This window comes from Conger conger, chromosome 7, assembly GCF_963514075.1.
Source record: "Conger conger chromosome 7, fConCon1.1, whole genome shotgun sequence".
In the NCBI taxonomy this organism is placed as follows: domain Eukaryota; kingdom Metazoa; phylum Chordata; class Actinopteri; order Anguilliformes; family Congridae; genus Conger; species Conger conger.
In genome coordinates this window covers 52,174,895-52,319,073 of record NC_083766.1, presented here as the reverse complement: position 1 = coordinate 52,319,073, position 144,179 = coordinate 52,174,895, and the positions used below count along the sequence as shown (strand labels likewise).

Sequence of the window (144,179 nt, the reverse complement as noted above, 5' to 3'; positions counted from 1 at the left end):
GCGGCCGGAGAGCCGGAAGAGATATCGGAACAACGTCGGGAGGAAGCTGACAGAAGCCGGGGGGAAGAGACGGGAGGGGGCAGCGTCACGAGAACAGACAGAGGGGGAGGACAGTCAGACAGAAAACAAACGCAGGCATGGGGAAAATGGTCCCTGAATCATTTTTCGCAGCATGTTTCTCACATCTCTCTCTCTCTCTCTCATGGTGTTCGCTGTTGTAAATAGCTCCTTGAAACACTGAGAAAAACCATGAGGCATAATCCTTCCATAATGATGAGGTCAGGTTCACTCCCTCGCTCGGAGTTTTTTTCTTTTTCCCCACTCAGTTTATTTTATTTAAGTCAATTATACATTTACAGAATGATTTCCTTAATCCCATTTAATGAGGATGTGGTGCCAGTATATCTCGGAGATGGATACGGAATCCAGGCCTGTAAAACCAAACCAGTCGTTCCAATCATCCAAATCTGGTCGGCGGGCACTAATGTCCTCCAGGCTCGTACTCTTGAAATAGTGCGAGCAAGGCATTGGTGTTAGACGCAAGGTCACATGATCGGTCCAGCGGTAATTGAAACAGGGTGCTGGAGGTGAGACTGGCCAAGACCAGGGAGACCTCTTTATTGGTGGAAAAATCATCCATTGGGTGGGGCTTTAGGGATATTTAAGTCCCAAAATTCTATGTAAAAGCTCAGTGTTATTGATGCATGTTGGCACTGTGGGCTATGTTGCACAGTTGAAGTGGCCCTCATAACAACCGCTGTTTTACAGAGCACGTACTCTATGCCTAACTGGCAGAAGCCTCCGACTGCCAGCTGGTTGACCAGCCCTTTCATCTATCTCCATCCGAAGCTGAGACAGTTGGCAAATTAATCTGCATTCCAGGGTTTTTAGGTATTGAAGAGGACTTCATTGCGGTAACCGAGGGTAAATACCTCGGTCTATATTTGAAACGGCTCCGTAAGAAATGTAAACAGCCGCTCTGTAAAATATAAACATTCGTTCCTCTCTCTCCTTCCTAATAGACAAAGCACAGATGGGGAAGCGGGCGGGGAGACAGGGCCCGGGGGAGGCGGACGATTGTAAAAGCGCCAATATCAAGTGGCGAGGGCAGCAGTAGAGGCAAGATGGAGGTCAAAGATTTGGTCAGGTATGCACGCTATTTCTTTTATATTTTTTCCGCCACTGGGAATTTCCGCCTCCCCGTCTCTTTCTCTCTCTGTCTCGTGCTCTTCCTCCTCCTCTTCTCTGAAGAAACCTCCCCTGTGCCATAGTAGTGAGGCAAAGATCTCGCCACCTTGACAAACCAATAGAATTTACCGTAAGCTCTGACGGTCTAGAAGTGGTGAGAATTTTTAGCTGAAACCTTCTGTAGTGAGTCAGAAAAATGCCCAACTGAAGAAACAAACAAATAAAGAATTACACGATTACACGGTTCCCCACATCACATACTCCCTGACATGAGAAAAGGAAGGGGAGGGAGGCAAGTATGTCAGAAGAAATATCCTGACTGGGTCTTAGATAAAGAAGCAAGGATAAAAAGAAGGTGAGAGGGAATGAAAGAACGAAAAAGTGCGAGCGGGGAAAACTCTGTTTGAAGTGGCTTTCCAACTAAACATGTGTTTCCAATATCTAGCCCCCGAAGAGCTGAAAACCTTCATAACTCTTCCCATTGATGAAAGTTAAAAGGATAAAGAGATACAGGGAGTGAGTTTATTCAATGACTATACGCCTGTGCTATTCTGGTGCTATTAACTCTGGGACACATCAAAACTTCCACATGGGGGGTATCCCTCCAGGAGAGTACCTTGACTTCACCACACGTCACAGAGCTAAGCAGAAAGCACAAACCCCCCTTTCCCCCCGGAGACTGACACATCCTGACACACACACACACATGGTAGCGTGTTCACACCGCTGCACAGCTGACTCGGTCCACGTATCAGCGCGAATGAGCTGGGAGGCGATGGTGCGTGTGGTCATGAGTTCGATCTGACCAGGGTATGATCCAGCCCGTCCTCTCCTCTCCCCCGTTCAGCGGCTCACGCCCCTGGCATGCCCCTATTTCCGTTCAAACCCTTCAACGCGCGTCGGTCCGTTCCTCACGTTTTTTTCCCCTCAAGTCTGACATGTGCCTACGCCCCTCTCCCTCCGCTTGTTTAAACTTTCTCAGGGAGCACCCTCTCCCTCCCTTCGCTTACCTCCCACTTTGTCTTTCCCGCTCGTCCCGTGCTCTACACACCCACTCGTTTCTCTCTCCTTCTTTCTCACCGGCTCCTATCCTCTTTCACAACACCCTTCCCTGCGCCTGCAGTTCATCTCCTTCTCCTTCCCCGAGCGCAAGGTTCCATCTCCCAAACCACCCGCGGTGTTGCTGCTCCAGGTCACGACTCGCGGTGAGACGCAGAGGACCATGATGTCATCCGGGTGAAGGACCCGAAGGAGGGAAAGTTCTCTCACACGGCCTCACTCACACTTTCAGTGTGACCCCTGGGGGCTGGGGTGGGGTGGGGGGGAGGGGTGAGTCATGGCAACCTTCAGGCCTCCTTTTCCCCTTGGGAAATCCCGCTTGAGTCAGGGCAATCCAGACGGGACTCTGTGTCATGCTGTCTGTCTGTCTGTCTGTCTCACTGTCCTCATCTGCCGCTCAAACTAACTCATCTTCCTAGTGAATGAAAATCACAGGCTTGTGTCTTTACACTATTTTTAGTGTGGCCAGCAAAGCTACCCTGAGTTAGATGGGGACACTGACATCTTGGCTAGAAAGACGTCCTTGGCGTGACTCCAGTGAAACAGACTGATAAACTGACAGACGATGCGACTGTCAGTAAAGTGAGCGTTTCGGTTTTTTAATGAAAGGGTTTTTTTAATGTACTGCCCATTTTGCAAACTCAGCAGATATTTTTTCAAAAAGAAATACTGGGTTGAGCTTTCCATTTGGCTGAAACAAATAGCAACCATATCAAACTGTGCCATGGTGTCTTCTTCGGCTGTGTTAGGAGGAAACACCAGAGCATATCTGTATGTAGGGATGTCTCCCGAGTGGAGAACCTCTCTTTTATCTTTGAGTGAGGTACTTCAGCTGTCAAATTTAAGACAAAAAAAATAGAACTGGATATAAGAATTTCAGACAGCTCAGGATGTGGAATGTGTATAAATAAATTATTACATATTAATACAGGTACATTGGTTGCCTTTTATGAGATTGAAGCATCCAGCTCTAATTCCGCAAACATTTCCTCTCATATGATCCCACCTCTGCCTTGTTTATTGTACCCCAGATATGCACAAAAGCTCAATATTCATTATACCTCTACAATTATGACTTGCACATAATTTCTAACTTGCTGGACACACATACCCCACTCACACGCAATAGCGTGTAATGAAAATGTTTTCCAAATATTCTTAACACTTTTCATTTGTTTTAAAAAAACAAACATTTCTTTAAGGTTTTATGACTCAGCTTTGTAAAGGCGTCCCAAATGGGCTCCCGACCCCCAGGGAGGTGAGCGGACGGATGATCAAAGGAGTTTACGAGCCGCGGGTCAGCACAACAATGGCAGGGTCTGCCACATGTGCCTCCCAGATGCAGGAGAACCGCCGGGGAGCAGAGCAGCTGTGCGTGTCGTTCCGGCGGGGGCTTGCACCCCGGCGGTTCGGTTCAGAAGAGAAGCGCGAGTCCTCGGGCCGCCACGACTACGTGTCACACATCGGGTAGGACGCCGCGGGACAGCGAACGCCGGCCGAGCCTGTCCGTTTATGACCAGACACCTGCGCCTCCTGCCCCTCCTTAAGCTCCCCTCTGGCTTCCCATAAGTCCTACCCGAGAGACCAGCTGGCAGGAAGCACACAGGCACTTCAAACAAACTGGGGAGGTGAGGGGGGTTTTGGGGGGAGGAGGAGATGACGGGGTAAGGGTGTGGTGTGGGGTGGCAGCGGGGTCTTTTTTCCACGGACACTTCTGCCGTGGGGGAATCTCCCAGCTGCAGCTTGTAACCCATTGCCCTTTACCCTCCCAAAAAGGTAAAAACCTTCTAATATTAAGAATGTTCGCTGACGGAGGCCTGCAGCACGATATAACAGAAGCCATGATCCTTTCCACAAAAAACATTACGCAATACATTATTATTACTTGAGTGAGTCATTGTATAGCAGGCCTTCAATGGAGCTTTGGTGCCCCCTCAGGTTATTTAGGGTAGTACACCAGATAGAAATACATCTTCAAAATAAAGACAGGATACAGTTTTTAAAAAAACTGCTTTATTTATTGACATTCATGATATGTATTGGCATTCTGATTGACTTAATTCCCAAAGTGATCAAGCATCCCACTTCAGGTTCCACTCAAATACAAACAAATCAAATTGAATCGAATAAAATGCGTCTGTATGGTACGCTTCACATTTCTCACAATAGGTTTTAAAGCACACCTCATCTTACAATCTCCAGAAAAGCAAGCCTAGGACAACATTGGTAAGAAGAAAACTTCAAAAATAAGAAAAAAATACACCAAGTGATTCCCTTAAGACTGAATAACGCACAATGGCTGTCTCAAATTGCAAACTTGTGTACCTGTGCACTTGTGTTCTTATAGACTTAACTTACAAGTGTGGTATATTGAACATATGTGAACATATGTTGGTATATTTTTATTAATAAATTGAAAAGGGTGAAATGCTTAGCAGTTTGTAAATTAAGGTAAAGACTAGCCGTGTGATATTCACGGCTAACAGTACTCATCTCCTATCAGTGACATTAGCTAGCATTAGTTATATGCCCTCATTGGGGAGCGACCTGTAGCGTAGTGGTTAACGTACATGACTGGGACACGCAATGTTGGTGGTTCGATCCCCAGTGTAGCCACAATAAGATCCGCAATAAGGCCCTTAAACCTGCATTTGCACTTGTAAGTCGCTTTGGATTAAAACCGTCTGCCAAATGACTAAAATGTAAAATGTAATTAGCTGCAGCATTGTATTTTTATCTAGATAGCCTTCATTCCTTTACAGTTGATTGTATATTTAGAATTCCAATTTCTTCTTTGCTGTGGGCTCAGAAAAAGCAATGACTTCTGGGAATGGAAAGTTTGCTCCCAAGTACAACAAGAAAAATCTTCCGGTGAATTCGATGTGCACTTGCCAGTTTTTGTACTTGGGTTTGGGACGCACTTGATCACATAACCGTTAACTTCTGGGCTTGATTTACGCGCTAACTAGCCCACAAGTCTGCAACTTGAGACACAGCCACTGTCATTGAGGTTTAATGATCACTGTGAGGCTCTCCAGTCTGAAAGTGTTAACAGGGCTATTATAGGTGTCTGCTATCATAAATCTAGAGCCTTATTCAGAAACAGCTAAGAGCCTCCTGAACAAAATGTTTTTTTCTAAACGATTATGAATCTGCTAGCTTAAAAAAAACAATTGCCCCTACTCCTAACACGGACAGTCTTCTAAATGGACCACCACCCTACCACTCACGGACCTCCTTGTCCCAGACCAGCTGGCCGTGGGGCTCTTTCTCGCCCTGGGGCAGCAGGGCCAGGTAAACGGGCGTCACTGCCCCTTCCTCAGGGCTCTTGGTGGCCTTGGGCCCCGCCATGTCCGTGCGGACCCAGCCAGGACAGCAGGCGTTCAGCAGGATGCCGTCAGCCCCCCGGGTCTGGGACAAAATGCGGGCCTGGATCCTGGACAACACTGTCACACCAATCTGCAGGAGACACACAAACCAGCAGTGCGTAGTGGTTAAGGTACATGACTGGGACCTGCAAGGCCGGTGGTTCGATCCCCGGTCTAGCTACAATAAGATCCACACAGCCGTTGGGCCCTTGAGCAAGGCCCTTAACCCTGCATTGCTCCAGGGGAGGATTGTCTCCTGCTTAATCAACTGTATGTTGCTTATTATTATTATCTTATATATTATTATTAATAATATACTACTAATAATAATTATAGTCATAGTATGGCAAGTAATAACTTCATTTTTATAGGATCTTTCACACCCTGCTGTTAAAAATGAAGAATTTGAGCTCTGGTTGGGTTTCTTTCTGTGTGAAATGCACCTTTGTCAGTTGCTTTAACCAAAAGGCTTGCCAAATGACTGAACTGTAGATTGTAACACAATATAAATTGTATATATACTATTGATTTGAGCATTCAGGTACTCCCGTACTCCCGCTCTCATTTGCTGCCGTGTACTGGGGTCCATTGAAAATCTGTGAGGGAATTAAATTTCTGAGGAAGCAATAAAATGAAATAAAATAACTCTTGTACAATCAAACATGCATCCAGTGACACATTAACTGATGAGGTTAATAATTAGCAGTGTTAGGAGCAGCTGAGTTCATGAAGATGAGCTATGTCGTTAGAAGTCTCCCACTTGTCAGTCTTTCCCTTACTGATGCAGTCTTCTCCAACACCAGAAGAACCACCATTAACTCTAAACCGAAAGTCTACAACAGCAAGTGAGCAGAATAAAAGGGCCAGGGCTCGATTGCGAGGCTCGGCAACCAAGCATCAGCTTCTGGTTACCTAAATTGGCAATTTGGATGCCCTGTTTTAAGGATTTCCAGTAAGTCATACCCTACATTTTAATAATGAATCAATGACATGAACAAAATTTAAAACATATTACATAAGCACAATATTATTTTTGGCGTCTTTGTTTTAGCAATATTTTACAGCAAAAACTGTAAGGGCCAGTTTCAAAGACATACAGTCGCTGAGCACTTTATTAGGAACACTATACTAATACTGGGTAGAGCCTCCCATTGCTCTCAAAAATCAATTCTTCATGGCATGGATTCCACAAGATGTTGAAAACATTCCTTAGAGATTCTGTTCCAAGTTGACATGATGGCATCATGCAATTTCTGCATATTCGTCAGCTGCACATTCATGCTACGAATCTCTCGTTCTACCTCATCCCAAAGGTGTTATATTTGATTCAGATCCGGTGACTGGGAAGGCCAGTGAAGAACACTGAACTCATTATCATGTTCATGAAACCAGTTTTGCTTTGTGACATGGTGTATTATCAAGCTAGAAGTAGCCATTAGAAGATGGGTACATTGTGGCCATGAAGGGATGCACATGGTCAGCAACAATACTCAAATAGGCTGTGGCATTCAAGCGATGATTGATTGGTATTGACAGGCCGAAAGTGGGCCAAGTAAACATTCCCCAAACCATTACACCACCGCCACCAACCTGGACTGTTACAAGGCAGGATTCATGCTGTTGGCGCCAAATATCGAGATTCATCAGACCAGGCTACGTTTTGCCAGTCTTCAACTGTCCAGTTTTGGTGAGCCTGTGCCCACTGCAGCCTCAGCTTTCTGTCCTTGGCGGTCAGAAGCGAAACCCGACATGGTCTTCTGCTGTTGTAGCTCATCAACCTCACGTATTATGCATTCTGAGATGCTTTTCTGCTCACCACAATTGTACAGAGCGGTTATCTGAGTAGCCTTTCTGTGAGCTCAAATCAGTCTGGCCATTCTCCCTTGACCTCTCTCTTCAACAAGACGTTTCCCTCCGCATAACTGCTGCTCACTGGATGTTTTTTGTTATTTGCACCATTCTGAGTAAACTCTAGACACTGTTGTGCGTGAAAATCCCAGGAGATCAGCAGTTACAGAAATACTCAAACCAGCCCATCTAGCACCAACAATCATGCCACGGTCAAAGTCACTTAGATCACATTTTTTTCCGTATTCTGATAGTTGATGTGAACATTAACTGAAGCTCCTGGCGCATTTCTACATGATTGTATGCATTGCACTGCTGCCACATGATTGGCTGATTAGATAATTGCATGAATAAGTAGGTGTATTAATAAAGTGCTCAGTGAGTGTAGATTAAGCTTAGTTCTGGACTATATTGAATTTTCATGGATCATTTCTCCATTCAAAATATTTAGTCCAGGATTGACAAGCGTCAATATCTCAAAAACATATTTACTGCACACACATGGTTGAAGACTTAAATTAAAGAAGAGGCTTTTATCATCCCGATATTTGAGACAAAAGAAAAATAAAAAAAAGACAAAACACCTTATGTTTTCATAGTTTAGCACTAAATAAGTCAAGGACCAACCCAGAACTACTTTATTTGTGCACAAACTTTGGTAAAGACATCAAAATTCTAATTCCACATGAGTTGTCCAGACACATGAATGATCAGAAAACCTTATTTCTCTATTAAAACTGATTTTTTGACACAAAATGTAAAGAAAATTTACATTCACATGCATTTTATTCACACAACCACCATTTTACCCCAGGCTAATTGCTTTACTTTTCTTTAGAATGTACACACAGTACACTTTATTAGGTATTTATTAGACTTATGAAGTCTTCAGCTGCTGAGGCCTATTAATGAGCAAATATTTACCATTTTATGCAACTAAAATAACTAAAAGCATTTAAGTCTCACAGCAATATAGCCTATGAACGAAAGTACTGTGCAATTACTTTATAGATGCAGAGGCATCCAATGGTATGTTCTTGCCCTTCAAAGTTCTCAACTCTGACCCCACTACAGTAATGTCAGTGACAAGATGCTCAATGACCAAACCCACTGTGGTCGCTGGCCTCGGTTTGCCGGAAGGAAGGCAATCTGAGGACCATGCCTACTGGTTGAATAAGCACACAGCTGGATTACATTCCGAATCATTTAAAAATTTAAAAAGTGTGCTTCTGTCCACAGTAGGCTTATGAGACCGGGGACACCAGACCCGACAAGATAGAGCTGACGAGTCTTTACCTTTATTATTTTAGCTTATTATTTTTACCTAAATCCCACTTGGGTGAAGGGCGAAGGTTTTATTTAAAATAAAAATAAATAATTCTAGTTAAGCGCTCTCTCTCACGTGTAAAAACCCTGGATAAATGGAACCGGAATTTCCGTATCTCCCCGTGTCCTGTCCTTCTGTCCTCCTCCTCTTTTTGACATGCCTGTTTATCACATTTTTTTGTGATATAAAATTCATAACTGAGTCTCCACATCAGGCCATGAATACCACAAGCCAACCGGAAGCGCATATGCTGGGGTGATCTGTAATTGAGGCTCATTTTGGGCTCCCTCACTCCCTAAATGCAGAATGGTATACCTTGGTGGTGCCGTAAGCAGTGCCGGGCCACCCCTCTTCCTTGTGTTTGTCCCGCTGGGCTGCTTTCACAAACCCCTCCATCAGGGAACACAGCTCCTCCTCGGAGAGCTCAGCATCACGGAACCTGAGAAACACCAACACACATCAGCACACCGAGCAGTGGGCAAACGCAGGAAGGGATGCATATACGCACAATCATAAACACTCAAGGGAAGAGAAAACAAGAATTATGTGAAAATTATGAAAGCAAGGGCTTGAAACTCTTTTGTCTTGTATCACACTCTAATACAGGAGCAGTGTAAATCTGGAGAGATTGCCAGATTTTTTTGCAAAAAAAGTATTTAACTTATTCCATAAAATAAAGCAGAGTACCGTTGAGCTGCTGTACATTTTTGTATTTAAAACACTACAATACAATAGGACTTTTAAGTAAGGTAATGCAAATGGATAGGTGCGGCTAAATAGATAGATAGTCACATTTATGTAGCGCTTACAGTGATGAGAGGGAACTTGCCTCAACCACCAGTGTGCAGCACCCACCTGGTTTATGTAGCCGTAGCCACTTGTACCAGAATGCTCACGACACATCAACTAAGGTGGAGAGGGAGAGAACCATGTTCTTTAGCCAATGAAATCAGTGGAAAAAGCAAGGTTTGGAATTTAGTCAGGACAGAGGGGAACCCCCGACTCTTTGCGAAGAGTGTCGTGTGATCTTTAATGGCCACAGTGAGTCAGGACAAATGGCAATTTCGGCCAGTTTCAGTTTTGCTACCTGTTGGTAGTTTCCATTCTGACTACAGTTAGAATAGGAATGACTCAAAATGTTGTGAAAAGGGAGCACCATGTTCTCCATTGGAAGCCTGGACAGTAAGTAATCTTACTTTGCCTGAAGCTGAGGGCTGCACTGGTCAAGAGCAGTCTTGCTGACAAAGCTGGACACGTTGACTACCCGGGCGTTGGGCCGCAGCAGCGGGAGTAGCGCACGGCTCACTTTCAGGGTGCCCCAAAAGTTGGTGCGCATGGTCACCTCAGCCTGCTCTCCGAAAGGCTCGACGGCATTGTCTTGGAGAAAGTGACAGAAAATAATAATTCAAACCCAAACAGACAATAATTTATTGCAGAGAGAGCTCTACAAAGGTTAGCTATGATCAATTGAAAAACAACACATTAATAACAGCAGCAGTAGCAGTTGTAAGGCCTAGTAATAGTAGCGATATAACTAGTTGCCTCGTAGTAATATTAATCGCACAGCTTTTAGATTGGCCTCAATTTCATAAAACTAGTTGTGAATCTAAGTCAAAGTGATTTCAGATAAGATCAATAACACTCAGCGCCAACTCACTACCATTCTCGTCCCTTCCTGTAGTCCTGTAGTCACGAGCTACCGACAAGGGCATCTAAACACTTCCCTGCGCAAGTGTCTTATCACAGAGACCCTGGAAAGAAGTTGTTGCTGCATGTTCTACTACAGTATGTGGTAAGCCTGCACCGACAAATACAAGTGTGATTTACTCTTGTAAGCGATTCCCGCGTTGTTAACAAGTACATCCAATCCTCCGTATGTATTTTGCAAGAAGTCTCTGAGACGCTCGATGCTGGTCTGGTCGCAGATATCAAGTTGGTGGAAAACCGTCTCCAAGCCCTCCTCTCGCAACATATCTACCGCTTCTCGTCCAAGCTTCTCGTTTCTAGCAGTCACGACCACATCACCCGGAAAACCAGCTCTGCAAAGTCCCCGTACGATCGCCAGTCCAATGCCTTTGTTGGCACCGGTAACCAACGCCACAGTTTTGGACATTATTTCAACGAAACTAAACAACACAGCCTGCACCGTGCACAGATAAAGGCAGTGGTTTCCCCGCGCCCAGCCAGTGTATCAAATAAAAGCGAAATCCCTCCTCTTTCACTCATTGGCTATGACGGGAAAACCATGTCAGGCAGCGGCTATACTGGATAGAATGTGCAAAGTCACGATCACAAGTTATGCAATCACTTATCAAAATTAATGTAGTGAAAAGGTTATTTCTTATAACCTGTTCATGGCGTTCTTGGAGTGGGTGTAGTTTGCTGGACCGGTTAAGGCGTCGATGTAAAAATGCAAATTCATTGCAGTTTCATGTCAAGTTAACCTATGTCATAGTCGTTCATTCATTATCTTAACCCGCTTATCCTGAGCAGGGTCGCCAGTCCATTGCAGGGCACACACACCATTCACTCACACACTCATACCTACAGGCAATTTAGACTCTCCAATCAGCCTAACCTGCATGTCTTTGGACTGTGGGAGGAAACCGGAGTACCCGGAGGAACCCACGCAAACATCCGTGCCGCCTCTATGTAATAATAATAATAATAATAATATTATTATTACAGCGTAAAATACCGAAGATAGTAGATTAAATTGCTTTTGTCGTTTTATCTAGTTTCAGTGAAGCTCAAATATGAATGTTCTCAGAATATGTAGGCTAAAAAAATCATAGTAATACTATAACGATAAGTAACGCAGAATTTTTTCAGTGGTTAACCTTCACATAAATTGAAAGGCCTCTGTTGCATTGTTTTATCTTAATTCGGAGTGCTTAATTCAGTGGTTAGCGGCCTATCTCTGGCTGAAGTGGCCCTGTTTCTGTTGCCATCCAAGTTCTTCCTTGCTGAACCGATCGATTAATATAAATAAAAAATATATCGATTATATATTTTTGGTGTCAACAATATTTTAGACCATTTTGGCTAAGAGGGTATGAGTTAAATGAATACGTAAGTCCCGCCTCTCCAAAGTTGTATCCAATTAAAGTACACATAATGTTGTGCATGGACCAATGAAGTGAACACCAATGAAAAATATGACCAATGAGATGTCTTTGCTCTGAGCGGATATGAGTTGACTTCACATGTGAGCCGTAATGGCGTCGGCTTTCAGAAAGGGGCCGATTTGCGGCAGTATTTCGTGAAGTGACGCGATCTCAGAATTTGCGACCGTTTACCAAATAGCCATGGCGGACGTAACGAATAACGACAGCGTGAAGATGGCGGAGGGGGAGCGGAGTGCTGAGGAACTCAAGGAGAAGGCGAATAAATACTTTAAAGGTAGATCATAACTGCAATCGTATATCATTAGGAATTGTACACGTGGTCAGATACAGTGGAACTATGCGAAACTATAGCAATACTACGCCACAGAGATCTAGCTACCGAGCTACGGCGTAATGAATCCCATTTCGAAGCCGGTGGCAACGTTTCCAGTGAAAGCGTGTCTGACTGAGCGAGGAAAGCCTGCGTATGGAGTAGTCGACCGTTTTCTGCATCACATGAAGCATTTATTTCTCAATCGGTGCTTTTATTTCATATTTCTGGTTAAGTTCAAGAAAGTGTATCTGAAATATTGGGCTATGTTCTGGGATAGTGCGGCATATTAAGGTCAGTGACGGCTAGCTAGCCAGCTAAGTGTCACGACATGGTATTCTTTTTAAAATAACGGTAACGGTGTACATTGTGTGACATAATGCGATTAGGATATCGATCTGTCAAGAGAGCACCAGTCTTATTATGACATCGAGTTGCAGTCTAGCTGCTAATATTTTTTACGTTTCCTAAGGTTAGCCAGCGTAATGACTAGCCTGCGAAGTTGAGTAACTTAAGGCATTTACCAAAATCAGTGTCTGTATGATAACTTGCAAACGAGTTTTTGGCTAGCCTGAACGCAGTATGGCTGACACAACAGCTAAGTTAACGTGCAACATTGCTACTAGGAGGAAAATTAGCCGCGTTCCTAGCTAATTGCACCAAATTTAGCTTGCTAGCTAGACTAGACCGTCACCACATACAAACAAATTATCATCTAATTCTAAAGAATTGTAGTTACCTACAAGTATAGTGTATTACTAAGAACAGTTTCCAGGAGTAACCCTATAGGGTCTAGACAAAGCTCCCGCCAACTTTATATTACTAGAAATTGAGTGCTTTTCCGCCCAGCTAACGAAATTGCGTAGCTAACGTCACAGGTGCGGCATGGGGTCAAAATGCCACACCAGCGAGATCAGCTTCCTGTCTTCAGGAAGCTTGTAGATGTAATTAACCATGTTTTTTAAAAAGTTATTCTGTCTCACAAAAAAAAAATCAAATAAAAATCATATCGATTATTAAAGCAATGTCATTTGTGCATTTCAGTTTTTCTCGTCACAAATATACATTCAAGTGCAAAGTTGCCTAACATTCATGGATATTTGTCCAGACATAAAATATCTATAGTTGTATGCATGGATTGCATGACAATGCATACTCCAGTTTCAATTTTATCCAGTAGTGTTTAAAATGTAGTATTGATATTCGATAGCCAACATCCTGGGTAGTAAAACGTGCTCTTTACCTGCGAGTCTTGGTTATCCGGCTTGCAAAGAGCCTTGCTTCAAAATAGTTATGCAGTGAACACAAGAAGATAATGCCCTACCATGGGACAAATATGTGGTCATGCTAGGAGAGGAAATCATCCGAGTAGGAGCAGTTCTTCCTGCGACCCTGCTTGCAAACAAATCACAGCCATAACCTAAATTACCTAGTTAGATTTATCCTGTAAAAATATTGCATCCTGGCCACAATTGTTATTGCAATTAATTCATATTCACAGTAGAATATTGAGTAAAATATCACACTTATGCTAATGTAAAAATTTCTACTGACCATCCATTTGTGAACTTGATTTTGAAGAGGCTCGGAAAGAAATTCTCACAGAACTGATTGCAATATCAGTTCTATTGCCAGTGATGATGTCAAAGGAAGCAATAGACATTCAAATCTGCTAACAAGAAGGGAAATGTATTTTCTTAGCAATGATCACGCTGTTGTGGATAATTTAGCTTTGCTGTTTCAATAATAATAATAAAATGTTTAGAGAATAGGCATACAAGATGTGGGGGGTGTATGGCGCGGGGTTGTCGCATACTGTCATCAATTGAAAGACCGTCTGTGCGGTTCTGTTTTCAGATAAGGACTACGATAATGCCATAAAGTATTACTCCGAGGCCCTGGAGCTGAACCCGGACAATGCCATCTACTACAGTAACCGCAGCCTGGCCTACCTGCGCACGGAGTGCTACGGGTACGCCCTGGCCGACGCCACACGAGCCCTGGAGATCGACAAGAACTACGTCAAGGGCTACTACCGCAGAGCTACCTCCAACATGGCCCTGGGCAAGTTCAAGGCAGCCCTGAAGGACTACGAGACGGTGAGTGGGGCCGCCCGTACACCTGCTCGCGTTTTCTAATCGAGCGTTCGTTTTCCCGTCTGCGCTACATTCAGACCTGGGTCAAATTGTTGCAAATTGTTGCTTTTCTACGCTTCACTGAGCTTGTGTTTTAACCTATGAAATCCTCTCAAAAAGTGTAAAGCCCGCCTTCTTGTACTTTTGGTTGGCTCAGTTTCTCCAGGCCAGCTCAATCGAGCACAGATAAGTATTTGAATCCAAAGCGATGACACATTTCATGACATTATATTACATTACGGGCGTGTAGCAGACTCTTCCAGAGTGACTTGCACAATTTTCTCTTTTTACATCGTGTCCATTTATACAGCTGGATATATTAGTGAATCAATTCTGGTTAAATAGCTTGCTCAAGGGTAAAACGGTGTCCTACCTGGGAATTTAACCTGCAACCGTTAAGTTGCAAGCCCAGTTTAATTTACTTGATTTAATTTCTCTACACAATATGGTGCTACTTTCTTTTTTAATGTGTCTCCTTTGTTTAAGGTGGTCAACCTATGATGCCCTTGCGTGTTGAGCGTATGCTTTCCTGTTAATTTATCTATTTTATTTAATATTTTTTATTTGCACAAATGAAAAAATAAAAAACCCTTGACTACCCTCTCGGCTAGGGTTGTCTAGCTGATACAGTAGCAGCGAAGGCTACGATGAGGCTTAGCCTGTCATGTAGTTCTTCTAAAAAAATCTGACCAATCAGATTTGTGGAAATCTGAAAATGTCTGTGAAGAAACACTGCTCCTGCCTTAATGTTGGAATAATTGAAGTGTGTCAAAAGCCGCGCCTTCAAAGATATGATGGCTGACCTCTCTAAGCTGTGACGACTGGCTGCCCGGTGCAGGTACAAGTGCTGTGTCATGGTCTGTTTTTACATGGCTCTCTACAAACAAAGACCAATTGATGTTTTAGTTTAGTTTATTTTTTTTATTTTTTTTTATGTTGCTTAAGATGGGACAATTACAAGGATCAATTGACAGGAAAATGGATCTCTAAGATCCATTAAGATCCATCACGTGAGCATATTCACTGATTGTTCAAATGAATAATAAGCAATTTACTGCCTCATCACCATGACATCAAACTTTGTTATGCTTGTAATTGTAACATGACTATGCACTAAATGAATGCCTTTTTTCAGTGTCAGTTTGCTACTATAAGGCCGTTGCTGATCAGTTAAAATAATACTGATATTATTTGTCTTTGTAGTAATTGTACATGCATTTGACACAATATCAAAGTCATTAGTGGCGCATTTACTACATCGCTGTACAAAGCTGTGCTCATTGAAATCTGTTTACGATGGAGGTAGCAGGAGTAGGCAGTTTATGATCCAGGCTGGACAGTTATGGGAATAAGACCTGGATGCCAGAAGTACTAACCTAAGAGAAATAGTGAGTTAACGTCGAAGACTGAAAAATTCCAAACGGCATTTAAGTTGTTTGAACAATTGTTTAGCTTTTTAACCATGTTTAAAACCTTGCCTCTCATAGTGCAGTAATGTAGTATAATGGATAGGAAACTGGGCCTGTAACTCAGATGAATCCCAGGAACTCTATTGATGTAAACCATGGTTTATTGTTAAAACTTTAGTGACATAAACAATAATCCAATGTACATAATGTCGGAATATACGTTGGGAAAGTGACAGAAATGGCACTGTATTTCACGAGGCCGGTCGATGCCGACATGACGAATGTGTCCCTCGTTCGGCCCTGTGAGAGGCCCCAAGCTCAGGCTCCCTCGCTCTTTGTCTTTTTGTTTTAGAAGCTCTCCTTTTCGTGGCCCTTGTTCTACGGTACACATTTAGGTGTACACTGCCTTTGGGTGATGACATCAGTCATGTGGCTTCCTGTTTTCACAAGGGGCGATTAACAGAGCATCCAGCTGCACCTGAGGTTGCCAGAGCGGTTAAAAAAAAAAATCTGCTTAAACTTAAAATAGGCTGAATTTATGGTCGACGGCGAAATAGCACACAGCCAGTTCAATTTCAAAACTCTGCTTGATAGCAAGCTAGTGGAGCTAGATGGCAAAGAATGAGTCAGTCGCAAGCAGTCCACCTGGCCCCAAACCAGCTGGTGCACATGGACATGCACCATTTTAAAGCCTTTTTCAGACCAATGGATGGGAAGAAACGGCAAACTATGCACTATGCATTTTTGCTTAAAGGTTTTCCAGCAATGTCTCAATCAAGACAAAAACGTACAGGATCAAACGTCATTGAGTAGTGTGGGCTCTACAGCGATCTTGTGTAGTCAGAGCCTGATGTAAGGCCAATGGAGCAGTCAATACTGACAGCGAGCTTTAAAAGGGGTGTCGGTGCCTGTTTGTGTCATCTCATTGACGTGTATATTTTGGCCTGAAACCCACGTGCCAAAGCTCTTCACTGCTGTGAATGGTGATCATTCATTCACTGTGCGACACAGCAAAATTAGATTCTGTGCATAATATTTGCTATGGTTACAGTGTAACCCACAGAAGAATTTATTAATATTTTGCATGTGTTACATTATGCAAAATTGTTCAGATGTCAGCAAGTTGAAATCATTGGATTTCTCTACTCCATTATTGTGCTGTATGATCAACCCCCTATGGGCGGATGCAACCTGCCCGTTACATCTCCCTTAACAGACGGATACGACACCAGCGTTGTATTTGATCACGACAGTTTTTGAAGACGCATGACCGTTGAAATGCATTGTGATTCCTATGCCTTTCTATGGGTTTTCTATAGGGCGCCTTGGTCCACAATGGGTTAAACATGCTGAAGGTGGCTGGTGTTAGAAACGGTGTGAGAAACGCTGGCCATTTGTTCAGAAGTAAATCTTCCGAATAGGCTGCGGTCAGCATCTTCCTAAACCGCCACACACACACACAGACACACACACACACACACACACACACACACACACACAGACACACACAGACACACACACTCCTGCCTCTGGCTTCAGGTGCAACTGGAGATATCTGTGTACCAGCATCTCTGAGCAGCGCAGTCACTAGTCACGAGTCACGCCGCTTTCTATAAAAGACCCAGAACAAAGACATAATCCATCAGTCCCGTGATGATGCCGGCTAGATCCTCTCCGAGAGCGCCCGCCACAAATATCGCCGTTAATTTAGACTGCTGGCTCTCGAACCCCAGCCGCGCGGCAGGGGGTATAAATATACCCCAGCTCTGAAAGCGGAGCTGCAACTGTGCTGGGGCAGAAGTGTTTCTGTAGCTACGCGTGTCCCTTTGTGCTGAGACGGACTATCTGGGTGGTGGAGGAGGAGGAGGAGGATGAATGAAAGCCAGGGTTATTCCTGAGTGCTTTCCCGAAGAGCGCTACAGCTCACTGGAACCCCAAACTTTTCTTTTCATTTTCACAATGCCATCCGAATTAGGCAAACTGTGTTGAACGTGTCAGGATCCCAGAATAAGTGGTGAAGTGGTGGATGTGGTCATCAGTCTCATCAAAAGTGGATTTTTTTTTTTTTTTTTTTTTTTCTCAGAAAAGGGTATCATTGACGGTGAGATTCTTGGTACTTTCCAGCCTTTTTTAGGCACACTTGTATTCGGAGGCTGTACGTACAGTGAGATTTGACACTACAGTGGGCGTTGTTCCTAATTTGTTTTTGTGTGTGTGTGTGTGTGTGTGTGTGTGTGTGTGGCAGGTAGTGCGGGTGAGGCCCAATGACAAGGATGCCAAGATGAAGTACCAGGAGTGCAATAAGATCGTGAAGCAGAAGGCCTTCGAGAGAGCCATCGCCAGCGACGAGCACAAGAAGTCGGTGGTGGACTCCCTGGACATCGAGAACATGAGTGAGTTTGGCCTACACGAGTACAACATCTCGGAGAAGGAAAACGCATTAATGAGTTTATTATCTAATGAGTAGATATGAACTTTATAGCTTTTAAAAAAAAAATTTGTTGTTTAGATATTGGGTCTCATTCAGAGATTTGCATTATAGGTGCAAGTATTTTTCATTTGTGCTTTGATATGTTTGTAGGTTGTCCCCTTTAAATTTGCAGTACTCATGGGTATGGAGCCGTGAGTATATATCTGTAGGTAACTGCTGAGATAAAATGGCTCTCCATCTTCTGCAGTGATCGAGGATGACTACACAGGGCCAAAACTGGAAGACGGGAAGGTGACGGTTAAGTTCATGAAAGACATGATGCACTGGTTTAAGGAACAGAAAAAACTGCACAGAAAGTGTGCCTACCAGGTAGGGAAACCCCGAGTAATTTCCACATTTTATTTGCAGTCACTGATAATGTTTGTTGGGATTTTTGTTAGGTGACATGCATGTTGTTTGAGTCCGTAGTTTTGATACGATTTTAAATATCCCTTTTCAGATTTTGGTCCAAGTCAAAGAGGTGTTAGCCAAGCTTCCAAGCCTTGTAGAAATATCGCTAAAAGAGGTAAGCTTCTGCAGGTTTGGGGGGGGGGGGGGATGGTGCTGCTTGAATAGGTCAGTGTCATATGTACATCTTGCAGGGGGTTTATCTTAAAAAGCATAGTGAGTTACTCTACATTTGAAGTTTGAATACATTTTCAGTTCATTTTCATGTTACATGTTATGTTAAATTTGTGCAAATAATAAGCCTAGTATGGACCTAGCCTTTATATCAGAGCTGCTCAACCCATTTCTTGGGAGGTCTACCATCTTAGGGGTTTTCATTTTAACCTGAATGACTCTTAATTAGCAGCTCAGTATCCGACGGTTGAGTCGGATGTGCTTTGTTAGGGTTGGAGTGAAAACTGACAGGATGGTAGATCTCCCGGAAGAGGGTTGGTCAGCCCTGCTTTATTGATAACCTAAAGCTACTTGCCATGTTTCCTGTTGCGTTTCTATCCTCCTCCGTCCAGCACGTTTTGGTTTCTTGCCGTGTTTTACCTTGTTTGGGGGGGGGGCGACATGGCTCAGGCAGTAAGAGCACTCGTCTGGCAGTCAGAGGGTTGCTGGGTTCAATCCCCCGCCCAGGCTGTTTCGAAGTGTCCCTGAGCAAGACACCTAACCCCCAAATGCTCCTGACGAGCTGGTCGGCGCCTTGCATGGCAGCCAATCGCCGTCAGTGTGTGAGTGTGTGTATGAATGGGTGAATGAGAAGCATCAATTGTACAGCTTTGGATAAAGGCGCTATATAAATGCCAACCATTTACCTGTCCTCTCGTAATGGCACCTTTGTCTCCTGCAGACAGACAAGATCACTATATGTGGTGACACACACGGCCAGTTCTACGACCTCCTCAACATATTTGAGTTAAACGGCTTGCCTTCGCAGACCAACCCCTACGTATCCTTTTCCTATATTTTACCGCTGTGAAAAACCAAGGCTGCGGGGATTCCTACAGTCTGCTTGGGGCTGTATTAACCACTTAGCCTCAGAGTATGGGAGCCCAGTGCATTATTTGAACTTCATCAGCAGCAGTAGCTGTTGTCCTAAATGCTGGACGCTTGCTGAAAGGAAGCCATGATGGTTGTCGAGATGGCGCTTAACTCTGGCTGCAGCTTTTCAACGGCGACTTTGTAGACCGCGGCTCCTTCTCGGTGGAGGTCATCCTCACGCTCTTCGGCTTCAAGCTGCTCTACCCCGACTGCTTCCACCTTCTGAGGGGTGAGTTCTCCTGGCCCTGCTGGAGCCCTCTGTCAAGTGGTTCACACCTGGATCAGTATTGGGCTGATCTAGGATCAGCTATCCCCGGAACTCATATTACATTCATAATGAGCTAGAAGGGTTGAACTGATCTTGGATCGATGCTCCTACTCTGACACGCTTTAGCTTTTAGGTGGGGTTGGGGGGGGGAGACTGAAGGTACCTCTATATTTGTCCTCGTTTATGTGTGTGTTTTATTACTAAGGCAATGGTCAGTGCATGTTGATTTGGGATGGTGTTTATCTACATTGATTGATAATCGGACATATTATGTGTGTTATATGTTTATTGTGTGTGTTTGTCGCCCTCTGCAGGGAATCACGAGACTGACAACATGAACCAAATGTACGGCTTTGAGGGCGAGGTGAAGGCCAAGTACACAGCCCAGATGTTCCAGCTGTTCAGCGAGGTCTTCCAGTGGCTGCCGCTGGCACAGTGTATCAACGGCAAAGTGCTGGTGAGCAGAAGCCCTGCCGAGGCCACCCCGTAGCCCCAGTGCTCATCCTCAGACTATATTAGAGAAATATGGACCTGTCACATCACCCACTGACTATCTATGGGCTTGTAAAATGTGTTTTGACGCCACAGAACTTAAGTCTTTGTACGCCGCCATTTTGTACAGTCATATAAGGGAAGTGAAAGCCCTTATATGAGTGTGGCTCATACGCTAAACATGTGGGAGAGAGTGACTCGGTAGTGTTGCAAGCACTAATTGATTCGTTTGCCAAGTGTTACCATATTGTCCTAATCACGCAATAACTAGACATTCGATGAAGAAAATCACTGATAGGGATGACATTTTCTTGTGGATAAAAATTGACTTTGTATTTTTACCGTTGCCTTGCATTGACCGAGGTGGCTTAAACCCCTGTACTGGAGCCAACCGCACTGGCTCAAGTGAGCAACAGCAAAGTCTCTCGGCAAGACCAAGAACTGAGCTTCAAAAAACAAAGCCTGGTTTTGACCGCTTGCTCCTGAAACACGTCTCAAAATGGCCTCTTCTCCCCCGTTGTAGGTGATGCACGGGGGCCTGTTCAGCGAGGACGGGGTGACTCTGGATGACATCCGGAAGATTGACCGGAACAGACAGCCTCCTGATTCAGGTAGGGCTTCCCCTCCCTACAGCTGGGTCCATCTGCTGAAAAGCCGGGAGACAGCGAGTCATTAATAAAGCCTGTGGACGTGTTTTTTGCCACACCCATGTTCCTCTATTAAGTGAAGAAACAAGTCTACAAGTCTAAGCCTTCTCTCTGTCTAAAAGCAGTATATGAGGTCTTCGCTACACGTTGACCCTTTGTCCCTCGTCACACTTACTGTACATTGCGTTTGAATGTCTTTGAATAATAAAGTGTGTCATTTTTGTTTGACATGGCTGCAACATATTGCAAGGACCAACTGTATTTGTATATGTAGCCAAGTTAACCTTCCTATTCAAACATTTCCTGCTCCATGTCATGCGTGCACTTCAGAACCTTTCAATGGAAGCAAACATATAAACTTCATATCCAAAGGTTACTCCCTTTGTCCAGAGAGTCTGACAATGCCAACACTTATAACTTATTGTTTGCACTTGGAGCCGGTTAGATATTTAAAAACCAGGCTTGTTTGTCTTTCAGCAGCTGTTGTCATTTGTCTTTAGCCATTTCACCTTGCAGTTCACACTGTTTGTAAGCCATTGTAAGCTTGTGTTATCTCCTCTTGCAGGTCCCATGTGTGACCTCTTGTGGTCAGATCCTCAGCCTCAGGTTAGTCCAAAGTCATGTTTGTAATGTAGTTTTTTTTTCAACATTACACTGGGCAATGACAACAAAATAATTGCTTCTGTTTCTTTGGGCCAACAGACTTTGGTGTCTTACATTGGTGGTGTTTAGGTCTCATAATATTTACAGAGCTGTTGGTAGCATTCCAGGATTCAAAGGGAAAGCGCTGAATTTGAATGAAAAAAGAAAAAGGAAACACTAGATAGTCCTAATACATTATAACATGACGATAGCGGCTTGTAGGGAGACATTACATGAAGAAAAGACAGTGATTAGGACAACTTTTTCCCCCCTCACTGTTTTTCCCCAGAACGGGCGGTCGGTCAGCAAGCGGGGCGTGAGCTGCCAGTTCGGTCCAGACGTCACGGACCGCTTCCTGGAGCAGAACAAGCTGCAGTACATCGTGCGCAGCCACGAGGTGAAGGGCGAAGGCTACGAGGTCACTCACTCAGGGAAGTGCATCACCGTCTTCTCCGCACCCAACTACTGGTACGACACTCCTCAAACTCTTCTCCCTTTGTCTGCGGTGTCGCCTAAAAGTGGACATTTCCATAAAGAACCGCTCGTTTTCACCATATTTACTTGCGCACGGTTATGGTTCAGTCATATCGGACTGTGTGCCACCTTTTACTTACTATCAGAGTTCCATGATAAGAGCTTTAAACTACATAGAACTGGAGAACTTGTGTAAGAAATAATGAATTTCCTTTAATTTAATTGTAATATATTATAGAGAAATATCAATGAGGGTGGTGTTATTTTGTGTGTTTGACAAGTTCCCCATCACTGTGTAGGTGCCATGGGTTTGTCCAGTAGATATGTTATGTTAACGCTGACTCTGTCTCCCCCTAGTGACCAGATGGGTAACAAAGGAGCATATATCCACCTCAGGGGATCTGACCTCAAACCAGAGTTTCACCAGTTCACTGCTGTGGTTAGTAAAATTCAGCATTTTGCTGCTTTTATTTGCTTCTTATTCGTCTGCTTCTTAAATGTATTGAATTGCCTTTCGCATGTTTTTATTTAATTTAATTTTTATAGCTCATTTCCCTCCCTACCCAGAACTGCATTGCAACAGTTGGTATATAGTGTGAAACTTTGTGTGGATGTGGGGGAAGGTCTAAAAATTATTTCATACAGGCAGTCATATTGTGTATTACAGTACTGTGCAAAAGTCTTAGGCACCCTAAATATTTTAAGTATAAATTTGGTATTAAGTATTATTTTCATTTATGTTTTTTTCTACTATAAATATTTTTCATTTTCTGCATTAGTGTCAGTAGAAAAGGGCAGATTTGACATTTCCAAACATTCTATTTCAAAAAAGGTAAAGGTCACAGTGAAATCTTTGCATTTTGTTAAATAAAGTAACATATCAAGTAATATATCCCTTTTCAAACAAAAACTTGATCTTGGCTGTCTGGGATTATCTGGAGAGACAGAAGCAAGTGACAGTCAAAGACTGCAGAAGTCCTCCAAATATGTTTGGTACAACCTACCAGTTGATTTTCCTATTAAAAAACTGCTGGACAGTTGATGCAGAATTAATGCAGTTTTAAAGGTTTGATTTGATTTAGTTTTTAACTGTTCACTGCTCTTTATAGTACAATTCTTGATATTTATACTGTTGATTTAATTATTTTTTAAATAATCTAAGACTGTGCCTAAGACCTTTGCACAGTCCTGTATGTCTCTGTTTCTGTGTAGTATTGTGAGTTTCATTCAATTCCTTGGCCTCCGGCCCAGGCAGGCTCAAATGCAAACCGAAGTATCGTAAAGAGTCCCTCATCCTCACTTTCTCTGTCTGTCTCTCACCCTCTCTCTCTGCAGCCTCATCCGAATGTTAAGCCCATGGCATACGCAAATTCCCTGATGCAGATGGGGATGATGTAGCGAGATCGATAGAGGGTCCTATCTGCGTGCGACCGTATCACCCCACCCTCTCCTCCGTTTCTCAGTCTGCCAGTTTTTTTTCTTGTTTTCTTTTGTTAGTTTTTTTATTATTTAACAAATAGCAAGCACCCCCCCTCCCCCGCCCCAAAAGGGCTGATGCCGCTTCCCCTGCTGCAGCCTGAACTGGAATGCGCACTTCGACATTAGCTGTGTAACGGACGAAACCGAGGGAGTCCCGTCGACTCCAGTCGTTCGCTCCGCAGGAATTTGGAGCTGCTTGTGACGGAGTGGCTGTCCCGCTGCAGGAGTCTGGAGCCTCTTCCTACCGGAGACCTGCAGTCCAATCGACTGGAAGCGCGTGGCTCTCTGCCGCCTCCAGGGTTTGATTTGGCGAATTGTGCTGCTGTTTATCCCTGCTAGGCCAGTTGTGTGCGTGCGTGTGTGAACGTTTGTGTGCGAGTCTGTGTGTGAGCGAGCGTTTGTTTGTATGTGTGTGTGTGTGCGCATGTGTGTATGACTGAGCGAGATTAGTTGCATGTTTGTAAGAGCAAGAACTATGGTCAGTCAGCCCAGCACTTTCAAGAAAATTTTGATCTGAAAATTAAAGGCTCAGTTCCCTCAAGCGAAAGACAGTTCTCAATTTATCCTTCAGTAACCACGTTGCTAAGCCTGGAGGTTTGTGTGTAAGGCAAAGGAATCAAAGACAGGAGTCACTCTCCCTCACTGTTCTTCACAATTCACCTCCAGAAGTGGTCAGTTCCTGGTCTCTACTCATTCTGCACACACACACACACACACACACACAAACACACACAAACGTGTCTATTAAAAACCGTCTAATCCCTTACATGCGTGTCTGTTCGGTCACATCGCCCCCTTGCAGATTGACAGTGATGTTTGACTTAGAGCCCATCTTCCTGTTTCTAAAGCGCACAGCAACATTGTCCTAAGCTTTATAGATAATGTTATACAAATGTGTATGTATATATATATACTGTATATCATTTAATATTCCAGTGTACATGTTTGGGGCGGGGAAGGAAAAATAAAAAATGGTCATCAGTGATTTTAAAGACCCATGAATGCTGCGTTTGTTTTAAAGTCTCTTGCATATCGAGAAATGGCTTTAATTTCTTTAATGCCCAGTGCCTTTATTTTTATCAAAGCACATGCATTTATCATCTGGCTGCAGTCAAAGAATCTCAGGAGCATTGCACCTCACTGCAAATTACATTACATTACATTAATGGCATTTGGCAGACGCTCTTATCCAGAGCGACATACAACAAAGTGCATACCCATAACCAGGGCTAAGTGCGCTGAAAGACCCTAGAGGGAAGTACAATTTCAATTGCTACCCATACAACAAAGATAAGGACCAGGGCCTATTTATTTTTATTAATTTTTTAATCAACAAAGCAAAAGTGACCAAACTTAACTATCCAAATACTGCTTACCTAGCCAACTAAAAATACTGAAACACTACGTAAAGGTGAGGTTCGGAGAGGGTGAGGTGCCAAGCGGCCTGTGGAGGCTGAACGAAGAGGTCTGGCAGGGGTGTAGGGTCTGATGATTTTTTGTCGGTAAGCTGGGGAAGACCCCTTAGCTGCTTGGAAGGCTAGCACCAATGTTTTGAATTTGATGCGAGCCATCACAGGCAGCCAGTGGAGGGAAGTAAGCAGGGGGGTGACGTGTGAGTATTTGGGAAGGTTGAAGACCAGACGAGCTGCTGCATTCTGGATAAGTTGGAGAGGTCTGATGGCGGACGCTGGGAGGCCAGCCAAGAGGGGATTGCAGTAGTCCAGGTGAGACAGAACCATCGCTTGGACCAGGAGCTGGGTCGAGTAGGGGGTGAGAAAGGGGCGGATCCTCCGTATGTTGTATAGGAAGAACCTGCATGACCGGGTCACCGCCGCAATGTTCTTGGAAAGGGACAGTCTGCTGTCCATCACCACGCCGAGGTTCCTTGCACTGGGTGATGGCGTGAGTGTGGTATCCCCGAGGGAAATGGAGAGATATTAGCAGGGATAAATATAATTTCAGTCTTGCCTGGGTTGAGCTTTAGATAGTGGTTGTCCATCCAGCTCTGGATGTCACTCAGGCAAGCAGAGATACGGGCAGAAACCTGTGTATCAGATGGTGGGAACGATATGAAGAGTTGGGTATCATCCGCATAGCAGTGGTAGGATAGCCCATGTGCAGTGATCACAGGGCCAAGGGAACGAGTAAAGAGAAAAAAGAAGCGGGCCTAGGACTGAGCCCTGGGGAACTCCTGTGGCAAGGGGCAGAGGTGTCGATACCATACCAGCCCAGGCAACCTGGAAGGAGCAACCAAAGAGGTAGGACTCAATCCAGTCCAGGGCTGTGCCACAGATGCCCTTTGCTGACAGGGCGGACAGGAGGATGGAGTGATCCACAGTGTCGAAGGCAGCAGAGAGATCTAGAAGAATGAGGACAGAGGAGAGGGAAGCTGCTCGTGCGGCATGGATCGACTCACTGACGGAGAGGAGAGCGGTCTCTGTCGAGTGGCCCGATCTGAAGCCAGACTGATGGGGGTCTAGCAGGTTGTTGTTAGAAAAGAAAGAAGAAAGTTGAGTAGAAGCAACTCGTTCTATGGTTTTAGAAAGAAAAGGAAGAAGAGATACCGGGCGGTAGTTCTGGATGATGGAGGGATCCAGGGTAGGCCTTTTTAGCAATGGAGTGATGTGGGCCCTCTTGAAGGATGCTGGAAAACAGCTGGAAGACAGGGAGGAGTTGACAAGGGAGGTGACAAATGGGAGAATGTCTGATGTGAGAAGAGAAGAGGGGTTAGGGTCAAGGGCACAGGTTGTAGGGCGGTGGGAGAGCAGGAGTTGAGAAACATCAGAGTCTGTAAGGGGGGAGAAAGTGGAAATGGAAGGGATGGGCCTAGAGGGGGGGTAGGGCACAGTAAGGGGGGGGGGGGTGGTTGTAAAGGATCTGCGGATGACTGTGACCTTCTCATCGAAAAAGTCAGCAAAGTCATCAGCAGCGAAGGAGGACTGAGGTGGAGGAGGCGGTGCATTGAGGAGAGACGAGAAAATGGAGAACAGTTTCCGGGGGTTAGAAGCGGAGTTCTGAATTTGTGTCTGATAGTATTTTGCTTTGGCGGCAGTGACAGCAGAAGAGAATGCCTCCAGGAGAGACTGGTAAATTGTGAGATCTGAAGGGCCTCTGGATTTTCCCCTCCGCTGCACGGAGGCTGGTCCTGGAGGTACGGAGGGTGTCAGATATCCAAGGACTGGGAGGGGATGTGCGAGGTGGCTTTGAGACAGGGGGACAGAGAGAGTCAAAGGCGGAGGAGAGAGATGAAGTCTGCCATAAATGTTTTAGTCTTGTAATTGGAGAGACATAAAATCTTTTGTAGAAAATACTAGCTTGTTTTAAGTTAAAACTTTTGAAGCCTCATTGACACTTTCTTACCACATTGACACTGGCAATCTTTTTGTCCTATTTGGCAAAAAAGTATTCTAAGTCTATATACAAGCCGAAAATACTAATACTAATGACTGTATTGGTTTGCAATGCTTTCACCCGATCTATCAGGTCTAGTAACGTCTCCCCTTGGGCTCTTGAACACAATGCCCTATGTGGTTATCAAGGTGCATTAAGACCCATTGCATTACATCACTCACTCAGCTGTCCCTCTTGCCGAGTCCAGAAGTGGAGAATATCAGTGTTGGCCAAGAAGTACAGCCCTGCTTCATGGAGAGCTGTAAAAAGCTGCTGCTAAGTGGGGTTTGTGTTATAGAAGAATCACTTCGGGGTGTAGGCTCATTGGATTAATGATTACCGAAATCACAACCTGTCCTTCGGGAAAGGTAACCCTGGCACTTTAACACACCTAAAGTATACAATTATCGCTTGGGTAAAGTAAGATTAAACTTTGGTCCTCACATCCTGTCAGTAATGTGTAATCTTGCAGAAGATGAAGGCTGCAGTTCTACACCAGAGGTAGAAACATCCAGGTTCAGAAAGAATTTTGTTGTATTCGCCTGGATTTTATCAGATAATTGCAAATTAGCAGATAATTGGGTGAAATTTACTCAACCATGGGTATCTCGCGCCATATGTTTCATTGACAGTACATGTTTTGTTGACGCGGTTGTTTTGGGCATGCCCACACTCTGCTAAACCCTGGAATAGTACATTTAGACAAACATATTGCCGATTTAATTACTTTTTCATCCAGTGCAGATCATTTACGTATGCAATAGTTAGCAACTTAGCCGTTTTGGACACGGCCAAAGCCTTAGGCGGCTGAAGTAGTGTGTGATGGGTAATGTGTGGGCATGTCAGTGTGTGAACACCAGATGGCAGTGCAGCTCAGTGGATCGATTAACTGCTAGTAACTCAGAGATTCAAGCTGGTTCAATTCCCAGGTGTGACACTGTCATTGTACCTCTAAGTCAGGGGTCGGCAACCCTGGTCCTGGAGAGCCGCAGGGTGTGCTGGCTTTCGTTATTACTTGGCATTAATTGATCAATGAAAGCCGTTGATTGCACAGTTAACTCACCTCACCTGGTTTCTTGGGTCTGAATCGGTTGCTTATTTTAAGGTGGAGACGAAAGCCAGCACACCCTGCGGCTCTCCAGGACCAGGGTTGCCGACCCCTGCTCTAAGTAAACTGTTAAACCTGAATTGCTTCAGCATACATCTTACATAAATGGATTGTATACATAAAAATAATCCTTTTTTGCATATTGCTCTTAATAAAGGCATCTGCCTATTGTCTACATGTGAAGTTGTGACATAATTAATGTGTGTGTTTATGCACAAACCATGTGTATAAAACATTATATATGCTGTGAATAGTAGTATCTTTAAAAGGCAGTGGTCTAATTTTTAAAAGTTGGGGTGTCTCGGTGGCGCAGCCTGCAGAGCACTGACCGCATGCTCATTGTGAGCCGTGACGTCAACGGTTAGAATCCGACCGTCTGACAGTTTGTCGCATGTCTTTCCCTCTCTCTCGCCCCCATTCTTCCTGTCTCTATATACTGTCCAATAAAGCTGAAAAAGGCCTAAAAAATATCTTAATTTTTAAAAGTTAATTCATTGTTTGAAGGTATGTCAAGCTATGGTAGTACAGTGCGTGCCCCTGCCAATTATCTCTGTGCCAACCCGTGCCCTGAGATCTGGCAGGCGGGGCCTATATAATATACCTGTGCGCAGGTGAAGCTGAGAGCGATGGATGCGGCGCATGCTTGAGAAAGACGGTCCATCCCACGCCTTTGTTCCTGCTCCCGCTGTCTGAGCTGCTGGTCCCCGCTCTCTTGGACGCCATTCGCTATTTTTTACTCTTAACTTAACCACCATTGAAAAAGAAACTTCGAAGTTTCCTTGGGTGGACCACCTCATTCCATCTTGGTCTACACTGACCACGACACACTTAAGTTCCTCAACCGCATGTGCAATTCAAACCAAACACTCATGCGGTGGAGTTTGATCTTGCAGCCGTTTCCACTTCAAATTGTCCATGTGCATGGCTGACGCGTTGTCTAGGTGTGGTAATTAACAGCGCATATTTTGAATTTGAACTTTTGAAAACTTTTTCGTTACTCCTTATGGTCAGGAAATGGCTTAGTTTAACCCTTTAGACTTCATTAATGCGCTGATGTATATATAGCCAAGTGTATTTTCTTGAAATAGTAAATGTAAACGTAATGTAATAGTAATAAGTGTAATTGTAAATGTTAAAAATGCCATTGAAATAGTTCTCTTTGACTAGTCTAGTGGTGAAATATAGCCTATTGTTGTTGTACTGTGCTCCTGCCCATGAGCTCAGTACATCTTTACTATTTCTTAGTTATAATTCTCAAGTCTTGCAATGGCTTCGTTTATGGTGAATAGGCCTCTGTTTTTACAGTAACGTTAAAGTTTAATAGTAAAAACTCACTTATGGCATACATGCCTTTGCTGTAATGTTAATACTTGAGGGTATTGGGCAGTGCCAATGCTGCCAAATTCTCAGTGCAAGAAGGAGCTTTTGACCCTATGCATATCTTCTTCTTTTTTTTTACACTACTTTGTAGTGCTACTCGCTTGTTATTACATGGGTATAACTATGCTATGAGTTTTTATTCTGAATACCATGACTTCTAAAGTATCTAACTGCAGTGGCTGTTCTGTCTGGTGTTAACAACCATGGGTTCCTCTGATCAATAGTCCATTTCAGAATGAAGATGGTTCATTTCCACCAAGAAGGAGAAGGCTACAAGAAAACTCTCTCAATGTATCAAACTGCCTATTTCCACTGTCAGGAGATTATTTATTTTTAGAAAATGGAAGATAAATGGAGCAGTTGAAGTCAAGGCAAGGTCTGGAAGACTAAGAAAATGTTCAGATAGAATCGCCCGAGACCTGGTGAGAACTGTTCAGAAGAACCCACATCACTGCAAAAGAGCTGAAAAAAGTAGCAGGCACAGGTCTAGCTGTTCACAGGACAACAATATGACGTACTTTAAACAACAAAGACCTACATGCAGTTGCCAGAAAGAAGCCTTTCCTATGACATCAACACAAAATACAGCATCTGAAGTGTACTAAAGAAAACATTGAGAAACATTTTGCCTATGACCAAAGAAGGTATCTTTTACAGATAAAAGGGTGAAGCCTTTGTAGAGAAGAACACCTTGCAAACTTTTCGGCCAGAGATGCCTAAATTTCATACGACTGTAGTGCTAGACTCAAACTGTTTACAGTGTTCATGAGTAGATATGATTAATCCCATTCAAAATGAGGTCCGTCTCACCACTGAAGTACTAGGCAAAAAAAACAAAAAACACATTAAAATGTACCTTCACATTGTGTGCGTACTTACAGATATTATAAATAGCAATGTTAATTCCATAAGTCGCACTCCAATTTGCCTTTTCAAAACTAAAAAAAAATTAAGGCATTGGGGAACGATTGGAACCAACTCTCGGTTTTCTGGCTAGGAACTTGCCTGCAGAAGATTTGGACCCGCACATCAAAAAAAACCTACATATTAACACATTTGAACTTTTCTATCTTAAAAGGCTTTTAGTGTATGCTTTCTGTCGTCTAAAACGACCAGTCCCTTTTGGCCAATAAGCAGCTGTGCCAGGCAAGCAGGCAGATGTTATGTCTGATTAATGGCAGGCAATTCCACTTGTGGTCAGATTCATGGAAACAAACAAGGTGCCGGATACTGCACCAGCTGGTACCCCTGATATTTCATGGCTTGGGTAATTAGCAGTGCAACTCCCTGAGGAGCTGGGTGTTAATTTGAAGCTTATTAATGTTAATTGGAGAGCACATGTTTTTCCTTAGGGTAACTCTACAAATAGACCTGGTTCATGAATCAAACGTTGCGGCACTTCCAAAGTTATTCCCCCCAGTAAGCGACAGTAAGTATCCACTGTGTTAAAACCTTAATGTAAAAAGATCCTCACATTTGTGTTTGGTGTTGTAGAGGGCTTGTATCGTCATCATGGAAGAAGGGAATCAATCAGGGCAAGGACATGCTTTTAAGTGACATAACAGCTGAGCCCACTGTCGTGAGTCAGTTATTAATTCTAAAAGAGCCATGCTCATCTCATCCTCCTTATTTGGTGCACAGATACTGTCAGTGGGTAATGACATAATTTAAAATATATGGCATCACACTTTTGGTACCCCTGTTTGGAGCCCCTCTCCAGTGGGATTCAAGGTTTTTGTCAGGTTCAGATATTTCAGAAAGCAGGATCCTGAGTTTCCTGCATTAAGTAAAACTAGGAACAGCAAGTCCATGTTCCTGATTTGGGAAGGCTCCAGGTTTTACTCTGTGCCATTATCCAGCTGGGTTAAGCAATCAGGCTTTGTGGTTGTGCCTTATGCAAGTTTCCAATAAAATCACTTTTTTCAGACACGGAGCATGTTTTTGTCACATTGCAATAATAAAAAAAGGAGGCAGATCACAGCAAAGGCTCTATCAAGTAAATGTAGGTGAATGGAAAATATTGTTCTAGGTCACCCTAAGCGCTTTCACCCCAAATTGTTAGAACATTAAACAGCTCCAAGAACAAGTTACATTTATATTATCTTTTCTTTCTGAACATAACCTGTGTGCCCAACTTTCTGTCCCATCTGCAATGAAACTGCTTGCCTAGTTCACTGAGCCTGAACTATCTCTCAGTTTGAAGTTTACAAACAACTATTACTTACTATGTTATGCTAACTATTTTATGTTAAGTAGCATAAAAATAGTACATTTAGAAAAACGACATTCTGAATCTTTTTGTCATTGTGAAAATGGCACACTGTGTTTTCCAGACCTCATGCTAGATTGTGGCAGACACATTAGCACCATCAAACAGAAGGCCAGCCAGCTGCAACCTGACAGCAGTATTTCCTCAGTGGAAGTTAATGGAACGGTTTGAAATTTACTGGACAAAGAGATGAGACGACATATCTCCCCGCTAGAGTTCTCACTATGGAACTGTACAGTACATGTTGGTATAGAGCTGGTCGAGTGTATCTACATGTGAGGCCTGTTCTTTCATGTGCGAGAAGGTGTTATGGATCTATCTTTGAACCCAGACTGAAGCTGATGGTGTTCCAACAAGATATGTTCTGAAAGCTACCTGTATATGCAATGACCTTTCTAGCCATTAATGATAGAGGTGATGCATCTTGCTATTTGTATGTCAGTCTTGAATGTGTGCGATATTCAGAGGTCAGACTTCATTAATGCTGTTGTATACTAAACAGCACCCCAGCTGATTCAATTGTAGTGCAACTTGGCAGCACTAGAATGAACTGCTTGCTCATTAATGTTATTGTTTTTTTAATGTAAAATATCCAAACATATAGTGAGAACAAACTGCAAAAACCGACATATTAACAGTCTCACGGAGGTAAACAAAGATAGGGTAGAGTATTTGGGGGGATGGATTATAATGAAACGTTCAAATGGAATGCAGGGAGATTTAACACACAAACTCACAGACAAAAAAAAGCTATCTGGATGTGAGAAGAACAGAGTGACTCACAAAAACATTATACGACACAGTCTTGGGACTATGAATTGGATAAAAAAGCAATGGTATGTTACAGAAGGTAGAGAGTGTTGACAAGTTGAAAAGGATACATTACATTTACATTTACAATTTAGTCATTTAGCAGACACTTTTAATCCAAAGCGACTTACAAGTGCATAGGTTCTTACATATGAGCATTTTAGGGGGGATTGCATCTTACTAGTTGTGTGTTTGTGTGTGTGTGTGTGTGTTGGGGGGGGGGGGAGCGGTTGTGCGGTAGTAGGTTTCTCAGTGGGAGTGGATGTCAATGCTGTGGCTGCCTCCGCTGGACAAAGTGCCATCTCTGTGCCCCACACAAAGCCCCGGTCTGTGACACAGTGGCGCTCTGTGGCAGGGTGAGTCCGTGTGCGGAGGGGCCATTTTCATTTGAATGGCTCGCACAGCCCACAGGGAAGTGGGGTGATTTGCAGTGCTGTTTGTTTGATCTCGGGGCTGCGGTGTCGGAATAAATCATCACTTCCAGGCCTGCTTTATGTACGCCGCGCGGTGGTGTCCCAGCTCGGGAAGTAGGAAGGAAATTAACCTGCCCTGGTCTGGAGCTCCTTTGTCAGTAAAGACACTAATTCAGCCAGTGGCTTAGAGATCGTGTCCTTATGAACAGCCATTTTGATTGGTGAAAATAAAAATCTTATCTAATCTTGTGGTAGTCCAAATGGAATAGATAAATGGTCCTCATGTCATCAACGTTGCAGGTATAACCTGGAGTCGGCATTGTATCACTTTGAATTAGTGCTGAAAATGTACCGTTATAAACATAAAATGCACAAGTTTGGGGTAAGCTAATAGATTTATAAGTGTTACAAAAATTTTAATTTTCATATTTCTGATAACTGTCGTGGATAGTTCAAATGTGTTCATCTGTCCAATTTGATGGAAAGAAAAAATTATTTTCAATGATTGTACATGACTTGAGTATTGACCAGGCATCATTAATGCGAATACAGTATTGATCAGTGCAAATGCCAGGTCATTTCCAACTCAAATACGTGTACAGTTATTGTCCATGGCAGCTCCAATATTAATCCTTCTATTGTGCATTCAAGTATACTCCTAGAATCATTAAGGCAGATCCGTCTTGAATATACCAATTCACTATAATTTAATCCAAATGTGCATAAATTGTAATTAGCATGACGTGTTAGAAGCAAACATCAAAGCTAGTAGAATGTGCTTTCAAAAAATGATTATTCACTCTATGCAACCAGCAGGTGTCAGTGCAAACAAATGGAGGATTTTCCTCTTCAACTGTCCCCTTCTGTACACAGTTCTGTGCGGTAAACAAAATAGAATTAGAAACTTGGAAACAATTTGTTTGGATAATTCTATTTGTACAAATATGAGTTTATTTATGTTTAGCCCAGATTATTTACTACACTTGATGGTTATTCATGATACATGACAATTATATGATTAGCTTTATAGACCTGGTTCAACGTTCTGGGAACCAAAACTAACTTTCATAAAACAAAAACTTAAACTTAAAATTGTTAGTTTGATTTCCACAGGATTTTATATTCAAATAGATTAGGATTTTAATGGTTTCAGATGACACATTTGTCCTTTTTAAGTAACTAGATAGCTATGGGCTCAAAGTAACCAAATATAATATTGACTAACTGCCAGACTCCCTTTGCTTTTAACTCTCTGGCCAGTGTTCTGTCAAAACAGCTGCTTCATCTGAAAAATGGCCAACCAGGACTGGAGTTGTAAACAGTGAGAGTAAAACTGTGTGAAATTACAAAGAGAAATATTAAGACTGGGGCAGTTTCCTTTGTAAGTCTGTCAAGGGACAAAAGAAAAGGAACTACACCAAAAAGCCACAGTCATTGTGATATACAGTGACGATTGCCATTGCTAACATTTTTAGTTTGCCCTTATTTTAGCACCACTGTATTTCATTTCTTCAATCTCCCAATGTGCTCAACCAAAGTCACGAATACTGCTGTGTCTGATTGCTGCAACATGCCCTGCCATTTTAGGAGTCACCTGCTGATTTTCTTCTGCACTGTGATCGCACCACCTGGCTGGTTCAGACCAGGTTGCAGTGGAACCGTAAAACAAATTTCATTTGTCCAGCATTCCTGAGATGACTGTAGAAGGTGCATAGTCTGTAGTTTTTGTTTTTCTGTAGGACACTGTTTAAGGCACTGGCACAAAGAAACAGTTTTGTTTTGAGGGGGAAAATGATGACAGGGAAAGGTTGGAAACTGCGTTGCTCGTTGTTTCTTTTCGCTGCCGATTCCCCATCGGGCCAGAGGCCAGGCACAGCAGACTCCTCGTGACAGAAGGGTTTGATCTGATCCTGTGACATTTCCTCCCTGAAGGGAAAGAAAACATCTCTGATTTATTTAGAGATCCTAGATAAAGGCAAAATGTCAGCAAAACTGTTTTCAGATTAAGGACTCGTTATTTACTTTATAATCCGTCATCTGATATTTGTTGAACCTCTGTGGCCCATTTAGTTTAAATATGTTTTGTTATATTATGTAGGGTGACTTCCGGTAATTTGGGACGTTCCCAAATTACCTGACTTCACCCTATATCTAAATACTTAAGATTTCCAGATACATACATATATAGTGGTATAGTGGTATACATATGGTATAGGTCTGTACATGCATGTATACAAACAGTATTAATGTGTTTCATTTTGTAGTGTGAATGTATATGTGTATATAATGTATATGTAAATAAGACATAAAACATTTATAATAGCAAAATAATGTAGATAATATATAGAAATATGTGAATACTAGTAATGAATGTTATCCAGAATTTTCATAATCTTTTAAGAACCCATGCATGTGTCTGGATGTGGAGACAATAAAATGTCAACTTAAGGTGGCAAGGACCACTGTCCTGTAAATTAAAGAAAATATATGAAGTATGCATGCAAACATGCTTGACATGCTTGTGAAAATGGCTGTAATAAACACACCAAAAAAAAGTCAATGCCGAAGATATTTGATGTCTAACATACTTCCATTCATAAGGTAGCACATGGATGCTTATCATTATGGTGTGAATGTTCCCCTCCCGGAGATGTGTCAATGAATTGAATGCGCGCAGTCCCACACGCACTACTAATCAAGGGCTCCTGATGTCTTGCGTGTCGCTCCGATTACCGACTGCGCATTTATGTGCTTTCCCGGTCCCGATTATCTCTCCAGTCTAATGACGTGAGTGAGTCATCGCAGCTCATCTCATTGCAAAAACAGGAGCAGAGGGCTACAGGACACTTGAGACTTACAGGAGACTAACACCAGACTGCACATTACAACCCCTCAACCTCCCCCTTCCTTCAACTGTCACAAATGGCTCTGCGTTCTCTGCGGTTTTTACTACAGCATGAAACCTAAACACCGGCGGGGCCTGGCACAGACGAGCTGAATTCAGACGCCAACTTGATTTGTGGAAGACTTGACGATACCCAGATCAGTGACCAAGGCCATAAGCATTTCTAAACTCATTTCAACGGGGGCAGTGGGCAGTGGGATGTTAATAAAATCATGGAAAAATACAGACCGGGATATTCTTTTTGCCATAAGAGGTTTCTTATTTTACTTATTGATTGGCTTCCAGAGAAAATCCATGCAGTAGGTTCTGTTTCCATTCTATAGTGTATGTGAGGGGTTTATAGCAGATTACTGTGATGTATTTCTGAAACTTTCTCAGTATGATGGAAAGGAAATCTATCTATGGTGGAAAATAAATCTGGTTATTTGTATAGCTGCACTCATTTGCCAGTAATATAGTAAGAATCAAATCGATGTGTCTGCTAACACTGCGACTGACTGAGTATGTACTCATTTATGTACGTGTAAGTATGTGCTGTTTTTTGGGAGAAGAAGTCTCTAGGCACAAATCCGAGTTTCTCTGACCTTTTTTCCGGATTTGGACACCGCTGCCGTTCTTCAGCAGCAATCCCAAGCTGCCACTCCACATGGTCTAGTGAACTGTCTGCGGTCGCCTAGCAACAGTCAGCCCACATAATTCCCCGTAATGGGATTTTCTCCGTATTCCGATGTTCAAAACACCGTGGCAAAGAAACATTTCCAAAGCACAGCGGCCATCAAAACAAACTTATCACTCATTTATTTCGCTGGATCGAATTAATGAGTAGATTACTCAGAGAGCGCTCGCCATACACTCGAGTTAGCCTGTTGTCTGTTTTCTGAGGGAGGAGGCTGGGCACAGGTGTCACGGTGATGTAACATGTTTAATGTCAAGCCCAGGGACACTCAGGATCTTAGTTAAAAAAATTATAACGTGTCCTGTCCGACCTCCGGATAGCACTCGTTTTTTGCCACTCGGGACAGGCGTATGACATGTTTGACTGAATGTGTTGGAACACATACTGAGTCAAAAAATTTGGCGTTAACTCACAAGTCTTTTACTGACCCAAGTGTGCTGCCCATGGTAGTGTGTGTGTTATGCAACACATTCTATATTACACTAATGGTCTATATCTTGGGCAGCCTGTTGCTAAGGTAAATAACTGGGACCCATAAGGTTGGTGGTTCAAGCCCCAGTGTAGCCACGATAAGATTTGCACAGCTGTTGGGCACTTGAACAAGGCCCGTAACCCCATGTTGCTCCAGAGAGGGATGCTTTGTCTAATCAACTGTAAGTCGCTTTGGATAAAAGCGCTAGCTAACTAACATGTAATGTAATGGGCACCACTAAGCGCTTGTCAGAAGTCAATGCAGAAAATATAATTCTCAATAAGGTATTTGTCCCCACAACTGAAAAGTTTGTCATCCCCAGAGACCGAGTGAGGCCTCTATGCCTCAGTATGTCAGACACAGCAGGAGGTCATCAGAAGAGCTGTCATCTGGGATGTTCACGACCAGCATGTTTTATTTATATCTGTGAACAAGTCACATTTCAACTCAATTCAACTTCAATTCAATATGCTTTATTGGCATGAAATACATACAGTAATTATTGCTGACGCGGTACATATAAAATACACACACACACACACAAACAAATACAGCAATTTCAAATAGAAGGGGAAGAAAAAAAAGAAAGAATGAAAAAAAAAACACTAACTGTTGCAAGACACACGAGTGGGATTTTGCTTGTTTTGGTACCGATACCAGTGAACCGTAGCCTGTATGAAGAATCCGTGCTGATAGCTGGAATTCTAGGCTCCACCACACAAACCAATCAGTCGGTTGGATGGTTGTTACGGTCAGTTGAAATATGGGATCCGAAGCACACATTACACATTTTAAATAAATTGCTGAGGCTGGTAGAGGATGAGCAGGTGCGGATAATAAGTAGTAATTAACCTGTTTGACGGGAATGCACCTGAGACCCCCCCCCCGCCCTCTAGTAGCTGGGTGTCCCATGTGGCTGCAGAGCTCCTGAGGACAAACACTGCCCTGCTGAAATCTTTCTCCGGCAGGGTGTCTGGTAAGGACAATCAACGCTGCACAGGTTGGCAGCAATTTTCTCCAATCTGTCGTCGAGTTCTGCCAGAAAATGCTCGCATTTGGAAGCTTGCTGTCAATTTCCAATGCTAATGTCATTATGTAAACCTGCCTGCCAAATGCCACCTAATTTCAGTTGAGGAGGCCAGAATAAGAAGTGACTCCATTATCACCCCTTGTCCAGCAGATGCTGCTGACCCTGCCACATTCCCTCCAGTCAGTGAAAACATCGCTGAGTATCTGGCTTTGCTCTCAGCATGGGGTACTGTGGCCTGTTTTTTTGTGCGCAGTTGAATCGGGGGTGTGAAAACTGGCCCAGACATTGAGATTATTGACTCTGCAGACAGAGCAGCACAAACACATCAGTTTTTTCTCCCTTGACTGAATATGTTTTTCCCATAAGAGTGCTGTCCTTAAACACCTCATCACGTTAATGTCCATGGACTAGGTACCTTCTCTCCATATACATTTTTATCTGTGAATTTTCCTGAAAGAAGCGCTGACACTACTTAATTATTACTGAGATTTTTGTCTTTATCCGGTTGAATTGCTGCCACTCATGGCCTCTCCGATGGCTGGCTATAGTTAAAGCCACTCATTATTATGTCTTACAGTACTAAAGAGAAAACGCGTTCAAGCCTAATTTATTTGGGATTAATGCATTGGGTCACAAGTTTTAAAATGATGATTGCCTGAGTACCAAAATGCATGTTTGTCTGTCTGTGGACACATTAAAATGTCTTTAATGACCCCCCGTTCCCCCTCTGCTGGCTGTGAAGATGGTGATTGTTGAAATGGACATTCAGGTTCAAGCCCTCCAACACACCAATGGCCCAAACGTTTTTTTTCTGAGTGGGGAATAATGGCTCCACACTGTGTTTAGTGCTTTCCTGTCTTGACTTCCTTCAGGATTGACATTCAAACTGCTACATTACCTTTGCCTTTTCCAGAGTTCTTACCAAGCTGTCTATTACATGGATGCAAAAAAACTAACATTTAATCAATATATGTAATCTAAAATCTGCAATCTCTATGTTTTATTCACACAAGCCCCACTGTTACTTATAGTATTATTTTGTTTGTTATACAGAAGTTATCAGGCCATTTGATACTTCAATGACTTTTGCTTTGAATTATTCATTTTTTATTGTGAAGCAAAATAACTTCCACACCTTCAGAAGGACATGGTTTGTGGACAGAGCTTACCACTTACCACTTTCTGACATGTATTATATCCAGATAAACATTGTGTTTAAATAAGATGGGGTTATGCACTGCTTTTTGGAATGTGAAATTATCTTTCTCAAAATGAGATTAGAAAGACATTTGGCTCAAAATGTATTGATCATTCTTCAATGAAATGTTTTGCAATATAATGTTTTGTATGGAAGACACTTCCAGGGTGTTGTGGCCCATACAGTACAGTATACAAAAAGGCCCAATGCGAAATGCAGTGTGGTGGATAAAATTTCATCAAATCTTTACATTTTGGATGGGGTTTTATCATTGAGCCTGCATGCTTAGGTTGCATCTTCTTTTTCAGCTGGATGGTTGAAGCTACACTTTCTTTCTTGCACTTAAGAAATACAATGAAACCAAATCCCCCTGTCCTCATCACAGTAGGGAAACATTTATGCAGGCATCTTTTTTTAAATAGCAATAGAAAACATGAACATTTTGAGACGTAAGCGCCATTTTCCATCCAGGAGACGTCTCCGGATTCCCTTCACTCCTCGGCGCGGCGCGATCGACGTGTTTTTGTGCGGGGCTGACAGCTCTCCTCCCTCCTTGGCTTCCCTGATGCCGGATGAACCCCAACAATAGCATAGGCTAGGCCATCTCCATGGCAACCGGAGGAGGAGCGCACTCAGAGCACTTCCGAGGCCCCCCTCAAAAGGCCCGGCCGGGATGAACCTTGGCAGAGCGAGAAGGGGGTAAACTGTGAAGAGAACCGCGTCTGAATGGTGGATCTCCCTTTCTCTCCGGGGCTGCTAGTTCCGTGAAAAACCGCCGCCGCGCTTGAGTAATGCAAGCCTCTCTAGAAACCGTAACCTTTGCTTCTCAGAACTATATTTCTTTTCAGCAGCTCATCGATATCTGCTGGTAAGAATCACGCGTTTGCGACCAGAACAAAAACAAAGCACTAAATCAAAGCTGTTCGCACGTTGCTGACAAACACCAGCCAATGAGAGGTCAGGGCTGCATGTCGGATGACTAATGCGTAAATGTCAGCGTGCGATGCGGGCGCAACGTGACGGTCTCTAACACAGCACACACACCGCCTCCTGTTTCGGGCCTGGTGGGAACCATCGAGCAGGTGGTCTTGGCAGATGGAGCAGACCTTTTTTTCTGGAATGGGGACACTGGTGACTTGTATGCCTGTATGACATGCACAGGTAGACGTTGTGCCTGAACCACTTTAACCACACCGGCTCCCAAACCAGCTCTGGTCGCCTTCGCAATCTCCCGTCCATAATATAGATTTTACAATTAGTATCATTTCGTACCCCACCAGTCTGTGCTGAGCCCACGGCTTTGCCATGGATTGACGTCAGCATGCTGTCTCTACCCCCCCTCCCCCAAGCATCCCCCCCCCCCCCCCCCCCCCCCCCAACAGCCCTCCCACTTCCTCTTCTGTTCTAGATAAGAACCCTTCTGGACCCCAGCCAGCCAGCAGTCAATTATGTTCATTAGAATTCTGTGCAGTCAGTTTGCCTGACCTATCGAATACAACAGAGGATGTTTGAGATTACCGGCTTATTTCTTTTTTTTTCCTTTTTTTCCATTTTGGACTGTCGTAGTAGCTTTGAGCACAGCTCAGCAAGTTCTTAATCACAAGATTAATGTGCTATAATCTTGCAGTCTAATGTGAGATTACGGCACATTTTTGCATATGTTTATTCATGTGTGTGTGGTGTGCGTGTGTCTGTGTGTTTATATCTGTGTTTGTGTGTGGAAGGAGGGGGGTTATAGTTCCCACCTAGATGGTATTTTATTGCGCTCTCCAGTATTTTCCAAATGTTGACCTACTTTCTAATGGCTTTGAGATAACATTACTTTTACTGTTACATGCCTGATTGAAGAAATTGGAGGATTAAGGAATGAAATGTTTGGTTTGCAGTGAATAAGAGTAAAACATAATGTGTTGGCATTTTGTCTTTAAGAAACTGGATCTTAAACAAAATGGATGGCCTCTGGTCATGATCATTAGTACACCGATGTTACTGCCATGGTTTCGTGTGGCAGTAATCAATGAAATGTCTGCTTGATCTTGTAGGGTGTCCAGAGGGCGAGAAAAAGAGACTCTGCGTCCTCTCTGCTCATGATTGATTAGCTTGAACCAGAATCCATGCGTATCTCACCTTTGACCTTTGATACTGTGACAATTGATAAATTGATGCTTAACCATTTTAAGAGTAGGGATATGTTTGACGTTTACCCCATTTGAACAGTATGATAATGATGCTTAGCCATTTGAACAGGATATAACTTGATGCTTACCCTTTGAACAGTATGATAATGATGCTTAACCATTTGAATAGTACAACTTGATGCTTAACCAGTTGGACAGCATGATATATTGATGCTTAACCATTTTACATTACATTACATTACATTATTCGCATTTGGCAGACGCTCTTATCCAGAGCGACGTACAGTTGATTAGACTAAGCAGGAGACAATCCTCCCCTGGAGCAGTGCAGGGTTAAGGGCCCTGCTCAAGGGCCCACACGGCTGTGCGGATCTTATTGTGGCTACACCGGGATTAGAACCACCGACCTTGTCCCAGTCATTTACCCTAACCACTACGCTACAGGCCGCCCTCATTTGAACTGTATAACTTGATGCTTAACCAGTTGAATAGTATGATAACTTGAGGCTTAACGATTTGAACAGTATAAACTGATGCTTAACCAGTTGAATAGTATAGTAATTTGATGCTTAACCAGGAGAACAGTATGATAACTTCAGGCTTAACGATTTGAATAGTACTGTAACTTGACGCTTAACCATTTGAACACTATATTAGATCTGTATGTTTTATCCATTAGCATGCAGAATGTTATAAAATTGAAGGCGACTGCAGTTAGCTCTCTCTCTCTCTTACAGCCCAGTGGTCTGTGCAGTGTCTGGGATCTGCATGACGGGTGTGTAAAAGAGTCGCTTTGCAGTCCTTAGCGCTCACATCTGAAATGATGGAGGCCTGCGTGAGAGAGAGAGACAGGTCTCTGGAGGGGAGATCAGTCCATGGATTATATCATGACCGTGTTGCCATGGCAACACGCTCAGTGACACAGTGAAAAACCCTCCCGCCACCCATTATGACTGCAGCGTGTGGGCAGAGGAGGGAGAAATCATCACCTCTGTCAAACGGCAGATTTATGTTAAACAGCTCGACTGAACTCCGCCATTTTCCTCGTTTAGGTTTGAAAAGCAGGGTCCTGGAGCAGCACTGATGTAAGCACTGGAGGGGAGGGGAGGGGGGGGGGGGTGGTTAGCATTTCCTCCCTTAACTTTTGGGAATTCATCAGTTCCCCACTCTCTTTGTCCATCCACGCAGATTATAACCATTACTCTTGCATACCGTGTGAAACAGTAGGAGATAGTACCTAGTAGTAGGAGATCGTAGCAAGCCGTTAAAGGGAAATGTTGCCTTGGGTATTCTTTTTCATTTGTAGAAGAGTAGCAGCCCTCTTGATTAAAATGAGCACTCAGCCAACTCTGTGCATGTAGGGAGTGCAGAGATATGCTCCAGTTTCCAGCTTTACCGGGCAGGCACAGTGTATGGGCAGGCTTAAGACAATGGCAGTCACAGGTTGCCATGCTTACTGTCATGATCTGTGTTTTCTGTTATCTATTTTATGCCTAAGTCCCCAGTGTTTTCGCTTTTTATTTCCCTCTGTGCCTTCCATATGTCTCCCCAGTCATTCACATTCATTCGTTTCACCTGTTTTCACTTCCTGGTTAGCGTGCACATCTGATTATTATTTCCCCCTCATTAGCTGTGTATTTAAACCCCTCTGTTTCTGTCTTTCATTGCCAGATAGTCATGTGCTTTAGGCATACCTTCCAGCAGGTTTTCCTGTCTGATTACCTGTGTATCGACCTGTTTTGTTTTCGACTTCTGTATCCTGGATTTCCCATCTGTACATTATCGACCCACTGTGTTTGGTCTCTGTTTGATTTACCAGTTTGCCCTTTTGGATTTTGTTTCTGTTTATCTGCCAGTTTGGACTGCCTTGTTGTTTTTTACCCTCTGCCTGTGACTCAGCTACTCTTTGGATTTCCTTTGTTGTATCCACCGGACCCAAGTGGGGATTATCGTTTTTACGAACTTGCTGGTTCTCGAACATCACCATTTACCCTGCCTCGAAGTTAATAGACTTTGAACTTTATTCCTGTGGTCTCGCTATTGGGTTCACTGTTCTGAAGCCTGCCACTTACTGAATACAAACAGAGGAACTGGACATTATTACTTCAGCTATGCTAGACTGACCAGCTAAAAATTGAGCGGTCAACCTGGTCTAGCTAGGTATGAGCTGGTTTATAAGCATTACCAAACTGGTCTTAACGCTGGTGTAGCTGGGTATGAGCTGGTTTACCAGCATGACCAAACTGGTTTTAACGCTGGTGTAGCCGGGTATGGGCTAGTTTACCAGCTAGTGCTTTTAGCTTGCCCAGCTACCAGCTGTTTCAAAACCTAGCCTCGGCTGTTTTTTTTCAGCGGGCCTGGAAGCCGTTCTTTGAGAGAGGCTAATGTTACTCTCGAGCAAGTGGCTTTAGTGGCTCACACCTTCATCCTATCTCCTTAACAGTGTATTCAGTTTCAAAATGGATTCCATCAAAATCTCCAGTGAAAAGTGTCACCGTCCAGTGCATCATTTGCCAAAAATAATTTGAAATATTATATTCAGCTAATGGGTAGCCAATAAGTCTTTGAGCCAAGTCTACTATGCTAGCTAGCTTGCAAGCTAATACTGTTTAAAGTTGGAATAGCAGCAAGCCTGCAACTCTCTGAGTTTGATCAATGCCCCCTCCACACAGTATGGGAGGTCAAATTCAAATTAGCTCATTGAAGTTCTTCAAAAATTTGCAAGGGTAGAGGTGTATGTCATTATGAGACTTGCTGCCATTTCTTTTCAGACATTGCTTTAGCCAGCCACTAAGAGTAACTTAATCAGTTAAAACATGATCTGTTAATGAGATTAATGTTGTCTTGCAGTGGAATTTCCTTTTAAGTGGGTTTTCTACTTTGGTTTGTGGGTCTTATTGTTTCAGCATTTATTTAGTTTAGTTAACAAAAAAAAAAGTTGTTAAAGTCTCCCTAAAATCTGTACAATGTAAACGTTCCGAAACTAATGCACTTTAATGGAATGAGAGATCATTGACCAGCAGGAATGAGTCATAGGGAGGCTTCCAGGGCATGCGTTTGCTCAGGGAAGGTGGTCACTCTTTACCACAAAATTATGACATCTGTGGACCTTCCTTTCGGACTTCACTTTCCTTATAAACCCAAGGCAGAAATGCAATCCCCGAATAATAATAATTACCAGGCTGTAAATACATTCAAATTGCTTCGTCTTTGTTATTTTCAAGCCATTAAGTGGAGAATCATTAGCCTTTAAGCGATCATGGTAATACACGGCTGCTGACAAGGCTTATGTCAAAGCAGTTACTGGGCACTTTTACAGTTTCATTCCCCTCCAGGTTTCATTATGTTGCCTGCGGCCACATCACATGCCTCAGCAGGGTGCCTGTACCCACCTGACATGACAATTATGCATTAAAAATACACAAGCATACATGGACGAAAACAGTGTTAATTGGGTGTCTGCTCAAGGCCGAAAGTCATTTCGAATCTTTCCGGACGTGTCGGGACAACAACCACGCCTCTGTTGTAATTAACTTGACGGGCACAATGTGTAGTTACATCCTGAGTTTAAGGTTGTGATGGGTCTTCAGGTTCGGGTATACAATTCAACCGCATTTTGTGCTTTTGATGCCTGCCATGGTGTTTGTCATTGTCAAGTTATTATTATTGCTGCTGATGTTTCTTGAGCCTAAGGTATCAGAAGGAGTTGGATCTACTGATGTAAGTTATAGTATTTTCCATTACCCCATAGCCAAAGATACACTCTTTCAAAGCTGTGCATTTGTTATAGAGTCCCCTAATGACTGATCCCAAATTGTATGTGGCAATAGCATGTGGAGACTTCAACATGCTCACAAAGATTTGTGATAATTGGCCAAAGCATGAGTTATGGCTGTTTTAGGAAAAATGGCCCTGCCCATAACGATTTATTGACATGTCACGGACAATGTTTTCAGTATCAAAAAATGTGGGGCAATATCCGAACATTCACAAATTAATTAATGAACCATTCATGAGATAGAATCATCTTTAAGAGCCAAGCTCAGAGGAGAGGAGAGATGTCACTTCATTGTCTTTCCTCCAGGCCAAAATGATATTATTTAACATTTAAAATGAGTAATTTGTCTGTTTATCTCAGATCAATTTCAATGATTTTGTTCCTGAGGACAGAAAATCTCTGAGCAAAAAAATCTCCCATATTTTATCACAGACATTACTTTTTATCTCAAGTGCAGTGATTGAAATGTCATGAAATTAGAAGATTTGCTTGGAAATGCTTGTTGAATATAAATTAAATCTGAATGAAGTTTCAGGTCAAATTTCATGTTTTATCTCCTCACTAAGTGTATATCAACCATGTATATTCACCATTAAATTAATGTATCATTACCCAAGTTCCCCAAAACTAGGAATGCCAGTAGTTTTACAATAATATATTTATGTTTATCTCCCTTGGGGTAAATGCCATATGAACATGTCTTATATTCACTAGAATTCACCTTTTTGAGACGATTGCATGAAACCGAATGCGCATAAGGTTATGAAATGCAGGGCAATATTTCACACATTGCTTTTTAAATATAAAGATAATGTGCCAATTATGTAATAATACAATACATTTACTAATTTGCTTAATAGCCTAAACAACGCAGGAATAAAGCCTTTATAAGGATAATTCATAAAAAATATTATCCTTGTAATGTTAATATTTCTGGTATATGCTGTTGATGTTGAACGCAGTCTATTGATTCTATTTTACAGTGGGTTGCAGTCTAAGTATTAGTACTGACTTTTCCTGCCAAAACATTGACATCAAAACTACTTCTGCATCTTTAATGATTCCTCGTCTCTTTGGGCGAAGATGATTTTGTTTTTGTTTCACTCTGCAAGTCTAATACATGCAGATTAAGCATCCATCTCTTAAAGGTACATTACACTGTTAGTGACAGTGTCAGCCTGAATCACAAAATCTCGGTGTACGCCTGTGGATTTTATCCAGGGCTGGAGAGCTTCGATCTCCTGTAATTAGGGCCATCGCTCGTAGGGTGAAAGGTGGTGACTAAGGGCCCAAATATGTCCATTGGACTAAAAAACGCGGCACAGACCAAGATTCTTTCAGAATTCCTTGGACACATTACCACCATACTTTCAATAAATTAGTATTACTGTTCATGATGTATTTTTAATATAAATAAAGGTGCATAGGCTGAATTGTATGGGTAAATTTGACCATAGAGGGCCATATGAAACAATCTGGGTGCCCATTACTTGTCTCAGTTTTTAACCCCACTGCTAAAATGTGAATTAGGCAAATAGGCAAATCACATAATTATGTGATTATGCGATTATTTACACATGATTTCAGTTGCCATTTTTAAGCCACACCTTGAGCAAAGCCTAAATTTGCATGAAATATAATATTGTACGTGAATAAAGTTGACAAAAGGAAATTACTAGTCAGTGCAAATTTGTGTCATCGGTGGAACAAAATGAGCATAATCAATCCAACATAGGTGTAAGTGAAGGTTGTAGCAGATACCTGCCATCAAGTAATTTGATCAACTCAATCTAATATTTATCAAAAGCAGGATGAAGTCCAAGGTTGCAACCTTTCACATTTGATTAATTAAAAAATATAATCCATGTTAAAATGATGACCTAATGCAAATGCTGTAGATTACAATTCACTTTATAAATAATGAAAGTATTTTCATCACATCTCCTTACCTTTCTGCTGTCAAATCAATTCACTCGCCTGCCATATCTCCCCATTAACACTACCTGAGTCTGAACATGCTCTGATGTTAATGGAATGCAGTACATAACATGGATCATGCAACATTTTGAGCAGGAAAGAGTTTGGTGGTAGTAGTAAATAATGCAATGACTGGCAATCAGACCTGGGTAAATTAAGTGCCTATGAAATACTCCCGCACCATGCAAAACCTGCTCGGTCCTATTGGCAGGCTCTGTTGCGTCAGGCAAGATCAGTAGACCACGGAAAAGTATTAGAATCCAGAGCAATTACTCAGGTTTGCTGGCAAGCATAGTTTCCAATAATATGTTGCTCTGGGGAAATGGTGGCCCTTATAAAACTGCACTTGCCCCTTTTTCCTCACAGTAAAATGAAGACCAATTAAGTGCCTGTTTACAATAAATCCCTTCACATCACATTTTTCTCAGGGTATTTTGGAATTACAAGTGACTTGAGCATTCAAGTAATTCACTGAATTGCTTCATAAAATGCTCTGGAAATGGTCCATGTGCTAAGCTTGATCATATAGATTTGCCACATTTATTTAGCGCGGAAAAAGCTCTTACGCTGATCATGTGTGGCGACATTAAAACTCACTGCATGGAAGTAGCGCCGTGGAAGTAATTATGTTTATGTTTAGCGGGGTAGAGCGCATTACTCTCTCTTCCATGCGACTTGCAGCAATTAATCAGCATGTCGGCAATCTGTTTAATGCAGTGAGGGGATGGGTGAACACTCTACTGATGCACTGCTTGCAGGGGCGACAGCGATGAGATACGGCCTCTTCTGAAATTATGTCAGCGCAACGACATGAAATAAGGCCTCACCAAAATGTTTTTCCCCAGGGACCCCGTGACTGAGCTGTGGGGCCACTGTCATCCCCGTTACTCTCTGTCTCCCCACCGTTGCTGCGCTTTTTAAGATGAGCCTTTCGATGGAGAAAACAGGCTTGTGCGCTCATCAACGCATAGCGCGTGCATGCACGCGCAGTCACACGCGCACACACGCGCTGAGTGTGTGTCTGAGAGACAGAGTGAGAGAGAGAGAGGGAGCGTAAGGGAGGGTAGGGGAGGAGGGGAGAGAGAGAAAGAGAGAGAGAGAGGGAGAGGGAGAGAGAGGCGGGAGGGAGCAGACCGGTAGAACGGAAGGGTTGAAAGATTCCCATTGAGAGCGGTCTCCAGGATTTCTCACCCCCACTGAGGTTTAATCTCTTCCCCTGGATTTACACCACAATTCAACAACCCCGCTGAAAACAAAACGGAAAACCCCGTCCTCTGAGCACTGGAGAGTTTTTTTTTCCCTCATTTTGCGTGCACGCGTGGGTGTGGGTGTTTTCGCGTGCGCGTGTGTGTCCGTCTGTCTGTGTGCGTGCGTGCGTGTGAGCGTGTGTGTTCGAAGCACCATTAGCGATGCTGTTTTAATTGGATTTAGCAGGAGAGTGCAGGGCGGAGAGGCTGTGTACAGCTGACTGCCGAGAGCCTCCCTCGCCTCCTCCGTGCCTCCACCGGGCTGAGTGGCTGCGGAAGTCACATCTCCCCCCCTCACATCCCTCCGCACGTCAGCGCCCCTCCGCTCCCTCAGCCGCCAGGGAGACGCCTGGACGCACCGGTCCTCGCCATGGGAGACAAAGGCACGAGGTAAGCAGCGGCCGCTGTCCTCCGGGTGCGGGGTGGGGGGTGGGGGTGGGGGGGTCTTCATTCCGCCGCTCCCGCTTTAATGTTGCGCGTGCCCCCCCCGGAACTGCCGTTACATGCTGTATGCCGTTCAGAGCGGGCTGTCATCTCTGCTCTCTGTCAGCGGTCTCTGGCCGCGCGCGTTCGGCTGTAGAGGTGTGAAAATGCCGTGGCGTCTTCCTTTGTCGTAGCTGGTTGTCGGCGTTTCGCTTCCGTTCTGTTATTTGACTTTTTTTGCCCGCCGTTGGTAGGATCCTCGCGGAATTTTAAAGGGACTCTTGGCATAATTCTCACGCCCGGCTGCCGTTGAGTTTGCCTCTTCAACCCCTCGTTAAAGCTCGCTGTGATGGTCGAGCCAAAACCGGTTTTATGGACCTCAATAAATTTGTCAGTATTTTAATGCTAAGTGACTCTCTGCCTTGAGGGTTAGGTGGGTGCATCTGCCATCAAAAAATCTCCAACTTCTCATATTTGTTTGACTTAACAGGTTTTTCTTCTCTTATTGCATGTATGAATGGATCACCCAAACAGCTGCCTCACAAAATCAGAATACTTGGACACACATTGGGTTAAAATTATTTTTGAACTTGAAATCCGATCGAAGTAGTGCAGATACTTCTGACACTGGGTGTGGACAGTTGGTTTGCTCTGAAATTTCAACAGTCGACAGAAGAGGACCATAACTGGCTCCTCAACGTCAGCAGCAATAAAGAGTCATTCATCTTCCTTTACCCAATCAAGACCTATATGTGGAGTCCTGCAGAAAGGTGCGTGATGAATAGACTTACAGGGACCAGTTCATTATGAACTGAGGCTATTGGCTTTGGGTCCCCTGGGTCCACCATCCCAGATTTGACCACAAGAGAATATAAATTCCTCAGAGAGGCTACCCTAGCTTTGGAGAGTCAAATTATTGCTCCTGGGAAAGGGGAAGGAGGCGAGGAGAGGCTTTCCCAGGACATAGAATGGTCATCTGTTGTTTTATCTGGATGGCTGCACATTAAATACTCAGCTCTGTGTTTGTACCCTACTTACACTGTAGTAAAAATGAGTCCTTCGCCCTCGTAAATCTTTACATAACATAACATAATGATGAGAACAAGCCATTCAGCCCAGCAGTGCTCACCTTTTTCCAACCACTAAAGTGTACCTAATGCCTTGTTTACCTAAACACTAACACAGTATCAAGCCTGGTCTTGAAAACCCCAAGAGTTTCTGCCTCCACTACCTGACATGGCAAGCTATTCCACACAGAGACCACTTTGTGAATCATTTTTTATCCTCTGCTAGTTTGTCAAAATTCAATTTAAAATCAGCCTAAACTGGCTTAACCTGTGTTTTTGATCATTTTAGCTGGTCAACTAGCTCTTCACCATCTGACCAGCCCATATAGCCAGCTAGTCCACTAGTTGACCACCAGCTTACTCTACTCTAAGTTTAACCAGCTTTAACCAGCTAGAGACTAGCTTTGTCCAGCCACAGATCAACTCTAACCAGCTAGAAAGGTCAAATACAGCTTGAACTATCTTAAACCATTTTACAATCCAAGCTGGTCTTCGCTGGTATTTTCAGATGGTATTTTAAGTATTTTCAGAGTTTACTTCAGTTGGCCTTCTAACACACAGCTAACACACCCTTCACCTCCTGATCACCAGGGTGATGGATTATTTGTGATACATCCAGGACATGTTGTTGAAGCTGAAATAATCCAGTGCTGTTCTGACATATAATCAAGCCTTTTTGAAAAGGCTACCCTTGCCATTTTGTGGCTCACCTCTGCTCTGTCACTATAAGGTGACATTTCATGGGCTGTGGTGATCTTTATCATTATCTGTTGATTTCTTGGCCAAATTCAAGCTGCCCCAAAGGTGGTCTCCTTCATATTTAATCTCCATGACTCACCCCGCTAAATGTCAGGTTACACGCTGTAAACAGATTTGACCTGCACTAAATATAGATCCCACTAACAGACTAACTGCCTGTGGTTGTACAATTTCCATGCCACTGGCAAACATACATTCTTGGTTTCCATGTATATTCATTGAGGAAGGAGGAAGGATATGTCGGTGCTTCAAATGAATTGCTGTGACTTCCGGACTGTTTCGGAAACTTGATATTCAAGACATTCTATCATGCATGAATTATAGAAAATGAATTTTAGAATTATACCTCAAAATGATTTTCATTAGTCCTTTAATAGAGAAGAAACATAATGCAGCTGAATTCCATTAATAATGACCTGCTGTGAATGCTGTGAAACAGGTCAACCACTGGTTTCCATGCAAATGTGGGTGTATAAAAATTTCACAGCTAGCCCTGTGATGTAAACAAAATACTCTCCACTAGCTGGGATTTGTAGTATCTCAGGTCACTGTGGAACCTCAATCCGAGCATTATACTCATCTGCACCCAATGAACAAAGCAGGAGTTAGCCAGATAACTGCAGAGTAAACACAACAGTTCTTTTTAATTCGGTTCATGTTCCAGATTGGGAGGATTATACTCATTGCAGTTATCCAGTTTACTCTGTAATCCTGCTTTGTGGAACAGGCCCCTGGACTCACAGAAAGCATAGAAAATGTATTGCGTGTACAAACTGAGGAGATAGCATGGAAGGTCTCTTTCCAGGCTGGAGCCCCTGAAGGTACACATTTGTTGTGTGATCTCCGCTTCTCTGTGATGTACCAAAGCCTTTGAATCAGTCGTTTACATGTTTGGCAGTCTGGGGAAGTTTTTCATAATTCCCTAGTTCCAAACAACACACTCCCATTGTTAGTATAAGCATGCTGCACGACACAAGATTGCATCAGTTTCCTATACAATGGAATGGAATGCCGCAGAGTTTCAGAAGAACCTTCTACAAACTTAAGAGTGATGAAACTGTCCTGTTTATATTCAGAGCTGCCTTGAGCATTCTATTACCTTGCAGAATTTGTCACATCATTTGAAAGTGTGCTTCACTGTATTCCCACATAAGGAAGCAGTTGACGTTAGCTTGTCACAGTTTTTCCCACATAAAGCAACTCACTGTATGAACCCAATGCTGCTTAAAAGGAAATTGAAAGCAGGCTATATGCTCAGTCCATATCAATCATAACAGGTACATTAAGTGGTTAGCAAATTAATTTGGCATAACATAACTGAACCATGCTGCATATTTGCCTATTGATTTTGAAATTCATATGTGCACGGCCTTCAAACTTTACCTCATAAAACATTAAGAAAGAAACATGTATCCCATTATTTTACGTGTGGCGGCTAACTGCCATTGAGGTTGTTCACAAGTAATGAGGAATGACTTGTGCATCCACCTGAAGCGCCGGCTAATTAGTGTTCCTTGCTGACCTGGCCCAGGGACCTTATTTTCCCAAAGCACCCTGGGAATGACTTGCAAGGCACACTAAATGAGCACCGAAGAGCTTTTATTTAATTTCCTCTCCCGTTTAGGGACCTGTGATGTACAACTGTGACTATTACGAGCATAATAAGGGGGTGAGGGGAGGTCTCATTACAAGAAACAATAACAGCACAGTTGTCTCAATGTTTGCAGTGACGCTACATTACATTTACACATGCGCATTTAGGGAGCCAAGTGTTATTTTACTTTCCTTCAAGGACAGATTTTACAATATTATACAAATCTATCACGTTAAAGCATAAAACAGTACTTAGTTGTGCTGTGGTTATTATAACCATTATAGCCACTTGAATGGTAAAACAGGTCTGCTATAAACATCCTTGCAGGATTTTTGCAGGTTTCCGGTATAGTGTTGTGCTGGCCTTTGTAATGTGTTGTGTCCATACAGAGATGTGCAAATAAACTAAAAACTTAAACAGAGAATAGCAACCATTTTGATTACATTGTCATCGCAATCAGAAAACAAAAATGATTACCTTTACTATGGATTCAGATGAATGTAGAAAAGAAAGTGGTGTGGCATATGTATAAATTGCAATAAAAGGTAAAAAAAGCAGGAGTTGCTTCTTTTCGTGATACAAACCTTCACTTGAAACTGCTATTAAATTGGGTTTTCAATAAATAATGAACACACCATACAGTGCATTAGAAACACCAGCACAGGAACCTAAGAGGGAAGGCCTGTCCACCTGTCATTTATTATAGATGGCTGGTTCAGGACCTCTCTGCTCACCTGCCCTTCCGCCATTAAGTCACACTTATTCTGAGGCTGTTGTCAGTATCATTTATATATTTATTTATTTATTTGCACTTTTATTTGCACTTTTCATTTTTATTTTGGCGTTTACAGTGAGCTACAGATTGAGGGATTAAAACTAGCATCCCCTCATATTTTACAAAAATATAGTTATTAACATGGGATTGCATCTTGCTTTCTTCCTTCTATACAGCAGATGAAACACATTTCTAATTAAAACAAACATATATGCCACAATAATCATTCACTATCATCATACTTTTAAGAGTTAAACAATAGGGCCAGTCCATGTGCAAATGTAATATGCATTAGTCATTTACATAAATATCCTGTGGACATAAAATTAGGACTTTTCTTTGACTTTAAATAAAATTAACATTAATATAAACATTAAAGAAGCACAAAGAAACTCTGCCCCTTGCACAATATACAGTATAAGTATAGTGATAAAATATGTGGACTATCAGTACTTTTTAGACAAACACGCTCACAGAAACATAACAAAAGGGTGCTCTAGATTTGAATGGATTTTGGGGTGTCTCAAGAACAGTTTAAATTGTTCAATTGCTGCTTTATATTAAGAGCTCTGAATTGCTTTATTGATCTACTCTGAAAGCATTTGCCATAAATGCAGAAAATCTATAGTCATAGTAAGACAGTCTCCAGTCTGTCAGTGATAAATCCCCATCCACCATGTGCCACTATTATATACTGTAAGCTACATATTTTTATATATGTATTAATATACGTATATTTATGTATGTATGTGTGTGAGTGTGCATGCATGTGTGTGTATCTGTGTGTGGACTGTATCAAAGATTATTCAAGCCTATTACCAAATCAAAGGAAACCAAAATTGTAAGGTGCATATTCTTTGGTTCCCTCCTATAACACAACTTACATTTACTTCAAGTGTTGAAGCATTAATTTCTGTCTGTGCTACACTGAAGTGCTGTATTCTTGCGGACACCGTCTACTGTATTCACACAGCATTTGTGTCTGGGGAATAGCATTTTCTGTATGCATGTTGCTTCCATCCCAGGCACTTCAGACCTGTGTGACTAGCATCTTGCCAAGCACTGTCATAATTGTGTATGAGTAGCCACCGCAAGGCCACAACAGGGGCGTAGCCACTTGTGTGTGATGGAGTGGGGGTTATCCTATCTACCCTGACGGCAACCCTTCCCTGGGTGACACTGTGGCCAAATTAATTGAGATCCAAGGTGAATCGCAGCAATATTGAGCGCTACCACACATATGGGTCAGCTGGATGTTAAATATTTTGATGGTATGATGCATTCAATGCACTATTGACGTTACAGTGTATTGTGACAGTCGGTTTACAAAGGAACAGGGTATGCTGGGTGTCTCATTCTGTTAAGGCATTTCTCTTGTGTGTGGATAGGCCCTATGGTATGGTACGGTATTAACTCCAGCTTCTGCCAGTAGCCCCAGGCGAGAAACATAGCATAATTACAGCAGTCCCCTGCCAACTGCGAGTTCCAGGTATCTGCATACAGTTCTCAATTTGAAAACCACAGCAGCATGGTGATTATGTATCCATAGTCCGCTAGGGATAGTAAAGTAGTTTTTCAATACTAAATAAAGTTTATATATCTGCAACCTACAAAATGTCCGCAGTGACTACTAAGTTTAATGTTACTGTAGTTGGATGTAGGATGTAGCTAGGATGTTCAACCCAGTTACTTGAACTGTTGCTGCACCACAAACAAATATTTGTATGCGATGTCAGAGAACTTGGAGCTTCCGATTTGTGTTCAGTTCTTATTCAAAAGAAGAAAATTACATTTGGTAATGTTATTAAGTATGCATATTTTACAGTCAATGTGCTATTTTACCAGGCTATTGGTAAAACAATTTCCCATGTGACACGACGTATGTTTTTAGCATAATTATCAGATGCCGTTGCTAAATGTTAACACAGAGAGCTGACCATTGGGTTCTCTGGGGCAAGGTTAGAGACTTCTCAAAAAACCTACATCACTGCTCTTTGCAAACGTTTTGTGGCTGCTTGAGATACTAAATCCAGGAAGAGAAAGTTGATGCGTGTGGGCCCTTAAGTTGAAAAGGAATGCAGTCACTGACCTTTTTATGTCTTTAGGAATTTTGTTGAGCTGGTAAAAATTAAATTAAATGTGACCAGCTTGATCAAGGGCAGTCTGAGTATAAGTCAGAGATATTTAGACAGCATTTGGTCAAATGTAAAAAAGTAGCACATGCTCTGTATTTCTTTACATGGGTGTCCACCCACACAGGCCAGCATGGTTTTTAATATATCTGGCAGGGCGCCATAATTCATGGCAAATCTTGTTTTTCTTGCATTGTGCAAATGCTTTTATCTTCTACCTTCTCAGTAATAGCTTAAATGTCCGGATCAAATTTCAACAGTTCAAGAAAAATGAGCAATGGGTATATGTCACATGGAACAAATTCCCTGAAGTTCCCTTGGATCACTGGACTTCGTAAAAGCGAGTATCAATGTGCACCATCATAGTGGATGTTCCATAGTGAATGTTCATCACTGTTCAAATGTCGAGGTGTCATATTCATGTTATAGTACAGTGCTAGTGCTGGCTTTTGCCTTTTTGTGGCAGCTTCAGTGTTCAGTGCTTCCTAAAATATGAAAGGATTCCCTTATATGTATAATTAGTAATTCTCTGTTCCTCCTGGGCACGATTTAGAGCTGAGACTCCTCTGTCCTTAAGTGAGGAAGAATGTGTTTGGTTTTGCTCAACTTCAGCTTCAAGAGGGCCAGTCCATAAATTCACTCAGAAGCACTCCTACAGCCTTGCAGTTACCACGGAAAAAGGAAGAAAAATAATGTCTGCAGGCCGTCGCCTATAAACACATCGCTGCTCCTCCACTTGTTATTTTTAAAGACATACAAGATCAGGAGGAAGATTCCATGTTGAGATAAACCAGAACTTGTCAGTTCCATGTCTTAAAAAATGGTTTTCAGTTTCAGAAAAAAATTGCAATCTACTTGTCCCAGTGAACTTTCTTCTTTCTTCTTTTTATTTTGTTTATTTTTACTTATTTATTCTCCCTCTTTCTTCACAAATGGAGTGCCCAATTGTATTTACCAGCAACCTCCACCAGGGGTGTAGCTAGGCTAAGCCCCCTAAAATGACAACAGTTGATTTTTTTTTTTGGGGGGGGGAATAGTGAAGTTACTCTGCATATGCCAAACAATGGGTTTTACATGCAGCAACACTGGAGTGATGAAAAAATTTTCTCACGCCTTTGGTTGTGATAGTGACTAGTTTGCCTTTGAAATATCTGTAGTTTGGTGGAGAAGGGGCAAGGTGCTACACTGGTACCGTTTCAATGTCAGGGCATAAAGATTACAGGCGACAGATGACGGCTTTCTCAAACATCATTTCCACGGGGTCGGATGCATCCCCTGTAGAAATTATGTTTTCTCAACTGCACTTTTTCCATAATATTTTCAATGTATAATAGTAGAACCCGAAAACCAAAATGTTGAAACAGAGATACTTCATGATACATTAAACGTCTAGAAGAAGAGTGTTCTAAATGAATTTGAATTCACCCAAAGGGCTTTTATTCTACTGTATTGATGGGAATGTCAATCCTTCAGTTGACATACAGTAGTACTGAGAGAGAGAGAGAGAGAGAGAGAGAGAGAGAGAGAGAGAGACCATAAAATGAATTGAAGTTAATGTATGTAGCTATACCTTGCAGCTAAAAAACAGACCGGCCCATGAAGATCCAAACAGACTGGCCCTTGGGAATACTCCCGCCCTTCCCAACAGCCAGTCCATGCCTAGCATACAGAATGTTATAGGCTATGTACCAAATATGTTATGCAACACAATGTAAGATCCATCATTAGCAGCCAATTACATCATTATTAGATGTACATTGTAATATAAATGCAAATGCACTGCATTAAAGCAATGCAGCACCGGCACTATATCACTTGTTTCCAATATGAATTCATTTTTCAAAATAATAAGCCTCATATTTCTGACAATATATTTGCAAAGATGAATATGGATTGTGAAAACCTCCTGTCTGTGTTCTCAAGATTGCCATAAATCATTGCTAAAAGGTCCACGCCATATGTTTCAGACTAATAAGAAAACGCTCTTCAACAGAGGGCATTTGTTCATCTAATAGAATCATCTATAATTCATATAGCTATAAACAGAGAACCACAACAGACTTATTGTTGCATTTTGTGCCCCGCATATTCATTTTAGGGTCTCAAATATATATTATGTAATATATTTATCCAAGCTGAAATATATAGTACTTAAGCCTTCAGTATAATCGGTGTCTGTATGTAGTGAATAAACCACTAGAAAACCAAACGCTTCTCTGTTGTCAGAACAGTGTTCGATTTTAGAAAATATAGTAATGCTGCTTCCTCCATGAAAATGTATAGTTTCAATAGTTATGTGTTGAAATAGAAAGAGAAATATAAGATTAGTGGGGTTTCCTTAACAATATACTTCTTTGAAGAAAAGAAAGATGTGAGTATTTAACTCTTACATTCATTGGTTCCCATGTAAGAGTTAAATACTGGTAACTGCCCCCTGTCCTGCTTCAGAAATGGTGAGGCTTGGAAGCTTTACTTCAGCAGTTGTTGAGGATACACGATCCTAGACATTGCAGTACTGTATGTAACTGCCAAGTAGAGATGTTAATTTTCCTAGAGAGGGCGTTCACATGCATTACACAGGCAGGGGTTGCCTCCAGGCTAAGTTAGAGCATGTTTGCTGAACCCAGGGTCAGGCACATAACATTTTCTCTGTAACCCAATCCATATAAAGACTGTTCTTAAATGTGGTGTGGTTTTCAATGCTTTCCTCAAGGGAGATTTTACAGCCACTCCCCACCCCCCATTCTGAAAACTGAATTTTTTGGAAAGCCTGTAGTCATCAGCAAAAATCCTGCAGATAAATCACAGTTTCAAATGTCAAATGCCTCAGGGATTTGCATGAGTGTTTGCCAGTATTTAAAGAGTTAAACTTTTCAGAATAGGTATTTGACCCAGATCTGAAATGTTCCTGTTTTCCTGAGGGTGAGATGATCCCAACGGAAAGGTCATTGCCATAGAGCTATGGAGAGCAAAAAATATAAAAAGCTGTTTGTTTAATTACAACCCCCCAAAAACTTGCCTTCTGTAACTGAATGGATAGTGGCACAATTCTTGCTGTTTTTGCTCTGTACTCCAGGACATTGTGTAAATTGCAAACTGTGTGTTTTAATTGGAGGTTATTTACATTGATAAAGGGTGATATGTGTCGATATTACAGGTCTTATGTATTATTCCCTGCATTTGACTCATATATGGGATAAGGAATTGTGAGAAAAATCAAGCCAGTGTTCTCTTCTTATGTTGGCTGTCGGGTCATTTTCCTTGAAAACTAGGTTTTCATAAGGAAGTTAAAAAAAACAACAACAAAAAACACATCCAACATAGATCAGTTTAAGATTAGTGCCTAATCATATTTCTGGGCCACTGCACACTCTGATTGACTTAGTAGATAAGCTTGGGTTAATTATGAAATGTGTTGTCTGAAATGTGTCAAACATTATTAAGCAAACTGGAAACATCTTGCTTAAAGAATTAGAGATACATTTTGGAAAAAGGGGGGTCAAGGTGAATGCTTTCACTTTGTCACCAAAAGAAGCAGTGTTGACACAAATACAAATCAAACATGGCAACAGCTTTTGTCTTGGCCTTGTTGTGCCTTTAAACCTTTAGAGTGACTGAACTGCCAAAACACAATCAAAGGTCTTTCTCCCATCATGTACTTCTGAATGATCCAGTCAGCTCTCGAGTGTGCATCCAAGCAGTTTTTAAAAGTATTTTTGCTGGAACTCTCACAGACCTGGGTAAAATAACCAGATGCTGCCAGCCACAGCTAACTTTCTTTTAGCTGGTGCTGTTTGCTTATCATCTGTCCTCACTTCCTATTGGCTAGCGAGCATGTTCCCCTCCCTCCAACTGTTTCTTTATCACAATTACAAAGCGTTGGACGCAGAGATGTCAATCCATTGGCAGGTCAGGTCTTGAGAACTGTCGGGAGCTTGCATGGGCTATTATTATGATGTCACCCACCCTCTCTGATGCTGACTGGCCCAAGACGTTCCAACCCTGAGCGGTCATGACAGAATTCTCACTTATGTTATAGACTGACATGGCAGTACACCTGCTCTCTGCCACAAAGCAGCCTCATCCTCTTACATTGCCAGCGGGTTGTTGTGGCTTATCAATACATACGTGACAGACACCATTTATGTCAGTTAAGCAATATTTAGAATTGTAGTTGATGTAGCAATATCAGTTTTCTGTACTGTATGTGTTCGGACCCATTTTATAATTCTGTGTTCTGATATAATTAATTCTCAGATAGATTCAGGAGAGAAAGGTGGGTGAAATGTCCAGTTCAGATTATATCAATGTGACTTTTGGTTTGTTGTGAAGGCTATTATGTTACATTGTGTTTCCAGGTTTCATTCAGCATGAAACACTAAGACGTTCTGCTAATTGCAGGAGTCTTCTCCCTGTCCTCTCTGAGCATTATGTGTAATTACTTATTCCTCTCAGAATTGTACTTTCATCCATTATGGTATGATTATGAGCTCAATTATGTACAGGGAACAGGAAGAGCTCCAATATGATAATACAAATTAGGGATTGCTGTACTGAATGACTGCAGTTTTGTTTTTAACAACGGGCAGGAAAGGATTGGGAAAAACCTGTCTCTGGCTCGGAAGGTGCCAGAGACAGGCAGCAGCTGATAGAGATGCTGATAGCAGCCACAATGACATGAGCACCCATTACTCTCCAAATACAGTGCAGTCCTTAAGTGTTTGGACAGTGGCCTGCCAAAGCAACAGAAATTGTACCATTGTCCAAATACTTATGCACTGCGCTGTATAGGTAATGGATTAAGTTATAATCTATTTTATTTATAACATTTCAAGATAAGTGAAAATAGGTTTTGCTTTCCTCAATAGCTCCCTGTAGAACTGAGCCCTAAACTTCTTGGCAAAAAGTTTTTCCCACTTTTCATAACTTGATGAACTCCCTGGGGTTCTTGGTGTGACTTTCTGCAATTTGTGAAGATCCACTGCATATTATCCTAAATTGTAAGTTGTTACTCAACTGACAGCTTTGAAATCCATCATTTTCTACATAAAGGATGGTGAAAGATGAAAGGCTGCCTGATAATTTTCTATGTTCTGTGAACAAACCACAGAAAACTACTCAATAAGTAGACAATATTTTTCATTTACAATGAACTGTGCACTGACATAACACCATCCACCAGATACAAAACAAAGCTCAATCAGAACTACATGGGGCGTCTGTCATCAGATATCCAGTTTTCATTTCTTCATATTTCTTTCTGAAGCTCTATAATGTCTCATTTTCACGTGTGGCTGCTGAAATGTGACTGGAAATAGCATAGGTTAGCATCATCTTATTAGCAGGATTATTTTTATAATTCATATGTGTACTCTTTTCATGTTGGGTGTTCACATGGATTTTGAACACCTGATTTTTTTGTCAGGTGTATTTGTTGTAAGCTCTTAATGATTCACCAAAATGTGAATGTTTTGTATAGATGATGCAGAAATGTTATTAGACAGCATATCAATGAAAATGTGCCTTTGAATACAGAAAGTGTGCTTAATTCCTTTTTTCGTGGTTACCACCTGGCAGATGTAATTGCTATCATGCACAACTTAATCCACAGTAGCTTGACATCTGCCTGGAATATGATATGTACTATGACTATGAGATGAGTATGCTGTGTACTGGGTCCTTTTTGCATGCAGGGTTTGCGAGAGGCAGATACAATTCATATTTTCGGCTGACATGCATATATAATATATTACTGATACTCCTTAACCATAAAAGGTGGCAAGAGAGTTTCCAGCTCATATCGAACATCACAGTCAATGCTGGATGCATGGCTGTTGGATGTTGTCTTCTGCCAAGCACATATTCATCCGTCAGAAACATTCATCTGTGGCCTTTGCATCATTCTTAGACCATTACTGCAGTTATAGTGAATTGCAATGACATAACTATGATTCATAAACCATGGATAGTCAGGTATGGCCATTTGGAGAAACAGGTGGCAAGTGTCAATAGAAATAATACTTGGAAACAATGGTGCTGAAAATTAAACAACAATTGGGAGGTAGAATTGGGACAGATTGTAACACCATTTTGTATAGAAATGTTCCCAGTATTCATTTCTGGAGCACTGACAAATTGTTATGTGCTTGAATGCAATAAGAGTAGAGTTGTCTCTGCAGGCAAATAATTCAGGCAAATTACACATGACAGATAGACCTGAGCTGCCAGTCCCTGTTTATAACAGGTGGAAAAATTAAAGGAAATTATTATATTGATGAGATGGAATTAAATGCTAGATTAATCTTACCGAAAAACAATAATGAATAAATCCCAGTAGCCTCATTCAAACCTTGTGTAATTCTTTTTCATGTGTCATTTTGAGAAAAATGAGTAAAATACAAAGCTTGGTGACAGTACTGAAAGCATAATCCAATTATAAAATCGAGATGATATCCCTCTTTGATAACACCCCCCATGGTGTTAGTAGTATATTCAAGAGTAAAACGTAAAATCATATTTAAATTTTTACATTCTATTTGCTGCCAAACCCGGACCTCTACATATCGAATTCCTACCTGGAATGTCCAACAGTCTGAATGTCCAATCGTCTGAAACATCCACATTTTGTCCTCCGAAACACGTGGTGTTGCCAGATGGTTATTTTTTATGTCATGGACTTCAACTAAGCTCACAGAGAGAAGTGTTGGAGGAATGCCTTTCAGATGTGGCTTTGCATGCAGTCTTGCACCCTTTTCGGCCAGTGGGGGTCACTCAAGAGCGGTGAAACACAAACACCTATCCGACCACCGAATTACCCTCGCATACCCTGGGTGACGCAAGCGGCAATCGCAGGGGTCTCCAACCCTGTTCCTGGAGATCTAATGTCCTGTTGGCTTTCACTCCAACCTCAGCAACAGGGTTGGTGACCACTGATATAGAGCTACAGGCCGCAGTCTGCACTGGCATGGTCCAGATTCAATCCAAGGCCAGGAGGTTCTTCCATGCACCACAGTGTGGTGCCCTAACCCTATGAGCCATCCAGCAGCCCCATGTTGACCATTTCTACCTTGTTACCTCCTTTTCACCAACATTAGAAGTCTATTATGGCTCATTCTCCAATCTGTGAATTGTGCCCTCAGGGAACTGTTATGAACCTTCATGCATGTTTTGGGATTGGCCAAAATGTTTTAAGGGGAAAAGTTAAATATTCTGTTTGAAGTCCATAACCATAACCAGGACTAAGTATGCTGAAAACCCCTTAAGGGAAGTACAGTTCCAACAGTTAACCTTTTGGAATTGGATTTGGACTCTACTCACATGTGTGTAAATTAAATACTCTGGCTTTCTGAGAGGAAAGAAAGTTAACTGTTGCTTTTTGCCTGTCAGGGAAGTGATCATCAAAGTTTTAAAGACCACATACAGTCGGATGTAATCATGTGAAGGCCCTGCATCTGCAGATGGTCACTTTCTTCCTTGATGACTTGAGATGCCACAGGCCCCAGGCGTCAGCCTGTCAATGGCACTGTGGCAAACCTGACTGACACTGTCAGCAGGGAAGCCAAATAATATTGTTTTCAAGTATTTTTAGTTCCAAACAAGGGTGTTTTGACAAATGACTATAATCTGGGAGCACTATTCTTTCCCCCCCAAGGTCAGACAGGCCTCGGAGGAAAGAAAACGGCGAGACCAGGGCAGCTTTCGGCTGTTGTGCTACTGTACCAGAGCACTACACTCCAGCCTGTCAACAGATTCAAAATGACAGCTCAAAACAACATGGAAATTCAAGCTGCAAGCAGCCACAGCGGGGTCAACCCCCTTTAGCAAATATGACTTATTTATCCTTTTTAAAAATAAAAAAATAAAAATCATAATCAATCAGGATGTTCCACTGAGATTTAACAAAAATAGATAAGTCCCAGATCCACTTTTGGTCCACATGAGTTGGGACATATAGATCCACTTTAGGTTAAGCATAGATCAACCTTAAATAAGGTATAGATACACATTAGATGAGACTGATCCACCTTAATATTTCAACCTAATTGTCTAATTGTCTAATACCTAATTGTCTAAATTGTTTGGCTAATCCACTAAAAATTACATCTAAAGGAGGTTCTCACAGTTAGTTATTAGTTAGGGACACTTGCAACTGAGTTTGGCAAAATCTCCTGAATGGCCTAAATACCCATTAATTGAAGAGACATACCTTCACCGCACCTGCAGGTAAAAGAATATGTTAAACCAAGATGTTTCACAATTACACTGCATAGTCTGGTGTCATGTGCTTAAAGTACTGCTCTGTAACAGCATGAACTATAGCATCTGCATTTCACCATAGAGTACAGGATGGTTTCTTAAAGGTAGTAGTAAACTTGGTGTTCTACTGCAAAATGTAAGTAATTCTGATAAAGGTCTACTCAAACAGCTTATTATTGTTCATGTCATTCACTACATTCTCAGAAATGCCTCATCCTGTCCGTTCTATATTACAGCATACAGTATGCCAAATTAATATTTCTCTCATGGGAGTGTTTTTCTGGGGGATGCCTGCAGAGGTCAGGTATATTGATCACTAAGAGCTTGCTGCCACAGGATGCTTTGCAAAGAGTTTTAAGGAATTGTTTTTCATTAAATATTAATGGGACCATGCATTTTTTTCCACCATCAAATGACAGTAAGACATGTAGTACATCCGGATAAGTACCTTCATAGTCATTTTCTTCTAAAATACATTGGATTAGATGCAAGTGCAACAATTAGCGAATACTGTATATTCTTAGCGTTCCCATACATCCCCAAATATACGAGAGATAATTATCATGGTACCTGAGCCTCTCTATCAGCCTAAAAAGTACAAGTCTATATTCCCACTGCTTTTTCATTTAATTATGTCGAAATTAGTGATACTTTGCTTTCTATTGTACCATTTTGCCGGATTTCTGATTGATTGGCTTTTAAGTTGTCTCAGAATTTTCCGGTTCTTCCCTCCATTATTTAAAATGGAAATAATTTAAAATCCAGCATTATGAAGTGCTGTGAATACTGATAGACAAAATTAAAGTAACCTGATTGATAGAATTTTCCCTCATTGCCCTTTAACCTTTTGTTGGGTTTTTTTCTCTAAAGACTAACAGAGTTGTAGATTGTATTCTAATTTTTGAATCAGAATTAGAATGTTCAGTCAAGAACTTTCTTATCGCATTTGTAAACTTACACCTACTGTAAAAGGGTTCAATTAAATATGTCAAATAAGTATAAAATATCCAATACATGCTTGTCATGCCATGATAAAGTATATTCACCAAACAGTTGTGGCTGTCACCACAGCCCTAATAAACACAATATACTTGTTAGAATCTAATGGGACTCCCCACTAATTTATGACATCATTAAACCTTAATAGGTGGGGAAAGTAAGGTAATTGCGTTTGAAGCTGTTATCTTGTGCTACATTACCATACCCAGACTGGGCTCTCGAGCCAAAGGCTGGGAGGCCACTGTGAGAAACAGCTCTTTTTATGCCCCCCATCTGCTCACACTGACATGAATTACCATTTTAGAAAGTCTGGCAAGCTGCTGCAATGCTAACAAGAAAAGCCGAAACACAAGAACGCCGCAAATACTGTCTCTGCGTTTGGACCGCATATAGGTCTTCACTGTGAAACATGACACCGAACCTGCATGGAACTCCCAGCACTTCACCTGCGTCACTTGATCTGCTGTTAGCGAATGCTAGCTTTACAAGCCAGAAGACAAGAAATTGATTTATGTGCAGTGTAACTTCTTGAGGGGAATGTTTTCTACTAACATTTCATAGTTTTTTTTATGAATGTCAGCTTCTCTGATTTAGAGACTATTATAAAGGACAATAATCTGTTTATTCACTCTAGCCTTGTCACCAGAAAGATGAACAGCACAGTGCCTTGTGGACTTAATCACCAAGGCAATTTCACAAAGGGTTTATTGGCAAAAGTTATCCCAATTGAGTTTGTGGCATGAACAGCCAGCCAGTAATTTGGTTTTATACGTGCAGTTTAATGATGAATGAGCTAATCGAGATGCCTTTTCGGTGTTATTGGTAAAGGTTGAGTCATTTATCATCATATACATCAGGAGATGTCTGTTTTTTTCACTTGTGCATAGTGCCAATTAAAGGTGTTTTGGAGTTCAAAAGTGTGCAGGTTTTCTTTTGATTATTATTTATGTATGATCTCGGCCCAGCACCCTGTCTCAGGATGTTTGTATGATTATTTATACATATTCATCACGAGAACCACAGTTTTCTCCACCTCCTTCAGTTGTACAGTATAACATTGAAAAAGGTCAATCTTCTACAGTAGATGCTGGAGTGATGTATAGAGATTAGTTTTAACATATGAGGCCTTCTGTATACTTTATTTAGAAACATAGGCTCCTATTGGAATGAGTGTTTGGTTTGACTCGAAGCAATTTGCCCAGTACCAGCTGGCTATCAATGTGTAAAGCCTTACAGCTTGGATTAGGATTTCATACATATCCTGTTATCACAACATTTTCTTATTGTGTTTTACAAGTTTCTGCCTAAAGCATGTATGTGAATGTTGTTTATGTGTTTACAGAGGCTTTTAATTAACAATACAGACTGAAGTTGTTGTGATGTTGATATGAAATATCCGTATAGTGTACTAAGTTACTAATAAGCAAACATTTGAGCATTCAGGACTTTTTTCTTTCAGTTACTTTTTATGTACAAACAAGGCCTCAAGTTGGCCAATATTGCTGGATTCATTTTGCGACTTTGTTTGTAAATTATTAGTGTCACCCAGAGAAATTACTAAGAGTTTTTTTTTTTTTTTTTCAGAGTTTTCAAGAAGGCAAGCCCAAATGGAAAGGTGAGTTACTTTTAAAGCTCATTATTTTTCACCAAAGCTCAAATGCTCAAATCATTGATTTGATGTATTATCAATGATTACAATGATTTATTATCAAAACAATACATATTCAGCAGAAGAAAATTATTTCTATTTTTTGTGAAGTGTCGTGAATAACAAAAACATGTTGGAGTGAATAAAAACATGAATTATTCTATTTCTATTGAACGGTCCTTGTAGTGTAGGTCTCAGAATATATGGTTCTTGAGATGAAGACCAGATACTCTTGTCCCCTACAGGGCACAAACATGACTTGCTTAGGATGATATGCAAAAATAGCATCTGCTGTATAGCCATCTGAGATAGAGCCCATCTGGTGTGTACAGTAGATAGATATATGGAAGTAAACAAAAATGTGTGCAGATCAAAGAAGAATCCCTATATATAGAAATGGAGAAAATAGCATAGGCATGATATCATCTAAATTCAGCAATATTCTCAGCAGCAATATTTGTGCTAAATATGCCTGAACAAGTGACTGCACCACTTGACAGTTTACATTTCTCATTCATATCGCCCTGTATTTCACCATTGGCATCATACTTTTCATACATCACACTATTCATACATTATATATTACATTGCATTACAGTCATTTGGCAGACGCTCTTATCCAGAGCGATGTAAAGTTGATCAGACTAAGCAGGAGACAATCCTCCCCTGGAGCAACGCAGGGTTAAGGGCCCAACGGCTGTGCGGATCTTATTGTGGCTACACTACATGCCGCCCAAGGTGTAATGAAAAAACCCATATGATTTAAAATGAAGCAAATTTTTACTCATTATTGTTCAGTGATTCTATAAGGTTGAAATTTTCTCCTTCCAGTATAACGGCCACCCAAATCACTGTATTTCCATCACTGATCCTGTCCTTGGAAAAATTGATCAGTCCCATAAAATAATACTGAAGTGCATGAAATGAATCAGACATGTCTTGGCATCTCAGTGGAAATGGTTATGAAACAACCGTGCAGCTCTTTCAACTGAGAAAGAAAAAAAGAAAACTGCTCGCAGCTACAAAATAAGAAGCTCTGGCAAGCAACGGCTCAGCAGACACCTGGGATTACGATCGTTCCTCCCGGAGGACCGAGACTTAGCGATCGGAGCTAAATCTTGAGTATTGAGAAGCTTGAAACAGCATAGTCTTCCACAGCCTAGTTTATATGAGCATGACTGCAACTTGAAATATTGTTCAGTAACAAGGGTAGTGTTAAGTGCTACTCCTTCAGGACGTAGCAACTGTGAAATTTTGCAGTATGAGTCATTTCTAGTCATTGCATTTCTGCAGTCAGATCAGTTTAGCCAAGGTTCCTTTCACCAAAGAGGTGAAATGTAGAGAGAACACTATGAGGAGAACTGTAGAATTGCGGGAAGTGTAGTGTGCGATAGCACTACGGGTGCATGGAGATCAGCTATTTTATGTTTTTCTCTTATTCCTTTATTTTTTAACTGAAGCTAACTCAGCTTTATTTAACTATGGCCCACGGGTAAGCCAAGCCATACTATGCTCTGAAAGCCAAACTCCTACGCTGATCATGAACATATGTCTTCTTAACAATTTGTTCGACAAGCTGTTGATAGAGAGATATAACTTCCCAGTCACATGGGCTATCTCAGTAAGATGGGCTATAAGGAGGCTTTTTACTAGCTATTGTGTGGACAGACCAAAACGGACTCTTAGCATGTTATATATTATGTTTATGAAATTTCTGTGGGATTTCCATAGATTTTCTTTTTAATCCAAAAAAAACATTGACATTTGACATTTATTTCAACAGCTTACTGTCTATCTTGGGAAGAGGGACTTTGTTGACCACGTGGACCTTGTGGAACCTGTCGGTAAGCTGACCAATCTATAGTCAGACAATGACCGTGCACCGGCCAGTATTTACATTAAGTACAGGCCATAGCTTCAACAATAGAAGGCAATTTTCTGGAAATTGTCCCCTCAGAGGGAAGGGTCACTGCAAATCAATACAAAGTTATTCTGAGTGATCACCCTTATCCTATGATGAAACACTTTTATCCTGCTGTGAGTGGTTTCTTCTAGGATGACAATATCCCCATCCACAGGGCACGAGGGGTCACTGAATATAAAAATAATGTAAGTCATAAGCTATGGCCTTAGCAGTAACCAAATCTCAACCCAATTGAACACCTATGGGAGGTTTTGGAGCAATGTGATAGATAGCCCTCTCCACCACCATGATCAAAACACCAAAATGATAGAATATCTTTTGGCAGAATTGGCTTCCACCCCCCCAGTAGAGTTCCAGAGATCTGTAGAATCTATGCCAAGGGACATTGAAGCTGTTCTGGAGGCTTGTGGTGGCCCAAAATCTTACTAAGACACTTTATGTTGCTTTTAACTTTAATGTGTCACCCGTCTGTGTATTTTACATTACATTACATTACATTATTGGCATTTGGCAGACGCTCTTATCCAGAGCAACGTACAGTTGATTAGACTAAGCAGGAGACAATCCTCCCCTGGAGCAATGCAGGGTTAAGGGCCTTGCTCAAGGGTTAATAAGGGATCTTATTGTGGCTATACCGGGATTAGAACCACCGACCTTGTGTGTGCCAGTCATTTACCTTAACCACTACGCTACAGGTCGCCCTACATGCCCTATATGACCACGCCCTATATGACCACACTGGAGAACATTTCCTGCTTTCTTTGACAGTATCATTGCTACAGTAATGAAACTTGCCGTTAGATGTTGAGTGGTTGTGTGAAATAGTATTGGATAAAAATTTTTATTTTTGCCCAAGCAAATCTATTGACATATGACACGTAAGCACAAAATTATTCATAGAACAGAGATTTCTGAAATAGCTGAAAAAGCTTCTAAATTTATCACATTAAAGTGATGGTTCATGTTCTGGGTTTTTTCAGTGTACTGTATGTTTTGGTGTAGTGTAGGATCCAGACAGATTTAAGAGGGCTGCTATTGAGGTATTTTGTTCAAGTAACTCCAAAAGAAGTAGCTTGAACAGCAAAATATTCACAGCTTAATATGAACAGATTCATTCTATAGCATTTAATCACAATTGAAAACATAAATATCAGTATCATGCTGGGAGTTTCATCTCAGGTTGCTTAATAAAATTAAACATTTCAAGAATAATTGTTAATATAGAAGTACAAACTCTGGGGATGTAATACCACTGTACAAGCTTGCTTGAAATCTATTTTCTTGCTTTAGACTACAAAGAGTTGCGGCAGGTCATCAGAAACCTCTGTAAATATCCCACGGCACAGTAGAGTCTGGGTCAACACTAAAACTCAAATAACATGAGAAAACCCCAAAAAGTGATCTGTGCCTTTAAGGTTTAATCTTTCTAAGATGTGACTTCGAAAGAATCATAAGATTTTTTGGCTGCACATGGCCCTTTGGGGAAGTTGTTGATGTTGTGTAAGGAACAATTCTGCTTACCTCTGATTCCAAGAACATTGTATTGTATTTGGGAACATCCCGTTTGTAAATACAGGATAATATCTTGTTTGTAATCACTGAAGTGAAATCGAAATGTTCAGTAAGAAGCATATAACTGTAAATCTTTCTTACATTCAATTCCATTAGCCAAGGATAATGTGCATGGTAGTTCAGCTGCATAGAGGCAAACTGAATAGATGGGTGCATAGTCTGAAAAAAAGAGAAACTTGGAAATATAAGCCATTCATTCTCTGCCCTCCAGACGGCGTGGTATTGATTGACCCAGAGTATCTGAAGGAAAGAAAAGGTGAGGGAAAAAGATCTTCGATATCTTATTTTCATCTTATTTTCTCAATCTCATACTGTTTTTCTAAAATGGAATACATAGTATTTCTCTCACCAAATGATGTTATTTGAAATATGTGGCAAGTGGTAATTTAATAATTAAAAAGAATTATCTACTATTACATTTATGAACCCACTACTTTCATATGCTGCTCAAAAACCATATAATTGGATGTTTCGTACAAGTCATAAAATATTGAAAAGGAACAGTAATTAAGTTCCAGCCAAAGGCAATTTAACATCACTTCAACACTTCCATGAGACCAAAAATAAAAAGAAATCTTCAAAAAAAAGAGATGGATTACCAAAAGGTTTAAACGCATCTCTTACTGGCATATAAGATGGGATGTTACTTCAAGGTTCATTTCAAAAGCCCCGGTCGCCAGCACACTCACATAAATATTTCAGTAATTAAAAAGGTTATTGGGCTGTCCAAAACAGAACTAAATCTAGCTTTACGTCTTTAACCCTCAGTGTTTGTGACACTGACCTGCGCCTTCCGGTATGGACGAGAGGACCTGGACGTCTTGGGCTTGACATTCCGGAAGGACCTCTTTGTGGCCAACATACAGGCCTTCCCACCTGTGCCTGAAGAAAAAAAGCCCTTGACCCGTCTTCAAGAGCGCCTGATTAAAAAGCTTGGGGAGCATGCATACCCTTTCACCTTTGAAGTAAAATGTCATTTTTCTTCCTATTGCTTGCAGGCATGCTTAGCTTCCCTGTTTAAGTTAACACAGATATGTTTTCAATAAGTAGGTTTATATATAGTAATTGATTCATGAATATGATTCATGGCATTAATTATATTAAGGGAATGGCATATAAATGAAACAAATAGTGGATATGTAGTTTTGGTGACAGAGTGTGAATTTTCTATGAAAATGAACACATGGAACATGTCTGAATAAGCAAAATATGCTAAATTCAGTCACTATTTCAATTTAAAGGCATTCTGGACAGTGTGTTATGCAAAACGTTTCAGTATTATACATTCCTTCCTCAGATTCCCCCCAATCTTCCATGTTCAGTAACCTTACAACCAGGACCAGAGGATACTGGCAAGGTAAGCTCAATGCCACCACCCCCCCTCACCCCCAACCCCCCCAAAACACAGAGCTGGGCTTCCACGAAAGACACCTGAGCCAATCCCGGGAGCAATAAAGCTGACCGCAATACCACCCCAGTTTGAGATCTCACACCCCCCCCCATGCCCAAAATCCAGAGTGTAACTTCAGTGCTGTGAAGGATGGAATGGTATGTATCTCCTGACTGGCAACCAAAACATTTGAACTATTCTACAAAACAATGTTATTTCAATATTGCAGTAAAGGCTAAGAAGTACTGGCCTTGTTTTTTGAAAAAGTAGCACTTGGAAAAGCACTACCTCGGCTGACACCAGATTGGAGCATGTATTTTTAAAATTGTTGTGAGTACAATATAATAATCTGTAAATTGCGTCAATAATACAAATCCCCATAATGAAAAATAGTAATTCAATTCTTTAAAAGTATTTTATGTAATTAATTGGAAAGAGGACCATTTCAATTGATAAACAGAGACACTGTGGCAGTGCTGGTGTTTTTTTATTCTGCTATATATGACATTTTTGTTCCAAGGCATTCAATTAACTTCTCTTAATCAAGCTGTCTGGTTTTTTACTTTGATGTGTCGCTAATTATATTCAAATAGAAATGGGTTGCTATTCTGCAATAATCTAATAATAATCTTTTATGCATTCCTCAATGTATGCCTGAACCTACCTAGAACAATCACTTTTTATTTTATAATTATTGCCTTTAATGTATAATCCTTCATATGTGTCTGACTACTGCTAGTCATGACATGTCGGTAGCCCATCCATTGGGATAATATAATATATGATATAATATATAATATGATATATGATATGATATATGTTGCAGCTGTATTGTCACATTCCTCATTTGTTTTACAAACTGTGATATGCCTCATTTTTACATGTATTTATTATTTCCTGGTCTTTCTTTCATGCAGGCCTGCGGTGTTGATTTTGAAGTGAAGGCTTTTTGCGCTGAGAATGTCGAAGAGAAAATCCACAAAAGGTCTGCTATACACTGATGGCCTTTGGCTAATTTTAGTAGTGATAATGTTGGGAAATGGTGGACATTTTTACAACAGATAGGTATACGCCTCTGGTACTTGTAATATTTGTTCTGCAGTGTAGTTCAGAGGTAATTCTGATTGATGGTCAGATTAAACCATGCAGTTCAAAATTGAGAAAAAATAGCAGTATTCATCATTGTCTTCCTACTGCACTCTATGTGAGTAGGTGCTTTATTAGTTTGCCACGCCGTATAATTGTACTCTTACAGTGCATATTTTATTGCCAATACCACAGTTCGCTGTATTCTATCAAACAGAATATGCCAAACCCCCTTGTTTATATGATAAAGGCTGTACCTTTGTCATGCAGCTTGTCTTTTTAAGTGGTTCTACTTAACATCATTTTTCCAGTTTATTTTTCAAAATTATTATTATTTAATATGATTCACTATCTGTGGATAACTGAGATATACATAAATAACTAATAATAGTAATAATAATAATAATAATAATAATAATAATAATAATACTTATTGTTATCCTTTTTGTTATTATTCATTTTAATGTGTTTAATCTGTTATTATTATAATTATTAGCTATTATTATTATTACATCATCTGCATTATTCATTTTCTGGTGTACTCCATTCCAATGTTTGTATGTCATTTTGAATATAAATCTGATAAATAAATTAAAAGAATCTAATTTATTCCCAGTACTAATGGAATGGATACATACAAATACTGTTCATGTACAGTTAATATATGTTTTTTGTACATCCTAGTTCAGAACCATTGTATAGTCAGGACTCGCAGAATTCTAAGGAGGTGTACTGTTCGTCTGCATTGTGTGGTGATTTGGCTCGTCTCCATTTACCACACAGAAATTCAGTGCGCCTGGTCATTAGGAAAGTGCAGTACGCCCCAGAGAAACCAGGACCACAGCCCATGGCAGAGACCACGAGACAGTTCCTCATGTCTGACAAACCGCTCCATCTGGAGGCTTCACTGGACAAAGAGGTGACAAGATTAGCACAAACGTCCATGTCTCTGCACTGGTCCCTAAAAGAAAAATCTCACTTTATAGACACAATCAGAATCGCTGGCCTCAGTGGGCCAACAGCTATAACCAGACAAAAACACACAGAGAAAACAATAATCATAACTTCATTATTGCTTTTCATACGGTGCGCTCAAAATGGCTTCTGGAAAAGGGACAGAAGCAATAGGCACAATTCAAAGGCAGTAATGATCACAGGATATTCAAGGTACCTTTCCTGGATGTGCTCTAGGTTCATGGACAACTGTTCAAGGAAAACCTCCCCATACCATCCCCAACCTGCTCGAAATACAATGGAATTGTGCTGCAGTAACGAGTTATCATGCAAATGGAGTCTTATTGGTCAAATGTAATTTTTTCCTGGCCTTGTCTTCCAGATTTACTACCACGGAGAACCAATCAATGTAAATGTTCATGTCACCAACAACACAAACAAGACTGTGAAAAAGATGAAAATCTCAGGTGATTAATGTAGCTCCACTGTTAGACATTATTAAATACTCTTTGTTTATGATTTTACAACAGAAAACGGGTATTTTGTGTGTCCATACAGTGAGACAGTATGCAGATATATGTCTTTTCAACACTGCACAGTACAAGTGCCCAGTTGCGACGGAGGAGTCTGAGTAAGTCTTTAGCGTCTGAACCGACCACCTCAATAGCAGTTTATTCACACTAGCTTGTGAATCCTATATAAGAATTTGAATGTTTATTGGTCAAGTTTTAAGGTATGTTTTGTATAATAATAAAAATATATAGAAATAGTATATTGTATATTTTTGTACATATACTCTGTTAACTACAGCGTTGCAGTAAAGGCTATCTAACCTGAAAAAAGGTGTGTTTTGTGCCAGGTGCTGTCATGCGTAGTTTGTAAACATATACTGTATATAACCGTAAAATAAAAAAGCTAGAAGAATTCCACATTATAGTAGACAGTCAGTCACTTTAATACATTTTGCTCTGATTTGCCTTTACTCTGCCACACAACATTTAATAAAAAAATTTAAAAAACATTTGCAATATCTTTATTTTCTTTTGCAGTGACGTAGTTGCTCCCAGTGCCACATTTTGCAAAGTATACACTCTTACTCCTTTCCTGGCCAACAATCGAGAGAAAAGAGGTTTGGCCTTGGATGGAAAACTAAAGCACGAGGACACAAACCTGGCGTCCAGTACATTGTGAGTATATGAGTATGAGTATGCAACCTTTGACCTCTGATGTTGCTATGGAAATAGAAATTGTGATCTGGTCTAGAAGCAGGTTTGAGAATGAGGCAGTGACCTTTTTCAAACTGAACTGTGGAATTTTCTCTGTTCTTTTCACAGATTAAAAGAGGGAGCCAACAAGGAGATCCTGGGGATTATTGTCTCTTACAAAGTAAAAGTGAAGCTGGTCGTGTCACGGGGCGGGTATGTATTTTAAAACATTATATTGTAAACATAAGAGCAGCCATTTTAAACCAGATATGACATTTTAGAATAAGAATATAAAAAGTCATTGATGTCATGAGAAAGACTCTTAGCCGATATTTGTAAAGATATTTAAATCAAAGGTTACAACTATGACCTAATAACATTCTTGTGATAAATAGTACAGAAAACATTGGACTTTTTTTTGCCAAAAAAGGAGCTTTCTTACTAAAACCACACAGTACATTGTCAAGAGCATTACATCCATTCAAATAAACAAAATGAAACAAAAATGAAACCCTTGCTAACTTTATCACCTTTGATCCGACCAAATAATCATGCGTTAAAAATGTGTTCATGAACTGATTTAGTGCTGTTACCCAGAGGGACGTTTCAGTGTGACTCTGTTGTAAAACTGAATGTACAATCTGTTGCAAGCTTTCCCCTGAGGTCCCTTGGGCACTTCAAAAGGTCTCATTCCCCGCACTGCTTCTGCTATTGGAAGGCTGATATAGGAAGCTGTATATATAGCCATTTTACTGGTTCTGTGTGTAGGCTGTCTCCCCTCAAAAGCTTACTATGCATATTGCTTTGACATTTTAGCTAGCAAGAAAGCTAAATCACTCCATAAAAATGCTCACCCATTGCTGTTGTTGTTGTTTTTTTCATGCTGCCATTTCAACGGTGTAGTTGACAGCAACCCTCAATATATCTGGGTGTTGAAGCAGGGTGAAAAACTAGCATCAGAATGTGTTATACTGTAACATATCACTTAAACCATTGTGCATATGTTACTTCCATAGCGTAAACAAAAAATCTATTGCAAATGAAATACTAAAATGTGTTGTTATGCAGTGTTCTAAACATTACCATTTGAATGTATAACATGCTTGAATGCTTGAAGCTTCTATATGCATTATACAGATTCTTTCAGAGACTCAATATAATTTTAAAAATTCAGTTGATGCCAAAAATATTCTAAAGTTATGGATTGGCCTGTATGCATATTCAGTAAAACAATAAAAAATATGGTATAGTAATATTGAGAGGTGAATAAGGGTCATGCCCTTGTGAAGTTGAATTCTCAGCACGTCCACCTCCGACGTGCATCATCAAATCTCTCGTCTTGATAGGTCAGAGACTAAAATAACACAACAGGCCAGAGACTGGAATAACAGAGCACTATGGGTAATCCACTTTGATGCTGGCTGTTTTTATGGGGGCTTGCTGGAATTGGGCACGGAGTGCACCAATCACACAGCCACGCTCCTTCAAAACAAAACCGGTACACATTGGCCGCCAACGATCTTGTCCGTAGTATACAAATGTCCATCCAATGAAGAGAAAATGTAAACTTATGGGTCAAAGCATAATATTTTCTCGTTGCAACATTCATATTAATGTCATTAAGGTATCAATGGCTTTTTATTTTCAACTATTCTGCCCTTTTGAAGCATTGCTTAAAATGGCATAATTTACAGGACATGAATAGTGTCATGCATACATACATCATATCAAACTAATGTATTTTGTTGGTCTTGCATGTATTAGGTTTATATTGGCTGCGGCAAACTCAAGCCTATACATTTTATTATCGCTGGACATCATATATTGTCCAGTGGTAACTGTCAACAAATAAATTGAGCAAGTGTACCTTTTAACATTTTTATAGAAAACTCTAATTTTAGCTTATGGCTTTGCTATGCAAATTATATAGATATTTATATTTTAAGTAATACATTACAATGTTTCAATGATTTCAGACTCTTGGGGGATCTTGCTTCGAGGTAACCTTTAGATTTTTGCTTTGTGTTACCATATGTTGCATGCCATTATTAATCTCTGAATATCAATATTAGCATAGTCAAAAAATGTAATACCAGTTTCATAGGTAACCTAAGCCTTGCCCATGAAAAAATGAGATCGAAGTGAAGTGGTTGTGCTTGCTCCGTAACATCCAACTGGATGCTTCTCGGGCTATAGTAGAAACCTATTACATTGTAAATGAAACTAAACAGCCCCTATGGCCATAGTAGTACCAGGCTTCAGAAGCCAACCTGTGCGTGTCTCTGCGAGAGATAGCTAACGTACCTAACGTCAGTTTGTTTATTTACCTAACCAATCAGCTGTGTTCAATGTCGGTTGTTGGGTAATAGACATGAAAGTATCGATCATGAGACATCATAATCGATTTTCAGATTTTTATTTAAGATTTCCTAAACTGAGATTAGATAGGATTGAGTAAAATAAGATAAGAAAGTATTATTAAAGTTAGTTAAGATTTGTTTCTGTATCTTACACTTGTCCTTTCTTAACTTTGGACTTAAGATAGGAAGTTTCTGTAATACGGCCCCAGTCTTCAAATACAAGTTCTGAGGGACTCTAGTTGTTACCGCTCAAAATGTGCACATTTTCAATAAGGACTGAAGGCTGGGCCGTGGATGTATTAGTGCTCATGAAGCAACCAGCTGGGCAGTCAATAACAATAGTCCCGTTGTGGTATCTGAGTCATCCATACAGCGATTACAATTTTAACTCAAATGATGATGATATTCTCCAGTTAATTACAGCCACAAAAGTTGAGTTTAATGGAGAAATGTCATATACGTTTTGGTTGCCAAAGTTTTTCTGAAGTGTAGTTTTTACAGCAGTACTGTTACAGTAACAGTGCTTGATGGCAAATTTAATTTATATTCATTTTGCATGATACAGAGGGGAAAAGCATGTTGCTTAGATTACAACTAACATAGTGGCATAGTCTGGAGGTAGAATCAAAGGCATTCATGCCATAACAGTCCTTTCAACCAAGTGGAATAATCTTTTGCTCTTTTTGTGCTAGTTAAAGATTATGGCTAAATGATTTTGTTTATGCATGTTGGAGCTAGTACTTACTATATCTTTGTCGTTCTTGTTTATGCACTATGAAGTAAACTTGGGCAAAGATTGGATTGAATGGCCGTGTTCTTCTGTTTCATTTTTAGTGACGTTGCCGTTGAGCTGCCTTTCACATTAATGCACCCTAAACCCATTGAGGAGTCCTGTTACAGAGATGGTATATCCTATTTTATCTTTATGGCTTTTTGTGTTACTTTAAACCCCATTTTTTATTTAAAATGTTTTTTTTGTTTTTTTCCAGAGCAACATCCATATATCTGAAATTAAGTGTGTGCATTACTTGATATTTAAAATATAACAATTAACACAGCTTTTCTTGGTTCAGTGTTAGGACTTGAATACTTAACTTTATTATTAATTAAAGTTAAATAAATAATTTAACTTTAATAACTGTATATTAACTGCCATAAAATTACAGAATAAAATTTGCAATGTGTGTGTGTTTGTGTGTGTGTTCATGCGAGTGTGAATATCCCTTTCTGCTCTATAGTGTAAATATGATTGTGCATTGTAATGCATTACCGGAACGTCTCTTATTTCTCTCTCAGCTCCAGAAACGGACGCGCCCCTTGATACGAATCTCATAGAGTTCGACACAAAGTAAGCAGAATGCTGAAATGCTCTTCCCGCGCTACAACATCCGCGCCAGCGATACCGCGTGTCTGTTTCATGTTCTTTTGCTCCCGATCCCACCCTCCTCCTCGCATGACCATTAAATACAGATGCATGCGAGTATGAATAATTTATCCCAAGCTGCCGCTCCATAGCCTATTCCCCCGGTTTTAAAGCGTGCCTGCTGCCTTGTGATGTGGTTTTTCCTGTCATTGCATCGGCATGCTACACATGGTAACGTGATACCATCGTTTCTGCCTTCTATCTTCACTGCATATTTTTATCAACAGCTCCAGGTGTCTATACAGTATATGGTCCTCTATAATGCTGCACTGTAAAACATGATACACCATATCTACCCAATAAAATGAAGGTGACATATTACAGTACAGGTATTATTATTGAATAAATATAATATCAGATTATTATTCAGCATAATATTATTATTACATCGATATAGCACATAATATGATTGATTAATCTGTTAATTTACCTTCATTTTATTTCATTTTTCACAGTGTGTATTTGGCTCCTGGTGACCCTGCCCCCCTTTTTGTCCCAAGTGCCTAATGTGGTTGATTTTACTTTGTATTATGTATTCCTAAAAAGTGTTATTACTGTTGCTGTTATACATTTTAGTGCTTATGCTGTGCTTCATTTTGGTGAAATATTATCTGTAACTTGGTGTCATAAAGCAGTTTTTCTACAGTAGGTAGGTAGATAGTGGCATTTATATAGCGCAGTAGGTTGGTGTGCCCCTTTTCCGACTTTGAACACTTGCACCTAAAAAGGTCTCTGCACGGGCAGAATGTGAACAGGGTTCAGTGCAGGAGTGGACGTCCGTACACGCTAACTCCCGCGCACTTCTCTTTTTCCCGCCAGCGATGACGACATCATCTTCGAGGACTTTGCGCGTCAGAGGCTCAAGGGGGCCAAAGACGATAAGGATGAGGACGACGAAGGCGCCAACTCGCCCAAGCTGAACGACAGATAAAGGCGCGGCCCCTCCCGTTCGTTACCGTGATGCCAACAGCCCCCCCCCCCCCCCCCCCCCCCCCGCTTAGTGAAGACAGAGTCTAGGACAGACCCTTTAACAAATCACAGTGGTGACATCGTCCTGTCCGTGTTTGCGTTTGTCGTTCACTCAACACAGAAAAAAGAAAAATATTGTAAAAAAATTTAAATGAAAGAAATGTTCAACCTAGTTCCAGTGGTAGAGAAGCTATCTTTAACTTTTAGAGTGGAGGTGACTGACCGGGTAGAGACGAAGAAAATCTAGGGCGATGGACACAGAAAAAAAATCCTTGTGGCAGATTAAATATCCAGTCGTAGCATGCCTTTGGTGACTTTTGCTGTACATGTTTCAGATCAAAGGAACTGGAATACTGCCAAATTCAATTTCATGATATTTTTTGTATACTTTATGAATGTTATCTATATGAGGGAATGCTGAGGGCATATGTGTATTTTAGATAAAGGGTTCTGTTGCCATTTACTCAGATATGTTTATATTTTGCCTCCCCAAAGTTAAATGAAGTAATGGGATTTTTTAAAAGCATTTTTCAAAACCCCAGCTTTTATATCCATGTGGCCATCTTAACCACTTTTATATCATAATTTCAGCCAATATACTTTTAGCACAAATTTCCTGTGATATTTACATGGCTGTGTTTAATCAGAATGAAAAAAAGTATGCAGTGCTTACTGTCCTACAGGTTTTTCCTTCAATAATCCCAGATGACAGACACACTCCCCCTCCCCCCCGCCACACACACGCAGAAACACATACACACACACACACACATACACACACACAGTCTTAGAGTCTTAGAATTTTTCAATCTTTCTTATTCACTCCCTTTCATGGATAATTATGTGGTCTAAGATAAAGCATTGCTTGCCTATGAAGCTGTGTACGAGTATAGCTACTGTATGTATTAGTAGCGGTGTGAGAACAACTGGAAAATGAACCATCAGTCTGTGCAGTGCAGTTGAGTTTGCATTTCTACGAAAGAGCGGCCTTGTTCTGCATGATAATACAAGTCAATATTAATAGAAATATGTATACCTTTTGAAGACAAGATTATTTTTATGATGTGTGCAACTGATTTACTTCTTTCTTAATAAGTACTATGGTGTGAGTATAACTACAGTACCTGACAGGACAGAGCAGCTGTTTAAAAAAGATAAATAAAAAAATTATTATTATTATTAGGTATTTATTTACAGGTCAGTATTAAGCTGTATTCACTGTGTAATCCTGTTTTGATCCATTTTAGTAAGGGATGTGTCCAGGTGTTTTTTCTATTTATACCTCATTGTTTTAATTGTTAATTTATTGATCTCCTTGGTGGGGAGGACTGAACTGAAGAGAGAGTTAGAGAGAGATACTGATAAACTGTATTAATAAAAAGAACACAGAAAACACGACTTCACACTAATATTTATCGTTTCATTACTGTTGCTATTGCTATCCGTTATCTGAGAATATGAAGCTTATGATTTAAATAGGAATTTAAAATTTTGGTTTCAAGTCCATTTGACACTGCAATACATTCTGAGCCATTCATAATTTTGTGTTTTATTTTTGTGACTTGTTGCTTTGTTTAATACAGAACAGTACGTTTTCTTGAGCTGTTTAGTACTGTAAAACAAACCCATTTCACAATTTTTTTTTCCAATTGCCAGTAGTGTCTTAGAATTTGCCCATTGCTCTAACTTTTAACAAGATTAACCTATCTTTATCATGTAACTTAAGATGATGAAATCACAGGATTTACCATGCATTTGTATGTATGTGATTTGGTGTTGTCATAGCTGTGTTTGTGTTTCAATGGCACCTTTGAATTTCAGTCATCAATCTGTCATCAATAGTCTCAGAATGATTCCATCTTGATCATCAGTTTTAACTATTTCTAGAGAATTTGTAAATATTTTTGAAAATACAAAGAACCAAATTAAGTAAGAAATGCTGCAAGACAATAAAAACAATAATTCATGATTCTGTTGACTCATGCAAGTAATAGTGTATAAAGTGCTTATTACAAAATACTTCCCAACATTTTTCAGTTGATTTGTCGACTAGCATACTTTTACCCTCATTTTCTCACAATGGGCCTCGTTCTCACTGTCTTTAAATTCTTAAGTGTTCTTAAGAATAGTCCCTATGAAATACCACATATAGAGATGATGAATGCCAATTTTTGTAAATGTGTGTGGCTGTTTGATTGGCATGAGGAAACATCCTAGCAATCCCATAAAATGCACAAAGACTTCAGGGTCATTTGTAAATGTCCATTGATCTCCACAAACATATTTGTGCAGTACCTAAAGATGCATTCTCTCCCCAAGGCACGATTTGCCAAGTAATCCAAAAGCAGAAAATACGCCATTGCTAAGTGTTGAGTTTGACTGCGTGCTTGTGGGTCTTTATGTGTCATCATCAATCATCATCATCAATCACTGTTATCAATAATGACATGTTTCCAATGCGGTTATTATTGTGAACTAAAACTAAAACATAGATGAACACTAGGCGTGAAAAAACATAATTTTCGAATTAAACCAATGTGTTTGAATGAAAATTGCAAACATACTCTTAAAATTTAAATTGAGATCAAAATTGAAAACTAAATAAAATTTGTGTAAATAAGAAAACATTCTAAAAGGAAACCTTATGATAAGACAAAAAATTGAGAATGCTGAAATACACGTGGAAATTTTCCTAAGCACATTTAACGATCAAATCTAACCGTACACATGTTTGGTGAATGAGTCCCAATGACATCAAAAAATGCTTGAAAAGTGGATTATTGTGTACAGTGCTGTGTTAAATCAATTATATTTTTGCGATTAATTCATCATTGTGACTGATGGTGATATTCATCCCATTTGTTAAAGATATCAAGTCTGGTGAATCAAGAAGGAAAAACATAAAATGAGCAAATAAGCCTCATTCATTAAGATAAGCACAAATGTATGTTTTAACAGAGGCCAGACCAAGCAGGGTGTCACAAGTCATTAGAGGTGTGCACAGCCTGCCATGCTAATGTGCTACCTCCAGTCACGTCAGTGACGAGTCACATTATATGACACTGTGGGCTGTAACAGTCAGAATGAACATGTCTTCACTGTCTAGCAGCTTAGCGTGACAGCTTTCCTGTTCCAACAGACACACCCTGTCACATTAGCTCCTGCCTTCGAGGTTTGTCTGTAAACCAAGCAAACCACTGAGCCACAGTGTTCATCGATGTTCATCAACACAACCCGCTGAGATGATGCCACCCAACACTTCAGGTGGACTTGACAGAAACAGAGCCAATTTCGTCTTGGAACCCAGCCAAGCGTAAGCTTAGGCAACTCTGATAGATGTCAATTACAGACATCAAGATTTAAAAATGGTTTTGCATTGTTGTTCAACAGACCAATTAATGGGAATGTTCAAGTGAGATGGTCAGGGTTAAAGCATCACTGTCAGTCATGAGAGATGTATGAGTAAAAATCTTGTTAAAATCAATTAATTAATATACCAAATCCATTATAATTGCTACATACATGTATGAATATAGTGAACAATTCCTTTGGTGCTGAGAATGCAGTGTTATTTCATAGACAGATGCTTCCATATATGACTGGGACTTAGCATTTTCATGGTAAGACTCACTTGCAGTGTGCTGGACTTTCCATCCAACCTAAATGGCATATGTGCAATCAAAATGTAGCGTTAAATACTTATGGTAAATTGCTAAGATAAAATATTGCTAAAATATTATAATGCAGTGATAATTAGCTATTTTTTTAATATTATTTTGAATATATGCTTTCAGTCAAGAACACTACTACATAATTTTCTCCAAAATGTATATATATATGTAACATTTATTTTTAGCATAGAATTGTATATTCTCTCAGTAGGAGAGAATGCACATCTACCCCCACCAAATAGCCTTCCCATTTAATGAAGAATAAAGCGTATATTCTTATGATTTATTTTCTCACAGGGTCATGTCATATTGGAGAGAACATAGAGCAAGTTCAAATTGTATCATTATATTCCTCTACAGGAAAGTATATTTTCACCTGTCAGAGAAATGGTTTAATCACACTGCATAAAATGTGCCTACCCAAACATGCCCAGCTGGTCTTATTTACATATTGAGTGCTTGTTGCCATGACTTCATTTCAAATCTCCCCATCCCCAACTGTCATTTCTTACTGTATTTATTCAAGGCAAAACACATAAAACACAAACTCACACATACTTACAATTTGTCACACCCACAACCCACGCCCATATCAATGTTAATATTGCATTTCGGCCATTAGAAAAATTCAATCAAGACTTATTTTTCATACATTGCTAATAGTTTATTTGCACATGTCACACCCAAAAGGACAAAGGTTAGTTTAATTTAAACAAGATGTTGTTTCTATTCTTTCTAATCCTAAACATGTATTTTTGTAAAGCAACCTCTGTATGATGTTAAAAATCTTACTCTACTTGGTCCCTTTATTCCTGGGTTGTACCTGTTGATGTTTAACTATTCTGTCAAGTCTTAATAAAAATGTTATAGTTTATATAATGGGTTGTACATCTTATTTGAATTATTTTTATTAATTCATAATCACTAGCATCGTCACATAGTATCTGCAGCATTGCTAGTTTTGGAGTACAACTAGCTAAAATGTCACATTAAAAATTAGCAGGATAACCTAGCAGGATAAGTGCATGTATACTTGGAGTATCTAAGGTCTTGCTTGTTTAAATGTGGCTCAAAATCTTTTTACCTTTTAATTGCCATGCTGAACTTGGCCATTCTTCCTGTGTCATTGTGACCTAATTAACTGTTTGTACAAGAAGTCTGTTATTTATTTCTTTGGGGACAAAAGTCCGCCATCTTCGCTCATTTGCTGCATGTTACAGAATGAGATCTGTCTTTAGATGCAGCTAGTACTGCCTAATGACCTTGTTAGTACAGACGGTATCATCAGATGTTACCCCAGTTTTCACATTCATTAAGTCTGAAAACAACAGCAATGCATTGTTTTTTAACCCTCACAGACTGAGCATGCTGGCAACACTGATACCATTTAAAAAATAAGGATTGGCCCTCCCCTGTATCCAGTTGTCTACTTGGCATATGTATTTTAAATAATAATTAATACATCGTTTGCCTTGTGATTTCGTCAATGACAAATGTTTTCTGTCTGACTCATCATCTTGATTGGACACAAAAAGGACTTAGATATTATATGACTGCATGAGCCAGATGTACAAAGTAAACATATATACTGTATGTCTCCTTTGTCGTGGACAATCAACAGTAACTGTTCTCTGTAAACAGTAAAATATTAATCATGTGTCTCAAAGAAGGAATCACCACATAAGATATTCATTTTACAATTCTGTTTAATTCAACACACCAATCTCCATCAAGAAACCCCACACCAGTGTGGATAGCTTCACAATAACTGCCCTTCTGCGGCCAGTGGCCCTTATTGGGGTAATGGCTGGGTGGTTGTTTTTAACCATCCTGATATCGGTAGCAGCAGTCTCCCCTTCAGCACAGAGTGCCATTTCACTTTGTTACTGTTATTGTGATATATTACAAGAGGTAAGAATGTTACCATCACACTCAACCACTTAAAAAGTAGTGCATAAGATCAATGTTATGCAAAATGGTTTGAACGCAACAAGACTACGAAAAGTCACTTTCAACTGTTTTTATTGTCTACAGCAGCAGGGGAACAAACCACAAATGTTTTGTTGAAAAGCTTTCTTCTGTGTGAAGAAAGCTTTTTGCTGAAATGTTTGTGGCTTGTTCCCCTGCTGCTTCAGACAATAAAGAGTTGAAAGTGACTTTTTGGCAGTCTTGTTGTGTGCAAACCATTTTCTCACTTCCTGTCCTCAATAGGCTATTATATATAAAATTTAGCATGTACAGTATCAACACACTGAAGACAGTGACGCAAAGCTTGATTACATGAATACTAGACTTACCACTGCTGTTGTGCCCTTGGGGGCATTGTTCAAAGTTAATTAATTTAGTTAAAATAACGCTGTTAGAATCATTAATTTTTAATGAATAGATTATGCTGACACATCCGAGATTAGGATTTAGTTCAAGCCCACGATTGGGTGATTAGATTTTCCATGATTTTATAGGCATTTGGCAGACATTGGCTTATCCAGAGCGACGTACAGTTGATTACACTAAGCAGGAGACAATCCTCCCCTGGAGAAATGCAGGGTTAAGGGCCTTGCTCAAGGGCCCAACGGCTGTGCAGATCTTATTGTGGCTACACCAGGATTAGAACCAACGACCTTGCATGTCCCAGTCATTTACCTTAACCACTACGTTACAGCAGAGATCTTGTCAAAACGTCTGCATGCACTTATCGCAGCCAAGAACACCGGCAAGCAATCGCTCAAGAACAGACCAGGCCCTATAGCCTTGTCACTTGGTAGAATATTTTGCTTAGGCTGCATTTGCCTGGCCTAAGTCAGCCAATGAGCAGGCAGGAATCTGCAGAGGAAGGATAGAGTTAGCATGGAGCCTGAAGGCTGGGCCCAGGGTTCCCCAGGTAACCATTAGCTCCTCCCCGCAGTGCACCTGGTTCCTACATGCTACCGTTGCTGTCAGTGAGTGGCACGTCTCTCCTCCAATCATTGCTAACTTTCTTGATGTACTTTTTTAAACAGTGAAAAATATTAATGTGCTGCAAGTGGATGTGATATATGTACTGTATCACTTGAAAACACAAACACACACACACACACACACACACACACACACACACACACCTGTGGCAGGTCAGTGGGGTCCATCTCACAGCTCTTGACAGAATGCAGGACAACCCAGACAAGTGGAACAGCCACGCTGTTGCACGTTCCAGGAGTCCAAGCTGTGAGCCAGTGGTGCAACTGGGTGCTGTACGAGAGGGCCAACCACAGCTAAGGTCCCTGGAGAAGCCATAAGATCTCTCCCTGGCCTGGTCACTCCCCTCTCTTACTCACTTTGAAAGTCTAGGGAGGGACCACCACACCACTCCAACACTGGGGGGTATTTCATATAGCAGGATCGCTGTCTTAGCTGGACACCTGCGCAGAGCAAAACCTGGAACAGCTCTTTTTACTCCAGTCCATGTTCCAGATTTGGGAAGGTTCTGGGGCTCAGAGCTTTTATTAAAGGGTAATTTTTTAAGTAAATGTTTGTTTCATGTCACTTGTAGGTCAACCTGAAAATAAGATACCCAGATGCTGATGATATTGATAGGTCACAGGTCAAAATCATGGCATGCAAAGCATATGCAACCAGAATACAAAACATGACTCTTATTTAACATTATGTTAATTTGTCTCAAACATTGAAACGGGGGACTACATATAAAAAGTAATTACTATATGGTAATATGTACAAAATTAATAAAAAATACCCTTTAATAAAAGTGTCTGTGCATTGTTTAACCACATGTTTGATTACAAAAAAATATTAAATCAGAAAAAGCTGAAAAAGACAAAGTGACACCAAACTTTTGAACGGTAAGGTATTTCTTTAGCCAGCTGATTTCACATTTCCCTACCTCCTAGCTGAAGAACTGTGTCAAATAGCCAAATCCTGGTGATTGGAACAAAATACTGGGCAGACAAAATCAGGATTTTCGACCCCTGCCCTCAATGTCCAAAATGCATGGGTGCTCTGAGGTCTCAGCCTGACATGATGTCCTAAGGCAAACAGGACCTGATTGGACAATTACACTTCTCCCAGCTTTCATTCGCAACAATTTGTTGAAATTCAGAGATCAATGGAGTACAATGGTCGGGGCACTAGCCTCTCTAAAGCCGTAGGCTCAGCTCCCAGTTGGAATACTGCCATTGGACCCTTGATGGAGTTCTTCTGTGAGTTAACAACTGTTTAACCACCTTTATTATCCTGTTGTGTCAATTCATGCAGTAATTGCTACACTTAATCCTTTTTGTAGTCTTTTGGCGACATGTAATAATCTAGTCATTGGCTGTTCTTATGAAAACAGAGAAGCAATGAGTCATTAGGGAGTGCTGAGGGAGGAAAATAACGAAGGAAAAAATAAAGATAAAATGTTCCTGTACAATGTTTTCAGCCATTGTTCTACAAATGACATGAAAAATCTGAAATGCAAAAATTTTAGGTCACAGCACTTGTTGCCACTGCATTTTATTTAAAATTGTACATGTATTATTATTATTATTATTGACAATAAAGCAGGTGAATTCTTCTTAGAATAGGTATTTTCCAGCATATAATATCCTTGTAAAAGTGGGGTTTAATCCATGCCCATTAAACCCTACCTCTAGACTACCACTAGTTAAGTTATTAAAACCAGAATTTTATGGTTTGAATTTTTCAAAACCCTTCTTCTTGGTGTTTGCTGCCATCTACTGGAAAAATGTATGTATTTTGATAGGTTTATGAACATGAGTTGTACAGTACTACAAACATTTCTGCAGCAATGAGATACCCAACAATAACTGAATAATAACTAATCCAGGCATAATATACAATACTATGTTGTATGGATATACATAACATATCTTGAATCTTGAATTAGAGAAGTTGATGATGACTGTTGGAGCAATTATTGTCAAGGAACTGTGAATTGAATTGGACAAAGGCTCAGGGATGTATTGTGATGTGTGTATTCTGACGCGAGGTGGCGCTGTAAGCATATAAAACAGAGACACATGCTGGTATATTTCTTTGATGATTCTATGGAGGGATGAAAACATCTTACAAAGCTCTTACAAGTGTTATGCACTTGTAATGGAACTACCCAGAATTAAGTGGGTATAGTTCATTATTATTGTATAACTATTATTATTATTAAAAACGGATGGTGCAGTGGGTAGCACTGCCGCCTCACAGCATGGAGGTCCTGGGTTCGAATCCCCGTCGGCCAGGGCCTCTCTGTGTGGAGTTTGCATGTTCTCCCCGTGTTTGCGTGGGTTTCCTACAGGTACTCCAGTTTCCTCCCACAGTCCAAAGACATGCACGTTTGGCTGACTGGAGAGTGTGTGAGTGAGCGGGTTAATGGATGGATGGATGGATAATAATAATAATAATAATAATAATAATAATAATAACTTAAAACACTACATTATTATTATTATTATTATTATTACTATTATAATCTGCAAACAGAATATAATGTATTAATACATTTTATTGTTTATTGCTTATACTTTTTTATTTGATTACTGTTATTCATTATTATTTAAAATGGAGATTTGTGAAATGCTATTACTGAAACCAACCATGCAATTGTATCATAAAAAATAATATTAATGAAACAAAAAATATTTTTTTATTAAAACTGGCATTGTTCCCAGCTCTGAGTATTATTGACCATAATTATGTATACTTAACAACCCTTTGGGCCAATTTCGCAGACAACAATTAAGCCTTGTCTTAGACTAAATTTTATTTTGAATGGATATTCCCCATACAAAACTCAATCTAGTCCAGATGTAAACTTAATCTGTGTCTGTGAAACTGACCCTTTATGTTCTAATGTAAATGCAAATTAGATGCTCATTAATGAATTGATATTTTTGTAAATGTAAAAAATCACCACCTACAAGTGTTACAAATTGAACGTCAACTGGATTACCGGAGGCCATCCAGATGGCATTCTCAGGTGAATAACCCAATATCCCCTAATAAAGGAAAAGGATAACGCTGAGGATATTTCTATTGTATTATAATTTGGGATGCCAAATGTCATTGCGTCATTGTAAGCTGAGAGAAAACCACAATCGAAATAGGTGTGCAGATGGTCAAACATTCTCTGTGGAGTTCTGTGAAATGGCGTTCTGTGAAATTTACAACTGTCCTTGTAAAGAGAATGATGCTATCACACAGCTAACTGATGGAAAAACGAATTACGCGACACATTTCCCCAATTTGACCCTCTAGTTGATATATCGATGCGTTTATTGCTCAATCCCATATGGAGTTAAAAACCTACTACTGTCATTTTAATGTACCCGCAGCACACATAATTCATTTATGAGTTAATGTATCTTGTGGCATAATTGTACAGTTTAAACACAGAACCGTGTTATTAATGAGTTAACCACACTGTATTTTCACAAGATAGACCATGTAAATTCCACGTCTTTCACCATTTTTAAAATGGAAGGCAAAATGCAGTAAAATGACAGTTTGTCAGTTAAAAAACGGATGTATCTTAATTGAATGCAATTAACATTTAATGTGAGGAAAATGGGAAAATTTAAGTCCCTTAAATCTATGGTGCCATCACTTTTTTTTAACGTCTTACACATGTAAAATTAGTTCTAGAGCTTTTAGTCTCTTAATGTATGTGATTGTGTGTGTGTGGAGGGAGAGAGTATGAGATGCCATTTAGAGTAGGCCATGAATCATATGCAAATGCACTGAATACAGTATTTTACTGTAACCAATATCATCACATTCAAATGAAGCACTCAATCTACTCAATTCACTACATCTGTTACATGACTAAACATATCTATTGGATGCTGTGGATGCTTTAAATCAGTGATTTGTTTTATGGCTACAATGCTAAATAATCTGTAATGTAATGTATTACATGCAATAGAAATTCATGTCAGTTCATGTCAAATGGCATAACACCTTGGGGGCGACATGGCTCAGGCAGTAAGAGCAGTCGTCTGGCAGTTGGAGGGTTGCCGGTTCGATCCCCCACCCGGGCTGTGTCGAAGTGTCCCTGAGCAAGAAACCTAACCCCCATTTGCTCCTGACGAGCTGGTCGGTGCCTTGCATGGCAGCCGATTGCCGTTGGTGTGTGAATGTGTGTATGAATGGGTGAATGAGAAACATCAATTGTACAGCGCTTTGGATAAAGGCACTATATAAATGCCAACCGTTTCCCATTTACTTTTAATGGTAAATGGCATGACTAAGCTTATGTCACTCACTAAATGTAGCCTTTCGATTCTGTTTGTCTGCCAGTTTGGACTGTCTTATTGTTTTCGAACCTCTGCCTGTGACCTCGACTACTCTTTGGATTTCCTTTGTTGTATCTGTTTGCTTGCCTACTGGACCACTGTGTGGAATATCGTTTACGTACTGTCTGATCTCCATCCCACCTGTTTGCTGGTTCTCCACCCGCGCTTGTTTACTCTGCTTCAAAGTTAATAAAGACTTAATAACTTCTGTGGTCTCGCTACTGGGTTCATTGTTCTGAAGCCTGACAGAACAATCAGGCCAAGAATGAACCCAGTGAGCCTGACCCTGACCCAGGAGGCGCTAAGACTTCAAGGACAGAGACTCGGAGTGCATGACTCAGAACTACACTCCTAGAATCATGACGTGGGCAATCTACACCACCGGATGTCTGCCCCAGCGAACTCACTGGCCAGCACCCAAGTCCCTCATCCCTCGTTCCATCTCTGATTACTCTATTGATTTTCGAACCCTGGCTGCCTTGGCGGGATGAGGTCACACTGAACTTTGCGGGGCTTTCTAGAATGGACTGTCAAACCAGATACTCGACGAGCTGACCACCCTCTCTTGACAGTACCACTTGTTGTGCAGTACCACTACTTACATGGTTGCACTGACAAATTACATGACATAAATATACCACAGTGTATATGGAACCAACTTTATAACAGTTCTGGGCTGTGTTTCCCAAAGCCTTCTTAACGCTACATTGTTCGTAAGTTATACCATGAGCCCTACCTTAATGTTTCAGCGTGTATATACCTTCTGTACGTCATACTTTCATAAGGTTGGTCTGGACCACTCTTAGCTATAACTTATCAATGTTGTCAGCTCACTCCGCTAGTGGCCACCACAAATACGACCGCAAGCCTCTGAAATCAGCTGTTGTTCCGAGTTACATCTCAATCTGTTAAGCAATATGGACACTAATAATTCTACAGTTGTAGTTGGCTAATAATATTACTAAAATACCATATTAATGGGACTGTTTTCATGCAAAGAATAAAACTGTACATTGTGAAGGATGCATGTTGCACTTTATTGAACATGCTGATAATTGCCTTTTAAATGATATTCATAAACTGATCCACTCTCACTCTCTCTGTGGGCTGGAGCGATGTTTAATCATAGTTCTTTCTTTCTTTTTTAGTTCTTCAATTTAGACTCTCCAATTTTAGCCTACCCTGGGTGTCTTTTGACTATTGGAGGAAACAGATTTGGGGTGGACATGCAAACTCTACATAGAAAGGAAGCAACTAGAATTCTTGATGTGACAGTGACTGTCCACTGTCTGCACCACCATGTGGCCCCTAGCATTCCATATAAAAAAAATATTTACATTTAAAAATATTATGCTCAATAAAATGATAATATACATATTCACTGCACTTTTCAAAACACATTTTAAAAAAGTATCCTATGATTGGCTGCATATCCTCAGTACTTAATGATAATAATAACAATACTAGTATTATGAGTATTATTATTATTATTATTCATGCACATCTCTCTCAGCATAAAATACCAAAATGACAGGTTAATTCATTACAATAATTATGGTGTATGAAAGGCAAACCTTATACAACATACATGTTTCAGGTCTCTCATTTCAATTAATTTCATTTCAACTAATTCAGCTACCTTGTAATGCACCCCAGTTACAGTACATATGAAAGCATTGTTAAATGGCCATTTTTTGCCGAAACAAATTTTAAGCAATATATGATGGGTAATTGTAATGAACAGCTGCAATTTGCCATTTCCATACAGAAGGACAATGCCGGAGTGGTTTTGTGACAAGTCTCTGACTCTAATTGTGTGGCCCAGCCAAAGCCCAGACTTAAACCCCATAACCCCGGACTAAAATCCCAAACCCCATTTCAGTTTTAGATTTTTAATACATTTGCAAAAAATTCTAAAACATGTTTTCACTTTGTCATTGTCCGTTACTGAGTGTAGACCATTAACCATTTCAAATGAAATCTACAACACAATAAAGTGTGCAAAAAGTGAAGTTGTCTGAATACTTTCTGAAGCCACTGTATGTACAGTATATACAAAACATCAGTACAAACATGCAAGACAGTAAATTCATAAGGAAAAGGACATATTATGCAGAAGTAAGACTGGCACAGACATGGGACAAAAATCAAGTAATGACACATAACCATTTCACAAGACTGACGTTCAGTTGTGCAGTACCACTACTTACATGGCTGCACTGACAAATTACATGACATAAATATACCACAGTGTATATGGAAACAACGTTATAACAGTTCTGTTTATTTGGCATCCATAGTTCCTTTTGAAAGGTTTGGAGTCACATTTATTTATTTATTGCTGCTTACATTCTTAAATAAACATAATGCACCTAAGATGCAATTTCTGCTTATTTTCCATTAACCAAGGCTATGAGGGGCTCAATAGCTGTTCTTTTAAAAGCCTCCCTCACTTTTTCTGTCTTTACTCCATAAATAATTGGATTGAGGAAAGGGGGTAACAGAAAAAAATAGACAGATAATATTTGACGGGCCGGTGATGGGATGTTTACCATGTCAAATCTGGAGCTCAGTATTTCAAAAAAGCAGCCAAATGAAAAATTGGCCAGTGAAAATAAATGTGGAGTGCATGTGTTTAGTGCTTTAGCCCTGACTCTGGAGCTCGTCAAGCAAATTTTCAGAATCTTTGCATATGAATACAAAATGAGAACAAATGGTAAGGCTACAGACACGAACATGCTTACCAGCCCATAAATATTATTAAGAGTAGTGTCTGAACAGGCAAGTTTGACTAACAAATAGTTATCACAGTATACCTTGTTCATAACATTGCCACATAACTGTAACCTCGCACTTAAGGAGAGAGTAATAATGAATTTGAAGATTGAAACAATCCAGACACAGAAGATATACAAGCACACTTTGGCCATAGTGATTATTCTGTGATACTCCAAAGAATAACAAATGGACACATATCTGTCATAAGCCATTACAGCTAAGCTGCAAAATTCTATTGAACCATATGTATACAGGCAGAAAATTTGTACAATACAATACTCCCTTTGAATTTCATGGACATCTGATAGGATAAACACCAGCAGCAGAGGGATTAAGGCAGTGCTTCCATACAATTCATTAACAGACAGATTGCACACAAAAAAATACATTGGTTCATGCAGCTTCCTGTCAACAAGGATCACTATGATAAGCAATGAGTTTGCAGTAATGATTGAAATGTATAATACCATTATAATGCTGAAATAAAGGTACTTTATGTGTCCAATTTCCTCATATGCAGCAAGGATGAAGAACGTGACATGGGATGAGTTCTCCATCGTCTGATTAAAACTGTGGTCCATGCTCTGTATTTAGAAAAAGGAAAAAGTTGAATGAGTGCATCGTGATTGTAATCACATTTATTCCCCAGCCTCTCATCTACCCCGTTGATCTGTGCCATACAGAGAGCTCCAGAATGTTTGCCAAAATATTAATCTTATTTCTCTGCCTCATAATGGCTTCCTTGACTTTCATTGGCACAATGTTAGTGTTCCTGTTGACATCAATAATAGACTTCAAAACCTAGAATTAAGACTAGATACTAAAAGCACGATGCAACTGAACACACCTGACTAATTAAGAAACATCTGAGCAGCCATTTGATTCTGGGAATGCAATTGTGGTTGGAATGAAAAAAAAAACGGCATACACAGGGGTCGCCTAGGAATGATGTTGAATGCCTCTTTTTAAACCAATATTTGAACAGATTACACTAATATGCAGTCATCCTAATCTTAATACTGCTGTAATGAAAATATACAAATTTTGGAGGACAGTATCCCAGCACAAAAGTTTTTTATCATAGAAAATGTGTGTCAGAGAAATCCTCAGTGTATCCCCATCATTAAATCCATGTTAACAGATAAAGATATCAATGAAATAAAAATGTGAATTGTTTATAGCAATTTGTATATTACTGGCACTGTCCATCTGGTTATTAAGAAGGAAGTACCCATTAAATCGACAAGAAAATTGTTGGTATTTATATAGCGACTTCATCCAAAGTGCTGTCCAATGAATGCTCCTCATTCACCCATTCACACATACACTCACACTCACACACCAATGGCGATTGGCTGCCATGCAAGGCACAACCAGCTCATCAGGAGCATTTGGGGGTTAGGTGTCTTGATCAGGGGCACTTCAACACATCCTACCGGCAACCCTCCGACTGCCAGACGACTGTTCTTAGTACCTGAGCCAATGTCACACCCTGTGACATGAAATGAAATTATGGCTAAAATCCAAAGAAACACAAGAAAATAATTTTTACAGTTTGATTAACTCATCACTTATCAGTGGAGTGACTAAAAATGCATTAGCAAAAACATATCATATATTATAATATATCAGCAATGATTGTTTTGTTTTTTGTCTTTTGCTTTGTTTGGTCATCATTGTTGTTCAGACTGATCTAATAATATTGACATTCAGAAAACTGAATACATAAAATTGAGAAAATTACATACCAGCAACAAATGACGTGTTAACTTGACTTTCCCATATTGAAACAACAACGTCAAAAGACTTGCAATTTCACTGTGAATAGGCCAAGGAGCAACACTAAAAAGTATAATTAATGGGCATATATTCTTATTAAAACCAACATGACAACTATTGGAGTATCAGCTGTTTAATGTATTAATTAAATTTAATTGTATAGTCTACAGATACACTACATACATATACATAAAGTAGAAATAAGGATATTACCTTGTCCTGTTGAGACTGTTTGAGTACATAATGAAAAATATTTACATGTTGGCCTTTTAAATATATTCTGAGGAGAAGTGACATGGGGGACAATATGTTCATGGGACTTTTCTTCAAAATAGCATCATTAAACAACCTGAGCCCAGAACAGGTTCATATCGTATAAGCCCAAATTTAGCTGGAATCTCCCTGAAGGAATATTCTCGTTATATTTATTCCTCCTTTCTCCATTGCGAAGAAATACCTGAAGGAAAAATTGGAGCGTGCGATGATTGAAAGGAGGGTGTGTGGGAGTGTGTTTGTGTGTGTGTGTGTGTGTATTTCTCCAAAAAACAATAAAATGTCATCAAGTGTATATGTGTGGGTGGTTTGGTTTTTGTGAGTGCATTATAAACATAGCCTACAAATCGCACATTTACCAATAACAAAACCGAAATAGTCTATCCACCAATCTTTCTGCACAAAAGTCACACAGTACACACAACATATCTATGGGATCAGAAAGCTTCTGTCCCAATCTTACATAGAACAGTGAGAGACAGACTGTTTTCAGCACAACACAAAAGTACACACACAACATTTTATTTATATAGCACTTTTCAAAACATAGAATTTACAAAGTTTTCACATCATGAGAAAACACACACAAACATACACGCATAATGAATAGCATGTATAAAAGAACTAATTGTGTTTACAACCATGGGATTTAAGAAAAAAGCCTTCATATAATGAAAAAACATACACAGAAAATGACAATAATAACAGCAAGAAGGAAAATAAAAATAATTCTAACAAGCTGACCTATAAAATATGTCTTTAAAAGTCGTTTAAAACATTCAACATGGGAGGTAGTTCCAGAGGGTGGGGGCACCTCTTTTTTCTAGCCTTGAAAAAGGAGCAGCTAAAAGTCTTTGAGCAGAGGACCTAAGAAGCCTCACTGGGCTATAAGGGGTCAATAATGAAATTATATATGTGAGGGATAAACAATGGAAAGCCTTATTTGTAATTTAAAGTATTGTGTGATGTGAGACCTGCACCAGGTCTCGGGTAGGAGCTGAATTCTTGTGGCTAAATCTTAATGAAAATAAATGGCAATGTTTTTCAGTGGGAAGAAACAGGACTGAACTAATTTATTGACATGTTGATCTAACATAATATGATCTAACATAACATAATATGTTATAAAAAATAACACCCATCTTTTTACAGGCAGTCTTGATATGGGATGCCACTAATTCACAGTAGTGGATTATTTTAGCAATATGGTCAGGGCCAATGATAAGGACTTCCGTTTTATCAGAATTAAGTTGGTGGTTAAGGTACATGACTCGGACACGCAAGGTTGGCGGTTCAATGCCTGGTGTAGCCACGATTGGGCCCTTGAGCAAGGCGCTTAACCCCACATTTCTCCAGGTAGGCGTGTCCCCTGTGTACTCTCATTAACTATAAGTCGCTTTGGCATGTAATGTAATGTAATTTTACTTAAGTAATTTGGCCTAACAGACAAATACAGCTGTGTGTCATCCTTGTAACAAAGGTGGGAGATACTATCAAAGCCACGGATTCTATTACATATACAGCATATACACTCACTGAGCACTTTATTAGGAACATTTTACTTTATTACACCTACTTAATCAGCCAATTGTGTGGCAGCATGCACTGCATGCAATCGTGTAGATACGGGTCAGCTTCAGTTAATGTTCACATCAACCAGCAGAATGGGGAAATGTGTGGAATGATTGTTGGTGGCATACAGGGTGATCTGAGTATCTCAGAAACTGCTGATCTCCTGGGATTTTCACACACAGCAGTCTCTAGAGTTTGCAAAGAATGGTTGTGAGCAGTGAGCAGCAGTTCTGCAGACAGAAACACATTGTTAATGAGAGAGGTCAGAGGAGAATGGCCAGACTGGTCAAAGCTGACAGGAAGGTGACAGTAATGCAAATAACCACACAATACAACAGTGGTATGCAGAAGATAATCTCTGAACACACAATGCATCATAACTCTAAGCGGATAGGCTACAGCAGCAGAAGTCTAAAAAGTCTAATAAATAAAATAAATATAATTCAAAATGAAGCTGAAAAAGAAGCATTATGGTTTTTAGAATGACTTCATCCTCACATTATGTGTCTAAAATTATTGTCATCTTGACTTTGAACAGTCTAAAAATCCTAACTCTTATAGCTTGAATGCTCATTCCATATATGGCAGGATTTAGTAAAGGGGGGAAAATCAAAAAGTACAGGGACAAGAAAAGACGAGGTCCATAATGTAGATTAAATGTGAACCTGCTTTGGCATATTTCAAAAAAACATCCAACTGAGTAGTTAATCAAAGCTAGTAAATGGGGAATACATGTTTTCAGTGCTTTCATTTGTGTTCCTTTGGAGGAGGATATGCAGATCTTAAGAATATGTATATAGGAGTAAATTATAATTGCAAGCTGAGGAAAACTGTAAGCAACCAGGGAAACTAACCCAACAATGCTAACAATGGTTGTATCCATACATGACAACTTAATCAGTGAATAGTTTGTGCAGTATATCTTCTCTATATTGCTTCCACAAAAAATGAGTTGCAGTGCTATTGAATAAAACACACCAAAAGCGATAAGTGGATAAAGCCAAGAGAATGAAATAAACATGCACACTTTTGAAGCAGACATGATGCTGTGATACTGGAGGGGGTGACAAATAGCAACATACCTGTCATAACCCATCACTGCTAAAATAGTGAATTCAGTTATTGCATATGTGTGTAAGCAATATATCTGTGCTTGACAGCTGGACAGAGATACTTCATGAGTGTTTGACATTAAATTACTCAGAATGGGGGGTAGTAAAGCTGTGCTGCCATACAATTCATTAAATGCCAAATTACACAGAAAAATATACATTGGTTCATGTAGAGCTCTCTCAACATAAATTACCACAATAAGAATTATATTTTCGGCAACAGTGGTAATGTACGCAAGAAGAAAAATGATAAAGTATAGGTATTTCAGGTCTTCCATTTCATAAAAGCCGGTCAGTTTCACAGATGTCACCGTGGATACATTGTCCATATTCTTTCTTGATTCTCCTCAGAGCGCTACAGAAAAAAAAGGGAAATTAAGACATGAACTTGTGTCATGACATTACATTTGTTAACAATATGTATCATATTCAAACCAGTTTTAAACACATTTTAAAACAAACCACAGAAACATATAATGTTTAGCAAAATTTAATATTTTCTAAAAACCCATTTTCCAGTAAATAGAATGCAGGAAATGCACCAGCTTCTATTTATCTTAATCTCTGATCTGTTCACACACCAAGATGAACCATATATTCCTTTCTAAGCACACCACATTGAAAAAATATATAATCACTTTAATTTGACTTTTTGAGATGTATTCTTTGCACAATCTCCCTTCTTATTTCCCCGAAGTGAAATTGCCTCTTAAGACACCAGCACTTACTGTACACTAGGGATGTGACAGTATTAGGTTTCAAGCTTAAAAAAATAAATCACACAAAGTTTACGACTCGATCAGCTTATTTACGGCCCTACCTATTTTCCCAAAGTCTAAAGTGAGCCCACACGGATGAACATACATATATTGTGCCAAATAAATATCCTACTGCTGCTTGATTGGATCCCCGCGGTCTGGTTTCGACTTAATGCTGCAGAATTTTACCAAGTTCGCCAAATTAGTGCCGACATTTCCCTGCTGTTCCCGACTAGGGTCGGGAAGATGTCTGTTAGAAGCTACTGGTAGCTTCTAGCAGACATCCTAGGTCCAGTATTATGTTATTTAATATGGGTTATTTAGATATTTAATTAGGGTCATTGTTGAAAAAAAAATCCTGGTGTAAAAATAGCTTTTGTCACGTGATTTACTATTACAGTATTACATTACATTCATGATGGTACTATTTCATATTTGAATTTTACGGTATACCGCCATACTGTACACCGATGCAAAATACAGCAGCCAAACATATGCACTCTTGTGGTGCACTTGTCCACAAGCCTGCATCTATTCCAAGCACTAGAGTTGCTAGGTCACTAACACCCATTTCAATACAGGTGTATGACTGGCTGCCTGGCACATTACACCCTTCCACATGGTCAGCTAATGATATTACCAAAGCTTGAACCTAACATGCATTTTTGTAGATTAAACTAAAAGTTAAAAAAAATTGGTTTCATGCAGGCTTTAGTTTCCACTTTTAAAAAAAGACAAAAAATATACAGTACTGTGCAACAGTCTTAGGCACCTGTCAAACATTCTGTACAGATAAGATTCTTTCAAAAATAATTAAATGAAAAATTGAATAACATAAACATACTATACATTAAATTACATTACATTATTGGCATTTGGCAGACACTCTTATCCAGAGCGACATGTAGGTAATTAGACTAAGCAGGAGACAATTGTAATAGTAATTTGGCAGAATAGTTAAAAACTCAGTCAAATCAATACTTTTTGTGACCACTGTTAAAACTGCACCACTTCTCTGAAATAACCAACATTGTCCTGCAGTTCTATGAGACAATCAGCAGGTAAGTTGTTGGAGAACTTGCCACAGTTCTTCTCAGACAGCCTTGATCAAGTTTTTATGTAAAAAGTAGTCAATTGCTTACAGTAATATGTTACTTTTTTACATTAAATACAAAAATGTCTCTGTAAAATTAAATCTTTTGGAAAATGAATACTTTGAAATCTCAAAAGGGCTCTTTTATACTAAAACACAGCAAAAAAGAAACATATATATATAAAAAAGTCTAGGGTGCCTAAGAATTCAGCACAGTACTGTATATGAAACAAAAAATGAAGTAAAAAATTTTTTTACAATTGAAAAAATTGCAAAATAAGCATTTTTTCAATATAGGAAAACAAAAGCCTAAATGAAGTTTTGATGGCTATTGTGATTTGACGGAGTAAAAAAAGAATATTAGCATTTAGTATTTTTAGTATTCTTATTCTCACAAACACACACACACACACACACATACCAGCAGCACCTCTCCCTGTCCCTCCCTACCTCACTGTGAACCTTAATTGTTGTCTTTCTGTGATTTACTTTTTTGTGTATTGGTATTTTTAGTTTGGCTAGGTAAGCAGTGTTTGGCTAGTTAAGTTTGGTCACTTTTGCTTTGTTGTTTGTTTATTTGTTTGTTTAAAAAAAAAATTATAATAATAATTATAATAATAATAATTCAAATAGGCCCTGGTCCTTATCTTTGTTGTACAGGTAGCAGTTGAAATTGTAATTCCCTCTACGGTCTTTCAGCGCACTTATTCCTGGTTATGGGTATGCACTTTGTTGTACGTCGCTCTGGATAAGAGCGTCTGCCAAATGCCATTAATGTAATGTAATGTAAATACCGCACACATGCATGTGCACACACAGACACATACACATATGCTCTCTCTCTTCTTAATTATGTCCCAAACTGTTTATATAGTAGCATGTCTTCATTTTTGTCTTATTTAAAAAAAAGGAAATCCTGCACTTGAAATGTAATGTAATGAATTGCCCAATTCAGAAAACTTAGCTGTGGTGTCTGCAGTTATAATTGTATTCATGTACCAAGCCATATACTGGGTGAGTTCACCAAAACAGAAGATGAAAATGTATATCCCTGACTACACATTCTGATCATTCCTTACCAAAGAATATTAATCTTAATGATAAAAATGTAATACTGTTGATATTGATATTAAAAACCCAAAATATAAGTAAAAATGTTAAGTTAATGTTAATAACGTACCACACTATTAGTTGCTCCCCTTTGAATCTTGCTGGATGTTACTGTTGAGAAGTACTGTCTCAACTGGATGCCTGTGCCTTGTCTGAAGCTTTAATTAAGTCACACTGATCACATGGATTTGTAATTATTGAATCATATTGCATCCTGATGTCATTCCCAGAGAGGGTTGATTTGGGCTGGGAATAGACACTTGCAATAACCAATCTTGTAATGTTCCTGATTTCTGTCTGTTAGTTTATTTTGTTTTTTGGTAAATGTATTATCTTTCATATCCATGTCTGGTTTTCTGTTTACATTCATTATTCTTTGCATTAGTCTTCTCCTGTAATGTCACTATTCGGGTGTTTTCTGAATTTTCGGGTTTCCCACGACTCCATCTCGTTTTTCTTACTTCCTGCTTTTTCTCCATTCATGTTTGCAGATAGCACTAATCTACTAATACCAACTAACATAGATTTTGTACAGTACTAATTATATAATTAAAACATTGTTACAAAACTGTTTGTCACTGTCAGCTTTCCAAAACAGTGCAGGAGAACACTAAACTGTCTAATAATGATTTATACTACACATATTCATAGACTGTGGGAAGCATAAACAGTGTTTTGATTTGAGGTTGTCTGTTGTTGCAATTCCTCTCTTGATCGTTAGGAGTCCAAAATGACCTATTGTACCTTTAACACACTCATTTGTCTGTCTAACTTACTAACAGTCACTAGTTTTGGGTAATTATAATTTAATCACGTAAACTAACAGATTAACTTTATATCTATGTCTATACTGCTCTATAGCTCCGCCTCCCTGTTCTATCTCTATATTGCCTGCCTTAATTCAGCGAACTTAATTCCTTACCTCTGCAATTGTCTACTCCCTAATCCGGAGCCGTTTGTATTATGTGTGTCTTTGTGAATCCAGTCCGCGTCTTCGGGCATCCCTTGTTATTGTATTCTTGCTATTTCATGTTTCTCACCTGGTGTATATTTGTTAGATTGTAGTTTGTCTTATCCCTCAGTGGATTTAAACCCCAGTCTGAGTATGCACACGTGTCAGAACGTGTAAGCCTGTTATTCATGAGATTCTTGAGACACCCCTTTGCCTGATTTCGAGTTTGCCTCGCCCCTTTGGTTTTGTTTGCCGTTGATTTTTGGTTTTTGATCTCCACTTAGTTTTTTTTGACTACTCTTTTGCCTTACCCTTTGTATCTTTGCCTTTCTGCTCATTTGTATTTTTGACCCTGGACTGTACCCTTACTATTCTTTTGCAACTCAATTTGGCACTGTGTTTCTGAATACCTGGCTTCTGACATTGGACTCAATAAACATGGATTTTTGGAATTTGGGTTTGGGTCTCCGGTACCGTACATAAGAGATCTGATGCAAGAGAGTATGAAACCAGCCTGAACATGGGGCTCTGAACATTGGAAGGACTAGCCCTTCCCATCTGTACTTTTATTCTTGGAAATCCAACAGTCTTTGTTATGACCATGCTACCAGCAACAGGTTTGGTTTGGCATGCTGCACCAGACCCTTTAAAAATAATATATGCTAATTGTGATACATTGTTGTAAGCCTACATTATACATATCAAAAAAGAAACAAACGTGGCTGCCCTGCCAATTCCGGCCCGGCAGTGAATAAGGGAATGGGCAACTTCTACCGTCCAGAGACTCGGACCCTGTTTCCAATTGATATTGGCTCATTTTCTCTGGGTTGGGAATAAATTGCAACTTGGCCATCTGACTCATTCACCTTGCATGGCAGCCAATCGCCGTTGGTGTGTGTGTGTATGAATGGGTGAATGAGAAGCACTTTGGATAAAGGCGCTATATAAATGCCAACCATTTACTATTTAACCATTTACTGTTCACATTCTAGGCCAGCAATCGACTAGTTATGATGCAGGGTGGGGGGTGACCACCGCATCATGTGGTGAACAAACAGAAACACAAAATATTAATTGGCTGATTGCCCTTTATTTAACCAGGAACAAAAGTAACAAAAGCACTCTCAAATACCGAATGGAAAGTCTCAAGACAACAGAAACCCAATAAAAAGGATTTTATTAATCACAATAATTAGGTAATTGGCAGCAGCCACAGTGATTACAATGAATGGTGCCATACCTGTTAGTGGGGCTGGTGCTGCCACCTGGTGGACAGCACCCCAACACCCTTCCTGGCACCACAGTCATAGCAAGTAATTTTTGGCTGTTTCTGGAAGGTTAAGAATGCAATGCACCACAGGACATTGGATGCTGTAGTACTATAGTTAACAAAGACTGTGGACATTTCTTATGGTTCACTGAAGAATCTGTGTTTTGTTCGATCATGTTGGCAAGAGCGAGTACATCACAACTCAGCCAATTCGTGTTGTATCTAGAATCCTGATTTCCCCCACTTGATTTTCTGACATCAGGGCTGGAGTGGGTAGTCAAACATTTTAGAACTTGGAAGATTCCTGGTTGATTGTTGTTGTTGTGCTGATGATGACGTACTGTAGGTTGTATCAATAAAAAAATCTATGTCAGCGAATAGTTTGTGTAGTAAAAATTTATTTTATTTGCAATATTATTTGCACGTTTTAAAATACCTGTTACAATTTGCATATTTGTCATGGACCAATGTTTGTAAAACTATTTGTTTGAAGGCTTCACTCTCTGAACTATGGTTGCACTGACCACTAGCTATATGCAAAAATAAAGCTTATAACACATGTACAGCCATACAGCGTACATGCATCCATCCCACCCAAAGATTACTCTCTTGCTTCAGACAATCTTCTGGAATTTATAGGGGTTATGTTGGGAGTAGTAGTAGAGTAGAGTAGAGTATCTTTATCACGTTACAGTATCATCTTTGATTGAATGCGGAAAAACGAGATGGCAAAGAAATATTAGGTTTCTTTCTATGCTATCCTTGCTCCATGGATGAAAACAACAGCTAAAACCAAGACTAGACACTCTTGGTTTATGTGCGTTTATGTGTCCAAAAGGAAACAGTTAACACCTGTCAGTCATTTGTTAACAAACTTTTGCAGAGCTGAAAATGTAGGTATTCAACACAAACACCAGTTTCTGTAAAATGTTAAAAGATAGGCCTTAGCCTATCCCACCAAATCAAAGAACAGAAAATGCTTTATCTGAAATGCATTTGATTTCTCTGTATGTCATCATTGCATTGCGGCCAATTAAAACGTGAAATTCACAGGCCTAACCAAAAATATATTCCTGCCTACACCATTTATGCAAATACCATGAAATAAAAGGAAATTGTCTGTAAATTCATTTGATTTTATTAACCTCCTCGTGTGTCTTTCCATTTTATTACCATTTATTACCCCCCCCTTTTAAATATTTTGTATTATTATTTTATTTTTCTTCTTTTCGCTCTTAGGGTGGATAGGGAGGTAGGGGGGAATCAATCTTGGAACGTGCATTTGTACTTTATATTGGGCCTGCGCATTTGTACTCTGTATTGGATTTTTTGCATGATAACGATCTCCAATAAAAAAATAATAAAAAGAAAAAAAAACCTGATTACAAATGACAAATTTTACTCTCCCATTCCAATACTTTTGGAGGACACTGTGTGCATTAAAATAGTGCCTTAACAGCATGAGCTGCCTAGCAGAACCTTCATTATAAGGATTTTATTTTATTATTTGTTTATTGTCAACATCAACTGTGCAAAGAATTTGAAAAAAAGTATAAAACAAATGAACAATTTAAGTACAAACACTTACAATGTTATTAATCATTGCACTAAGCATTTCACTTAGCTTGAAAATCAAATGAACAGTTTGGTCTGCTGAGGAATTATTTTACAGTCTTAGTCATTGCAGTTAGCAAATCTGATTTCTTTAGTGTGACCAGTTTAAGTACCTGCACTCGTATTGCTTGAAGGCTCATTCCGTATAATATAGGGTTAAGTATGCAAGGACATAACGAAACATACAGGGACATGAATATGCGAGCTCCATAATGCATATAACTCATATCAAGCCTAGTTTGGCACATTTCAAAACAACATCCAATAGTATAGTTAACAGTGGATAATAAATGTGGAATACATGTCCTCAGTGCTTTCAACTGTGATTCCTTAGGGGAGCATAGGCAGATGCGTAGAATGCATACATACGAGTAAAGTATAACCGAAAGCTGTGGAACGCAGTACACAACCAGTGAAAGCAATCCCATGACATTTGAGATGGTCGTATCTGCACAGGAGAGCTTAATAAGTGAAAAATTTATACAAAACACCCTCTCCATTGTTTTTCCACAAAATATCAGGCTCACGGTTCGAACAAAAATCATTCCAAATGCTATAATGGGATACAGCCAGGATAATACAATGCATTTAAACACTTTTGAAACAGACATGATTGTGTGATACTGCAGGGGGTGACAAATAGCAGCATACCGGTCGTAACTCATCACTGCTAAAATAGTAAATTCAATTATCGCATATGTGTGTAAGCAAAAGACCTGTGCTTGACAGCAGGACAGAGATACTTCATGAGTTTTTGACACTAAATTACTCATAATGGGGGGCAACAAAGATGTGCTGCCATACAATGCATTAAATGATAAATTACACACAAAAATGTACATTGGTTCATGGAGGGCTCTATGAACATAAATGACCACAATAAGAATGACATTTTCTGCTACAATTGTAAGGTACACAAGAAGGAAAATCATAACATATAGGTACTTCAGGTCTTCCATTTCATAAAAGGTAGTCAGTATCACTGATGTCACCATGGATGTGTTTTCCATATTTCCTGAGTGCTGCAGAACAAATATTGAATTTCAGAAATATGTATGTTGTGGCATTTACTTTCATGAATAATTTGTGTCACCTTCACACCATGTAAACCATTCAGTTATTTAATAATTCTAAAAGTGCATTTAAAAAAAAAAGTGCAAAGTAAACGTTTGACATTTGAAGCACATAAAGCTCCTGAGATGTAGCAGTGTTTGTTGGTGGCTAATAAACTGCTTTCAGCAAAAGGAAGAAAGGAAGTGGATTCCATGTATCTAAATCTCTCAATTCACAAACCGTTTCCATCCATCCATCCATTATCTTAACCCGCTTATCCTGAAGAGGGTCGCAGGGGGGCTGGAGCCTATCCCAGCATACATTGGGCGAAAGGCAGGAATACACCCTGGACAGGTCGCCAGTCCATCGCAGGGCACACACACCATTCACTCACAGACTCAAACCTACGGGCAATTTAGACTCTCCAATCAGCCTAACCTGCATGTCTTTGGACTGTGGGAGGAAACCGGAGTACCCGGAGGAAACCCACGCAGACACGGGGAGAACTAACTAACTCCACACAGAGAGGCCCCGGCCGACGGGGATTCAAAACCAGAACCTCCTTGCTGTGAGGCGGCAGTGCTACCCACTGCACCATCCGTGCCGCCCCAAACCGTTTCAACTACCCATATTCACAAATCAACTGAAATCTTTCCTTCTTCTGAAAAAGGGTTATTATAAAATGAGCTTCACATGTCACACTGAATTTTCAATGGAGCAAGGGGTAAATCTACTTTATTATTATTCTTAGAAAGACACACACGGACACATACACGTATGCTCTCTCTGTTCTTAATTATGTCCCAGAGAGTTTATTTTGATAAATAAATTGTTTGGCTTATGTCTCTGATTTTCTCAGCCTTTTAACAGCTTCCTTCATTTTCACTGCCAAAAACTCCACATGCAATCAAAAGCCCAGAATCAAGACTAGATCATGAAAGCATTGAAAAATGCTTGTTAGCAATTGTAAAAAACTGTAAGAAAAAATATGTCTTTTTCTTATGGTGCTCTGAACGAAGGTATATTTATAAACAATGAACATGATGATAAAGTAGAGACTGTTAGATTTTATTAGAATTTTTATATGTATTTTTGTATGTATTTGTATTTATGTATTTACATCCATATCACATGATCCCTGTTGGAATCCCCCCCCCCCCCTATATCTAAAATATTACATTTTAATGACTTTATATAAGATATATTTATGTCATATATTTTACTGCTTTCCTACAGTATGTGTGCATAATTTTGAATTGATTGATTTTTCTTATTTCTCTGCAAAATGCAAACCACAATCTTGATTATAAAGTATTTCAAAAGATTTGTACTTCAGGTATGTGAATGAATATGGAAATTAAATCTAAATTAGTCCAGCTGGGAACATAAAAATATACACTAAATATAACCAAAGCCAATTTAATTTGAAGACAGTTTAATCTATCCAATGAGCACAACAAATAGGAGGTCTTGTAGCCTATATTACATTCATTTTAGGTATAAAAAGAATTGAACACATGTAAATATACTATACCGCACCGTTGAAGCCTTTTTGTGAATCTTGTAACTAAAAGTTATTCTTGAAATGTGCCGTTTCAACTGACCACCTTTGCATTATATGAAGCTGCCATTTATGCTGAGTTTAACACTCAGAGTCCATCTGTTCATGTGGTTTTTAATAATCCAATTATGTTGTATCCTCATGACAATCACAGAGGGCTTATTTGCATTGGCTGGAAATAAACACTTGTAAGAACCAATCTGATACCAGAGAGTATCAAAGCAGCCCGTCTATGACTCTCCTATGAGAATGATCAGTGCTCTCTATTACAGCTACTGGCTACGCAAAATGTTGGCCTCTCCATTACAAGATGGCCTCTCCATTACACAACAGCTGAAATGCCCCTGCTCTGTACTGGGTTACTTTGTGGGTTAGAGTTAGGTTAGGGTTACGGGTGGGGTTAGGTTAGGTTAGTGCGAGGGTTAGGTTAGGATTAGAGTTAGGTTAGGGTTAGTGGAAGGAATTGCATGTGTTATATGGTGCCAAGCTGCAGTGAGCTCCATTATGTTCCAACATACCAACTGGTCAGTTGCTGAGATAGAGACACAACTGCAGCACTGATGTTGAATTTGAAAATGCCTGCCAGTTGTAGAATAGATTTCTTCAAAGAGGATACAATGCTTCTGATTAACCAAGCCCGTTATACTGACAGTCCCTTCTTGAAACTCGTGACACCCCTTTGTAATTTCTGCTTGCTGGGAAAAACATTGCGTTAAAACATTGGCCCAATCTCCACTATTTTTCAAACCATCGTGTGCTTGAGAAGGCCCTGTAACATTGATCAAAATCTACATTGTAAAATCTACAAGCGACCCCTTTAATGTCGATATTCCTCCATAGGGAGGCATTCTGGACATATACCCAGAATAGTCTTTATTTTTTCATGTAACATTCATCATGTTATCTATAAGATTATTCTATGTATGTGGATATGTTTTGCAAGGGACTGTATGATCTTGACACTTGACTGGGTGCGGCTTTTCTGTTCTTGAATCTGAGGAAGATTGTTTGATGTTGAAAGATCAGTCTCATCTGTCCATTAAACAGAGTGCATTTCTCTGAGCGCAGTGTGTGTCTCTTATTTCAGGCTAGTTCCTGTGAAGCTGTCCGGTTAAGAAGTAACATTTGCGAGTGGTCCCGGCCCGCAACAAGTAGCAAGTATTGTTACTAGGGGGGAGTACTGCATTATTCGTATCGTATAAATTAGCCTATTATCTGACTAACAATGTTGACATTTAAATGATCCTATATTAAATAAAGTTTGAAAATGCAATTACATTTAGTCAGGCTACTCATAAATAAGATACAGTCATGAGTATCGGTTACATGGTTGACCATTTTCAAAATGGGATCATAACGTTAACAAAAGACTATGATTTGTCACATCCCTACCAAGAACCAAAGCACCCCCCTCATCTGTGAAACATGGGGTTGGGGTGTGTTATAGTTTGGGCATGTATGGCTGCCACAGGTGCTGGCTCACACTTGTCTTCATTGACAATGTAACTGCTGATAGCAGCAGCAGAATAAATAAGTGCATCTTATTATCTCAAGTTAAAAATGCATCCAAACTCATTGGTTGGTGCTTCATCCCACAGTAAGGCAATGATGCCAAACATACAGTTTTGTTCCAAACAGTTAGTTTCGGTAAGTATATTGTTTACAGTGTCTTTATGTTTTACAATAGTAGTCTGGATTATTAATAGAGTTTAACTTTCATGTTTAATTGCAAAGAAATAACAGAAAGTAAGAGAGCTTTCCGGCTCTCTGATTTGAATCAGACATAGTAAGACTCTTAAACACACTTTTCCACAAGGGCAGAGACAAAAACAAGGAAGACATGATGCTGACAACCTAAGATTATTATTATTTAGTCTCCAGATAAACTTGACCTTGCTGTAAGACTGGAATGTGCTAGCTACCCCCTTCTAGGAGAAGCAGAGACATTAAGGTCAAAGGCTGTCTGTCTGCTGGGAGAGAGACAGAGAAAGACTCCTAGTATGCACTTCATTCAGAAAGTGGTCTAATAGTAATAAGGATTAAAAATAAAAGGTTAATTTTAATCACGTGACTGTCTTTATGTTAACACATATTGTCAATTAAGAAAACATTAAGAAAATGACCCTTATATGGTAAAAACAGAAAAACTGTGAAATCAATGGTAACCAAAATAGCATACCATAATGTGTTATAATATTGTCACCATATTTTTTACATTGAGGTTTTGGCAAGCACAGCTGCCAGTAATTTACTGTAAAATTGTACTGTGTTGTAATAATTAAACCACTCTACTGTACTGTGTTTTTCACAGACATAATGTAAATGCAAATAGTTTCTTAATGTACGTTTTACAATTAGTACTTCATTTTACAATAAATGTTAATGAGCATGGAGCGACATTAGTTCAGGAGGTAAGAGCTGTCGTCTGGCAGAGGGTCTGGCAGAGGGTCGCCGGTTTGATCTTGCCCAGCGTCTGTGGAAGTGTCCCTGAGCAAGACACCTAACCCCCAATTGCTCCTGATGAGCTGGTTGGTGCCTTGCATGGCAGCCAATCGCCGTTGGTGTGTGGGTGTGTGTGTGTGAATGGGTGAATGAGAAGCATGAACTGTACAGCGTGGATAAAGGTGCTACATTCACTGTAAACAAACAACAATTCTTGACTGTGAAATTGATGGTATTGTAACCGTAATGGGTTATATATTGATGTTTTGGCAACCACAGCTGTAAATTCAACAAATCTTTTGACAGTGTTTGTGAAAAAGTGGAGTTCACTGTGTCTTCTTTGCTAAAGTTGCATTTTGTTTTTTTAATAAATATATTTCAGATATTTCCCTTTTTCTCCCAATTTGGTTTACAATTGTACCCTATCTACACCAATTACCCACGTTACCTATGATACAACGCATACATATGACCATGTCCCCTGGCACCTTGAATGGATCTAACAATCCGGGGAGTGACAGTCCTCCCCCCTCCTCCCTCGAGCAGCGAGCTAATTACACCACTCCGTGTGAGCCAAACTCAGCCTTTGGCAGGACCAGAAATCAAACCCCAGTCCTCGGTGTGCAACTGCAACGAACGGAACAGCAACAGCAAGGTTTGCAGCATCTTAGCCTGTAGCCTGTAGCCATGGAAATATGTAAACCCTTCGTTAAATGGCAACTTGGCTCCACCAACTTGGCATGTCCTCAAAATGATTTAAACCTCATTTTCAGATTCTCCACAACTTCTTTTCAAAAGTTTTTATTTACTGTCCTTGACTGAATAATGATTGAACAGTCCAGTTCCTTCAGTTTTAAATAAATGTAAGCATCAATGTTAAAAACATCCTGAAGAAAAAGTATACAACACGACAATCAGGGCTCAAGTAATATGCAAACCAATAAATAAATAAAGACTTTTTCCAGTTCCTAAATTATCTGAAATATTGCATTACACCATTGTTATTTAATAAACACTCAAGTTAAAAACATCAACATCTAAAGAATGAATTGATATTTACCTCACGAGAAGCTGGGGCTATTTCAGATTTCAGTTTGAGCAGTTTAATAATCTGAACTCTTATGGCTTTAATGCTCATTCCATACATGGCAGGATTTAGGATGGGAGGAAAAATCAGAAAATACAGGGACATGAATATACGAACTCCATAATGTACGTAACTCATGTTCAGTCTGCTTTGACACATTTCAAAGAAACATCCAACAGAATAGTTCATCATGGCTAATAGGTGCGGACTACATGTTTTCAGCGCTTTCATTTGTGATTCTTTGGAGGACAAGCAGACCCTAAGTATGTGTATATATGAGTAAAGTATAATTACAATCTGTGGACAAGTGTAGGCAACTAGAGAAAACAATCCAAGGATGTTTGAAATAGTGGTATCTGCACAGGAGAGCTTAACAAGTGAATAATTAACACAATACACCCTCTCTATTGTTTGTCCACAATATTTCAGGCGCAGGGTTTGAACAAAAAACAGTCCAAATGCAATAATGGGGAGTAGCCAAGATAATACAACACACTTCAGCACTTTTGAAGCAGACATAATTCTGTGGTACTGCAGGGGTTGACAAATAGCAACATACCTGTCATAACCCATCACTGTTAAAATAGTGAATTCAGTTATTGCATATGTGTGCATGAAATAGACCTGTGCTTGACAGCAGGACAGAGATACTTCATGAGTGTTTGACATTAAATTACTCAGAATGGGGGGTAGTAAAGCTGTGCTGCCGTACAATTCATTAAATGCTAAATTACACACAAAAATATACATTGGTTCATGCAGAGCTCCATTAACATAAATGACAACAATAAGAATAATATTTTCAGCAATAATGGTAAGGTACACAATAAGGAAAATTAAAAAGTATAAATACTTCAGGTCTTCCATTTCATAAAAGGCAGTCAGGATCATTGATGTCACCATAGATTCATTTTCCATATTCTTTCTTGATTCTCCTCACAGCACTACACACAAAAGTTGTGAAATTAGACATATGTCATGGCATTCCATTCAATAACAGTATGTATTACATTAACACCCCTTTTCAAATGTATCCATTGCATTTGCAAATTATAGTCAGATTCTGAAATTGTTCAGTTTTAACTGTTCAAACTAGCTCCAGGTTGCTCCAATTCGAATAAAACACACGTGTCAGGTATTAGCGATATACAGCCCAGTTACTAGCCATAAATAGCTCATATATAGATAATTTAATGTAATATAAAAGCAATTTAAGTAATAAGTTATGTTAATACAATACCACACTGCTGGTTTCTCCCTTGAAACTCCTGAAGCTGCTGCAAGTCAGTGTGAAGAAGTCTTAACACTGTCTCAGTGACTGAGGCCCTGCAAATTATCTGTGGCCTTAATGAATGCTGATGAATGCTGACGTGAATTCCCAAAGTGAATAAGTTCACGTGGTTTTAGAACAATCCAACCACGCTACAGTGAAATTAAATGCAAGAACCAATCGAATGTGAGTTTTAAAGTAGTAGCATTTAATATTGGATTGAATAGCCCCTCCCTTGTCAGGAAACTTCCTCATTCCTCATTCACCATTTGGCCATAGGAATAAACTAGCTCACAGTGGCCTGCAGGTGTGAAAAGCAGGAACTCCTTGGGGTGTTTGTGTGTCTGCCTGTCTCAATGGGGGTGGCCTAACTTCATGCTGCCATCTTTCATACTATTAAGATTCCAGATCTTAAAAATGCTACATGAGCCCACACTAGAATAAAGCAGAAGCCAGAGTCTAGTCTCAAACATTAAATTAATCACCGTAACTGTAGTAACAAAAGTAGTCCTTAATATTCAAGGTCACCATAATGTTTACTAGGAGAAGGTTAATTTCCCTTTAAAAGGGATGTGTTGTATTGTATAGACCGGAAGCAAAATACAGTCAATGAGCACTTTAAAAGGTATTTATTACCTTAGAGGTTTAACGCATTGTGGGTTCAGAGATGCTCTTCTGCATACCACTGTTCTAATGTGTGGTTACTTTTGCCCGCAGAACTCTACAGACTGTTGTGAGTGAAAATTCCAGGAGATCAGCAGTTTCTGAGATACTCAAACCACTGTGTCTAGCTCCAACAACCATTCCACAGTCAAAGTCTAGCTGTTAAAAATGTGCACTATTTACATTGCATTGCAGTGTAGGCTACTATCTGCAGTAGGCTCAATATTGAGTAATAACTGCACGTCTCTATAAGAAAAGACACGCAAAGAAAAAAGAGAATGTCAAGTTTAGTTTGTTTCTCATTAGCCACATAGACCGTTTTTAGATCATGTCATTGGGACGTGGATATTGGTTTGTTTGTATCTGCAATGTGGATAAATAAACCCTTTCTTTTTCCTCTAACAACAAGTCAGGATATGGCGCATCAACTTAAAGGAGCACTGTCAGGCTTTTTCAGTTGAACGATGTCGACAGTGATGCCAACCAAGTATTTGGAACTTTAAGCAACTTGCGACTCAATGGCGCAACAGGCTAAGATGCAGCGGACTTGCAGTTGCAGTTCGTTGCAGTTGCACACCGAGGACCGGGGTTTGACTCCTGGTCCTGCCAAAACGCTTTGGCCGGCTCTCGTGCAGCGGCATAATTGCCTCGCTGCTCCAGGGGAGGGACTTGGCAGGGTTAGCAGGATCGGCGCATACAGTGCCGCGGGTGCCTTGGAGTAACGGTCTAATTGAGACGAGACGGCTTGGAGAAGGCGCCTCGCTCTCAGCGTCGCAAGATCCTACTGGGCCGCCAAGGGACGGGGTCGTAAGGCGGTGTATCCCCAGCTAGCACTAATTGGATTAGATAGGGTATTTAGCTCAAATGCTAAAATGCACATATTTTCCCACAAAATGACGCAAAAACGGCTGCAAAAGTGCATTGTGAGTGATGTCAGCCGTAGTGACGACTCAGCTCAGTAGCCGGGCAGCAGCAACAAATCGACCTTAGTTGGCAACACTAGCTGTCACTAATTACAATGGCTCAGTGTCAGTGGAGGCTGGTGACTTCCAGAATTGAGGAGGCCATTTTTTTCCGCTTGCTCACTTCACTCGCGATGGAATGTTCCCTGTTCTCTTATCTGTCTTTGTGCTGGCCAAAGGCATACTATTTGGAGTGTAAGCTACAGTCAGAAAGTTCTGGCTGATGAAATTCATTGTGCAGAGCTTAGCCTTGTGCCTTCCTGAAGAAATGACATTGCTGTAAGTCTATGAGCCTGCCTGATAATTAAGCTGAGAAATGACATTTGGATGTAATATAAATGCCAAGTGAACATGTGTAAAAGGCAGGAATTTTAATTATGTAGTTAAAAACAATTTTGTTTAGCTTACATTTTTCATTCTTCTACAGCCTCAACATGTAATCACCAATTTAATCAAGTATGTAGTTTTATTCAATATATTTAATATAAAATATGTAAAAATATGGTTCCAGTTGGCTTTATCTAACGTTAACGTTATCCACTAGAGGGCAGCACTCTATTCGTATTTAGAGTGAATTTCCTCACAGAGCAACAATTCGGTAATTTGATATGGAAGATTATTAAATTGACTTGTAATAAAACAAAATGGACTACATTAAAAATAAAACTGTTCAATAAATCCCAAAAGGTGTCTAACATGACCTATTGAATGTCATTCTCACTCCTTAGTATCTGGAATCTGCATATCTCCAGCCCAAGATCTCAAATTGCGCTAGAATCTCGCCGACTTCCGAGGTAGTTTTAAGCAAAAGTGTTTGGCCAAATGAGCTATAAACTCCAGGGATGATAGCCAGGGGTGTTCTCTAAATTTCCTGAAAAGCACAAGTTGATAGGACACTATGGCGAGTGTTTGTTTGACTGAAGTGACTAGCGAATTCTCAAAATGGCTTCTGTGTTGAATAGGAAAGGAAAGGATAGTTGATTCCAAATGAACCAGTAGCATGTGATTGGACGAACAAAATGTCAATCTTTCAGCCCTGGACACAATGCATGGTGAGGCCAGGCCTCCGTTGCCCACCCATTTTCAGTGATCTGGCCAATCACATATTGGCATGAAAAAAAATGCATTACATTGACTTCTATGAAAAGCTAATTTCCTAGGGGAGGCCTGGCCTCCCTTAATACAAACTGATAGGGAAATCTGGCCTGTTGCTTTACAATTGCAATATTGGGTTTTAGCCATGGGAAAATTTAGATTTATGAACAAAACTAAAATAATATGAATATAAAAAATAAAAAATATGTTTTTTGTTAAAATAAATAAATAAAATAAATATATTTATTGTTTTTTTTAAATCTCTCTCTTCTCTCAAATTATTGGGGAGGCCAGGCCTCCTCCACCTCTATGGAGGAGCCTCCACTGCTCAGTGTCCAATGGCTGATGCAGACTGCTGAAGTTACAGTTTTGAAACGAAATTTACAGAAAAATAATTGCATGATAGAGAGAGACAAGGGGTCCAGGAGGGCAACTAAGCAACAAGTGAGTAAATATCAAGCTAACAAGCTGTATCAAAATCTTGGCTGTGGATACTACTTACAAATAATCTTCCTATTGCTGCAGAAGAAGTTGGTAAGTACTGCAGAATGTAGCAATGGTTCGATCAAAGTTACTATTGGCAGTGATGCAAACTCTGTGTTCCTTCGCTGTCTGTCTCTCTCACTCACGCAATTCTTCCTCTGTAAATCCTGGTTCAAAACTGTAAGGTTGTTTCTTCATCAAAATTTAATAGCTCGTCCATCAGAGCTGTCCATCATATCGCTCAGGCTTGCCAAGGTAGGTGATATTTGTATGCTAATGTTACCGTATTTTCCGGGAGTGTCGTGTGATCGCCTGGATGAGTGGCTATCCCTAAACCACCCTGCGTTCAAAGAGTTTGAGCGCCCGTTACCTTCTGTGAAACACAGGTTGGAGATTCAAGCCAAACACGTCCAGTGATGTCACTGGTCGTGTTTGTTTTGAGACGGTTTGCCCCATATTTAGGAAACGGCTACACTGACGGTGATTTAAAAAATGCCTCCACACATAATTTAAGCATTTAATCCAAATAAGCACAACTGAAAGCGTGACAGTGCTCCTGTAACTTTAAAGTTAGCTTGGCAACGTTAGCTGTTGATATTTGCTTCTAAAGCCGGACAGGGATGTACTATTACGAGTAATATATTATAGTTAATTTTGTTAACTGTAGGGAGGGAAAAATGGAGCTTTCGAATGTATACCGCTGTGCGTGCACATGAATACAACAATACATTACTCACAGAAAATGTAGTTTGTCCACTTTTTTACTTCACAGCAGTGGTGATAAAACTTACAAGAACTAAGTGCTAGTGTGTTGTTGGCCTTTACTGGTCCCCATATGAGGTTAGTAGGATGGAGCTAGCCAGTAGCACTAACCCATACAATTTGCTTATTAACAGTACTTCGTCATAAAAACAAAAGAATTTGATTATGGTCAACGGAACTGAAAGTCGCACCATCCATAAACAGCGATAGTCCCACTATGGGATTGATTTAAATCTTTTTATAGTTATATATGAGATGCCAAAAATATTACATTGTATATATTTTTCAAGTTATATACAAAATGCCAGTGGTAACAAGGTTAAGTGCTGAGGTTGAAGATACCTGATAACCTGGTGGTGTGAAAAGCAAACCCTAAACCACTATGGATTTTTGGCAGTCTTGCTACAAATGACTGCACCACCTGTTTCAGGCTGAAATGCAACACAACTGCCCCTACTGTCGGAACCTCACAAGTATTTTTTCCCTGCTGGCGAAATTCTTCCCGAAGAAGCAAACCGCCAAATGAAACACGAAGCCACTGTACTTAGCAAGCTAGGTTGTCTTGTGTAGTTCTGAGAAGCCCGGAAGTTATGGTACACTGCTTTGCTGGAACAGAAACTGTTACCATGGCGAAGTGAAATAGGGAGGAATTGTAGTTTGTTATCGCATAATGTGAAATCAATGAATGCACACGAATGCAATGATTGAGAGAATAGGCATGAATGTAGAACATTAAAGCCTCGTAATTGTACTAAAGACATGCTCCTTATAATCGCAGGTTGTTTAAATCATGGGGAAATCATTCAGGAAATGTTCTCCCGGCACAGAACTCAGAGGAAATGATGTCACCCTTCGGTTCTCTTTGTTGTGTCTTTATTGATTAACTTATTCAGAGTTTCTTTCTCCTGCATTTTGACTGGTTCCATAAGCATAGGCTACATACATGACATTCGCCCAGGGTTCTGAATTAAAAAGCAATGCAATACAGTTAGCAAACAATATGCTGGTTAGTCAAGGGATGTGTCAAAAAGCCAGCTAGCTAGCTGTTTGCACCCATCTGAGGTATTTTGGTACTGTATTTACTTCTGGAAACAGACTTACCAGCTCTTCATGATGAAAAAGAGCACTGCTGCCCCCCTACCATTGGAACCTGCAAGTATTTCAGACTGCTGTAGATTTGAGTGCTCACATATGCAGCCCGGTGTTGGTTGTGCGAACAACAAGTAATTGCTGTGGAAAAAACTACAAATCATTCAAATCTAGCATGGCTGTGTGTCTCAAAGCCTTCTTAACGCTACGTCTTCGTAAGTTATACCTTAACGTTTCAGCGTGTTTCCTATTGCTTGGTGGTGTCGCGGGACAAGGTGTGATACCACAATCTGAGGTGCCGGGTTCTTGCACCCATTTGGGGAAAACGATATACACTGCTCAATCTGTCCATTTAGGAAGCACAAGTGATTGTGAATCAATTTCACCTGCTTTCCTGCTTTGGTGCAAAAGAAAGTGACAACAGGTGCAATGGAAATGGAAAAGATGAGAGTAGGTTCACACTGAGCACATGTGACAGGCGTGAAAGAATCTGGAGACGCTATGCTGCCTGTAACACCATCCAGCATGACCGGTTTGGCAGTGGGTCAGTGATGGTCTGGGGAGGCATATCCTTGGAGAGTCGCACAGACCTCCTTGTCATAGCCAACGGTACCCTAACTGCTGTTAGGTACCAGGATGAAATCCTCAGACTGATTGTCAGACCTTACACTGGTGCAGTGGGCCCTGGGTTCCTGGTGCAGGACAATGCCCAGCCTCATGTGGCCAGAGTGTGTAGGCAGTTCCTGTATGAGGAAGGCATTGATGCCATTGACTGGCCCTCACGTTCCCCTGACCTAAATCCAATTGAGCACCTATGGGATGTTATGTATCGGTGCATCAGTGCTCACTGATGCCCTGATCTAGGTCTGGGAGGAGATCCCCCAGGACACCATCCGGCGACTCATCAGGAGCATGCCCAGACGTTGTTGGGAGTGCATACAGGCATGTGGGGGCGATATACACTACTGAGTCACATTATGAGTTGCCGTGATAAAATTCACATTTTTTACTTAGATTTTCGGTGTGATTTTGAATCTTTCCTTTGACCGTTGAGAAGTCATTTTGTTCTCAACAAATTATAAAATGTACATCAGTAAAGATTTTCAACTTGAATGAATCGTTCATCAAGATCTGATGTGTCCCTTGTTAGGGAAAAATGACCTTTTTAACATTTCACAGGTGAGCATCGTCTGATGAAACAGATCCCAGTAAAAACAACGATAGCTATACTTGAGTTTAACTTTCATATTTATTTGCAAAGAAATAACAGAAAGTGAGAAAGCTTACCGGCTTTCTGATTTGAATCAGACATAGTAAGACTCTTTTACACACTTTTCCAGAAGGGGGGGGCTTTACCAAAACAAAAAGACATGAAGCTGACCACTAACATTTATCCGTATTTTGTCTTCTGAATACCCCTTGTTGACCTTGCTGTAAGACCGGAATGTGCTAGCTAAGAAGCAGAGACATTAAGGTCAAAGGCTGTCTGTCTGCTGGAGAGACAGAGAAAGACTCCTAGTAAGCATTTAATAATAAGTAGTAATAATAATAGTAATAAGGATTATCACTACAAGGTTATTTGTAATCATGTGATTGTCTTTGTTAACACACATTGTCAATTAAGAATCAATTAAGAAAATTACCCTTACACCCTTAAGTGTTCAAATTATTTTGAGCAGTGTATATGGTTGGATCGTTCAGTTTCTGAGCTTTTCATTATATTAATACGTTCCCTCAAGTCGGGATAAATGCAATATTTTAAAGTATTTCGACTTTCTCTCATAACGCAGCCAAGCAGTCGCTGTATGGAGGGAATAATCGATCCTGGGGCCATCGATGGGCCTAGTAACATTCCATGTAGAAGCTATCCCTTAAGCAACTTCCTAAGGGATAGTTCGGGGAACACACTTAGAAAAGTAAACAACTTTAGAAAGGTTTCGAGTCTCCATTATCGGAAAACGCAGCCAAGATCTCCTGAGACAGAAGCTCCAAATGATAGATGAAACCACTGTAGTTATAGAAATGATATGGTCACTGGTAAACTGAATAGACTAGAGTAAAATGCATGAGGTGCCAGATGCGATCCAGCATGCAGTCTCAGAAAAGCATGTCCACCCATTCCATGGATTAATTTATTTAAATTTTTGTATGAAATCCAGATTTGCAGTATCAAGCTCCAGAATAGAATATGGAGATGCATCATTTCACTTATTTTGAAAATCTAATTAAAAACTATGGCAAGTTGAGGAATTATTTCAATCTGGTCTCATGGGATATTGAGGTTACATTTCTTTAGCATGGCCAGTTTAAATATCTGAACTCGTATGGCTTGGATGCTCATTCCGTATAAGATAGGGTTTAGGATGGGAGGAAATAATGACAAATGCAGAGACAAGTATATGCGAGCTCCATAATGTATATAACTCATGTTAAGTCTGCTATAACACACTTCAAAAAAAATCCCAACAGAATAGTTAATCATGGCTAATAGGTGCGGACTACATGTTTTCAGCGCTTTCATTTGTGATTCTTTGGAGCACAAGCAGACCCTAAGAATGTGTATATATGAGTAAAGTATAATTACAAGCTGTGGAAAAGTGTAGACACCCAGTGCAAACAATCCAATGATGTTGGAAATGGTGGTATCTGCACAGGAGAGCTTAACAAGTGAATAGTTAACACAATACACCCTCTCTATTATTTTTCCACAAAATTTCAGGCGCAGTGTTTGAACAAAAAACAGTCCAAATGCAATAATGGGGAGTAGCCAAGATAATACAACACACTTAAGTACTTTCGAAGCAGACATGATGCTGTGGTACTGCAGGGGTTGACAAATAGCAACATACCTGTCATAACCCATCACTGCTAAAATAGTAAATTCATTTATTGCATATGTGTGTAAGCAATAGACCTGTGCTTGACAGCAGGACAGAGATACTTCATGAGTGCTTGACATTAAATTACTCAGAATGGGGGGTAGTAAAGCTGTGCTGCCATACAATTCATTAAATGCTAAATTACACACAAAAATATACATTGGTTCATGCAGAGCTCTATTAACATAAATGACAACAATAAGAATAATATTTTCAGCAATAATGGTAAGGTACACAATAAGGAAAATTAAAAAGTATAAATACTTCAGGTCTTCCATTTCATAAAAGGCAGTCAGTATCATTGATGTCACCATAGATTCATTTTCCATATTCTTTCTTGATTCTCCTCACAGCACTACACACAAAAATTAGACATATGTCATGGCATTCCATTCAATAACAGTATGTATTACATTAACACCCCTTTTCAAATGTATCCATTGCATTTGCAAATTATAGTCATATTCTGAAATTGTTCAGTTTTAACTGTTCAAACTAGCTCCAGGTTGCTCCAATTCGAATAAAACACACGTGTCAGGTATTAGCGATATACAACCCAGTTACTAGCCATAAATAGCTCATATATAGATAATTTAATGTAATATAAAAGCAATTTAAGTAATAAGTTATGTTAATACAATACCACACTGCTGGTTTCTCCCTTGAAACTCCTGAAGCTGCTGCAAGTCAGTGTGAAGAAGTCTTAACACTGTCTCACCTGAGGCCCTGCAAATTATCTGTGGCTTTAATGAATGCTAATGAATGCTGACGTGAATTCCCAAAGTGAATAAGTTCACGTGGTTTTAGAACAATCCAACCACGCTACAGTGAAATTAAATGCAAGAACCAATCGAATGTGAGTTTTAAAGTAGTAGCATTTAATATTGGATTGAATAGCCCCTCCCTCGTCAGGAAACTTCCTCATTCCTCATTCACCATTTGGCCATAGGAATGAACTAGCTCACAGTGGCCTGCAGGTGTGAAAAGGAGCAGGAACTCCTTGGGGTGTTTGTGTGTCCGCCTGTCTCAATGGGGGTGGCCTAACTTCATGCTGCCATCTCTCATACTATTAAGATTCCAGATCTTAAAAATGCGACATAAGCCCACACTAGAATAAAGCAGAAGCCAGAGTCTAGTCTCAAACATTAAATTAATCGCCGTAACTGTAGTAACAAAAGTAGTCCTTAATATTCAAGGTCACCATAATTTTTACCAGGAGAAGGTTAATTTCCCTTTAAAAGGGATGTGTTGTATTGTATAGACTGGAAGCAAAATACAGTCAATGAGCACTTTAAAAGGTATTTATTACCTTAGAGGTTTAACGCATTGTGGGTTCAAAGATGCTCTTCTGCATACCACTGTTCTAATGTGTGGTTACTTTTGCCCGCAGAACTCTACAGACTGTTGTGAGTGAAAATTCCAGGAGATCAGCAGTTTCTGAGATACTCAAACCACTGTGTCTAGCTCCAACAACCATTCCACGGTCAAAGTCTAGCTGTTAAAAATGTGCACTATTTACATTGCATTGCAGTGTAGGCTACTATCTGCTGTAGGCTCAATATTGAGTAATAACTGCACGTCTCTATAAGAAAAGACACGCAAAGAAAAAAGAGAATGTCAAGTTTAGCCTCGTTTTTAGATCATGTCATTGGGACGTGGATATTGGTTTGTTTGTATCTGCAATGTGTTTTTCCTCTAACAAGAAGTCAGGATATGGATATCAACTTAAAGGAGCACTGTCAGGCTTGTTTCAGTTGAACGATGTCGACAGCGATGCCAACCAAGCAGCACATTTTGCTACTTTTAAAAATGTATTTGGAACTTTAAGCAACTTGTGACTCGGACTTGCAGTTGCAGTTCGTTGCAGTAGCACACCGAGGACCGGGGTTTGATTCCTGGTCCTGCCAAAAAGCTTTGGCCGGCTCTCGTGCAGCGGCATAATTGGCTCGCTGCTCCAGGGGAGGGACTTGGCAGGGTTAGCGGGATCGGCGCATACAGTGCCCCGGGTGCCTCGGAGTAACGGTCTAATTGAGACGAGACGGCTTGGAGAAGGCGCGTCGCTCTCAGGGTCGCAAGATCCTACTGGGCCGCCAAGGGACGGGGTCGTAAGGCGGTGTATCCCCAGCTAGCACTAATAGGATTAGATTAGGGTATTTAGCAGCAATTGTTCCATTGTTGGATGACAGCAGCTGCAGTAACATGCGCTCAACGAGACAAACCAAATCATTTAAACACATTCATTGCGAATACACATTTTTACGTCATTACGTGGTGACGTCATCACGTCAATGACATTGTCATTTAGCAACTTTTAGCAACAAATCGACCTTAGTTGGCAACACTAGCTGTCACAAATTACAATGGCTCAGTGTCCAATGGCTGATGCAGATTTTGAAACGAAATTTACAGAAGAAGAATTGCATGATCGACAGAGACAAGGGGTCCAGGAGGGCAACTAAGCAACAAGTGAGTAAATATCTAGCTAACAAGCTGTATCTTGGCTGTGGATACTACTTACAAATAATCTTCCTATTGCTGCAGAAGAAGTTGGTAAGTACTGCAGAATGTAGCAATGGTTCGATCAGTTACTATTGGCAGTGATGCAAACTCTGTGTTCCTTCGCTGTCTGTCTCTCTCACTCACGCAATTCTTCCTCTGTAAATCCTGGTTCAAAAATGTAAGGTTGTTTCTTCATCAAAATTGAATAGCTCGTCTGTCAGAGCTGTCCATCATATCGCTCAGCCTTGCCAAGGTAGGTGATATTTGTATGCTAATGTTACTGTATTTTCCAGGAGTGTCATGTGATCGCCTGGATGAGTAGCCATCCATAAACCACCCTGCGTTCAAAGAGTTTGAGCGCCCGTTACCTTCTGTGAAACACAGGTTGGAGATTCAAGCCAAACACATCCAGTGATGTCACTGGTCGTGTTTGTTTTGAGACGGTTTGCCCCATATTTAGGAAACGGCTACACTGTCGGTGATTTAAAAAATGCCTCCACATATAATTTAAGCATTTAATCCAAATAAGCACAACTGAAAGCGTGACAGTGCTCCTGTAACTTTAAAGTTAGCTTGGCAACGTTAGCTGTTGATATTTGCTTCTAAAGCCGGACAGGGATGTACTATTACGAGTAATATATTATAGTTAAGTTTGTTAACTGTAGGGAGGGCAAAATGGAGCTTTCGAATGTATACCGCTGTGCGTGCACATGAATACAACAATACATTTCTCACAGAAAACGTGGTTTGTCCACTTTTTTACTTCACAGCAGTGGTGATAAAACTTACAAGAACTAAGTGCTAGTGTGTTCTATTTCTTTATTAGCTTCACTTTAAGCTCTATGGGAATTGGATTTTATCCAATCTCGAGACTGAAAAACGATCTACGCAACGCCATCTTGATGGCCAATCAGGGCAAAGATGCGCTTTAGCGACCGAATTTACATACGGTGGCTATATAAGCGACATCGCAGGCCGTCATTCTTTCTTCTCAAATTTTCAGCGCAAGGTTAGCAACCTAGCTGGAGACTTACGTTTCTACCACGCCGAAGTTCTTCGTCTGCGAGCAGAAACGCGCCGCTGTGAGGAAGGGGCTTTTTTCCCGACTCAAAGGCCCTCGCTAGATTACGTCGAGCTCGAAGATTCGCCATGAAGCAGTGCCAAGGGTGCGACGCAGCCGTGGAGGGTACGGACTGCTTGCGTTATGTGTCTCGGCGAGACGCATGCTCTCGCGGCCTTAACTAAGGTGACCTGCACCGCCTGCGCTGCACTCGGGGCGCAGGAGCTACTGCGCCGGGCAAGCATGCACCGCGAAGACGCCAGTTGGGCTGATTTCCCGGAGCCTTTTGCCATGCACTCTCAGGAGGACAGACCGAACCTGCGCGATGGCAGGGTTCCGTCTGACACGGCCCATCTGGAAGAGGCGCTCCTAACCCTCGCTAACAGCTCTGGGGACGAGGACGACGACCTCCTTCTCCACTCTAGTGACCAGGAGATGCTTCCAGACGACAGTTTGGAGCCTTCCGGCTCTGTCGCCATCCCAACGGCGACGGGTGAGTTGGAGCACCACCCCTCCCTGTTGAAAGACTTTCCGGTCGTGATGAAAGCGGCGGCGACCAGAGCGGAGCTCCCCTGGCCCCCTCCTCCTGCAGCGCCTGTAAACCAGCTGGTGGCTCCAGTGTACAGGCGTGACACACCGAGACACGGTGTGCAACCGACCCCCGTCTGCCCGTCTGTACAGCACTACGTGCAGCTAACCTGGGATAAGCCTTTCTCTACGAAAGCCCCGGTAGTGTCTTTTTCGCCTTTCACGGTGGTGTCAGGCCGACAAAAGCTTCAGACGGAGGGGGTTCCGCGACTCGAAGATTCCTTGGCTACTCATCTCCTCGCCCCCACAGCAAGGTGGAGCGCAAGGAAGCCTAACCTTCCCACTCGGTCTGGGCAGATATCAGCTGCCTTGTCTGAACGTTCGTTTATCTGCGGTTCCCAAGGCGCCGATGCGACGAACAATCTTGCTATCCTAGCGATAGCACAGACGAACTTGATCGAGTCCCTTACTTCCTCCCTCGCAGATGATGTTTCTGCCGAGCTGAGGAAGAACGCGGGCGCAATCCTGCACCTCACCCAGGGGTTGGCACAGGATTTTGGACGGATTATGGGCTGGAGTGTAGCCTCTCTCCGGCACTTATGGCTAGCGAACTCGGCACTCCCTGAAGCGGACAAGGTCCCCCTCCTCGATGCCCCAGTCTCTCTCGACGGTCTCTTCGGTCCAGCGGTGACCGAAGCGATAGCGAGGTTTAAGCGACTGGATAAGGAGAGACCCACTCTGCAGAAGCACCTGCCTCTTGCTTCAGATGCAAGACGCCAGGATCGCCGTTCGTGGTCTAAGACTCGCCGCACTATTGCTAGCGGCAAGGCTTGGACGAAGCCGTTCAACCCTGCTGCACCCAGGGCTCACCCGCCTCAATCGAAAGCCCAGAAGCGTTCCTGAATCTCCACGGGAGAGTGTCATAGAGGCGATCCGGTCGAGTGGACCGGACACCCCTCCTGTATCACTGACTTTACTAGCGCCTACTCGGGAGCGAGTTTCGCCCTTACAGTCACAAAGCACACTCCCCCTATTGTTACACAAACATTTCCCTTGCCCTCTGCCTGAAAGCTGGCATCAGCGCTTGGTGCTTTCTCAGTCAAAAGGGGCCTTTTCCCCCGACATTCAGGCAGTATTGGAGTCCTCGCCGGCTCAGAATCTAAGCCGGCCAGGACTCTACGTCAGCCTATCACAGATAAGCACCAGGTCGCTGGCTCGAATTCGACCCCGCCCCCACTTAAGAGCCGGGCTTCTGCAGATTCAGAAGCCCGTGGTACAGTCTGCACTGCTTTCAACCAGGTCCGCGTTCAACCTTTGTGCTTGGACTCGGAAGTGCAAGCTGACGCCATGGCTCAGTACTGTAATCAGAGCGGGCTACGCGTTACAGTTTGCTGTCCCCCCTCCTCCTTTTGTAGGAGTAAGGGAAACGAATATGCCCCTGCATCTAAACAGCGCACTTTCCCAAGAGATAGAGACTCTCTTGGCAAAAAGCGCGATCCGCCTAGTCCCCAAACACGACGAAATGCGAGGGTTTTATTCCCTTTATTTCCTCGTTCCAAAGAAAGACGGCGGTGTGAGACCAATACTGGACCTGCGAGCTCTGAACCGTCATTTGGTGAAACGACGTTTTCAGATGCTAACGCACAAGCGCGTAATGAGCTCAATCAGCCAAGGGGACTGGTTCACGCTCGTAGATTTAAAAGACGCTTACTTCCATGTGAACATTGTACAGCGCCATTGGCAGTACCTTCGTTTCGCTTTTCTGGGAAGAGTGTACGAATTTACCAAACTCCCATTCGGTCTGTCCCTGGCACCCCGCACCTTCGAAATGGTGGCGCGGGCTGCTATCGCCCCGTTGCGACAACAGGGCATACGTGTTTTAACGTATCTGGACGACTGGCTTGTGTTAGCCCCTTCCAGGGAGTTGGCTGCGAAACACACAGAGATGCTGATAACCCACATCGAAGGATTGGGTTTCACCATCAACCGCGACAAGAGTGTTTTCACCCCGAGCCAGTGTGTTCAGTACCTAGGGCTCCGGCTGAACTCATTGTCAATGACGGCGCGTCTCTCTCAGGAGAGAATTGCTTCCCTGAGAGGCCACGCTTCTCCCAGGTCGCTGCATCAGTGGAATCACGATTATGCGCCTGTTGGGTTTAATGGCGGCAGCAATCGCCGTGGTTCCGTTGGGATTGCTACGCATGAGACCGGTGCAATTCTGGCTCAAGCGAATGCATTTCGATCCAATGAGAGACCGCGCAAAGCTGTTTCGCATTCCGCAGTCGGTTGTGAGAGCACTCTCGCACTGGCGAAATGGGCGAATGCTGAGTGTCGGTGTGCCAATGGGCGCTATCTCCACTCATGTCCCTGTATACACAGACGCCTCCACCAAGGGGTGGGGGGCGGTCTGCAATGGAATGATGGCGAGCGGGTTGTGGAACCCTCCTCTGCCTCATATCAATGTGCTGGAGATCACAGCAGTATGGCTTGCATTACAACGTTTCAAACCCCTTCTTCGGGGCAGACACGTTCTAATCAGAAGCGACAACAAAGCGACAGTCGCTTACCTAAACCGACAGGGCGGCACCAAATGTCCACATCTACACCGGCTGGCGGTGAGGATCTGGACTTGGGCATACCCGCGAGTTCGCTCCTTACGGGCGCTCTACGTCCCGGGGCAGCTGAACTGCGGCGCAGACCTCTTGTCTCGGGGCGGTCCCTCCCCCCTAGAGTGGTGTCTTCACCCACTCGTGGTAGCGGAGGTGTGGTCACGCTTTGGGAAAGCGAGAGTGGATTTATTCGCCTCCCGACAGAATGCGCATTGCCCATTATGGTTTGCGATGACAGCAACCGGCTCGCCCCCACTGGGAGTGGACGCGCTAGCCCATTGCTGGCCCAAGGGCCTCCTTTATGCCTTCCCTCCCTTTGGTCTGGTACCGCAGGTACTAGCCAAAGCGAGAGAGGAGAGGAAACCCCTGATTTTGATCGCGCCAGATTGGCCGCACAAACAGTGGATGGCCGATGTAGCCCTGCTGCTGACCGGCGTCCCGTGGCGACTTCCCCAGCGCCGGGACCTCCTGTCTCAGGGGGCGGGGACCATTTTTCATCCCCACCCAAGCAGGCTGCGCCTCACGGCTTGGCCCCTGTTAGGAGCAGGCTCGTGAACATGGGATTGAGCGAGGCAGCTGTAAATACTATACAGCATGCTCGCGCTATCTCAACTACAATGGCTTATAAAGGCAGATGGGAGGCCTTCGAGACTTGGTGTCTCGAACGCTCTCAGGACCCCCTGGTGTGCCCTGTATCTGTAGTGCTCAACTTTGTGCAGAGCCTACTTGATAAGGGGTTATCTTTGTCCACGTTAAGGGGGTATGTCTTCGCAATTTCTGCGTGCCATACTGGCTATGGTGGCTCTACGGTGGCTGCCCACCCCCTGGTAAAGCGTTTTATCCAGGGCGTCCGGCGTCTGAAACCCGTGGCCCCACCCCGTGTTCCGCAGTGGGACTTAACGGTGGTACTAAAAGCCTTGTGCAGCCCTCCTTTCGAACCGCTGGAGAGCGTTGAGTGGAGAGCTTTGTCCCTTAAGGTAGCGCTGCTTACTGCGCTAGTTTCTGCTAAGCGAGTAAGCGATTTATGCGCCTTGTCTGTGCACCCGGACTGTCTCTCCTTTTCAGGATCTGACAGAGTCGTGCTGAGACCGAACCCTGCGTTTACCCCGAAGGTTATCACCACGTCCTTCCGCTCACGGGTATTGGACCTGGTGGCTTTCAAGCCCCCTCCTCATGACGATGAGGAGGATGCTATGCTGCATAAACTTTGCCCAGTGCGTGCTCTGTCGATATACGCATGACGTTCGCAGCCTATTCGACAAGCAGATCAGCTGTTTGTCTGTTATGGTGCTGCTGCTAAGGGAAAACCTGTTACGGCACAGAGATTTTCCCATTGGCTTACTGACGCAATCAACTGGGCGTATGAGTGTATGGGCTTGCCCCCTCTGTCGGAGGTTCGCGCCCACTCTACTCGAAGCATGGCAGCTTCTCGGGCACTTGGGTCAGTGTGCAGGACATTTGTACAGCGGCGTCATGGAGTTCGCCATGCGCCTTTGTGCGTTTCTATCTGCTGGATGCATCGACACCGTCGGTGGCGCATGCAGTCCTGAGCTCAGCGTCCAATCGGACGTAGCTGCTGCTCAAACACATTATGTGCAACGCCTCTACGCGGTGGCTAGAGGCGTGCATGTTTATATTGGCCATCTCCCGGCTTGGGTATTCGGTAGCTGGTTTACATGAACCGAGCGCTGGGGATGGTTGTGGCTCCTCGGTTTATACAGTCCCCCTTTTTTTCATGCATAAAAAAGGGCTGGCTATTGAGGGGAGCCCCTCTTGATTGGCTATCACTGCCATCGCCTGTTGTTCTGCATCAGGGGGCTGATGTTGACGACAGGGCGTGGGCTATAGGGTTCCCATAGAGCTTAAAGTGAAGCTAATAAAGAAATAGAACTTCCGGGTACAGTGGTACCCATTGTTCTATGAGTTATTAGCGAGCTTTAAGCTTCACAGGCCCTGTCTCTTTCCTTCGCTGAAAATTTGTCTCGAAGAAAGAATGACGGCCTGCGATGTCGCTTATATAGCCACCGTATGTAAATTCGGTCGCTAAAGCGCATCTTTGCCCTGATTGGCCATCAAGATGGCGTTGCGTAGATCGTTTTTCAGTCTCGAGATTGGATAAAATCCAATTCCCATAGAGCTTAAAGCTCGCTAATAACTCATAGAACAATGGGTACCACTGTACCCGGAAGTTGTTGGCCTTTACTGGTCCCCATATAAGGTTAGTAGGATGGAGCTAGCCAGTAGCACTAACCCATACAATTTGCTTATTAACAGTACTTTGTCAGTAGAACAATAAAAACAAAAGAATTTGATTATGGTCAACGGAACTGAAAGTTTATGTCGCACCATCCATAGACAGCGATAGTCCCACTATGGTATTGATTAAAATCTTTTTATAGTTATATATGAGATGCCAAAAATATTACATTGTATATATTTTTAAAGTTATATACAAAATGCCAGTGGTAACGAGGTTAAGTGCTGAGGTTGAAGATACCCGATAACCTGGTGGAGTGAAAAGCAAACCCTAAACCACTATGGATTTTTGGCAGTCTTGCTACAAATGACTGCACCACCTGTTTCAGGCTGAAATGCAACACAACTGCCCCTACTGTCGGAACCTCACAAGTATTTTTTCCCTGCTGGCGAAATTCTTCCCGAAGAAGCAAACCGCCAAATGAAACACAAAGCCACTGTACCTAGCAAGTTAGGTTGTGTTGTGTAGTTCTGAGAAGCCCAGAAGTTATGGTACACTGCTTTGCTGGAACAGAAACTGTTAGCATGGCGAAGTGAAATAGGGAGGAATTGTAGTTTGTTATCGCATAATGTGAAATCAATGAATGCACACGAATGCAATGATTGAGAGAATAGGCATAAATGTATAACATTAAAGCTTCGTAATTGTACTAAAGACATGCTCCTTATAATCGCAGGTTGTTTAAATCATGGGGAAATCATTCAGGAAATGTTCTCCCGGCACGGAACTCAGAGGAAATTATGTCACCCTTCGGTTCTCTTTGTTGTGTCTTTATTGATTAATTTATTCAGAGTTTCTTTCTCCTGCATTTTGACTGGTTCCATAAGCATAGGCTACATACATGACATTCGCCCAGGGTTCTATCTGAAAGTCGTAAAAATTATGTAAAGCACTTTACATTATTACATTTGGCAGATGCTCTTATCCAGAGTGACGTACAGTTAGACTAAGCAGGAGACGATCTTCCCCTGGAGCGATACAGGGTTAAGGGCCTCAAGGGCCCAATGGCTGCGCGGATCTTATTGTGGCTACACGGATTAGAACCACCAACCTTGTGTGTCCCAGTCATTTACCTTAACCACTACGCTACAGGCCACCCTGTGACTACTATAGAAGTTGAAAAGCATAACATGAATCAAAAAGCAGTGCAATACATTTAGCTGACAATATGCTGGTTAGTCAAGGGATGTGTCAAAAAGCCAGCTAGCTAGCTGTTTGCACCCATCTGAGGTATTTTGGTACTGTATTTACTTCTGGAAACAGACTTACCAGCTCTTCATGATGACAAAGGGCACTGCTGCCCCCCTACCATTGGAACCTGCAAGTATTTCAGACTGCTGTAGATTTGAGTGCTCACATATGCAGCCCGGTGGTGGTTGTGCGAACAACAAGTAATTGCTGTGGAAAAAACTACAAATCATTCAAATCTAGCACGGCTGTGTGTCTCAAAGCCTTCTTAACGCTACGTCTTCGTAAGTTGTACCTTAACGTTTCAGTGTGTTTCCTATTGCTTGGTGGTGTAGCGGGACAAGGTGTGATACCACAATCTGAGGTGCCGGGTTCTTGCACCCATTTGGGGAAAACGATATACACTGCTCAATCTGTCCATTTAGGAAGCACAAGTGATTGTGAATCAATTTCACCTGCTTTCCTGCTTTGGTGCAAAAGAAAGTGACAACAGGTGCAATGGAAATGGAAAAGATGAGAGTAGGTTCACACTGAGCACATGTGACAGGCGTGAAAGAATCTGGAGACGCTATGCTGCCTGTAACACCATCCAGCATGACCGGTTTGGCAGTGGGTCAGTGATGGTCTGGGGAGGCATATCCTTGGAGGGTTGCACAGACCTCCTTGTCATAGCCAACGGTACCCTAACTGCTGTTAGGTACCAGGATGAAATCCTCAGACCGATTGTCAGACCTTACACTGGTGCAGTGGGCCCTGGGTTCCTGGTGCAGGACAATGCCCAGCCTCATGTGGCCAGAGTGTGTAGGCAGTTCCTGGATGAGGAAGGCATTGATGCCATTGACTGGCCCTCACGTTCCCCTGACCTAAATCCAATTGAGCACCTATGGGATGTTATGTATCGGTGCATCCGACGCCGCCAAGTGCCGCCACAGACTGTCCAGGAGCTCACTGATGCCCTGATCTAGGTCTGGGAGGAGATCCCCCAGGACACCATCCGGCGACTCATCAGGAGCATGCCCAGACGTTGTTGGAAGTGCATACAGGCATGTGGAGGCGATACAAACTACTGAGTCACATTATGAGTTGCCGTGATAAAATTCACTGAAGTTGGATCAGCCAGTGGTTTACATTTTTTACTTAGATTTTCGGTGTGATTTTGAATCTTTCCTTTGACCGTTGAGAAGTCATTTTGTTCTCAACAAATTATAAAATGTACATCAGTAAAGATTTTCAACTTGAATAAATCGTTCATCAAGATCTGATGTGTCCCTTGTTAGGGAAAAATGACCTTTTTACCATTTCACAGGTGAGCATCGTCTGATGAAACAGATCCCAGTAAAAACAACGATAGCTATACTTACATACCTACATATTAAATTGATGATCATTAGCTCCTTTTTGGTATAATTGTTTAATCACACACCTGACTATATGCCTAAAAAATCCCTGACTTTGTGCAAGTGTACCTAGAAGAATTGACGCTGGTTTGAAGGCACAGTGTGGTCACACCAAATATTGATTTGATTTGGATTTTTCTTGTGTTCACTCACTTTGCATTTTGTTAATTGATCAAAATAAACTATGAACATTTCTTTTTTTTTTCTTTTTTTTTTCCTTTTTTCTCCCAATTTGGTAGCCAATTGGACCCCGTCTGATTCAATTAGAGCTAGTATTAGATACACCGCCCACACCCCGTCCCTCGGCGGCCAACGGGAGAGTGACACGCCTTCTTCAAGCCGTCTCGCCTCCCTAGCTGTAACCGTGATTCCGAGGCGCCCGAGGTGCTTGTTTTGTGCGGCTATCTACTAACCCTGCCAAGTCCCTCCCTCTGGAGCAGCGAGCCAATACTATGAACATTTCTGAAAGCATTCTTAATTTACAGCATTTTTTCACACCTGCCTAAAACTTTGCACAGTACTGTATACACGTTTGAAACAAATGTTTTGGGAGGGCTTTTATGCTATAATTTTTCTGTCCATTTGTTCTACATTTAATGAAACATTCATGATCATTGAAATGGGGTCATCCCTATGTTCCCACAGCCCTATGTTCCCACATTTCTAAGATTTAATTTTTTTTCAAAATTAAATGTTTATTATTGATCGTGTAAACTGAACTTTATATATTTAGATGTCAAAATAGTCCTCAAAAGACAGCACTTGCAGATGCCTGTTCCTGGCACATAAAAGGTTGAAAAGTACTGATGTAGAGCCCTTTCCAGTTTTAAGTGAACTGCATCAATAGTGTTTTTTTTTTTTTCTTATTTCGCTTGTTTGCTTGTTCATTAAACACTTATAGATAATTGAACGTGTACTGTGTCTAAATTGCACAAACATACACTGGATTTCTTCAGGTCCCATGCAAGCAGCCTGCTGAGTGTGAAGTCAACTGAACATAGAGCTGTGGGAACATAGGGCTGTGGGAACATAGAGCTGTGGGAACATAGACACGCTCCCCTACAGATTTGCAGCTATCAACGGCTAGCACATCCTGGCATGAGGCATAACATCTTCTCTGTTCATTCTCTTTCACTGCCCGCCGCTACATTAATTACATGGATAGCTATCATAGCTAGCAGAATAGGCAGAGCTAGCTAGTAACTGCCTTTGATCATGCTGTAATGTGAGATAGTTTGAACAGTAAAGTTAGACAAACTTTGTCACCTATGGTTGCTTGGTCATGTAGCTAGCTAGCAAACATATATTTAGCTAACCTGTGTAGTCAGCAGCTATTCAAATGGAGTTCCCCTAATCCTAATCTTAATCATTAATAAATAAAAAAACAACTCTGACTTTCTTGTTTTCATCCTTGTTTTTTTAACTATGGGCAATGTTGCTACGGCAAGCTGGAAAGAAAAAACATAATCTGCTCACGCAACCCTGCAGAAGTTTAACCACATGCAGTGCCATGTAATTCCAATGGAGGAAAGAATGGTGAAACTGATTTAAGATCAGTTGCATTTTTAAATATGGCAGGTGGTCTTTATTTTTCTCCTGGAGCACCTGTTGACCTGTTAAGATCATGAACACCAGTAAGTACTATGATATTTAAGTAACAAAACAATGCACCCCCGGCCCAATGAGTTTACAAGATTTCCATTTGAATTAAAAAATGTAACTTTTGAATGCAATTCACTCATGATTATTTGCTTATATAAGTACACATATCACATGAAATTTTAATCATGAAACAACTGGTTTAAGCAGGTGGGTTTAATGTTGTGGCTGATTGGTGTATGTAACACACTATATTTACAGACATCTTTATATCAGTGGTCACACTAATACAGTATTCTACATTATATACGCACAGAAAGATTTTAAAATGCAGATTCAAATTTATCTTGCGATCTAAGCAAGCAGATATTTTGAGGATAACTTTGTTGTATTAAAAGGTGCTGATTTCAGAAGCTACAGCAACTGCGACTTACCCTGTGGAAATAATTGTTTCCACACACACATTCACTAGCATGTGTTGTGGTTAGTATCATAATATTTACATGGTCCTCGGTAGCAAATTATAGAAAGTAAAGTGCATGCATCTGTATCATCTCCTCTCTTTTTGCGCTAGCTTAGTGACCTAGCTAACTAGTTAATTTAAAACAAAAAATACACTTGCAGTGGCACAAGCAAAATAGTAGCTGAAAGTTTAGCAAATTGTCACAATGCTTCCGGACAATTACCGTAACTTCAACTATTTCATTTTTGACTTTTTGACTTTTTAAATGGTCAAATACAAATTATATTATTCATTAATAGTAAAAGTTATGTCAAAATTAACTGAGTTTATTCAGAACGCAACTGGAATATTGTAAAACGCAGATTTTGAAATGGTTTACTTTCTGAAAACACAAGATATAGATATGATTACATTACCTTCCGGTAAAAACTCAGCCCAAAAACTATGTTTTAAAGAAGAGATAATGATTGGCAAAAGCCGAAAAATACAGGAAATTCACAGTAGTACCGAGAACATTATCTTGACCTACGCACTGACAAGACTTCCAACACACAATGCATTAATATCTCCTATGGGTACTGTAACTATGGTGGTCTACTTCAAACAACAAGTACCACTGGGCAGGCTGCTGAGGATTCGATAAAATATTCTATTTTAATCAAGAACCTAATAGATTATTTTCAGAGGAATGCATTAATTTCTAGAAATCAATTAGGTAAGTATTTCATTGCTATGCAGGTGCATCTCAAAAAATGTGAATAACGTGGAAAGTTTCATTAAGAAAGTGAAACTTTCATGTATTCTATATTCATTGCACATAAAGTTAAATATTTCAACCCTATGTTTGTTTTAATCTGGATGATTACAGCTTTCAGCACATGAAAAATCCAGTATCTCAGAATATCAGAATATTACATATTACAGTCAAAAAAGGATTTATATTACAGAAATGTTGACCTTCTGAAAAGTATGTTCATTCTTGCACTCAATGCACTCAATACTTGGTCGGGCAATCATGGGGAAGACTGCTGACTTGACAGTTGTCCAAAAGACATTGACACCTTCCACAAGGAGGGGTAAGCTACAGAAGGTAAATGGTCGGCATTTATATAGCACCTTTATCCAAAGCGCTGTACAATTGATGCTTCTCATTCACCCATTCATACACACACTCACACACCAACGGCGATCGGCTGCCATGCAAGGCTTGAAATATTTCACTTTGTGTGTAATGAATCTAGAATATATGGAAATTTCACTTTTTGAATGAAATCACGGAAAAAAAACTTTCCCACGACATTCTGCATGCACCTGCATGTACTTAAAATGTACCAATTATGTGTCACTTTCTAGTAATTAATGCTCTGAAGAACAAAAAAAATATATATATCACTGTCACATTTAAGGTAGGGCGGCACGGATGGTGCAGTGGGTAGCACTGCCGCCTCACAGCAAGGAGGTCCTGGGTTCAAATCCTGGTCAGCCGGGACCTCTCTGTGTGGAGTTTGCATGTTCTCTCTGTGTTCGTGTGGGTTTCCTCCGCTGCTCCGGTTTCCTGCCACAGTTCAAAGACATGCAGGTTAGGCTGATTGGAGAATCTAAATTGCCCATGGGTATGAGTGAGTAAGTGAATGGTGTGTGTGCCCTGCAATGGACAGGCCAGTCCATTGCACATTCCTGCCTTTTGCCCAATGTATGCTGGGATAGGCTTCAGCCCCCCTGCGACCCTGTTCAGGATAATGGTATATATCTTCATATCTTAATTTGAAATATGCACATGTATTTCTAAATGTTAAACTAGTCTTGAATAACACATATAGGCTTTTTTTATAAAGTGAAGTCGTTTCTCTATCATTACGGGAACTCATTAAATAAAGTAAATTCATATTTCACCCCAAAATAAAAATGTCTTAGCTGTTCTCTTTGTTCCTAATGGCTAAATTAATCTATATTGCATAGTAGATTAGAAATCTGGGGGGGAAAGGACAATTACTATGGTGACTAACAATACAATTCTGATTATTTTTATTTATTAATTATTTAAACAGTGTCTCATTTCCAAGAGTTCCCTGTTAACAAAAATCAGCAGTAAAAAAATGTTAAGCCTAGAACTATACATTGCGTTAAGACTAGAACTATACAAATGTTATCTGCTGTGATCTGATTTTACAGTTGTCTTAACATTTTCATGGCTGTTACCATTAGTTCAGATATACACTGTGTACTTATGTAATTTGGCAGTGATTACCTCTTTTAGTTTATTTTACTGAGCATTAATTGCTAGACACAAGTAGCAAGACACAAAATTGGTAGAAATACTTACCTAATTGATTTCTAGAAATTAATCAACTCCTGCCTTCCTCTTAAAATAATCTATTTGGTTGTTGATTCAACGAGAATATTTGATTGAATCCTCAGCAGCTTGCCCAGTGGTACTTGTTGTTTGAAGTAGACCACCATAGTTACAGTACCCATGGGAGGTACTAATGCATTGTGTATTGGAAGCCTCATCAGTGCCTAGGTGAAGATAATGTTCTCAGTACGACTGTGAATTCCCTGTCTTTTTCAACTTTGCCAATCGTTATCTCTTCTTTAAAACATAGTTTTTAGGTTGAATATATACAGTACTGTGCAGAAGTCTTAGTTATCCTAGACTTTATTATATATATATATATATATGTTTCTTTTTCTGTGTGTTAGTATAAAAGAACACATTTGAGATTTCCAAATATTAATTTTCCAAAAGGTTTAATTTTACAAAGACATTTCTGTATTGATTAAAAAAAAAAAAGAACATATTACTGTAAGCAATTGATTACTTGTTACATAAAAACTTGATCAAGGCTGTCTGAAATCAGAAGCAAGGACCCAACCAAAGTCTGCAGAAGAACTGTGGCAAGTTCTCCAAACAATATTTGGATTGTCTTATAGAACTGCAGGACAGTGTTGACTATCTCAGAGAAGTGATGCAGTTTTAACGCTGGCTATTCTGCCAAATGACTAAAATGTAATGTAAAATGTATAGTACGTTTATTTATAAGACCTTTCATTGAATTATTTTTGAAAGAATCGTATCTGTACAGAATGTTATACAGGTGCCAAAGACTTCCGCACAGTACTGAATAAGCATAAACGCATAAAATCTTTCAGCTAAATGTATGAAACATTCAGCTAAAAAGAGTGCCTAAACAGGATGAGATACCCAGCAACAGCAGTAATGTTTTTAGTAGGGTTTTCTTTTATTATTATAATTATTTACTCTCAACATCTACTGGATAGTAAATCTGCTGTATGGAAATTAAAACATTTACAACGTGATAAATGTGATATAATATGGTTGACTATCAATATTCACAATGCAGACTCATTAAAGCATGTCTAAACATTCCAATAATTATTATTATCATTTTATTATTAATAAATCTAGATTTGCACTATCAAGCTCCAGAATAGAATATGGAGATGGATCATTTAACTTATTTTGAAAATGTCATTAAAATCTATGGTGAGATGAGGAATTATTTCTGGCCTCATTGGTCATTGAGGAAATAATGAAAAATGCAGAGACAAGAATATGCAAGCTCCATAATGTATATAACTCACATTAAGTCTGCTATAACACACTTAAAAAATCCCAACAGAATAGTTAATCATGGCTAATAGGTGATGACTACATTTTTTCTACATCCAGTTCCTAAATATTCTGAAATATGGGCTATTGCATTACATTAATGTTATTTAATATACACTCAAGTTTTAATCATCAACATCTGAAGAATGTGAAGCTGGGGCTATTTCAGATTTCAGTTTGAGCAGTTTAATAATCCGAACTCTTATGGCTTTAATGCTCATTCCATACATGGCAGGATTTAGGATGGGAGGAAAAATCAGAAAATACAGGGACATGAATGTACGAACTCCATAATGTACATAACTCATGTTCAGCCTGCTTTGACACATTTCAAAGAAACATCCAACAGAATAGTTAATCATGGCTAATAGGTGCGGACTACATGTTTTCAGCGCTTTCATTTGTGATTCTTTGGAGCACAAGCAGACCCTAAGAATGTGTATATATGAGTAAAGTATAATTACAAGCTGTGGAAAAGTGTAGACACCCAGTGCAAACAATCCAATGATGTTGGAAATTGTGGTATCTGCACAGGAGAGCTTAACAAGTGAATAGTTAACACAATACACCCTCTCTATTATTTTTCCACAAACTTTTAGGTGCAGGGTTTGAACAAAAAACAGTCCAAATGCAATATTGGGGATTAGCCAAGATAATACAACACACCTCAGCACTTTTGAAGCAGACATGGTGCTGTGATACTGCAGGGGTTGACAAATAGCAACATACCTGTCATAACCCATCACTGCTAAAATAGTAAATTCAGTTATTGCATATGTGTGTAAGCAATAGACCTGTGCTTGACAGCAGGACAAAGACACTTCATGAGTGTTTGACATTAAATTACTCAGAATGGGGGGTAGTAAAGCTGTGCTGCCATACAATTCATTAAATGCTAAATTACACACAAAAATATACATTGGTTCATGTAGAGCTCTATTAACATAAATGACTACAATAAGAATAATATTTTCAGTAATAACAGAAAGGTACACAAGGAGGAAAATGAAAAAGTATAAGTACTTCAGGTCTTCCATTTTGAAAAAGGTAGTCAGTACCATTGCTGTCACCATAGATTCATTTTCCATATTCTTTCTTGATTCTCCTCACAACACTACACAAAGAATTTAGGAATTAGACAGATACTATGGCATTTCTTTCAAAAACAGTATGTATTAACACCACTTCTCAAATAGTATGCATTGCATTCACAAATTGGTGTGAGATTCTGAAATGTAGCAGTTTTACCCATTTTCAAAATAAGCACTTTTGGACATAATTGACTTTAAAGAAGACCACAAGGGCACATGCACCTAGAATTTGTTTGATTTATTTTTCTTTGCATTCATGCCTTTGCTCCCAAATTTGGAATTGCCGTTATACTCTCAAGGATCACTGCACCCCTTTAATGACCTTCACCACAAACCATTTTACAACTATTTTACACAAAATGGGGAATTAGCTAAATAGCTCCAAACTGGCTCCAGTTTGCTCCCATTTGAATAAAGCACAGGTATTAGCCATTTACAGCCCAGTTAAAAGCTATATACAGTTATTTAAGTGAAAAGTGGTCAAATTAATGTCGATACAATACCACACAGTTGGTTTCTACCTTCCCAGTCTTGCTGCTGTTTCAAGTTGGTGTTGAGAAGTCTTGTGGCTTTAATAAATGTTGATGTGAATTCCCAAAGTCAATGTGCTCACGTGGTTTTATAACAATCCAACCACACTGCATTGTGGTGAAGTTTAAGGGGATGCTGCCAGTTCTATGGATCATGCTTTTAGGAATTGAAATCCAGGAACTCTTGGGAATATGCCTGACCAGACTTGAAATCAATTGCAATCATATACAGTTGTGTTGAAATAAATTGCAGTGCGTTAAAAAAAGTGAATAAAGTGTAAATATAATTTATTTATAAAAATATAATATATATAAATATATATAAATATAATATTTATAAATATAAATATTTTTAATAGCTTTTAGTTCAATATTTCAAATGTAGTGGAAACATTACACATTCAATTCCAAATTAAAGCATTAACACATTCCTTTTACAGGAAGTAAAGAAAAGGAATATTAATCTGCTCAAAAAAATGGCAGTTGACATTTTTCTCTTCAAACTCAAACATTACTGTATAAACTGAAGAAATATTTTACTTCACTTTAAATGACTGAACTAATATTTTGTTGGATAACCATTGTTTTTGATAAGTGCTGCGCATCTGTGTTGCATCGAGTCAACTTTTGGCACCTAGAAACAGGTATTTCAGCCCAGGATGTATGAAATTCATTCCATAGTTCCGGTGAATTCTCGAGTTTTGCTTCTGAAACTGCATTTTTAATGTCACCCCACAAATTTGAGGTTGAGGTCGGGGGATTGTGTTGGCCATTACCTCAATCCATTTTCTCTAGAACTAAGATGTTCCTTGCTTACTTGTGGGTTTCGGCATATGGCAACATAATCTCTTCAAGTATTTTGATGTGTTCAAACTGATCCATGATCCCTGGTATACGAACCCAACACTAGGAGATGTTAGGATTGCGCTAGTTCGGGGTAGGGTAATGACACTATACTAGATGGTATATCTGTAAGAATATATGACGAAGGAGAGATGGGGTTGAACTCTGTATATTTCCAGCATTAATATTCAGTGTTGCAATACAAACAGGGGTATAGAGAGAGTCTGAAAGAATAAAATAAAAATAAAATTAGGATCTTATTTCTTAACAGTAAATCCATAACTCTTAGGTACATAGGACGTATCTGCATTCACATACAAATAATATTAGCTCATTTATATATAAATGCATTGACGTTATGCATCTGATGCTTAAATCATATGCTGGAAACACATGCAAGACTAATTCCCTTTTAACCTGAATTTGTTCCTGAATACGGTTATTCCGCGAGTAAAAATGATACTGCATAATACGTCAACACAACACATGTACAGTCTTTCTTCCATACGGGAATACTATGCTCATTGGTAGTAGAAACGCCAGATGGTAATTCCTAAACTACACACAGAATACAGCACTCTCGGAGGAAACTTACGCTATATTACTTAAAGGAAATGATAACAAGAGCAAGTTTAACTGTACTAGCTAACAGGTTGCAAACACGTGTTGATTAACTCAACAAACATCATATTACGACAAACTTACTTATCGTCAGTGACTCGGAACACTCGGAATATCGAGAGTGGATTACTTGGGATAACTACGAGGATAAGTGCAGCAGGTAAACAACTTTAGCTAATTTGTCAGAGCGTGCTGAGTTGTGCCGTCTGCTCATTGCTGCAAGTACAGGAAAAGGGGAAAGAAACCAAGTAGGAAACACGTGAATTGAACACACAAACATATCGCGACAAATGAAGTATCGTCGGAATGCATATAATAGTCAAGCCTTTTCTACAGCCACCCCCAAATGTGCAAGGCACATTTGCTACTAATAAAGGCTTGTCAGCCAGTCTCTGGGGGGCCGGAGATCAGAGGAGCTTCCTCCTCCCCTGACGGGAGGGCTGGCAACATCACCAACCGGGCGACTGGACGGGTGTACACGTGTCCTTTGATGTTTACATCAGCTGATCTAATGCACCCATCATCGCTGCGATGAACCCTGATCACGTGTCCGATGGGCCACAGGGCCCGAGGCAGCTGAGGGTCCACCATCAGGACCACGGCTTTCTCCAGGAGCTCGGGAGGTGAGGCCTGCCATTTCTGTCTGGTCTGCAGGCCAGGTAGGTATTCCCTGATAAATCGGGACCAGAAATGATCCGCCAGGACCTGGGAATGCCGCCATCTGCATCGACTCAGAATTTCATTCTCTGGGTAGACCACTTGGGGAAGTGATCCATCAGGCCGCCCCATGAGCAGAGTAGAGTGCAGACTTAACTGAACGGAGTTCTCTTTCCCACACTCCGCCGAAGTGTGGGGCTGCAGGTGGGTTGAAGCAGAACTTAATCCTTTGGTGGGTGAGCTGTTTCTGTAAGGCTGGTGCCATGCTGCCGAAGGCTTCCTTCAGTTCCCTCTCTCCACCTTTAAAATTAGTCCCTCGGTCCGACCACAGCTCAGCAGGGCTTCCTCTTCTGGCGATGAATCGCCTCAGGGCCATCAGATAGGCATCAGCGTCCATGTTACTGAGGAGATCCAAGTGTACTGCCCTGGTAGTTAACACTTGAATATAATTCCCCAGCGTTTCTCTTGACGTCTGCCTATTTTCACTGACATAGGACCAAAGCAATCTACACCAGTTGAGTAGAAAGCTGGTTTGTGGAGTTGGAGACGGGCGGTGGGGAGGTCAGCCAGGGACAGCAGGCTGAGCTCTCCAGTGCTGGCACTCTGCAGAGGTGTGCTGGTGACGGCGGACTGCCTCCCGCCCACGGATGATCCAGTATGATCTCCGCAGCTCTGCAAAAATCCGCTCAGGGCCAGGATGATGCAGATCTTCGTCATACCTCCGGATGAGCAGCCGTGTCACTGGGTGAGAGGAGTCCAGGACAATAGGGTGTAGTGAGACATCCTCTTGCCCCTCTAGTCATCTGAGTCGCCCACCCACACTTATTAGGCCTGTAGCTATGTCCATTTCGGGGGCTAGGGTGAGTAAACGACTCCTTGCTAGGACGGGTTTCCCGGCAGCTAGAAGTGGGTAGTCCTCAGGAAAGGCTATTGTGCTCTCTGAAGAGCAGTTACCTCTGCTCGCCGATAATTGGCTGCACTGGGGGTGGAGCTGAGAGGCGGGAGCTCTTGAGCTGTGGTGTCCATGAGGTCTTGCCAGGTCCCGAACTCCGTGCCCGTTGTCTCAGGGGATGTCACTGTTACTCCACAGAAGGCGGCCTTGCGGAGTTCCGTCTTGTCCTCAGACGGTTCTGTGCTGGGCTGCTCAGGCCAGCTGTCAGCACTCTGAAGCAGGAACGGGGGTCCTTGTGACCACCGGTTCGGCTCAATGAGGGTTTCAAGGGCCTTCCCCCTCGTCAGGTCATCGGCAGGGTTATTCGCTGAGTCTACATAGCACCAGGTACAGCTTTCTGTTGACTCTTGTATCTCAGCTACTCTTGCTTCCATAAACACTTTATAACGACACGACTGGGAGTGTAGCCAGGTTAGCACAGTAGTGGAGTCTGACCACAACATGGTGCGGGCCACTTTCAGTGTGAGCTCCCTCTCGAGGACACAAGCTAGCTGTGCAGCCACAAGAGCCGCACAGAGCTCCAGGTGTGGAATTGAGTGCATGCGCTTTGGAGCTACCCGTGAGCGTGCAAGGATGCAGGACAGGTGGATGTGTCTGTCAGCATCCTCAGTCCTCATATATGCCACGGCTCCATAAGCCTGTTCTGAGGCGTCTGCGAAGATATGCACTTCACGGGTGATGCCCTCTAGGTTGACGTCAGTCGGCACATATGCACGGGGGAAGGCTACGCTAGGGAGGAACTTGAGCTCAGCCTCCCAGCTGGACCAGGCCTGCAGGAGCTCGGAGGGCAGGTTGGGATTGTCCCAGCCACGTTGCTTGTCCCACAACTGCCGGATGATGAACTTCGCCCGAGTGGAGAAAGGCAACAGGTAACCTAAGGGGTCATACTGTGTAGCTACAACTTTATAAATGTTCCTCAGAGTAGGTGTCTCGTACACCACTGGCCTGCATTTGTAGCCTAAGGAGTCTGTCTGCCAGTTCCAGCTGAGGCCAAGGGTTGATTCCAGCTCTCTGACCTGGCATCTTGAGGTAGGTGACTCAGGACACTCGGGTCATTGCAGGCCCACTGACGCAGTTGGAAGCCAGCAGAGGCTAGCAAGTCCCGGAGCCGGTCCACCAGCTGCCTAGCCTCAGCCATTGTGCGCACACTCTGCAGGCAGTTGTCGACGTAAAAGCAGTTCTCCACAGAGAATCTCAGGTCATCGTCAGGCTTACTGTGATCGATGACGTGCAAGGAGGCGCCGAGTGTAGGGCCAGGAAGGAGGTACTGATTCCGGGTCTGCTCCAGGTACTGGTGAGAGCAATTGAAGACAAGGCGATTTTTTTTCGTAGTGTGTGACGAGGTGATGGGGGATGTACCAGCTTTCTTTAGGGGGGCTCTCTTTGGCGACTTCCCTAACCTCACCTGCTTCGATGAGTTTCCGTATTTCTAACTTGTAGGCATCTGCTTGCTCTGGGTTTCTCAGGAGACAACTTTCTGTGCTGCGTAACAGAGGCATGACTGACTCCTAGGGGGCATGAAGCTGTGGCATACCTGCGTGGCGCAGTAGCTGTGTAGCGTACCTGAGGACCCCGGCGACTTCAGTGCGGAGAGTCTTGGCTTCAAGCAGTGTGATGGCCTGTTTATCCTGCTTTGACCGAGTCACCTCTTTCTCCCGCTGATGAGGCACGGTGTCCACTTTCCACAGCCGTTCGACGTGCTTGTACAACTCATCCGCCGACGGTGGTCCAGAGGTGAACAGACATTGTGCAGTGAGGCGTGGCCGCCCCGTGAACTGTATAGGGCCTTGAAGTGTCCACCCAAGCCTGGTGTGGACGGCTGCCGGACCACCCGGAGGGCCCAGTCTCACGGGTTCGACAGGTGTTATCAGGTGAGGCTGGTCAGAGCCAATGAGGAGGGATGGCTTTGCTTCGTAGAAGGCAGGTAAAGGAAGACCACGGAGATGTTTGAATTTCCTTTGCAGGCAGTCAACAGGATACGTGTGCTGAGCTAAGCTAAGGCGGCTTGCTGTGAAGGCACCATTAATCTTGTAGCTGGTGTGAGGCGTGGCAGCAGGGGAGATTCAGAGAGACACAGTGTGTCCGTGGAGTACCTGAATATCCTGACGCACTGTGCATAATGGCAGAGCTTCGGGAGGGCCTCTTATGCCAAGGGACTTGGCTGCGGCTGTCAGCAGCATTGTCCTCTCCAATCCATCGTCGAGGATTGCAAAGGTGTCTAGGGTCTTCTCCCCATAATGCAGGAGCACTGGGACGACCTTTAGCATGACTCTGTGACCAGTTCCAGGTCGGTCTAGGAACAGGGTGTCGGCGGTGGAGCTCGTTAGACAGCTCTCTTCCTTAACCACCAATTCTTTGTTGGCCTTTTCTGTTCTTACATTTATCTTGTGGAGGGCCAGGAGGTGTTTCCCCTGACAGAGGTTGCAGGGTTTCTTTAGCGTGCACTGGGCTGCCTGATGTGTTCGTGCGCAGCGCCAACAACGCTTGTTAACCTGGATCCACTCTTTAAGTTGTTCTTTGGATAGTTTCGCTACGTCACCGCACTGACTGAGATAGTGCTCAGTGCTCTCACAGT

At 40.9% G+C, this 144,179-nt stretch overlaps 9 protein-coding genes across 9 annotated transcripts; 2 read left to right on the top strand and 7 right to left on the bottom strand.

Moving 5' to 3' along the window:
• Nucleotides 1-4,243: 4,243 nt before the first annotated feature.
• cbr1l (carbonyl reductase 1-like) lies at nt 4,244-11,016 on the bottom strand. The gene is made up of 4 exons (XM_061250072.1): nt 10,618-11,016; nt 9,987-10,167; nt 9,106-9,229; nt 4,244-5,706 (listed from the first exon to the last, which is right to left on the bottom strand). The coding sequence occupies exons 1-4, from the start codon at nt 10,901-10,903 to the stop codon at nt 5,467-5,469; spliced, it is 831 nt and encodes a 276-aa protein (XP_061106056.1). The 5' UTR covers nt 10,904-11,016; the 3' UTR covers nt 4,244-5,466.
• Nucleotides 11,017-12,009: 993 nt separating this feature from the next.
• Nucleotides 12,010-24,732, top strand: ppp5c (protein phosphatase 5, catalytic subunit). The gene is made up of 13 exons (XM_061249864.1): nt 12,010-12,192; nt 14,086-14,327; nt 18,018-18,165; nt 18,451-18,572; nt 18,703-18,768; nt 19,546-19,644; nt 19,860-19,965; nt 20,319-20,461; nt 21,020-21,107; nt 21,709-21,749; nt 22,075-22,253; nt 22,617-22,698; nt 23,595-24,732. The coding sequence occupies exons 1-13, from the start codon at nt 12,099-12,101 to the stop codon at nt 23,655-23,657; spliced, it is 1,473 nt and encodes a 490-aa protein (XP_061105848.1). The 5' UTR covers nt 12,010-12,098; the 3' UTR covers nt 23,658-24,732.
• A 23,673-nt stretch (nt 24,733-48,405) lies between these two features.
• LOC133132697 (beta-arrestin-1) lies at nt 48,406-79,058 on the top strand. Its single transcript, XM_061248338.1, has 16 exons — nt 48,406-48,919; nt 66,119-66,149; nt 67,966-68,026; nt 69,890-69,934; nt 70,447-70,643; nt 70,976-71,035; nt 71,986-72,053; nt 72,938-73,073; nt 73,491-73,575; nt 73,667-73,739; nt 74,158-74,295; nt 74,443-74,526; nt 76,290-76,313; nt 77,508-77,578; nt 77,970-78,021; nt 78,916-79,058. The coding sequence occupies exons 1-16, from the start codon at nt 48,900-48,902 to the stop codon at nt 79,025-79,027; spliced, it is 1,257 nt and encodes a 418-aa protein (XP_061104322.1). The 5' UTR covers nt 48,406-48,899; the 3' UTR covers nt 79,028-79,058.
• Nucleotides 79,059-92,412: 13,354 nt separating this feature from the next.
• On the bottom strand, nt 92,413-94,649 carry LOC133133345 (olfactory receptor 2F1-like). Its single transcript, XM_061249447.1, has 2 exons — nt 94,608-94,649; nt 92,413-93,360 (listed from the first exon to the last, which is right to left on the bottom strand). Exon 2 carries the CDS (start codon nt 93,355-93,357, stop codon nt 92,413-92,415), a length of 945 nt encoding a protein of 314 aa, XP_061105431.1. The 5' UTR covers nt 93,358-93,360; nt 94,608-94,649.
• Nucleotides 94,650-96,923: 2,274 nt separating this feature from the next.
• On the bottom strand, nt 96,924-97,865 carry LOC133133344 (olfactory receptor 4B13-like). The gene has a single exon (XM_061249446.1). The coding sequence runs from the start codon at nt 97,863-97,865 to the stop codon at nt 96,924-96,926; it is 942 nt and encodes a 313-aa protein (XP_061105430.1).
• A 6,515-nt stretch (nt 97,866-104,380) lies between these two features.
• On the bottom strand, nt 104,381-105,343 carry LOC133133343 (olfactory receptor 10R2-like). Its single transcript, XM_061249445.1, has one exon. The coding sequence runs from the start codon at nt 105,341-105,343 to the stop codon at nt 104,381-104,383; it is 963 nt and encodes a 320-aa protein (XP_061105429.1).
• Nucleotides 105,344-109,351: 4,008 nt separating this feature from the next.
• LOC133133342 (olfactory receptor 5AR1-like) lies at nt 109,352-111,394 on the bottom strand. The gene is made up of 2 exons (XM_061249444.1): nt 110,450-111,394; nt 109,352-109,420 (listed from the first exon to the last, which is right to left on the bottom strand). The coding sequence occupies exons 1-2, from the start codon at nt 111,392-111,394 to the stop codon at nt 109,352-109,354; spliced, it is 1,014 nt and encodes a 337-aa protein (XP_061105428.1).
• A 7,672-nt stretch (nt 111,395-119,066) lies between these two features.
• Nucleotides 119,067-120,008, bottom strand: LOC133133341 (olfactory receptor 6B1-like). The gene has a single exon (XM_061249442.1). The coding sequence runs from the start codon at nt 120,006-120,008 to the stop codon at nt 119,067-119,069; it is 942 nt and encodes a 313-aa protein (XP_061105426.1).
• A 17,027-nt stretch (nt 120,009-137,035) lies between these two features.
• LOC133133340 (olfactory receptor 6B1-like) lies at nt 137,036-137,998 on the bottom strand. Its single transcript, XM_061249441.1, has one exon. The coding sequence runs from the start codon at nt 137,996-137,998 to the stop codon at nt 137,036-137,038; it is 963 nt and encodes a 320-aa protein (XP_061105425.1).
• Between the last annotated feature and the right edge of the window lie 6,181 nt (nt 137,999-144,179).

Excerpts from the sequence above, each read along its gene's own strand:
- cbr1l (XM_061250072.1), bottom strand. The coding sequence starts at position 10,903 with ATGTCCAAAACTGTGGCGTTGGTTACCGGTGCCAACAAAGGCATTGGA. Across the intron at positions 9,230-9,986 it reads AGCCCTCAGCTTCAGGCAAA|GTTCCGTGATGCTGAGCTCT; the intron begins GTAAGATTACTT and ends GGTGTTTCTCAG. Across the intron at positions 5,707-9,105 it reads CTGCTTACGGCACCACCAAG|ATTGGTGTGACAGTGTTGTC; the intron begins GTATACCATTCT and ends TGTCTCCTGCAG.
- ppp5c (XM_061249864.1), top strand. The coding sequence starts at position 12,099 with ATGGCGGACGTAACGAATAACGACAGCGTGAAGATGGCGGAGGGGGAG. Across the intron at positions 18,573-18,702 it reads ACAGAAAGTGTGCCTACCAG|ATTTTGGTCCAAGTCAAAGA; the intron begins GTAGGGAAACCC and ends ATCCCTTTTCAG. Across the intron at positions 22,254-22,616 it reads TTCTCCGCACCCAACTACTG|TGACCAGATGGGTAACAAAG; the intron begins GTACGACACTCC and ends GTCTCCCCCTAG.
- LOC133132697 (XM_061248338.1), top strand. The coding sequence starts at position 48,900 with ATGGGAGACAAAGGCACGAG. Across the intron at positions 48,920-66,118 it reads ATGGGAGACAAAGGCACGAG|AGTTTTCAAGAAGGCAAGCC; the intron begins GTAAGCAGCGGC and ends TTTTTTTTTCAG. Across the intron at positions 69,935-70,446 it reads GTATCTGAAGGAAAGAAAAG|TGTTTGTGACACTGACCTGC; the intron begins GTGAGGGAAAAA and ends TTTAACCCTCAG.
- LOC133133345 (XM_061249447.1), bottom strand. The coding sequence starts at position 93,357 with ATGGAGAACTCATCCCATGTCACGTTCTTCATCCTTGCTGCATATGAG.
- LOC133133344 (XM_061249446.1), bottom strand. The coding sequence starts at position 97,865 with ATGGACAATGTATCCACGGTGACATCTGTGAAACTGACCGGCTTTTAT.
- LOC133133343 (XM_061249445.1), bottom strand. The coding sequence starts at position 105,343 with ATGGAAAACACATCCATGGTGACATCAGTGATACTGACTACCTTTTAT.
- LOC133133342 (XM_061249444.1), bottom strand. The coding sequence starts at position 111,394 with ATGGAAAATGAATCTATGGTGACATCAATGATCCTGACTGCCTTTTAT. Across the intron at positions 109,421-110,449 it reads TAGCCCCAGCTTCTCGTGAG|ACGCTGGGCAAGATCAAACC; the intron begins GTAAATATCAAT and ends ACACTTCCACAG.
- LOC133133341 (XM_061249442.1), bottom strand. The coding sequence starts at position 120,008 with ATGGAAAATGAATCTATGGTGACATCAATGATACTGACTGCCTTTTAT.
- LOC133133340 (XM_061249441.1), bottom strand. The coding sequence starts at position 137,998 with ATGGAAAATGAATCTATGGTGACAGCAATGGTACTGACTACCTTTTTC.